This window comes from Scleropages formosus, chromosome 3 (genome assembly GCF_900964775.1).
Source record: "Scleropages formosus chromosome 3, fSclFor1.1, whole genome shotgun sequence".
In the NCBI taxonomy this organism is placed as follows: Eukaryota; Metazoa; Chordata; class Actinopteri; order Osteoglossiformes; family Osteoglossidae; genus Scleropages; species Scleropages formosus.
Window position 1 is genome coordinate 2,725,444 of NC_041808.1, and position 142,672 is coordinate 2,868,115.

Consider the following 142,672-nt stretch of genomic DNA (forward strand, 5'->3'; position numbering starts at 1 on the left):
ACCAAGAGGCTGAGGGGTGTGACACTCGTCACCGGATACGTCGCCTCTGCTCCTTATTCCAGTCTCCTAGAGTGTGGTGCCAAAACGCAGAGCCAATATAGTCATCTACATAGCCAGGCGGCACAGGGACGTTTTGTCCACGATGCGCGATGTCGGAGAAGAACCCACTGGGAAAAAGATTCCGTCATCGAGTGTGCCGTTCCAGTCCAATTTTCTGGACAGTTGGTTCTGTGTCGCGTAATTGAGGGCAACGCTTTTAGTGCTTCTCATTCCAAGGAAACGTTCGCCTGTTCTCTGCAAGGGCCAGAATTAATGGACCCTGTTGATCTCTGTGTGGTCCTGCCGTGGGCCGTAATACATGCGAGCACATCAATGCATTGTGATTGGAAGATTAAGAGAAATTTCAGTGATATTACCGAGTGCTCCATTTAAAGGGTCAATCCACTATTATTAAAAATAAATAAATAAATAAAGAAAGAAACAAACAAACAAAACACTGAGGCAACCAGTTAGAAATGACATTTAATCAAAACCACATCCATTCAAAATAGTAAAAGCCAAACATTAATAAACCTCCAGTGTTCCTTCTCCCCTGGGTGCAAATGTGCTATTTTTCAATGACAGGTCTGCCCTAAACTTGCCTGCTCAAGCTCCGCCTTCCCGAACCCAGGACCAGGAGGACGTGGGAGTTGAAGGGAGCAGGTCGACGAGCTTCCACTTCACAGGAGCACAGGAAGCCACTGGGAAGCACTAAATGAGAATTCTCCATCCGCAGCTTCATGATTAATGAGGATCAGCTCAACACTGGTAACAATTACAGTAAAAATCTAGTGATTCTATCTATTTAGAGAGTCAGTACAGTCACCACACGAGAGCGGAGGAGTCCGAGACCACAGTTGTGTCCCGCAACAAATCGCTGTCCTCCATGGAAGCACAACAGCAGAGTAGGAAGCAACTCTGCTGTCCCCCAACATTCACGGCGGACTAAGAAAATAACACTATCTGGGATAGGAGAGAACGAGGAGGCAGAAGACGATACATGTGGACCAGACACATTGCCCATGTTTAGCTGATGGTGGAAAACTCCTTGAGCAGGACATCCTGGCTCAGCGCATTCAGGGAAACATTCCTCCGGACGTTCAGGCTGATGGAGCGGGCCTGCGAGGGAGGACATGGACTGCTGTCACACACTGGGATGTCAAAGCCTGTTGAGCTACACACTCAAACATATACTTACTGCAAGCAGCACCAAGACCATTACCACGGTTAAGCCTGGCCGACGCAAATGTGCAAATTTTGCAGCCCAATAAAACGAGACATCATCATGCAGGCTACTTCCAAATTATCAAATTTTTTGCATTTAGTAGGATAACGCTAAAGTACGGTCAGGATTTTTTTGATGTTTCATCAAACGTTGGCAACCGGGGACGGAGGCGCAGCAGAACCGGCTGGAACGCTGCACTCTATCTGCCCAAGCTGACAGCTTTCATTATGAAAATATATAACACGTCCCCGCACTGACCTTCGAGAACACTGCCAGCGTGCAAATGGTATTATCGGGGTTAAGGAGGACATCCTTGCCCATTCAGTGTACTTGACAAACCGAATGGCATGCAGGAATGCATCAAATCAATAAAACCCGAAGACAGCTCCCTGTAAGCCGTAATTATTATGGCCATTACAAATAACTGGCCATCGCTGCTTGGCACCATCCAAAACAATTTACGGAGCTTAGCAAACTCCAAACAACTGTACAGATATCTACCAAAGGAAGTCGGACTACATACCCTGTTCAGGGTTGGAACATCCTGAGTTAATTTCAGTAACAAATACCTCCATGGTAGCGTCACACCAACTCCGTTGACTTTTAAGCTAAGAAAGATCCAACAGCTGCCAACTTACCAGATCTTTGAAGAAGGTCACTTCCTTGGGCTGTTCAGAGTAGCGCTCATACTGGTCGAGACCATCCTGGAGCTTCAGGGTCAGGGTGTCGTAGTTGGAACGTACCACTTCCAGAACCTGCGGGAGGACAAGAAATGTACATGAATGTGTTTGTTCAGCCTGCAACAGGCTGGTGGTCCATCCAGGGTGTACCCTCCTAGCTCAGAGCCCAGTGACTCCGAGATTCAGAGCCATGGTCCGGCTCCAGATCGCTGCAACCCTCAGAAAGGACAAGCGGATAACAAACGTGAGAATGTCCATTCAAGACACAGGTGCAACACACTCAAAATTCATCTTGTGCCACATTGCAGAGATATTAATGCAAATTGTTTGCTGCACAGTGTTTTTGAGTTTACTGCTAAATTTAAGGCGTAAAATGCACAGATTCATGGATGCCGAGTAAAGCAGATGCCAGTATTACCAACCCGTGAGGGGGGCGCCGCATGGGCCAGAGGAGCCAAATCAGCGAGACCACCCGCAACAGGAGAGGACGCAGTTGCCCGTCACGCCGAGACGAGGGCGATTTCTGCTCCTCGGCTGTCGCCGTGACAACCGATGCACCACTGTGACGCTGACCGCTGAGAAACTTTCTTTGTGGGTAAATTAATGACATGAATCAGAACCACCATCCAGTTTTATCGGGAGAAAAAACAGGGAAAATTCAGACGATGGCCTCAGATTTTGTATTACCTTCTTCACACATGGTCTCTCTCTCTCTTCATCCTTCAGATGATCTTGATAAAAAAACGTGATGCTAAAATCACCTCCCAGTAATAGATTCCAACAAACTATTCTTTAATTATGGACACTCTGGAGTGTCTCAGTATCAAAGGCATTTAACAAAGAAATAAACATGATGGTAAATACTTCGCGAAGCACTACTTGACATCTAAGAAAGAGCTAATAACCTTATTATTGAAAGGCGACCATAAAACTTTAAAAATGAACCTCACCTCCTATAAAGCTATAATTCTCCACAATGTTGTGCCTGACCGTTGTTTTCAGCGGGGACCCATGCAGCTCTGTTATAATGAAACCAGGGAGATGTTCTGTGGGCACCGACTGAACAAACAACAATGGGCACAGGGGGAAGAGCGACACAAATGGCGGCTAAAGCTTCATCGCTTTTCAAACTGGTGCCCACAGATCAAAAGTGGAACAATTTTCAAAAACCCCCTTTTGAGAGGTGGACATTATTAGGGGCTGTTCTTAATGGGAAGTCCACAGGAATGGAGTAGGGAGGCTGAATGATGTTTGATCTCCACCGTTCCACTATTTATCAGCACTAATGACTTGACAATTGTGAGATGATTCCAAATGCAAATTCCTCTCTGGATGTCGGTCAACTAACGGAGTCGAGAACGAGGAAAGAGAGCAGTTTCCTGACTCAGCGCGTCACACTGAGGTTAATCTATTTAATATTCCACGAAAACCGATCGTTTCGCTACCAGAAACGAAGAGATGACCGTGCGAAAGGGAGCAGCCAAGCCTTATGAAGATTACAACAAAACCAACAGTCGATGGAAAAGAGAGATACAATGACATGAGGTGTTCAAATGAGCATCAACACTCCCTCCTGTGTTGAAATGGCCTAATTATGCCAACTTGACTTTATTTTACGTAACGTCACATTAAAAAGCAATAGCTTGTTCTGGGAAAACGGCTGAAAAACCACGATTCTAAATCAAACGGTCTAACGGTTTAAGCTCAGCAGTGCGGATTTGTAAGAGGCTAGAAATACGAGCTCAAAGGCTGTCCCACCTGGGGGTGCGAGGCCAAGGTAGTTCAATAAAGAAGGGACTTTGTTCATTCCTCCGACTCCAAGCATCTGTAGATGGTTCAGCACCTTTTCCGCTCCAACTACCCTGCTGCTGTGGCTCAGTGCGGTGGGTCCTCGACTTACAACCACTCGAACTTACGGTCGTCCCAACAACCTTACCGTTTTATTTTTGAGTTGCAACGATTCTTCTGAATGTTGAACTAGCGCTCAATCCACTATACAATGACATCAGCAGGCGGTGCCCCGCTAGGCACCATGTCTCTTATTGACTCAGCCAGCGTGTATCAGCTGCTGCCTTTTGTTTCCAAAGCCGTTGTTTTATACAGCGAGCATTTTGTTTGTGATTCAAATTACTTTCTTACAATAGCAAGCAAGCGAAAACCTAATCATTCTGGTGGTGCAGAAAGGAAAAAGCGACAGAAAGCAAATTCAGAAACAAAAATGAAAAAACTGCAAAGCATTAAAATGTACTTACAACCCTGTCCTGTATTTAAATCATTATTATTACTGTAATTAGCACTATTCTAACACAACGTCTGATATTAGTCAAAAATATGACAAAGCCCTACTACTCATTCAGGCTTGTTAACTGTTTATATATCCTTATGCTTTATATAGTAGAGGGTAAGTAGACTTGCGCCCTGCCATTAGGTTGTTGGAACAGAACCCTATCGTAAATCCAGGACCACCCATGTCACAGAAGACACACTGTGGCTGGAAGCCATTCGCAAGTCCCTCATTAGGGAACAGTGCAGGGCTGCCCAAATCCTACATGGGGGCCTGATTTACCTCTCCTTCAAGCGCCAAAGCACTTGAGTGTACAAACGATTGTCTTCAGTGAACTAATTTAACCGCGTCCCCCGGTACGGGGCTCGCCGACTCATTACAGTGTGCCGGGAAACCCGTGCTCTTCGCATCCTCTTTGCTCCAGCATCCGGAACAGCAGGGATCGTGGCAGAGCTTCCTCCGTCTTACAGGCATCTTACTATGGGTAACAGAAAGAGATGAAAAACCTTTGGTGTTTTTATTCTAAATGTAGCTGATGCTTTAATTCCAAGAAACCATTTTTTTTTTCCTATTTACTTTTAGTCGAGAAATCTAGTTTAAGTATCACTGTCAGGGGTACAACAGCAGGGCTCCTCAGGGGATTTACCATGGGCTTTGAGATCATTCTGTCCACCACGTGTACACGGAGCTGACACACGACACGTGTACAGAAGCCACACCTGTCCGGACTCATTCAGAAGTACCACAGGAAAGCGGAAACAAACATGGGCTTTGTGAGCACCGCCGTACTGCGAGCTGCGAGAAGCCAGGGGCAAAACATAGTTACAAGATACATATATATTTTGATTTCTGTTCTTTATTTTCTATTCTTTGCTTTTTTTCTTCTACACAATTTTCAGGGGTATTAATAATGTCTGCTTGGGGGGTTTGTTGTGTCTTGTGTTTGGGAACGACACGCTCCTGAAATATTCATGGCAGGTTCTTGCAAAAACAAGAGCGGGATGCTTTTTTACAAAGAGCAAAGGGAGCAGAAGCGGTTGTTGTTTTTTTTTCCCCCCCATCTTTCCGGGAGACAGCCTCTCTCGTCTCGCTGCGCGCCTTCCTCCTCACCGAAAAGGACAGCACCGTTTTTGACGAAAGTCAAACTCATTTTTGTGAGCATCCCCACCCCCACCCTCACCGAGCAGAACCGAGGAACGTGGGCAGTAACTTCCCAATGATGTGTGGGGTTGGGGCTGCGATGGACGGATGGGGCGGGGGTTGGGGAGTGGGGGGGGGGGGAGTACCTCCAGTGGCTCTTTGTGTGACATTCATTGTGGATGGAATTAAGTTCCACACAACAACCAGGGAAGCAAGAGAAAGGAGTGTTTTGCACTAAAGCATGTCTGGTTGGAAGACAGGAAACAGAAATGGGAGGTGGTGGACGATGGGGGAGGCGAGAGGGGGGGAGGAAAAAAAAAAAAAAAAAGAATGGTGACAGCTCTTCTCCTAAACTCCAGAAATATTTGTTACTATTAAAAGAAATGCAAAGTAGGATTTTTCTTTTTCATTCACTGGCTCCATTTTGATGGAGCATCTATTATATTTCATAATAAATGATTTCTGCAAGAAATAAAACAACATGTAACCTGTATGACAATTCATGTGAATTCTGGTCACCTCCTTTAACAGCAGACACTAAGGCTCGATGACCCTTCTGAAATAGGGCAATTTTTTGTCCCGGTGTTATATATGTTCATGTTTTGGTTTTTATGCACCTGTGACCCAGAGCTTCCAGTAAAAAAGAACTTTGACTATTGGATGATCTCCAGTAAACTTCCCTCATCAGTGCTGACACTACAGGAGCTCAGGAATCAAGTTCACCTGGTTTCCTTAATACCAGTCTTGTGGCAGGATACCAGCTCCTCATCCTTACCCCTTTACTGTGCGTTCCTCAAGGACCCCTCCTGGACCCACTCCTTTTGTCACTTTACCCATGCTTCATCACTCCTCCTGGTGACACCAATGTGATGTTCACAAAATCAAGCCCTTCATCATCATCATCACTAGCTCCACACAGCTGGCGGTTCAAGCTCTGCTCTCGTCCAAGCTCGGCCAACCTTTTAGCCTTGGTAACACGTCCATTCCAAGTCATACAGAACTTGGCTCCTTCCTGTGTGCGCCATCCTCAAGAAACCCCATCACAGCTGTAGTCCAGTTCAACATCTTTGCCCTCGCCCCACTGTGCGCTCCATCATTCTTCTCTTTGAATAGCGATACCTCCAATGTCTCTCCATACTTGCCCACCACTCCTCCGCTGCCCGCCTACGCTACCTTCATTCCCCACTTACTAAAGAGAGAAACAAGTTACCGGCTGACGTCAGAATCGCAGTAAACTCAGGGTACAAACCAAGACCACAGCACCTCTGAGACGGCGGTGTCGTGGATACAATCCAGATGAGAAGTGCATGCTTGCTGAGAACACAGACCGCGATCTGCGTACGAGACAGATCAAGACAGAATACTGTGGTTAAGGGCACAAAGGAAGGGCAACTTCCACACTGCCACCCACCACTCACCACCTGGGGGGAGGCTTTGGTCTTATTTCAGACTCATCTGCCCCCTCCGGGCTGTACCAAAAGGCTGCCAACGCATGCATCTCCACTCCAAAACTTTTCCTAAGCCATGTTGTCTTACACCAGGGGAAGGGAGGATTCTGCAGACCTTGGGACGACTGGGTTGATGATCTAGTAGCTTGGTTAGAAGACGACCTCATCCAGATGGACTTACAGGAACGCGGAGCTCTGCTAGCGAGCCGGGAGGGTCACCCAGTAAACCTTGGTTATTTCTGGATTTTGTGCTCATTAAAAGTTGGGCTGCGAAGGCCGTGATTAAGCCGAGCTCCAGATCGACACATAATTATGAGGGGGGGGAAAAAAAAAAAAAAAAAGAGTCATTAACTTTGATATACTTCTTTTAAAAAAGGTGGATATTACACAGCTGACCTTTACGGTATCTTTTTTTCCCATAATTTCTAAAACTTTCAGCATAATAAAAAAAAAAGTCAAACACACACAGTGTTAAAGCTATTATATGCTGCATACCATGCCCCTCTCTGATTATTTTCACTGCATCAATGTCAGATTACAAAAATATTAATAATTTGGCATAACTATGCAAGGTACACCATTTTTGCATCTCTATTTATGTGAACACTTTTTTTTAACATATAATACTGACTTTACCTTGAAAAATGAACACTGAAAATACACCTGATTTTCTCACATCCTGTTTCTCAATGCAGAAATATGAGATGGTGACTTTACTAAATATTGCTCACCATCCCTTCATTTTAGCAATCAGCAGTTTTAACTGCTAAACAGCTATTTACACTCAAATCTATCAAGAATTTTCCCACCTATACAGTTTTACTGCATCGACTCTGGTTCAACAGGCTCTCCGGGGTGCAGCAGCACAGTACACCCTCTGGGGTCTCGAACCCGCGTACACCAGGCCACAACGCCAGCATAAAACACGGGGCCCATTAAACTTTACAATGCTGTTATTCAAGAGCCTCTCCAAAGTGACTCTAAATCCCACCACGTGGCGGAAAACCTGCATGTTCTGGTGTACGGAGGCGTGAAGGTGGCCTCCGAAGGAAAGCGCTTACCTGATCCTCAGACAGCTGAGAGATGTGGTTCACTGCAGCGTACGACTCAATCTTGGGGTTGAAATGGTTAATGATCGCCCTGGAACAATAAGATCGTTCGCATGACAACACTGACAGCTGGCTGGATAGAAAGACTTTTACTTATTCATACCAAATAAAATTTAAGAGAAAAAAACAGTACCTTCACAAGAAAAGACAGCAAGAGATGAATACAACGTAATTCTCTTGTTTACCCGAAAACATTGTGCCCCTAAATCGCACATATTTAATATGATTTGTGATATAAAAACCAAAACTGAAGCGAAGAGCACACACGAGTCTCCCAAAATAGCTTTACTTTTCATAACAGGATGGATGTGTTTTGGCAGAATGTCTTCATCAGCGTACCTGTGTATTGTGCAACCAGTGATATATATATAATTCTCAGACCATATAAAAGAATATGATTTCATACTGAATGGACCAACAGTGTATATACACCAGGGGGGTTCTGAGCACCCAAGCCCTTGATATGTATGCCAAGTTGAGCACATGCTACATTTTGGTGGAACGACCTTCCCGTCTCACTCAGAACTGCGGAAACTCTGTCTACATTCAAGAAGGGTCTGAAAACTCACCTTTTCCGGACCCATTTCACCCAAGATCTCTCCAGCTCACGTACGGTGTAAATGTTTATGCACCGTAACTTCATGAGCATCACCAGATAAAGCCGTTTATCAGCCACTACTCCGGCATTGTATTTGCTTGCTTGTGTATCTTAATATTATTTAAAAAAATTAAAAAATAGTAGGAGGATATTAGGATTTGTCTATCTTGTGTTTTATGCACCTACTCGAACGGTGAACCTCGGTGCAGCAAGTGGTAGGGAGGGTTTCATGTCTGCAGCTATGTCTCCTTCTCTTAATGTAATGCATAAATTGTACTTTTGCTGAGATGTACGTCACTTTGGACAAAAGCGTCTCCTAAATGAATAAATGAAATGGAAAAAAATGAATGAAAATGAAAATGGGCAATGAAAGAAGAGAAAACGCTGAGGCCTGGGGTGGAGATTAAGAGTCTCTCCTTCCGCTCTCCAGCACATAATTGCTCGCCTTAAAGTAAAAAAAAAAAAAAAAAAAAAGAGAACCTGATTCATTTTTGCTGGACCGCAGAACATCAGAAGTACGGTCCACGTGTGTCCCATTCATCAGAGCAATACGCACGGAATGACTAGACTTAATGAAAACTTCACGGAGTGTGCATACTGTATAAACAGCGAGCCGAGCAGAATTAACAGCGTGACAGGTGACGATACCTTTCTTTATCTCTCTATGCGTTTTTAAGTCCAGAATGAGGGGTATCCCGGTTCTGGGGGTGGTTCTGCTCCAGTAGCAGTACACGTGGCCACAACAGAACAATCGTTTTACAATCGTTCACTTTTATGACTCCAGAACCAAGCCTGTCTATCGGGCTGTCGAGACAAAGGACTCAGTTACAGCGGTAATAAACAGGGTCCCGTTAATATGCATTTAATTTACCTCCGGAGCAGACCTGACATTTGGGGGGTAAAAAGCTGAAAGAAAATCACAAAAGGTAAGCAGCTCCGTGTTTAAGCCGTACTCTGAAAAGACACACACACACACACACACACACACACACACACACACACACACACACTCAAAGCATTAAATGAATGAAGTCCCACTTCCCCTATAAATTACACCAGAGAAAAGAGAGGGTGACATCAGCAACAGAGTGAAGAAATGAGCAGTCAGGCCCAAGAGAACAAAAAACCGCATTACTGAGCACAGCCTCCCTTCCTCCTCTCATCCCCACCCCCGGGCGTAAGGTACAGCTCTCTCCACCATTCATCTCAGCACCCACACACAGTAACGCACGCACGCACGCACGCACGCACGCACACACACACACACACACACACACACACACACGCACACACACGCACACACACGCACACACACACACACCGTCTTATCGCTAATAACACCCCCTAATGAATGGCCTGGCCGCTTAATGGAGCAATTAACCAGTGATTTATCAGTTAGCGATGCCTTATCTACTGTAATGGGAGATGGTGACGCTAGGACGCCACCCCACACGGGGGAAAAACGGGGGGATCTCCTCCAGTCCTGTTGTTCACATTATTACTCATTTTCCCCCCATTACCTACAGTGACTTACCGATTTATTCGGCAGGGTAATTTTAACTCTATCAGAGCGAGTACCTTGATCAAGAGTAATACAGCAAGGGTAAGAGTCGTACCTGGGCTCTCCGCGCCGAACGCAATGGCTCTAACCGCTGCACCTGCTGTTGGCCCTATGCATGAAGCCTGCGCTGTTTCATTGAAACTGATTTGTACAGATATTAAAATGAAGGCAATGACAGTAAACAAGACTGAGGCCATGTTCGCGGTCAGGTCAGCCCCCCCCTTTGGAGGTGCAGTGATCGATGTGCAGCAGCAACCTCCTGCCACATCTCCACTCCAGGAAAAGGGAACCAGAAGGACCCGGTCAGTCAGCTGTAACTCGCTCACTGCGGTCCTTGCCCCCAGGACTCGGTCAAAGTTCCTGCTTGAGCCCCACGGGCCGATCCCACCTGGCCTGCCTGCGCACGTACACTGAGAAAAGGGCGTCACACGATCCGGGTTCAGGGCAGGGTGGCCTTACCTGACGTTCACCAGCGCTTGTGTGACCTTGCTTGCGGATTCCTTCCACTGTCCGGCGTTGGTGGAGACTCTGAGCACTGGAACACAAGAAATGCACACAGCCCCTCTGGTTAAAAACCTCCAGGAGGCACCACCAAAGCAGCCATCACGGCCTGGAACGCACACTCACTACCGCCACCTCACGGCCTGGAGGACTGAGGAGGAGGAATGAGGGGACCCCAAGGACAAGCAAGTGATCCTGTCAGTCTGAGCTGTTGGTGATCTTCAGTGGACTTTGGCTCTGGGAACCATCGGGGAGATCCAGGTGTTCCAATTGTGTTTTTTATCCTGCTCGTTACGACAACCCGACTGCTCTCCTCTTGTGGGAACTGGGCTGCTCCTGATCCTGGCAGATGAGCCCAGTTTCTAATTTACCGTAACGCCGCAGCTCCCGAGGCTGCCTCCAGCGTTCCGGCACTGGCTTGGCTGCCCCTAGCCCCCCGTGGAGATGAAGAGCACATAATGAGCGCGGTGCGCCATCTGTATTTCCAACTGCTTCCATTATATAAACTATATTCTCGAGGTGTTGATTTTTATTGTTGAATGTTAACACAAACCCCAATGCGCCAATTGGTTTACAGCACCATCTCGAAACGGCGAGGGGAAGAGAGAGTACAGGAGCTTAATGTAAAAGAGCTCGGTTTCTGCTGCGATGAGCTGCTCCATATGTCACAAGACGTGTTGCTTCTCATTTAAAGTTGTGTCTTAACTGCTAAACTGAAGCGATTATATGGACTGAAACTAATCTCACTTCAGATTCCGGGTTCAAATTAATTGCAAATTCCAATCCAAACACAGTCGCTTCAGACTGCTTGACACAAGAGCTCGCGAACTGCAGGAGAATTGCAGAGGGAAGGGGGGAAAAATTCACACTGGGACCATTCAGTTCGATGTTTGCCAACAGAGTAGGTCCCCACAGCAGTTTTCCCTCCTCGGGTGTAGCCATAAAGCCTAAAGATGCTTTTCCCAAACACTACGGTAAATGTAGTAACTGAGGGCTCTTGCTCTTCCTGACATTCACATTTATTTGGTGAGCTGTTGTACCCTTTCATGCAGCTGGGTAATTTTACTGGAACAATTTAAAGTAGAACACGGTAGCAACGGTAGCACAGCAAGTAGCACTGCTGTCTCACAGCGCCTCGGTGGTGTGAGAGGACGGGGGTTCGCTCCCCGCTCAGTCTGTGTGGAGTGTGCATGTTCTCCCTGTGTCTGCGTGGGTTTCCCTCTGGGTGCTCTGGTTTCCTTCCACACTCCAAAGACATACTCTTCAGGTTCACCCATAGTGTGTGTGAGTGACAGAGAGTATGTGTTCCACTGATGTATGGATGAGTGACTCATTGTAAGTAGTGTATCTAGCAGTGTAAGTCACTGCGGTGAAAAAGGTATGTGGGCTGATAACACTATATAGAGTTCATTGGAAGTCGCTTCGGAGAAAAGCACCTGCTAAATAAATGCATGTATTCTGCTCAAGGGTACTACAGTCGGAGGTGGGATTCGAACCTGTGACTTCTGAGTCCAAAGGTGGAAGCTCTAACCCCCCTGTGAGATACCAGAGCGCTGACCTCATGGAAGGATGACCCACCCATGCAGTAGAGGTTGTCAAACACCTGGTGCATCCTCACGATCTCGTAGTAGAGCGCGTCATAGCTGCTGGGAGTGGGAAGGAACGTGTCCCCGTACGTGATGAACATGTTGAAGAGGTTCACCACCTGCAGGGTGGAAGACGTAGAGCAGCACGTGAGCCCTGGGGTTTGAGGAACAAAGCGAGAGTGTAACCAAGGTGCGCAACTGTAACGACAGCGGTAAAAAGAGGATGAAATCCTGCTACTTTTCTGCAGGTGTTTCACTGGAGGGCTGCTGATGGACCTGCGTGTTGCCCACATTGATGAAGACGGCACTTCTGGAAAAGCAATGGGATTTTCTTCAGCGCTCACCGTTTGAAACATGCCCTTCAAAGTGACCGCTAGTTATAGCTGCCGAACAGCAGCTAAACGCAGCGTGCTAATGATTCTAACAACGCTAATGATGCTAATGACGCAGGGAGAGCAGAGGATGACGGCACCACCAGGGGGCCAGACGCATCACTCCTCCTCCTCCGCTCAACGCAAACCTCCGTGTAAGACCAAGGTCTCTGAAGAGTGACCCCAAACACGCAGAGAAAACGCCCCCGTGAATTTTTCCTGTTGCTGCGCTAACAGCCACACCGCGCGCAACGGTGGAACCATTCGAAAAGTTTTAAACTGCAAGAAACTTTTTATGGTAAATGCGGTGAATTACCGCAGGTTGTCGCACGCTGGGAACAATCTGCACCCAAACCGTGACGACTGTATGTTAATGATCTGTTATTTGGGGATATAACTTCAGGAAGACTCTAAATGGCGTTTGGTTGCACAAAACGTTGCACCAGCAGAGCTGCAGTGAAGGTGCCGGAAGCTGTAAAAAGAACAGCGCAGGGTCCCATCTCAGGAGGAACACAGCTCTGGTACTGTCCAGTGAACGTGAGACTGACCAGTGGGTAAGTAATGCGTTAGTAGCGGTCTGATCGTTAATAATAATATTATTATTATTATTTGTGTGACACACCAAGTAACTTATACTCATTTACCCATTCATATTGCTGGGTAATTTTTCCTGCATCAGTTCAGAGTAAATGCCTTGATCTTGACCATAACCCTAAGGGCACTTCTGCAGGAGGTCCAATTGGAACCTGGGTGCTCTGACTGAAAGATGGTGTCTCTAACCACTACGCCACCTGCTGGTCCCCCAGGAAGCCAACAGATCCGACCAATAAAAGCGAGTGGAGAGGAGACACAGGGAGACGTGTCACGTGCACCTATGGACTTGTTCTATGTGGTCTCTTACCAGCAGCATCAAAGGGAAGATGTTGTGCTTGGACAGCAAGGTGGTCTCATTGGACAAGAGGAACTTCAGCAAGTTAATGAGAGCTGCGGAGAAAACAAAAGCACAAAGTATTAAAATCCAGCACTATGACATCATACCATCCCACCACGGTAAACACCAGTGTGGTTCTTCAACCTCGCAGTGACCTCACATTAACAAAACAGTGGGGGCAGCTGGAAGCATAGTGTTTAGAGCTGCTGCCTTTGGCTCCAAAGGTTGGAGGTTCAAATCCCACCTTCAGCTATAGAACCCTTGATCAAAGTACTTACTCTAAACTGCTCCAGTAAAACTACCCAGGTGTATGAATGGGTAAATTTTTAGGTAAAATTGTAGGTAGCTTTGGAGAAGAGTGTCAGATAAAAGAATAAATGTAAAACAAATTACCATGATCTAGGGGAAATTACACAGCAACAAAGATCTCACTGTGCTGGGTGTAAACTTGTCAATAAAAAAAAACAAGGGTGGCGATTTCCTAACACAGAGAAACTGGTACCTAGTAACCAGGTACTAGCAGACAGAACTGCTGAAGGCTCCCCCCTCCACCAGTGACACCACGACCCGCTATTACTTGACACCTGCCTAGCTAAGAAGGTCCAGCAGCACCTCCACTTCGTACAGAGGCTGAAGAGCCTGAAACCCCCCCCTCCCATGCTCACCACCTTCTAGAGATCATCCTGAACAGCTGTCTCACCATGTGGAACGGGAACTGCACAGCCTCCGACGATGAGACCCTGCGGCGAGTTGTGAGAACAGTCGACACCTCATACAACAACCGCTGCATCCGCAAAGCCACCGGCATTGTCGACAACCCCCTTACCCCCCTCACGGACCCTTCGCCCTGTTGACGTCTGGCAGGACGTACAGGAACATCCGTGTCACCACCAGCAGACTCGGCAACAGTTTCTTCCCTGCGGCAGTCAGATTACTCAACAACCTGCTGCCTCCCAACGCTCACCTGGCACAGTCGAACAGCGAACCCAGCATGACTCCATACGCTACAAACTGCCTTCAGTTTACAGCCCTTTTTTTTTTTTCCTGTCCTGTGTATTTATTGTCCTGTACACCTGTTCTGTGTTGCACCATGGTCCCGGAGAAACAACATTTTGTTCCACTGTGTACAAGCTATATACAGAAATGACAATAAAAACAACTTGAACACCTTTCAGTTTATCTTAGTGTACAAACCTCACGTAGTGTTTCTACACTAAGCTTCTTACAGCGATTTACCTATTTACAAAGCTGGGACGTTTCTGGAATATCAGTTCAGGGTAAGTACCTTGATCAAGGGCACTACAGACGGAGGTGGGATTTGAACCCAAGACCTGCAGATTTCCCCATAACCTCAATACGAACCATGATGCTGTAAGGAGCGAACGTGGTCGATGTTGGGTTCTGTGAATGGTTTTCAGGCAGTAGATGAGCGCTGCCATACAACCGTCACCTGTACACATGAACCCGGCGAACACACGGCACCCAGCCTGCGCTTTTGGACCCTCGCATAACAACGATGCTATTAGCTGTTCATTTGCGTGACGTGTCTGGGCTACGAGACAAGCGAACCGCCACTGAACAGCTGGACAAAGGAGAGCAGAGACAGAGAGACAACAGCCAGGGGTGCAGGGAGACCACTCCTCGTCTGTCGGGCCCACTATGATTGGGACCCGCCGGCGCACTCCATTCCTGTGAGAGAGCACAACAGGGCCAGTACAGCAGCTGAGCGTGACGGCGTCCTCCTTTCCTAGACGAATTAACACAGAGGTACACAGAGTGTGTCACCAAAACGCTATAAATAAACTCAGTCTATACAAAAAACTGAAGCCTGTTTTCAGCAGCGCCGCCAAACTCATCTGTACAGTTTGAGTGGAAAAAAATGTGGTTATGTAACATATTGTGGGGAAAAGAGCAGTAAATGGCGTTGTGTGGTAACGAATGGTGACCCCAACCTGCCCCCCCCGCGTCGATCACAACTTCACTGTTACCGCAATGCTAGGGGCAGCTGTTACTATTCCAGTTTTGGACAAAATCAATCAATCGATCAATAAAATAATGCAGCAGCATGAGTGTGGAGAAAACACAATCATTTCCAGCAAATCAGAGTCATGTTAAACTTGTGTCAAAGTTGTGTCAATAGTCCTTTTCTCAAGCCTCACCTAAGGGGGGGTCAACTGGAACTGCACCCTCAAAAGTCCCTTCCTCCTGTAAGTAATCAACTGTTTTGCGTTTTACCATTCAGCGATGAAGTCAAAATCATCATCATCATGCTCATGTGATGAGCAACCACACAAGAGTCTCCTTGTCTGGTCAGTGTGCACTCCTGCTGCATTCTCCAGTGATGGTTTCAAGAATACCATACCCGTTCACAGTATCGCTATGGTCATCCGCTTTTTGACTCTCGGGACTGCGGCCAAAGTGCGTTTCTTTAGCAAATGATCTTAGCCAGAGGTGCTCCTTATTAGCCAGGTGGAAACATCTGAACCCATTGATCTGAGATGAAAGCAGCTTTGACAGGCAATTACCCTCCCTGTCAGCTGCTCGGAGAGGGGCTCTGACCTCGAGCATGTTGCCGCCACTGAAGAACAACCGTGTCTCAGAAATCACACATCACCCCTTGAACTGGGAACGCTCTTCTCTTTAACATCGAGACTGTGGTCAGGAAGAAGCCCGAGGTGCCCTGACATCATTCTTCATACAATGAGTGGCCGCAACAGGTGAGGTCCGCATCTCCACCATGCTGAGGTCAGACTAACGAGAAGTCGGAAAGTGAGCAGCTGCCGCCGGGAACGGCGTTTCCCACCACTGCAAACTCGCCAGCATCTCAGGATAGCGGTACGTCGGTGATCGGGCTTCCTGGACGTCCGAGTGGCTCACCTGGACAGAGCTCCTACATCGTAATCCGAAACTCACCTGACCAGAGGTCCTGCCAGGTGTAATGCAGCCGGACTCGGCACTTCTTCTGGTAGCAGATGAGCTTGTGGATCACGTGGACGCAGCGCCTGGACGACAGTCACAGACAAGTGTCCCATAAAAACCCAGAGTGCAGTGAGAGACAGCCCTCCAAGAACAGCGATGTCCTGACTAGAATCACTAAGGTTTAACTTCGACCAACAACTGACATTCAAATTCATAAAAATAACTGTACTTTCAGTATGAAAAAATACGGCATCCCTACGAAGTCCCGTGCAGTGCTGACTGATGAGCAGCTCATCCCATAAACGTGTGCAGCGATTGTGATTCTAACACACTCAGGAACAGCGGACAAACCGTAAACGCTGTGGAAGAAAGTTGAACGGCAAACCCGCACCCCTGCTGTTTGGGCACTCTTTATCGACATCTATAGGCTGCGTGTGTAACTACAAGTTGCATTCGCTAGAGAGGGGAGTTTTCCAGAATGTCGGTAACTGAGGAAAATGCAATTACAAATAAACTGGAAAACGTTTGTATCTTCAAAACGTCTGTAACTCGACCATTTGTAACTCGTTCAGCTAACGTTATGTATAGTCTCTAACGAGAAATTAAATTGGGAAATAGATGCATCTTGAGAGCTGCCCTCCAACTTTAATGCCTCATTAACTGGGTTATTTAGAGGTGCTTCTAGAAGAAATGAGAGTATTCAACGCTGCACTCTCATTATGCGCAACCACTGACCCTCCCAGCATTTAAAGCCCGTGCGACCAAGCACTCTTACATGTAGAGATCCATGGGGAAGTCCTTCATCATGTGACTAACGATGAACTCCACCATTAGGTCTGTGAGGAAAAAGAGAGCATGACTGTAAGGCTCTGACCACTGAACGTGCAGAGAGGTGCCTGCAGACAAGACCTGTTCCATTCCTGCCAACGTATGGACATCGCTCCTCCATATGGACCATCCATCACTTGCTCCCCTAGCTGTTCTACAGTCCACATGCCCACCACCCCTTCCCTGTCCAGCGGAGGAACTAGTCCATTGTTCTACCCAGCGTTCGTCATCTGACACAGAGAAGTAGCGCTGAACCTCCCGAACGGAACACCGCAGAACCACACAAAACGTGAACAGAGAATCGCAGTTCAGACGCACCTAGAACTGCACACACCAGGGGCCTGGAGGGGATGTTCCTTTCCACAGGCTTCTTTCGGTGCCTCATGGGCTACAAACACACAAACATACATACACACAAACAAGTATTCTTAAACACAGAACTGAGTTGCTGCCGGACTCCCAAGAACACAAGATGTCCTCATGCCGGTTGGAGTGTGATGCACAAAAATACCACTTAAAACACATGGTACCAAAGACGGAACACCACCAAACAACTGTTTCCAAGGCCTCAGTTGCCCGAATGCAGGATTTTTGGAAACACGTCAACTTTGGAAGGCCATACTTGGGACTCTCCATTTGTGGGTATTGATCCCATGGGTCATTCAGCAAGACACAAGCAACAACCTTTTTCCGATGGGATACGGGGTTCAGCTTGGCAGCGCTCATCGTTCTCGTGTCTAGAAAGCTCCTCAAGCTCTGTTCAGGATAGATGAGCATGGCTGAGAAGTGGGACGGAGGTATAATGGCCGCAGGGCTGCTCATCCATTCCGGGGTGGGGGGAGGGGGTGCCGCACTAAGAGCAGGGACTCACCATGCGGTGCAGGTTCACTCTGAAGTTCATGTTGTCGTCGTGCAGGAAGGCATTGGCGTACTGGTCCTGCAGGAGACAGGGAGAAGTGGGAGGGAGAGAAAGAGAGAGAGAGCAGGAGGGCAGTGGTGGGGGGGCGTTTATGTCAAAGGAAACCTGCTCGGGGCCCAAGAGGGAAGGGGAAGAGCTTCAGTCTTTCTCGTTTTCCACGCGAGCGATTTCACTCGCTCCGGTGCCGAGACGTTCTTGACATTTTTAGAGCAAAAAGATTCCGAGAGCGTGAAAGATTTCTTGACGGCTTGGGGGAGCATCGGCTCCCCGTACGCAGAGAGGCTGGCGGGGGGGTGCGGTTGTTAGGCATTGATCCGTGGTTACAGAGGGAGCCCTGGGGACCCGTTTGTTTACAATCCAAGAGCTCAACTCAAACTGGCCCCGCTGGGTTTGCTCGCTTACCGACACCGCTTCCCTTCGCTGTTACCGGGCTAAACCGAGTCAGAAGAGAAGCGCCTGTGTTAGCGAGGAACAGCGCCCTCCATTGACGCTGATCACATACCCCTCACCAGAGATCTGTGACCCGAACTATGTCTTAAAGGTGCAAGGTAGGAAATGTCACTCTTGAAGGGGGTACCAGGAGTGGCCCAGGTGAGAAACCCAGGTCAAAAGGTGAGCCCAGGTTACCTACCTCTGCAATGCAGGTGAGGATGATGAGGCACAGCCTGGCGCTATTGAGTCTGTGTTCATCTGAAGCGGAGAAGACAGAGAGGAGAGTAAGTGCAGCAACCAAGGGTCAACGCAGGGCCACAGTGTTCTTAAGCTTCAGGGGATCAAAGAGCGGCAGAGGAAGCCAATCGCTAAATGGTGGCAACACGAGACTTTGGAAGTGACCCCTGTGTCACCCACACACAGCTGGTGTGTCTGCACAGCTACTCTGCGACAAGAATGACTGACCTCGTGAGGAGGTCAGAGAGTCCAAAGGGCCGACTGTGGCAACACTGAAAGAGAACACACACAGGATGACTCCAACCGGAAGCGATCCAGACATAGCCATGATCTACAAGACCACGAAGCCAAGTTTCTTTGCCCAGCAGAAGGTTTCAGCATGTTTTCCAGCCTCAGGTAGCTGTGAAATCCAGCAAAAAACCACAAAGCCAAGGACCAGAGCTGTCGTAGTGGCAAAAAGTTTTGAGCACACCGCCTGGAAAGAAGCATTTTCACATTTGGTTTGCATTTGACAAGTTTGGCAAGGAAATGAGGCACCCTGTCTTCCCAGAGGTGTAGAACACTTGCGGGCTGCTTTGCTTTCACTCTTCTGTCCAGCTCATGCCATACTAGTACTGCCCAGGGTGCCCAGCTGTACTCAAACTTTTGACTGGTACTGTACATTAATGAAAAACATGAAAAACCTGTGTGCACCAGGTGCCAGTACTTGGACCTATCAAAGTTTCACTTACCTTCCTGGTCTGACCCACCGAAAACAAATTTCGAAAACAAAACCGACAGAATAGCCACCTTCTGAGTGTACCATGGTACCAGTGTACAGTCTATGGTTCACTAAACGAGCAGTCAGCACCACGGAGCAGACCCACGTGCTGGAGAAAACCCACGTAGAGCTGACTGCGCCTGGCTACAACTCCCGACACGTGGCAAAGCGCACAGCTTGCCTTTAGTGTCCTGCATGACAATGGATGAGTACTTCAGGAAGGTGATGAGAAGATTGCTGGTCTGGAGGTTGGGGTCCAGAGGGAGCTCTGCCGAGTTCATCACTACAACAAAGGAGACGAAACAGTAAGATAGTAAGATGGGGATTAATCTGGCAAAAACCAAATCTTTGCAACATCCTGCATCAAATCCCTCATGTAATGAAGAGTCTATCTTGGAATGAAGTCATCGCAGGAGTCCACACACCACCAGCTTGCAGCTTAACTTCTGACGGCAAAGGAGATTACATTTACAACATCATTTTTACAATTAAACAGCATTCCTGCACACCCTCAATGAACCGCCACCATCAACCTGAAACGCCACCTCACTTGGAACCATGGTGACAATGCCAAGCAGTGGCAACCAACCCACCTATTTAATTACACAGTTTCTGGTTGGCATGAAGAATTCATTTGCCCCCCCCAGGGAGATTAGCAGCCATCATGCGCCCACACATTCTCCTGTGTGACTTTAATCAAGGTTTGTTTCTTTTTTTCCTTTTCTTCAAACCTTCATCGCTCCACTGAATTTCTGAACAGGAAGGCTGCTTATCAAATATGAATGATAAGGAGACACACTTTCAAAGCTCTTATGGGGAGATTAAGGCAAACAGACTTTAAAACATTCCGTTTTTCCTAAATCAATTGTGAGAAGTGTGAGCCATTTTCCTCGGTGTGTCTAGAGAGTTCCATTCCACAGTAGAGGGTCAGAGGTCAGAGGGATTGCAATCAGAAGTACGTCTTAACCCTAAAGTTAAGGAAATTCCAAGAAATTTCTCCAAGGGAAATTTCCAAACTCACAGTCCAGGGAGGGCGGAGTTGTGCCCAGGGGGGTGGTGGGTGTGGCCGGGACTGGTGTGGTGGGCGTGCTTGCAATGTCCACCTCGGGATGGCTCTGAAAGTGAGGTCATCATTTCAGAGATGCTGCACAAAAACCATGGCAACCGGAGGACAATAAGAGTACAAAAAAGGGTGGGTGAGGGGAGTGAGAGGCTGCAGTAGGATAGAGAACAAAGTGCCGCTTTGCTTTGTTTCGTCCCCGGCTCAGTGGCGCGGCTCCCTTTCTGAGTGGCAGGTGCAGCTTTTCATATTAGCTTTTAATCAGTTATCGCACCTTGATCACCCACCCGGCACCAGAATCCTACGCGAGCTCTCGAACAAAGCAAAGCACAAGTGGAACCAGGTTCCCAGCCGAGAGCAGCACAATGAAACGGAGCAGCTCGCGTAGGCGCGACCTGGAAGCGCGTCGTCGCACACCTACCTGCACGAGCACGGCGATGAAGTTCCTGTTGAGGTGTACGGCCTCGTAGAGAGCGAGCAGGATCGCTTCGTTGGTTCTGCAGAAAGCGGGTGGGACAGGAGGAACCCCCGGAAACGAGATTCACTGGTCAATCGTCACACAAAGACCACATGGGACAATGTACGGGACGTAGCAAGGACACTTTACTGGACGCCCCAAGAGGAAACCATAACCCCGCCCCGACTCGTGCGCCTACCGAGCACTTTAAGGCGCCGCAGAAAGTTCTAGAAATTGGCGGGCTGCAGCCAGTCGAGAGGTGGGGAGCGTGGCATTGTCGGAGGTGAGGCGCAACGTCGCCTGTGCTTTCATATCGGCTCCGTTCGTTTAACATCAGATTAATTGTGCCGCCAGCGCCGTTGTTAAGTCTTTAAGAATCGCTCCAGGGAGCGCTCTGCCGAGGCTCCAGATAAAAGACCGGCGACGGTTTCATTTGCATATTCAAATCACCCCGCGCTGCACGGAGGATGTTAAGTTTTCTGACGGGCCCCCTGGGAACGCAGAATAAATGCGCCCCCTGAAAACTGACACGTTTTTACTGCGTGACGGAGTTGCAGGGGAGATAAAGCAGGTGGAGAGAGAAGTGAGTGACCACATTTTACTGGATTACCACAGTCTTTACACCTCCACACTGTGCTTTTCAACAATACTCTTGGAGTGCGGGGGGTCATCATTTTTCATGTCCATACTTTTCCTTTAATTATTACCGTTACTAGTACTGCTACTACTAAATAAGTGTGAAGGGGACAGGAGATAGATCTTTCGCACCTGGGCTCTCCGAGTCCCCCCCACCCCGCTAAGAAAGTAACCGCAACATCACTACTTACTGCACTGAGAGCTTCTCTTCGGCATCGGCGATAAACATGCTGCCCACCTGCGGACAAGAGAGGCGCTGCACTGAGCCAGGAAGGCAGCTCAAGTCGAGAACACACACTCCGGACCTCATTTGTACATCATATATTCATATTTATTTATATTTACTCATTTATTTGATGCTTTTCTCCAAAAGGCAGCTTACAACATTAACCTATTTACCCAGTTATACAGGTGGGTAATTTTACCGTAGCAATTTAGGGTAAGTACCTTGCTCAAGGGAACTACAGCTGGAGGTGGGATTAGAACCTGTGACCTTTGGGTATAAAGCAGCCAATTTCACTTATACCATACATGTTCAGAGGCCCTTCCTCCTTTCACTTACCCCACTGGACTGATCCTTACTATCAAATCCTTCTGGAAGGTTAAAAGGTCAATCTCTTTTATTCAAAAAAAAAAAAAATCACACTTGTTAATTTAGATCCAAGTTGCTTTGAGGAAACCTGTCAATGTTAGGTCTGCAAACTACTTACAATAACTTACCAATGTACACAGCAGGGTAATTTCTACTGTAAGAGTTCAGGGAAAGTGCCTTGATCAAAAGTACTGCAGCAGGAGGTGAGATTCGAACCCGGGACCCTCAACTGTAAGGCAGCGGCTCTGATCACTACACCCCCGTTGCCCCCGATTTGGTCAATTTGTCATTAACTAGCAGTTTATACACAAGTGCAACAAAAGCGCTTTGTTTCTGTGGTGTTACAGGTGAAACGGAGTGCAAGCCGTGTGCCATAAAACAACAAATTAATCTCTCTGTCCTCCTGCCGCCGCGGCGCTCCAAATCCAGGGCTCATTCGGTTGTCTCCGGCCCCGCGAGTCACAACACCGCCGTTGCCCCTGGAAACCGTTCCGTGCGCGACGTTTGGGCATCTTTTCCATCAGACGTGAAACAGCCACTGAAGAGCTGACTCATTCCGGAAAAAAAGCATCGCGGAGCAAACGGAGAGGAGCAAAACAGGCTGTCAGACTTTCAGACACGTACAATTTCCAGTCTTGTCGCCACGGCAGCAAAATAACTGTATAACTGCACAAATGAACACAAATTTACATTCACATATACATATATCCACCGGCTCCTCAGTTTATGAACAAAATTGGGACGAGGAGTGTGTTTGTATAAATCACGTTAACCACTAAGTCACAGTCGATGTGAAGTGAATAAGACATCCCTCGATTTACTCTCTAGCACATAACAAATAAAGATCCTTTGCAAGACTTTATACATATACACACTTTATCACACACGCTGTCTGAAACCGCTTGTCCCAAGCGGGGTCACGGCGAACCGGAGCCTAACCCGGCAACACAGGGCGCAAGGCTGGAGGGGGAGGGGACACACCCAGGACGGGACGCCAGTCCGTCACAAGGCACCCTGTGAGAAATAACTGGCTCTCGTGTCTCTGCTCTACCTTGACCTCTCTGACCTCTCTGTCCTCCCTGTTCTTCTGGTTTGTGTCAGACCTGTCAAGAATGCGAGTGCACGTTGGAGTTCTTGTTTTAACTTCTCTCTCGTTTAAGGTAAAAGGGCCAACGGATGCAACTGAAGTATCATATATCCTCTCCATATGAAAAACCAATCACAGTGCTCTGTTGTTTAACATTACCTTTTGTGGTTTTGTCCCTAGACCCCGACTCACTTTCTAACCAATGAAAACTTATTCCTTTGCTCTGCAAAGTAGTATATAACCTTTGTGAACATACAATAAACTTGAGGAGAATTTGGAACGAAAGACGAACGAAACACGCTGCTTGTTCTTGTGTCCCAGTGATCACTGGTCTCCGGACGGCTCTGAGGTGGCGGAAGGCTGAGATAGAAATTAAGATAATTTCTAATCTAACACAACCCAAGTGGGACTCGAACCCCAGACCCACCAGAGAGCAGGACCCGGCCAAACCCGCTGCGCCACCGCACCCCCCGTATAAACTTTATATATAGCTTAAATGCCGTCTCCACAAACTCCTGCTCAGGGCCAAATGTTGATCAATTTGCTCCATGAATGAGCCCAACGTTTCCCAACTCGTTCCTGATCACCAAAAACACATGCTGTAAACACTGTGGAGGTGAGTTGAATTAAGGTGGACCCACATTGCCTACATTTGGCTGCTCTTTACTGCCATCTACTGGCTTGGCAGGTAAACGCAAGTCTCTTTCACTGTGCCAAAGACGGCGTAAACGTTTGTTTGTCTGAACATTTGACGTGTGACCGTTTGTAACTGGAGGGGACAGTTTATTTCAGGACATACAGTCAGTCTGAATTTAAGAAATGAAAAATGTGCACAGCCAAAGAAAGGCACCCTTCTGCTTCCTGTCGGGTCACCTTTCGGAGCGCTACTGAAATGCGGCAACCATGCAGCTCGACTTATAATGCAGGATGCGATACAAGTGATTTATGTGGGCCGTCAATGGTGCCTCCATTCATGGGCTCCACGCCCAGCAACAGCAGGGTCGCCCATTCTGACCATTTCTTCTCAACAGCAGGACGGTGGCACCCGACAGGAAACGGTGCCCTGCAGCCCCCAAGGCCAGAGTTGGGACTCCTGCAAAGAATCGCGATTGGAACGATTTCTACTTCCCACACACCGCTCTGCAGAAGCTAATTATTAGCAGAGCTCTTTCCCCGCCCCTCTTGAGCGGTGGAGCTACCGGATAAGTTCCTTTTAATTATTTATGGTTTTAAGCCTTGGGGTATGTCTTTAAGTGTTTTATAGGTCCTGTCACGCAGTTTTTATATTAGAGTTATATTATAGTTGCTTTTACTGATTTTATTAGATTTTATTATTGGCATGACAGTTTTAAGGATTTACTTATTGAATAAAGATTTTAATTGTCAGAAATGATGAATACAGAAATGTTTACCTGTCGAGCTAGACAGCGTGTGGAACCAGACAACTTTTGTGGTCTGGTAATCCATTCTCATCTGTTTAAAAAAAAAAAAAAAAAAAATATCTTTCCCTGCCAATGGAGTCCACTGTGGACATAAGATGAAAAAGCATATTATAAAAGAGACTATTATTTGTGGACGTGAACACGGAGCCAGTACCAGTAGCAGGGGTACCTGACAGCCGAGTGGTCAGAGCTGCATCTGAAGGTCACAGGTTCGAGGACATTCACTCACCTCTTGCTACAGTACCCTTGAGCAAGGCACTTGCCGCACGTTGCTGCAGTAAAAATTACCCAGCTGTATTAACACGTGAATAACTGTAACTAGATTAACATTCGGAAAAAAATGAATAAATGTAAAACTGCCAAAGGAAGTTTCTGTAGCGTAACAAGTTTGGAATTCATTGTGACAAGTTGTATATTTCTTAAAGGAAAACACACTGAACTAACCTCCCTTGCGAACCAATGAAACGACAAGTAGGAAGAAATTAACATTAAATTAGAATATGCAGATTAACCCCACCCACACACCGCTACAGGGGTCTCACCATGCTGGTGAAGGCAGAGAAGAAGCCTCCTTGGTTCTCCTCTTCTTTGTCCTTGTACTGCCTGTGGCACAGAGGACGGGCTCTTAGGAGTTGCCATACACTGCGTTCACTCGAGGGACCACGGTTACCACCGACCCCAGGAGAGCCCTGAACCGCTTCAGCCTACCTGTTGTACTCCGAGAGGGCCTGTGAGATGACCATACCCAACCCCTGCAAGGAAACACGACCCGGTCAGTTCCGGAGCCCAACACCTCCCACGCGTGTGTTCTCTGAGCGTTAAAAGAAAAGCTGGTATTTAGGGGTTTGCCCGGTGGCACCATCTTCTCATTAGCATAAGTAAAGAAATGCGGGTCATTTCTGACCTGTGTCTCATAAAGAGTAATTTGAAACAAATTTTCTGACCATGTCAGGGGATAATTCTTCCAATAACCATAGAACTCTCCACGCTTGCATTGAACACCATGAAACTGTTTAACTTGGTAAACTGTCCCCACTCAGGTAGTCTAAGGGAGTAACAACAGGGAAAAGGACAACTTACGTTCAAGGTGTTTTCATCATCAACTATGGAGAGTTTCGCGATGTACGGGTTCACCGACTGGCAGAGGGGAGCGGGGGGCAGGGGAAAAAAAATTCAAAATGTAAAAAAAATGGGTGAAGTTCAACTCCAGCAAACAGAGAAATGAGCCACAGGTGACAGGAGATCCGGCAGGAGGTCGTCTGCTTAGCACCACGACCGTGTTCGATCACCAAGCTCATCGAAGGAGCACTGCTGCACGGGGCCCCTCCAGGGGAATGCCAGGAAGACTCACCTCGTACTTCCTGTAGTTGACAAGGAGCGCCAGGAGGACCACAGCATCATACCCGTGCTGCGTTCTACAGGGGGCGACAGAAAGGACCTGCCGTGGGACAGGGGGTGCTCATTAGCAAGGGGAGGTAAGCGTACACACACGCACACACACACACAGTGCGCAGCGGTGCAGGGTAAAGCCCTGATGAAGTCAGCCTTGGAAGATCACGTCCAGCCCTCAGCCCGGCGCACGCAGCTTCAGCCATCCTGGTGTCCAGGTCCAGGCGACCGTGACCACAAACTCACCTGCAGAACGGCCTCGAAGATGCTGTTGATCATGATGTACTCGAGGAGCGTGTTCTGGCTGATGTTGTCCGTCACCTGACAAGGACGCGGAGAGTGAGGGCAGCAGGGAGTTTTGCAGACACGGAGATCACGGCAAAACCGAAAACCATTTACTCCACTGGGAATTCAGAGCGTGCCAAACAGCGTGACCAATAAGAATGCGTTATTCGCTAGAGTCACTCCTGGGAAACCTACACCCTTTAAGTCACTAGTTAATTATCTCACCTGAAACCAAGGCTTATCAACTAACTAGCTACAGGCTGAAAGGAGGGTTGTGGGAATGGGACCCTCACCGTCACCAGGCACAGCAGCAGTTTGAGACACAAGCTCTTGAGGCTCTCGGACCCGTCTCCACACAGCAAGGCATCCAGGCTCTCCATCAGCTCCTGCAAGGGGTAGCCTTGTGATTAAGGTGCTCCACTTGTCACTCAAGGGTAAACAAGGTTCAAATCCCAGTGGGATCCCTGCTGTCAGACCCTTGAGGAAGGTCCTTCACCTCACTTGTTTCAACAAAGCTCCCGCTGAGAAAACATGTGATGTCAACTGGAATAAAAAGTGTTTGCTGAGCAACTAACTCCAGATGTGGCAATAGAGGTCTCAAACTAAGGATGCGAATACATCACCTTCTGGTCACAGTTCCCACAACCTGAACAAAATCCTAACCAATTTGGTGCAAGTAGAAACATCAACCAGGTCCACTGGGAATGGTCGTTAAAATCAACAGTTGCACAACCCACCTTCATGCGCTGCTCTGCCTTGTCGAAGCCCATGAGCACGTTGATAATGTCGAACCCCGACGTGGACTTGTTTTTCTGGTGAACACCACGAAACAAGGCGCAGAGTGTCTGCAGTTGTAAGAAAGGGACAGGTACACAGGGTTGGGAGGGGGTCAAAGAGAGTTAAGACAAAAAAAAAAAAAAAAGAGAAAAACACAAAGATCACGACCACACCATCGGCCGCATGCTTTACACGAGGAGAATCAAGGACCTCGGAGGCAAATTCAGAAAGAAGACGCTGTGTATGATGCTCCTCTGGCGCCCCCTGCTGCCCCTCACCTGCAGGGCGTTTACCACCTTGATCTGGTGCTCCTCGCTCAGCGTCTGGACGCAGTGCTGGAACAAGCGGTTGATGTTGTCCCGGATCTTCGTCACCTCGTCTCCATCCAGGGACTCGAGCTTCCCCTCGAGATATTCGAGGTTCACCTAGGAAGGGATCGGGACATGATGTCATTGCCGGGCGTCGTCATGCCGACCACCCTGGCTCCTCCTCCTCCTCACCTTCATCAGGAAAAGCTCCTCCCAGAATCGTGGTTTATTCTTTGCAGGATCTTCTACCTGAGCATCACAGAGGAAAAGACAGACAATCGCAATGATCACCAACTGATGACACGCAGCTACTGTACCGTAAACACTGCAGAAGTCTATAAAAACCATTTTTACATTTATTTATTTACCAGACACTTTTCTCCAAAGCAACTTCCAATGAACTCTGTAGTGTTATCAGCCCACACACCTTATTCACCGTGGTTACTTACACTGCTAGATACACTACTTACAATGAGACACTCATACATACATACATACATCAGTGGAACACACTCTCTCCGTGCCACTCACACACTATGGGTGAACCTAAAAAGCATGTCTTTGGACTGTGGGAGGAAACCAGAGCACCCAGAGAAAACCCAGGCAGACACAGGGAGAACATGCAAACTCCACACAGATTGAGCGGGGATCGAACCCACGTCCTCTCACACCAACCAGGGACTATGAGACAGCAGTGCTACTCGCTGTGCCACCGTGCCACCCCAAGGTCCTTTTAGTTTCTTATTCCATTTAAGTTATACAGTTGACCCCTGAACACAGGTTTGAATCGAGCAAATCCACTTATTCTCGTATTCTTAAATCAATATATTGGAAAATTTTTGGAGATTTGTGACAACTTGAAAAAACTCTCAGATGAACCGCGTACCCTAGAAATACTGCAAAAATTAAGAAAAAGTTAGATATGTCATGAATGCATAAAATATATGTAGAAATTAGTCTATTTTATCATTTACGACCATAAATTATACTCATAATACGTATAACATCTACAGTGTTTCGCATCATATAAGACAATACTGATGTAGGTAGTGACAAACAGACGGACGGTTCATCTTATAAACAGACAACGTAAACGTATAAATATATAAAAATATCATTTTTAAATATTAAATGTTTTGTTTAAAAAATATTAAATACATTTACAGTACTGCATAAATACAGTAAAGTACTGTAAATGTATTTTCTCTTATGATTTTCTTTTCTCTTGCTTACTTTATTATAAGAATACAGTATATAATACAAAATACGTGTTAATAAACTAGTTATGCTATCGGTAAGGCTTTGGTCAACAGTAGGCTAAGTTTTTGGGGAGTCAAAAGTTATAGGCGGATTTTCAAGCGCGCGGGGGGTCAGCTGTATTAAAATTAAAATGTAATGCATAAATTGTACTTTTGCTGAGATGTATGTCGCTTTGGACGAAAGCGTCTGCTAAATGAATAAATGTAAGATTAAAACTAATACGCAGTGATGGAAAATTGAATCGTCTCCCCAAACTCCAACTCGGTGCTGATTGGTGAACAATAGCGATCGATAAACATGTGCAACGTTCCTCATCTTGCTAGCAAACGCCAGACGAGAATTGTAAATACCGTGGCAGCCATCGGAATCGAGGCGGTTCCGCACTCCTCTTTCGGTTATGCTCAGAATACAGTTTACTATTCTTTGCCAAAAGGAGGAAAAATCGTTAAATCACTAGATTTAAATACAAAATCACTTTTAAAAAAAAAGATTCAGTTTGAAAGCTCTTCACTGGTGTCTGAGGGCAGATGCAGGTCGTGTAAAATGCAGCTTACGATAAGTTAAACTAGGAAGTGTTTTAAAATTCCTGAGTTCGGACACAGAGAGGAGACACCCAAGCGGATCGGCCGAGCTGCTGCTCTTACCCCAAAGATCTCATCGTACATGAGCACCACCTTCTCGGTCAGCGGCTTCTTGGAGGACGAGGACCTGCGCAGCAAACCGGCCTTCTTCTCCACCTGGGCCATGCCGGACTGCTGGGACAGAGGACACGGGGACGTTGGTCCGGGAAGAGCTCCTCACCTAACGTGGGCGCAGCCGGCCCGAATCCATCCCCACGAAACTGGACCTCACGCCAGAACATGAGGAGTTTAAAACCCAGGTGGGATTTCTCTCTCTCTCTCCAGGACTCTGGGACAGGAGACGAGTCAAACAATCTAACGTGCCCAACGCGACACGTCTCTGGCTGCGAGACAAACATCAAGCTGCAGTCTAGAGTGCTGAGACTTGGGAGGTAAATTCTGTTAAAACATTTTATTTATCTACCCCCACTAGTCCCTTTCCCCAGATAAACAAGGTAATATACTGTAGAATACTCTGCATTTGCAGGCCTTGACACACATCCCCGCCAATAAAGCTCATTAACACTCGCCAAGCGGGGGAGGGGCATCTTTCATCAGAGCACAACCGACACGTGACGAAACACTTGTCGTTGCCTTGCCATGCGAGGGCCCCGGGTTCGAATCCAACCTCCTGCTGTAGTGCCCCTGATCATGGTACTTACCCTGAACTGACTTACCCTGAGAAAATGTTAGACAAATAAAGGTTTTTTTTTATTATTATTATTATTATTAACAACAATAACGAGAAGAAGAAGGAAAGCACACCCAGGTTATGATGCGCGAGTGAAAGGAGTGCTCGTTTCAGCACCGCTCCGTTCGAAACGGTCCGACCGGAGGGTTGCGTCCCACACGCCTGGCAGAACCTGTAAAACCAGAGGGTCGGGATGGAGACAAAAACACACAACTTCTTCATCGCGTCTCACTCGGCCCCGATTTCCCACGGACGTGCTGTCGCGACGATGCCTTGGCCTAGGGCCCGGGGGTGGAACGCGAACCAGCAACCTCCAGGGCAGGAGCCTTGCGTCCTTAAGAGCCGCGCCATCTGCTGCCCCGTGGCTGTCGGTAACGCGCAACCGCTTGTCCACGTGTCCTCCAGGGGCTGGACCTCATCACCGCACAAAGCAGTGAAAACAAAGTAGTCATCATGTCGAGTCCCCAAGAAGAAACAGTCACAGTGCAGCGCAACAATGTTTCGATACAATGTTTCTGAAGCAATGAATGTTTTACACTCACGGCCACAACAACACCATCCTACCGGAAAAGACTCTTTTAATTAAATATAAAGCACGTCGTGGTGCGGCGCTTCACGGACAGTGACCTGGAGGTTGCTGGTTCGAGACCCGTCCCTGCGGCACCACTCTGTCTGTCCGAGGACGGTTTTTTCTTTTTTGACCCCGAATGACCTCGCTGAAACCGCAGGGTGTGCCAGGCTGAAAACGGAACAGTGGACACTCTCTGGCGGGACAGAATGTGGACACACTGACTGTGGACAGGACAGTGAGTGACGGAAAGGACTACACTCGCTTCTCGAACGGAACCCGCGCGCAAGCGGGAGAGTCAGAGAGCGAGGCGTCACGACGAGGAACCCCGTAGCCTATCCAAACGCACCCCACACACGCGCGAGCCGGGCCCGGGGGGGTTGACTTTGAGTGTTTGGAAACTCACGTGCGCGACAAACACCGCTCATCCTACCTGCGTTAAAAAGCGACCCTCGTTACTCCCCCGGAGATACAAGCGCCGCTCGTGCAGCGGAAGACCCTCTCCGTGGACACGAGTAGTGGCCCCAGCTGTCAGGCCGCGGGGTCCTAGCGCCAACCCGATAAACTTGCGCAGTTCAACGTGGATAATCGCCTCCCGACAATTCAAAATTTACATTAAATCATCCCTTGTATAAAAGAGTAAATATAGCGTGTCTCTGTTTATTGCTAATTTCCCCTTATTTATTAGTAGAATAAATTACATCAATTAGTAATACTTTAGTCCAAGAAGGTGCACAGTCAAGTGATTGGGTTCCGCACATCCTCATCATGACATGAGATGAGTGATTTCCCCCCTAGGATTAGAGTTTTTCCACTTTCTCTTGCCACCGTAGCTTACACAAAGACAATAATATATAACGCTTCAAGGTGTACTAAACTGTTTGTTGCTATAAAATTCTTTTTTACGGTGTTTTCAACCCGAAAACACAGGAGTTCGGGCAGATGCGCAGAAACTTAGCGGGTTTTACGGGGTTAATTTACAAGTTGCGTCATTCAATGCGCCTCTACGTCATCACTGATTGACGGAAGTTGAATGCTGTTTCGGGAAAAACAACAACACGACCCCGGTTTCCACGCCTTCTCCGCAGGGGGGTTCCTTCTCATTGGGCACCGGCGGCTCACAGTCGGGGAGCCGGTGCGAGTGGCTCTAGGAGGAGGATGACTTTTGTCCCGACGACGGCCACCCTGATTTGCTGCTGTGACGCTCTCCTGCCTGGTCGAAGCTGCTGAGCGCGGCTTGATGTGGCTCCTTCCTGGGCTGAATCCGACCCGGGCCGGGGGAAAGCTCATCCGAGGATGAATCCCCTCGCTCTGCAGCAGGTGTCCGACTTCAGCGATTTCACCAGAGGCAGAGATCTGAGTGACTTCCTGAGGGACAACAGTATCGGCTCCGGCACCAGAGCTCCTCCGTTCCACCTGAGGATCAGCCCAGATGGGTGTCACATCCACGTGGTCCTCTCCAAACCCAGAGCTGACCTTATGACCTGCGATAAGCGCAGAAGCAGCGCTCAGATCCGCAGCCAAAGTGGTTTAGTTGTGAGCCCCGCAAAGCGGAGCCCCGTGGCGGATGTCGTCTACTTGGACCGCGGCCGTGCAGGCGGCGGATCGGCTCTGCTGGTTGCTTTTGAGGACGGAACCGCGGAGTTCTGGAGGTTCTGTGAACCCGATTCAGGCTGGCATCGGCTGCACGGCTCGGACTTGTGCGACACCCCCGGGGCGAAGGTGGTTTCCGTGTGCGCCGCTGGGGGACGCATCGTGTGGTGCGAGAGGAGACGGCCGGTGGAGAACCCATCCGAGGAGAACCCACCGCTCCTCGATGGCCCACGGCTCTGCTTCACGTACAGCATCTGCAGCAGAGCTTTCGAGCTGGACCAGGAGACGGTGCGCCTGGGGAGGGCCGAGGTGGTGCTGCGGGACGGTCCCCCTTTCGTGGTGGTCGCCTCCGCGGAGAACGTGTACCTCCTGCCGGACTCGAGGGCCTCTGCTCCGGGGAGCACCTCCAGGCTCCTTCTCGGGTGGTCCCCTTGCAGAGATCAGGTCGCCGTCTACAGCATCTGCGAAGGGTCCATCCTGATGGCGGAGCCGTCCGCCGCCGCAAAGGGGTCCGACTTCCGACGGTTGGTCTCCGAGTGCCTCGTGGCGTTGTTGGCTGCCGACCCCGTGGAACTCCGCTCCTTTTCGACAACTGGAGATGGCGGCTTGGTTCTGCTCCTGAGCTCCGGCTGGATCTGTGTGATGAACGTGGACGGCGTCTTGAGACGGGTCCACAGACTAGCTGAAAACGGCGCCACCAGCAACTGCGACCGCATTAGCATGAACGCCTATTCCGATTGCCTAGCAGTTGTTGAGGGGCGGGTCCTTCATGTGATTGACTTGCAGTGTGGCTTGGAGTTGGGCAGAATCCCACTACGTGATGATGGGATCCTCTTCTTGAACCACGACGAGAGACATGTCCCACATTTGCTGACGGACACCGGGCTGTTCCTGGTCAGGCTTCACGAGTCGAGATCCGATCACAATCCCGGCCAGGACTCGTCCCGCAGCGTCAGGCTGGATTCGGTCCTGGAGGAGGTTGTCTTTGAGGAGGCCTGCAGGCGGTACCAGACAAGGACCCTGAGCGGCATGCAGTTAACCGTAGACAAGATGATGAGTGAGGGGAAGTTACAGGCCCCCATTTTGCTGTCCTCTGTTCTTAGGGACTACCTCAAGGAGAGGACAGTCAGCAGCTGGACACAAGGAGGAGTCCATGGCTGCAAGAAGTTACTGAGGATCCTGGAGCCAGAGCTGAAGAAGCTGGCGCTGCTGGAGGATGTTAAGACATCGGTGCTCACGGCATCGGAAAGCCAGCTGCGGAGACACTGCGAGATACTGGTGCAAGAGGAGCTCGTCCGCCTCCTGAGGACAGAGTTGAACGGAAAGGATGTTCTCTACTTGAATGTAGTTTTTAGCTCATTCCCCTCTGAGTCCTGGGAGGCCGTGCAGACGCTCTTGCGCCTGAGCGAGACTAAAGACGGAGCTCTGTCCTCGGAGGCTCCTGCCGCAGTGTGGAGGACGGTGCTCGCGCCCGTCCAGCCAGAGGACACCTCTGTGCTGCTGACTCCTCTGCCCATTTTTGAGCTCCTCTGCCGCTTGTTCCTTCTCTTTCAGCCCGGGCAGCTGCCGTTGTTTGTGGACCTGGCACAGCAGCATGCGATTGGCCCGTCGCACTCCTCCTCCGGCTCTCTCATTGGTTTGTACGGGACGGAGGCGGAATCTGAAGGACAGCCCCTGTACAAGCGGGCCATCTCGGTGCTGCTGGGACCAGGCTGTTCCCAGGACCTGGAGGTAGAGCTGCTGCTGCGCAGCGGGAGACCCAACGGGGTCCTGCAGGCCCTGCGACTCCTACTGGACCAGGGTCAGTGGGGTCAGGCCGTCGGGCTGGCGGAGCGGTTCTGTGGGAGGAGCCCCCTGCTCAACAAGGAGATCTTCACCACCCTGCTGAGAAAGGGCTGCCAGTACAGGAACTTAGACCCGTACCTGGACAGGATCCGGGCCCTGTGTCCCGAGGACATGACGGCGAGTTCCATCATTAGGGTGGTGCTGGAGAGCCTCTCTGGCTCTGGGTCCGAGCCGCTACCTTTTCGGAATCGAGGCGATCATCTCACCGTGGCTCCACTGAGACCCCTGCTGGCCCACGTGCTCCAGAGGGAGACTCGACCCCACTACGGCTATGGCGACCTCACTCGGTTCTCCGCAATCCCACCCCCCATCCCCCCACGACGGCCCCGGGGAGCTTGTCAGGTAGCGGCCCTCAGAGTACAGCAAGAGCAATTATAATAAAAAAAAAAAAAAAAAACAGCTGGACCTCAAAGCTAGAAATAAGTTGGCAGATGATGGGATTTCATCACATGGACTTTTGGTTTTAACAAAACAGTTGAATAAATCAGTAACCTTTCTGCCTTTTGTCACTTTGTATCGAACGCTTGTTTACATCTCACTCTGTGTTGATCAGCTTTGTACCTGTGAGCATCAGTCCCTTGGACCGCAATAAAGTTGAGTTTCTCCTTAATGAAATATGTGTATTAAGTGCTGCTCAAATGTGTGATGACAGGTCACTGCAGGTCATCACTCTGTACATCAATTTACAGTCATACGGTGATTTAAAACACTCAGTCTGTTCTATTAATTTTGTCTGTGTGTGTGTGGTTTGTCTAATTGTTTTAGGAAGCAAACAGTGTGTGTGATCTATATTCCTGAGTGTTTCGGTAGTCTTCACTTCCCCGATTCCATCAGGTGCTCAGCAGTAGCATCCGAACCCCTCTGAGGTCTCAGGTAATCGGATTTGGGCATCACGCGCCGACACCGATCTGCACGTGAAGCCATTTTTAGACATGTCTATTTTCGGCGCAAGGTGACTATGTTCATACCGCGGTAATGGGAGGCCTTTAGGGACGCAAGTGTTGAAACCGTGGTAACAGCACAGTGGTGTAGAGCATTAATAGGGTGCACCGTGGCCTAGATGTTAGTCCATCACAGAGCACTCTCACTCACACACACAGACAGATCAATTTAAAGTCAACAATTCCCTAGAGATGTCTTCGGACTGTGGGAAGAAACCAGAGCACTTGGAGGAACCCAACACAAACCAGAACATGCAAATTCTCCATGGGCCGTGCTGGATTCCACCAACAGAGCAGGACTACAAGGCGCTAGCGTTACCTGCTCTGCCGCCCTCGCTGTCAGCATTGCTGCAGCTGTAAGCACAGCAGGCGATCTGCCTCATTCGCACCTTGCAGGAGGCTTGCTGGGAAACTGGGACAGAAGAGGGTAAAACACACGTACATGTGTTGGACCAAGAGCCGCGAGTGTCGGCTGAGGGTGACTGTCAGGTTACTGTGCTGCTCTTATTAGTTATTAATACCATTTACATTTATTTAGCAGACTCTTTTCTCCAAAGTGACTTTTAATGAACTCTATGCAGAACTCTATGTTCATTGGAAGTCGTTTTGGAGAAAAGCGTCTGTTAAATACATTAATATACTATGGTACAGCACAAAGTCTTTATCCGACTCAGTTTAAGAGCTGGGGGCCAACGGTGGAACATTAATGTCCAACAAGTGTGGTTATGGATTATAAGGCACTCAAATTGAGGGAAAAAGTCTCTTTCTGTTCCTGGTTGTTTGGGTCTTTATTGCCCCATGTCACTTGACTGAAAGGGAGGGAACGGAATCTGCGATGTCCCGGGTGCGAAGGGTCTGCACTGATCGTTGCTGCGTGCTGTCTGGTCCTGAAGTTGAGCAGATCACAGCCCAAGATCCTCTCTGCTGACCAGGTGATGATGCTCTGTGATGGGCCCAGACAGTGGAGGAGGAGCAGTGATGAACGCAGTGGTGCTGGAGCAGAGCTGCTCACTTTGCTGCACCTTGACTGTTTTTTTTTTTCTTCTTTTTTTAAACTGTCTCAGAGAAGAATCATCTGCTGGAGCTCATCCGGCCAACTGCAAATTCTGCAGGACTGTTTTGATAGAAGTGGACAAAGGGAGAAACTGCTTTAAAATAATTTCTGTACTCACTGCGCACGCACTTTGTTAAACAGCCTTCTGGATGGGTATCAAATAGAAATGGGATTAAAGACAAGTGCTGGCTTCCACTAATAATAATCCTTGAAACCCCACACGAACAAAAGCTGTCTCTGTGTGTGTGTGTGTGTGTGTGTGTGTGTGTGTCTGTGTGTGAGCGCTGTTTTTCAGCAATCGCCGCCTCCTTCCTGACAACGCGACTCCGAAAAGGAAACACACCAAGGACGTCGCCGTGAACCCCTCCTCAGAGCTCAACTCCTGTGGAGCTCCTGCCCTCAAGATGGTAACCATGGTAACAGCAGCCGTCAGCTCCCTGCACCAACTGAAGGTTCACATGAGGACCCCCAGTGGATGATCACACCGTCTCCAGCCTCTAGATGGCAGCACAGAAACAAACAAAAAAAAAGAGAAGGGTTCTACTTCCCCTTTTTATTATAGCTTATGGTAATACTGTTCATCTTTCAAGTTTTCCTCAGACTGCAGAAATCTTGCAAAATCCCTGAACTTTGCAGTTTTTTTTCCCCATCTTTGTAGAAATTACATAACACTCTCAGGATTTAAACTCCTCTCCCCCGATTCCTTAAATCAAGCACTGAGTGTGTTATTAACGTCTTCCTCAAAAGCAGACCCTTTTCCCCCCGCAGTTCGTACCCCACAAATGGTAAGTTATGCCTTTTTCACAACCAATTCCTAATGGGTCCGGACCCACGGGACGAGGGATTCGAACTCAGTCATCGCAGGATACAGCATATTGTCATCGTATTGTTCTCAGCCTATGATGAAAGCGTGGAGCACAGGCTTTTCCATGTGACATATTGAACAATAATTCACTAAAATTAACATTAATTAAAAATATACTTGCTCACTATCCTTTACTTGTCCACGTCAGGGTCCCTGTGGTCCGGAGCCTATCCCAGAAGCACAGGATGCTAGGCTAAGCAGGTCACACCCTGGAGGGGAAAAGTGAATGATTAACCATTTTAATTTCTGAAAACAATGATATTGCATTTAATAACACGGTGCACATGTACACTGTCACTCTCTGCAGTGTATTTCAGCAGTAAAACAGCATCCAACCTAAAACATCTGCATCCGGCGCCACCACTGCGTTTGTCTCCTCTGCTCCCTGGACCACTTCGAAACCACTGGGCCTTGGAGGTAACTGATAGCTGGTTAAAGTTGCTGCCTTTAGATCCCAAGACTGCAGGTTCGAATCCCACCCCCAGCTGTAGTATCTTTAAACAAGTTACGTACCCTGATTTGTCCCAGTAAAATGACCCAGCTGTATAAATGAGTAAGTAACTTGGTATATTAATACTGTAAGTCACTTTGGAGAAAAGCATCAGATAAATAAATGTAAATGTCTCAAACCCAGCGGACAGAGAGTGGGTCTTGAACCACACTCCTGAGGACAGTCCATCTGGCCAAACTGCAGCGCTGCTGCCTGCAGGCTCCTCCCCGGCAGACAGATGGCCTGCACACCCGCGAGCTGCCCAGGGGGACAAAGGCAGATGGTTTAGGTCCCCCAAGGGAATAGGGAATAGGAAATAGGGGTTTGGGGGGTGCGGTGCAACGAGACCCCTTGTCAGCGTGGTCACACGACCCCACCAAGACAAATGTCCCTGGCCCCCCTCCTTCGCACATCACAAAACACACACTGTGGACAATTTTACCATGAGACCCCACTTTGCCGTTTGTGTGACATCATCACTTCGAGAAACAGTTCAAAGGCATTCAAAGGCAGCAGCTCCTTAACCACTGCGCCACCTGTTGCGTACATCTGACACAGACCCACACTCTCCCCCAGTAGGCAGAGGATTCGAATCCCAGCCCCCCCCACGCACACCAAGAATGAGCAAAGCTGAAACAGTGGCAGTAAAGTGAAAATTCATCTTTATTGGTACCATACATGAATCATTAATGGCAGAAACTAGCAGAACAAAAAGATCATATCAAAGTGCCCCGACGACAAGAGGCTCTACAGGGGCAGGAGTGGATACACATCACCATTACGGTTAACGCTCCCGGTGCGGCAGTTACACCCACCTGGACACCTGTACCTGGGGAGGGTGTTCACACATCTTTTTAAAGCCCCATCACACACATATTCCTGGGAAACAGAGCAGGGAATGATATTGTTAGCATTTCTGTTATTAAATAAAGATCACGGACACATTCCAGAGCCACCCCTCCCCCCCAGCAGAGGCTGCCGTTTCAGTCACATCTGCCCAAAATCACCCAGGAAAAGACACCTGTCCCAAGCTTTGCGTGCCCGTGAATTTCGGGGCGCCTTTATGCCAGATTCTGTACAAAAGTTTAATACCTGCGATGAGTTCATACTTTAAAAAGTTGTAGTGAGGCCAACGGGGAGATAAATAGCGACTGTTGTGACGATAAAGACAAACACAACCAAAGTGGAAAAGAACAGCCTGACGACGTCGGAATGGTGATTGTACCCCTAGTTTAATTAAATTTAATACAAGTCGAAAAAGGGGGGGCGGGGTGTTTGTCACTTTTTTTTTTTTTTTTTTTTAAAACATTAGATAGGGATGGATGGCTTTCGGGTGCTCTAGGGAAGAATACATTTAATTACAGTTATACAGAACTTTGCTACTACCTTAAATATACAAGCACAAATACACAGAAACATAATTAAAAAAAGGAAAAAGCCCACACAATTACTTTCTCTTTAAAAAAAAAAAAAAAAATACAAACCAATATATCTCAGGGTGGGGGTTTAAAAGAACTCAAGTCCTTTAGCTCCTTGGTCTGTAGCTTTCAATATCCGTAAAAAAAATGCTGTTGGGAAACAGGTGAGTATAAAATTAATTGCTTCCTTAAAAACTCTTAAGTGTTTTAAATGAACTGGAGAACTATGTTCTTAAACGTAAGAAATGCAAGCTGACGTCAGGGACTTATAGAATCATGCAAATACATGGGTGAATTTTCATTTTAGGGAGTTAATCAAAATTTAGTTGTTTTTTCAAATAGACAAGAAAACATTTCGGTTATTGTTCCATCCTCCAGATGTGGCCCAGTGGAGTAAGGGGAGGGGCTCCATATTCTGGGACAAAATATTGTCCCAAAATGAGTAAAGTCCTAATAAAATGTCAGCCCCCACCAAGACCCACGCCAGCTCAGCTTGAACGTCGTGTTCACGCCATCACAGCGATGCTGCAAAAATGTACTCAGTGCTCCAGAAACTTCTGCCTAGCATCAAGGCCAAACCACTCAACCCCGAATTTAGTAAGCAGCAGTAACAGTCATAATACACATGTTGCTCAGGGTTAAAAAGTTACACATCTATATAGAATATCCATTTCTTTGCAGTAACAACTTTTAGGCCCTTTTTGACGTTTTAAAATGAAGAAACACACATTAAAAGTGAAAATCTGAAATTCAGGAGAAAAAAGCGGTGATACAATGAATGGCAGACTAGAGGTTTTCTTCTGATGAGAAATTGTCATAAAAATATAAAATAAAAACACTTCTGCACAGCTTTGTGTGACAGTATGGAATCGGTGGCATTCCAGAGGTGTGCTCAGCCCCAGGACCTCAGAGCTTCCTCACCGGGTGGCGCTACTGAGACAGATGTTCAGGGCGTCCAATGAAGCTCCTGTCTGTCCCTCCCCTGGACTTTGATGAATAACTAGTCACAGACTGGGATGGAAAAGAACACCTTGTACTTGTAGTGAAATCTTTCTTACTGACATAAGGAGGAGCGAAGATGCCATGTCGTCCTGGAGACCCTGCAGTCACGGAGGGTCACAACTCAAATGGACAGTCCAGTGTGTGAGCTCACACCAACCAGGCCATACAAAATAAACATATTTGAGAATTTGAAAAATTAAACAATAAAAAAGGCTTTTCAACCTCTCCCCCACACAGAAACACCACTGCTGTTGCTGTTCTCTCAGGATTGTTCAACAAACACATCGACGGGGTCTTGACAGTGGGACGAACCTCTGCAAGGACGTGACTTTGGAATAAGAACGTGACACAACCAGCCTTGGATGATCGGAAAGTCGAAAAACGCACCTTCCAGAGCCACGCGTGCACAGCGACACACACACACACACACAGACTTCAGAAACGAGAATACAGACCATCCAATTCCTTCACAAGCAAAGCTGCAAGCTGAGGAATCTATCTTTAAAAAAAAAAAAAAAAAATCTGTATTTGGGGATACACAGGGGTATATTGCTGCAGAAATCAAACAAAAATAGCTTGACCCTCGAGTCCAAACCTCAGCAAAGCCCAGACGCTGCTCTCAGAGAGGTCAGAAGGCCGGGGCTGAGCACTACACTGTGAGCCATTTGTCCCCATGTGACCCCATACCCCGACCCCTCTCTCTGGCCCAGCTTCCTCTCCATCCCCCTCCCCTGCCCCATCCCATCCCGTCCCGTCCAGCAGTCCGGCTCACTGGGACGCCTGCGACGTGGGGTTGTCGTTCTTGCTCTCCTGGCTGGATGGGGCCTTGTTGTTCCAGGGGCTGTTGGCCCCCAGCGCAGGCGAGTTGTTGAAGCTGTCCTCGTCATCGATGCCGTTGGCTGCATCAAATTGCGTGTTCTCCAGCCGGGTGATCAGCCTCTCATCCTCGTCGCCAAACTCTCCGCCCATTAGAGTGGGCTCCCCCACCACCATCACGTCCTGCGAGGAGGGCACAGGAAGTGGAGCAAACATTACTCCCATAAAGGATGAGGGGGCAGTGCAGATTTACAGCCCCCAGACACAGAACATTTCAAACTTTGCCAGATAATGTAAAATTTTACCTTAGTGTACCTCAGATCCAACCCCTCCAAGCTCCACCCCCATCGCACCCCTGTCCCACCCCAGCCCTGCCCCAACAGGAAACAGGAGATCAGATGCTTACAGGTACCTGGCTGGAGAGGGCAAAGCTGCCTGCTGGGCTCTTCTTCTTGCTGTTACTGTTGCTGTTGCTCCCCCCTCCGGCACTCATGGTGCTCCCCCCGGACATCTTCCTTTTCCTGCGCTTGTTGGGCGCCTGCCTTGCCGGCTCCGCTGGCGGGTGGGAAGGGGGCCAAGTCAGACTGCATTCAGGACAGCGAAGAGAATCGTGGCCCTTCGGCGCCCGGCAAAGGTGGGCTCGCTCACCTGGGGGGGCCACCATGCGCTGCCACTTCTGGAACAGGCAGGTTTTGAGACAGTCCCGGGGGCTGAGGCTGTACGTCTTGTGTCGGGACATTAGCTCCTGCATGGGCTCTAGGATTACACAGAGCTGGGGAAGGCATGAAACATACAATGTTACCACTTGCCACTTGGGCGGCACGGTGGCAGAGCAAGTAACACTACTGTCTCACAGCCCCTGGGTGGTGCAAGAGGACGTGGGTTCGATCCCCACTTAGTCTGTGTGGAGTTTACATGTTCTCCCCATGTCTGCGTGAGTTTCCTCCGGGTGCTCCGGTTTCCTCCCAGAGTCCAAAGACATGCTGTTCAGGTTCCCCCATAGTGTGCGAGTGACAGAGAGAGTGTGTGTGTTACACTGATGTATGGATGAGTGAGCCATCGTAAGTAGCGTATCTAGCAGTGTAAGTCACCGCGGTGAATAAGGTGTGTGGGCTGATAACACTACATACAGTTCATTGGAAGTCGCTTCGGAGAAAAGCGTCTGCTAAATAAATAAATGTAATGGTTGGCTCATGATTTTTCCTGCCATTTGCTGAATGCTGTTTAGACGCCACAGCTATGCTCAACTCAAGGGGCTCACAACAGAGATGGAAAACTCACTCGGAGGTAGTTAAGCGTGGAGTTGGAGAGGCCGCATCTCGTGATGTTTTTCGACAGCTGATCCAGCATCTGAGGGTCTTGGGCCTGGAAAAGGAGCATGCTGCAGTTTAGCTGTGCCTATCAATAAAGGACCGTGCGTGCAAACTAAAAGCATTTGTTTGGAGGTAAGAGGCAGGGGGAATCGATGCCTCTGCTAAATTCATACATTTTCTTCACTGGGTGTGGTCAGAGGCGGGGACTCACATGCATGGCCAGGATGCTACGCGGAATGAGCTCGCGGTGCTGACGGATGCTGAAGTGCCACGTCTTAATTCTCATCATGTCGTCGAACATGAATTCCAGGTAAAGTCGGCCCTCCACGCACACCTGAGGGAGCCAGGCACAGCAGGGGCACAACACAGGATGCCTGTTAGGGTAAATTGAGCTCGAAAGCCTAGACTGCCACAATTTCACATTGCAGTCAATTTCTTCCAGTCATTTTGTGGGAAGCCATCGTGTTACGAAATTTTCCTTTGAAATTCACATTCGCGCATGAAGTCACGTAGTACTGCGATTAACTTTGCAGTGCAGTTTGGTCATAATATCCGTGCTCAGAGCCTCAGGTCTTTGTCGTAGATGCGAATCCGGGACAGTACCTGCGTGAACATGGGCTTGCCGTTCTGCGTCACCATGGTGCACTGGTCACAGTCGAGGGAAACAAAGTTGTTGTGGAAAGACTCCTTGGGGTGCTTCAAGACGTAGTACAACTCAGTGGCTCCCCCTTCGAAGATGCTTCGGAAGTACCGCGGGATCAAGGTCCGACCAATAGCTGCGGCAGGTAAAACGCTCCAGTCACGCGGCTGTTTAGAGGGAAGAGTCAGCCGGGATAAATCTACGCATGCGGCTCACTTACTGTATCGCTTTGGGCCGTCCTCCAGGCAGAACGTAATAGTTAACATGGCGTCGTCTTCAAAAAACTCTGTGGTAAACGCATCCCACCACAGGTTGTCGCACTCCTGTCGGGGGAACCAGCGGCAAGATGAGTTTCTGTATGAGGAGGCGTCCTTAAAGCAAGCATGACCACACTCTCGAGGTGGCGTGAGGCTTTGTGCACAGACCCTCACCTCTGTCCAATTCTGTAGCCGCTTGTTGAGCTCAAATATCCTGTAGTCTGTCTGATTCCCATACGGTGTGTGCCTTCTGTGGGGAAGGAGAATAGAGCGTTTCAGAGTGAAGGGAAGGACCAACATAACTTTCCGTGAAACTCTGCCTACGACTGAACAGCTTGAAAATTCAAAGGCAAAGTGTTAGGCTGAGCAAAGAAGATAACAGTCCATTTGCTCCCAGCCGGTCGGCCGTTAAGGGAGAAAATATGCGAGTGCTGGCTCATCGTTACCAGTTTTCGAAAAGGCAAGATTACATCAGTTTCGTAGACTATTTAAAAATGCATCACACAATTCCAACAGGAGCGGAGCATAATTTCTGTCCCCAGAACTAGCAGTCTGATTAGACAAACTTGCCTGCCCTCTCATGGGATATTTCACAAGCTCACTTTTCAGTGCATGACAGTAGATGCTGAAAAATTTAAAGAGATCCTACTACTTTTGACCTGCCTTATAACACAGACAGGACACACTGGGTAAATTCTGGTTCTGTGAACACGTCACACACCCCATCCTTACCCTATGCCAGGCTCCAGGTACGTAGGAGGGTACATCGGTGTTGGACTACAAAAGAAAAGTATCAGCATTAGGGAGCAACAATTTACTAGCACTTCCTGTCTCTGATTCCCATAAGCCACTGGGGCCATTGAGCAATTTTCAATTTTCCTCGTTCCTCATCCAGTCCAGGTTTTTCTTTGCATCTCGACTTGCTGGACAAACCTTTCAAACCACTTTAAAACCTCAGCCCAGGCCTCTTTGCATTTTATCTCCGATGTGAATTATCCACTGATGAGAGCGTTGCTGACTTGGAGGGAGCTGTCGAATCGGAGGGAAGACAACAAACAGTCCTGGAGAAAAACGTTCACGGTGGTGTCTTGGATGTTAACCACATTAGGGCGTTGTGCAGGATTTTCACCGACAGGTTACAGTACTACCGTTATTGACGATGTGTCGGTGACTATTATGCATAGCATCACTTCTTGCACATATAAATCCCCGTTGTGCATCTCCTCAGAGGTATTAACCATCACTGCAATGCCACTTTCTTTTACTTCCAGTTGGTTGATCCATGCCTGGGGCACAAATCAATGATGTGGGGAGCAGTGGGGGGGGGGGTCACTTCTCTCATGCTCCTGGACACACACTAAACTTTTCTCATAAGGTTCCTTTGGATCAGACACAGATATTTGGCCTCAGTAATTTTTGTACCTTTGCATGTTCTGGAAAATGAGTTTTTCCAAAGATGCACGACAGGAGAACACAACTCATGGTCCTTGAGTGGTGAGTCCAGTAGGTTCTCCTGGTCACCTTACACAACTGAGCTCAATGAGGGAATTATATTTCATTTAAAGACAACTTGAATCAGGGGGCTCAACGACCAATGAGAACAAAATTATCCTTCGCGCAGCCTTACAAAACCCCAACATTTCAACTTGACCTAGGATATACAATGTTAGGATTCTGCTTAATATATCAGCTAATATTATTTTACATTTCTATGGCAACAATGTGCCAATGTCCCCCCCATCCACCATCCCAGTTCCCATCTGAGAGTCCACCTCCACTCACCCTACGTCTCTGTCCAGCATGGTGCTTGGGTGGAAGGGGGGGAAGGCGCTACCGTTCGGGGGCTCCTTTGGGGAGTACAGCTTGAAGGACTTTGAGGAACAGCCTACGAAGGGAGGGAGGGAAGGAGAATAGAGAAGAAACATTACTCAGGAGCACCTGGAGAACCATAACTGTTACAATTAATGGTGATTCAGAGACAGAACAAATATAGCCATTTACTCCGGAGGTCACTCTGGCACTCTTATCACCATATAAAAGATACACACTCATGCGTACTAATTACTCCCTGTGTTTCCAACGACACAGAATTTACATATTGACCTCACAAGCTGCTCTGTACAGCTCAGGGTAAACTCAGTTCAGTGAATGGAAGGTAAACCTGCTCCACTTAGCATCGTGGGTATCCTTCAGCACAGCAGCAGGGCAATCAAGCAGAAAAAGCGCAGAAATTAAGGAGACCCTTCAAGTCAAACACAAGAGCAGCAAATGTTTTCCCTTAGTATCTGTGGCATCCTCGGAGGAGGCACGTCAACCGAGGGGAAGGTGGAGGAAAAAAAAATAAAGAAAAAAACCAGACTGCACACTGTGTAGCTCTGTTGTGATCCATCCCCACCCCCACTGACTGTAAACATAGAGGCGGCCATAAAAACAAGTCTCTCTTCCCTTGTCTCTCTCCCTCGCACACAGTCTCTGCCCAACCCCCTGACCAGGTCTTTCGTGTGTGTGTGTTTACTGCCTTGGCACACCCTTCAGCCAGTAGGGGCACATCAGCAGCCACTGTGGGCAGGGCTACCTTGTTCCGGTCCGCTGCGCATCACAGGGGTCCAAAGCCCACTTAACGAACCTCGTCTGAGACACAGCCGTTCTCCCCCCACCGCGACTGCCACCTCTGCTGGGAATGCACAGGGGACAACGGAGGCTCCGCCCCCACACTCCCTCCAATTAAGCGGCTCACTCATAAAAAGGCATCAAGTCGAGCCAGGGTCGTGACCCCTGACAGCGCAAACGGCTCCATCTAATTATGGCGATCAACGCATTTCAAAGGGTGCATTTGATTGATGCTTAGCGGGACTGAACCGGATCTGTGCTGCGCGAGTCATATTGTGACAGACAGCTGCGGCAGCCACGAGAAACGCAAATAAATGAGTCTGCCGTTCGTGTGCAGGAAGGACCTTTACGCTAATTAAGCCAACCAGGTCATACATGGAGAAGTCATTAGGCCCTTTCCAACCAGGACTCCATGCTTGATCTAATCAATGATGGCAGACAGTAATAATCAATGCCACTATCTCAGAATGAGCAACACCTTTACTAAAGTACAGCCAAACAGCACAGCACATGTTATTTCTGATCTTAACTGTACATCTAAACTGCTTCTTCTTGCTGAGTTTTGTAAAAGATCACAGAAATTATGCACCATAAAATACACTGACACTGTACTATTAATTACAAACCACATCCTCAAAAAAAAAAAAAAAAAACCACATGCGACACAACACAAAATATTTCCGCTGCTCAGTGGCCATCAGACATATGGTTTAAAAAAAAAAATCCCGAAGAGCAGTTACATTATGTGCAAACTACATGGAAAAGCACTCATTATCAGTTAGCACCATTTTGTACTTAAGTTACTTTTACACCATATTATTTATACTTGCTTTACCGTTCTACCTTAGACAGATCCTCACTGAAGAAATAACGATTATGGTACCTTGTCACAAAATGCTGAGAACATCCTGCATCCTGTTTGTTTTTTTCCCCTGCTCCGATGGGAGGCCCTACAAAAATGACCACCAGAAGCAGCACTGAGAGAAAAGTATGTGTGCTCCATAAAACCAAACACGGGAATATTCGCTGCCCACTACGCCCTCCACAAAGGCTGGGTATCGGGCTTCGGCAGAGCCGCACTGCAATTACGCTAACCGACTTACAAGAACATTTGATCCATTTAGCCGAAACACGTGACCACGGGGAAAATGGAATATGTTAAGTGCACAACAACACTGTGGACTGGAAGCTGATCTGTTTTACCACGCTTCCAGTGATACTAGCACTTAATGTGAACGCCGACGTACCGAAAGACGGTGAGATTGGGATCGATGTCAGCCAGCACAACAGTAAAACACTGTTAGCTGGGACATGAACTTCAAAATATCCCTCATTTACTACCCATCCATTCACGCAACCAAAAAATCATTTGTTTACAGAAGCAATTCCTTATTCAATAAGCAAAGAGCAGTCAGGAAAATATGCCTAGTACTCAAACACCAGAAGGAAAGTTGCTGGTTTTACAGAATGTCTGTGCAAAGACACACTTCCACTGCATAAATCATGTCGCCGATGACATTTAAATCTAAGGAAAAGAAAAAAAGAACCATGATCTGTGGGCCTCCTGAAGACGAGATACTTGTCTCATCGCAATATACTGAGAAACACATTTTTAATGGCAGAAAAGTAACAGAAGGTCCTGAATTCTGACTTCCCTTTGTGTGAAGATCAAATTAAACTCAAAGCAGATCACTTAACAGTTCAGATGCGCCACACTGCTACTACTGGCAGAAGAAATATTCGAACTGCAGACGCAACGTGAAAGAACACCTGTGGAAAAGTGCCGCTGCTGATTGTGCCGGCTTTTCGAGGGCTGAGTTTTAGGTGAGCCACTATTAAAACCGCTCCAACACATGTTGAGGTTCAGATAGGAGAAAAAATAAATAAATAAAAACAGAGTCCCACACTGATCTTTCCGCAACACTGGCCATACTTCTTTGTTTCCAAGAAGTGAGCCTAAATAAGTCCCCCTATCTGACAGAGGAAATACTCAAGATTTGTACAGAAGTGTCCCGGTGTAATAACAACTGAGAAAAACATTTCTCCATTTACCCTTCTGCTGAACAAGACAAAAAGCTCTAAACTTTTTACAATGCATTTATTTATGACCATACTTACTGCATGTGGTGTAATAACAGATCAGGGCCACGGTGCAAATGCAGTTCATTCGCTGAAGCTGGGGTTTCTTAAGGGCATACTTTACCCTGGTTAACACTGCTCAGCATGGTAACCCACAAACTGCAGAAGTGATCATATGTGTTGTAGGCTTCAGGCCCAAGAGGGACCTGCTGTTGTGTCCACTGAGGTACCTGAATGGCTTCATGAAAAATGGCCAGAACAATAGTAATGTGGGATAGTGACTTTGCTAAGACTGCTGGCTATACTTTATGATAACTGTTTTGTGCCATACCTGGCATTGCTGTCATATTCAGTGTTTACAACTGAACCTTTCTGCAGGGTCCAACTTCAGGACTCCACCCAGGCAGGCCACAACTTACAAATGATTGTCCATAACCATCATGTGACCTGCTACTCCAGGAACTAAATAATGGAACAAAGGGCATCTTTGCGAATCTGAGAACACCTGTGGGCTCATTACCAAAAACACGAGTTTACAAACAGACACACAGGAAACGAGAACCCCATCAGGAGATGTCGCTCATTAAACATTCATTCCAAAGACTCCTTCCATTAAAAATTCACCGTACACACAAGGCTGATGCAACATAGAGCCCAGCATCAGGGATCTATTTTCACAGCCCATAAATGATATAGGAATGTTTACTGTGCATGACTGCAAGTATTCAGAAATAAAAGAATAACCTATGCATCCCAAATCAGCCTCTTCCTGGACACTGCAAGTCCATTTACTCTCAGCAGCCCCCAGGCACAGATTTAAAGGAGGAACTCCACTTCCTCTCAACTCAACTCCTCCATCTTGCCTGCTAGATCAACTGTGATCATAGGAGTAACATTGCCCTAATATGAGTCATATTCCAGTTATATTCTAACAAGTATGCATCCAAAATATTTAACAAGCACAGTCAACTTGGAGGGAAAAAATATCTGAAACCTACTGTATAGGACCCAATCAATCCCTTGTAAAAGATCTGCACTCTTTCACCTCTGATCCTTGACGGTTCCCCTTACAAAGGGTTCAAAACCAATGACTGCCAGTTCTTGGTTTTGGTCCAAATAGAGTGGAACAAAATTCCTCTTCCTTCCCTCATTCAAGAAGGGTCTCAACTCCATCTCTTTCAGAGCCATTTCTCTTCTGACATCTACTTAAATGAGTCCAGTACCATTTGCTATTTGAATGTTGCTTCTTTAGGCAGCCACTTGAGGGATGCGAACCAGCAACACGGTGGTACTGGACAAAGCTGTGCTAAGCCCACGCGAGCGTGTGTCTAAAGCTCTTCGGCTGTTGACTAAGCACTTCTCATAACTCAGTTTTACTTCCATTTGGAGAGAGGAATTCTGTCACAAAGAATTTTCTAATGTTTTTAACAAGTTTATTCAAGTACTTTTCAAGCAGAAACTGATGAGCACTAGTGTTACACATATATACAGACACAGGAGAGCTATGCAGAATTACCTTACGTCAAACACTACACTACAGGCATGGCAGCCAAATTGAATCATGTTACACAGAGGCATAGAACTTGGCCAACAAATCGGCATCGTGAACCCCCCCACCGCCCGAGGGAAAGGACCACCGAAACGTAACCAGCTTACAGGTCGCCAAAGTGCTGGGTCAAGAGATTGTGACAATAGGGTTACAGAACAATACAAGAAAATCAAGCGAGGACATAGACGTTGCAGGGAAGCCTCAAATGGTCACAGGAGGCGTTTCCTACAAGAAGTTTTAAGTGAATATTTACACATGGCCCTGCAAATTTCGCTGGGCCGGAATGGATTATTTTATTCAGGCCACGAGCAACTTCCACTCATGCATTTGATGCCAAAACAATGACAACTGTCATTGCACCGACAAGGTGTTGGACACGATAATTTCGGTGGCAAAACACACATAGGTGCGCACACACCCTGTAGATTTAGGCAGATTCTGAGTTCCGCAGCATAAAACGGAGCACCCGGGAAAAGGTACGCTTTATGATCTCGGAAAGGTGGAAATTTCACATCATTTCCAATAAATTCTGACCACGTGTCAAAGGTGCAGCATCACGGAGGCCTGAAGAAACAGCTCATCGCCCATCAATACTCATTTGTTTAGTAAACAAAACATCCCACAGAAAAGGACGTTCATAGACTGACTACCTTTGAGTAAACAGTGTCTTCAGGTCAGTGAAAAGGGCTTAAAAATGTGTGTAAAACAAATGCAAAAGTTTCTTATACAAGGAATTCCTTATTTGATCGGTGAGTCGTCACATACACTTGTTTCCGCTGCTCGGTTACACTTCGGAGATGTAAACAAATGTTTTTTGATTATTTAAAAAAAGGATTTTTACTATGAGAGGATGATATGTACTGAAGCACTTTCCAATTATATACCTACAATTACACATTCTCGGAATTAAAAGACCTCGAACAAAAATACATCACGATGCGATGATGATGATGTAGATGCAGTGACTGAGAGCCTCATAATAAACTTTATAATAAAGTTGAAATAATTTATTTCTCACTACCCCAGGTAAGACGAATTATGTGCCAATTTGAATACTTAAAAGTTAATGTGCCTGGATGTCCGGCCCGGACACGGCGACCCCCCCCGCGTCCGCAGCTCGCAGACTCACTCAGCCTCCGGGGACCGCCGTGCTGGCCGAGGGGTTAGCCGAGGAGCTAGCGGGGACGAGAGGTCCTCGCAGGACACTGCTAGCCTAAAGACATAACATCAGCACGGCGGGAAGAGTGTGTCAAAGTACCGTCACAGAAGTGTTAAAAACCCCACGGCCCGGCTCACGCTGCGCCCCAGACTCTCTCCTCTGCCCGCTGTTAGCCGTTAGCTGCTCCGGGCTGCCCGGGTCGCTAGGCCCGACACGGCCCCACTCGGTCCTTCTGCCCCCAGCACCGTGGGCACCGTACATCCACCAGCCTGATCCGCAGATCACACGGCCCGCGCTCACAATGAGTCTGCAGCGGAAGAACGTCGCTAAAGCACCGCCACGAACGCGTTTCCAGTGCCTGCTAACTCACTCGGCTAGCTGGCTAGCCTAGCGGCCGTACCTGAGAGAAGTCCCGCTGGGAGGGAAGGGAGGGAGAGCGAGCGAGCGAGCGAGGGTGTGCGTGCGCGTGCAGTGAGTGAGGGGCGCGCGAGGCCGCTCCCGCTCCCCTGTTCAATCCCGCTCCCTGCTCCGCGCGCTGCCTACGGTAGCCGACGGCGCGTGGAACCCCCCCTGCTTCGGCGCGAAAGCGCGTTTCAGAGCGCAGAAGGGGAAGCGCGATGCTTTCCCTTCAAAGGAGGCCTGGTCCGGTGGAAAAGGGCCGGCGTAGGCGAAGGTTCGCTCCCCGAAGAGCCCTTTGTTCCTGGACAGACATGAACAATAGCTGTAGGCCCTCCTCTCTCTCCGGTCCGAGCCCCCCCCTGCAGGAAACAGCCGCTCCGAGTCCCCTCCGCCGCTGTTCCCGCAGCGCGTCACCCTCCCTCCACAACGTCAGGAGCAGCCACTCACCCTCCCACGCAATGCCATGCGTCTAAAAATACATGAAAGTGTTAAACATTGACACGTGTGCTGTTTGTACACAATAACAGCTGCCTTTATACATTTACATGTAGCAGACGCTTTTCTCCAAAGTGACATACAGAAAATGCAATGTGTACTGTACTTTCTGTACTCTACAATACACATGTGCAATGTGTTTATATTATAGTTACAGCACCCTAATTACAGAAATAACAGTGCACCCTTGTACAGTTGGATCGCAAGTTACTGAGCTGCCGACCTCCCCCCAAAAAAATCCTGTACAGGAGCAGGAGCGCGTTCTATGTGCTGACAAGGCAAGGTGCGAAATGCAAGTCACCGGGGATTACATATTGATTTTAAATTACACACGCAGACAGCTTCATTAGCCTCCTTGGGGCGAGCTGCTTACAGACACTGAAATACTAAGATCATCCTCTTGTATTGTCACCGGTCGCATTTGTCAGTTTTTCAGCCAATTTCAGTATTCATCAAATACTTACTGCACGAGACAAGGACTTCAACAACACAATTAAATACGGTATTTACTTTCTTTTTTTTAAATGTGGCTCAGAACACCTCGGACGCTCTACAACAAGGATTACGGTAAACGCGCCGCTGAGGCTCCTCCCCTCGGGCCCCGCGTTCGTTCTCAGGAGAGGTCCGTCGCTGTTCCGTTAAATGGACGCCCCCCTCGCTACGGGCGCGCTGTGTTTGTCAATTAACATACTGGGCCTGTTGAGCTATAATACACAGTATTTATTGTCATATGAAGTACTCATTACGTTACTTAATCAAATATGTGTACAGATTTAAAAGGGTGAAACGTCCAGAACAGTTTCCCAAAGGTTAACTTCCTCAGCAAACACAAATACAACACAGTGTTCCAGGTTCAAGTAAAAATGTTCTGTTACGTTCTTGTGAATAATAAGAATTCATGTCTGGACTTCGGGATGCATGCAATATTTGTGAGAAGACAACCCCACAGTGAGGTTTAAGCTCCATCCTGTGTCTGCTGTTGTCATGGCAACAGTCAATGGTGCGGCCTAAGCGGGTGGTAAAAGTCACCCATTCTAATTGTGCGCGGAGGTTAATCCGTCTCAAAGCCTGGATTCAGAGCGGCGGACGCTCAAATACCGGCCCGACAAGTCTTACTTTTCCAACACATGCTCAATCTTGGTGAACCAGCAGATCAGCCGCAGGCGGTCGCTGAACTTCACCCGGCATACGAGTATTCGAGATAATCTTATTATTTAAAACTACCGGCGATGTTCAAGAATGCGGCTCCCGTACGGTTTTTCTCGGAAGTGCAACTACTGCATCTCATTGACATCAGTCCTTTGAGCTGGAGCTGCAGAGCAGAAGGTTGGTAATGGGAACGCAGCCCTCCACCAGGTGTGGCTAAAAGCAGCTGTGAGCCCTTGTGCATTTGTTAATGGCCACAGGTCACTGTTGACTCTGAGGTTCAACGGTTCGAAATCGTTGCTCTCCGCGTCTTCCTCGATATTGTGTCACAGGCCGTGCGGCGCGTGCCGCTCCATGAGCTCCTCTTATCTCGGGCTTTGTAATCAGAAATGAACAGCCTGGCGCTTTGAGCAGAAACAAAGGCTCGACACCATGGGAATCAGAAGTCAAATTCGCCGCCGTTTATCGCCAAAATCCTAAAAAAGAGCGCCGACAAAAGAGGCCGCCCCCGACATCTCGCCGCCAACCGAAGCGGCGCTTTGCAAGGTGCTAATAATTTATTCCATTCACCGCGCCTTTTTCATTGCGGAGCTGGTCTTTGATGAAAAGGGCGAGCGTCGACTGTCGCGCCGTGCCGCTGAACGAGAACAAAACCAGCAAGTTGCTGCCGTGTGAGGAAACACAGAGCTTGGGGTTGACGGGAAAAGGGGCGCCGACATGGGAAATGTGGGGAAGCCATCGGAGAAGGGGGAAAGAGACTCCTTCTTCACAGTGCTGGACCCACCTTTTCATCTAGGATCCTACATGCACTGCAAGTGGGTACATTACCCCACCAGGTAGCTCCACCTTTCCCTTGGCCTGCTATTGTGCTTATTATTTTTATTTATTCTAACACTACCAGGATGGGGGTGCGGTGGCGCGGTGGGTTGGTCCAGGTCCTGCTCTTCAGTGGGTCTGGGGCTCGAGTCCCGCTTGGGGTGCCTTGCAACGGGCTGGCGTCCCGTCCTAGGTGTGTCCCCTCCCCCTCTGGCCTTACGCCCTGTGTGCCGGGTTAGGCTCCGGTTCCCCGTGCCCTGTCTGGGGCAAGCAGGTTGGGGTGGGCCTTGCTCAGGGTTGCTCCATCCAACACTACTAGGACTAACATCAGTCGTTACTAGCTGGTAGCCAGAGCTTCAGAAACGGCACAAGTGCACCTTTATTCAATACCGACGAGCATCCAACAACTATAATCGATGTGATTTCTTGTGTACGCAGTTGTGGTCTACACTTGGAGGCGAGAAAAATCTCTATTTTTGTCTTATTATGCTTTTATTTCTTATTATTATACTTTTATTGGGACGTAATGAATTACGAGAGAAGGGATTTAAGAGCTGTTGGTGCGCACCGACACCCTGGTCTTGTTCTTTACTCGGCTCCCATATTTACAGTGTGTCGTAGATACTCCTGCCAGGGGACTCAGAAGAGCCGTCTTCCTCTTACTGTCCCAAATCTCCTCCGTGAGAGAGAAAAAGAGCCGGTCCACTGTGCCACTGTGTTCCCATTACAAAAACACTGTTGTTGCTTCCCATTCTGCGGAGCTGACTGGGTTGTCGGCATCTGAATTTAAATTTAGTCATTTAGCAGACTTTTTTCTGTGAAGCAACGTACAACTCAGAGTAAACAAAAGTTAACAGAAGCGCGTTTCCCCAACAGGTGCAGATTCAGACATGTGATTCTCACTTTGTTCAACACCACCACTGTACATTACATATACATGGAACTGATGACAAGCACCTTGCCTGCTCCGTGTCACATTCAGTTTCTGGACCTTTTGACAAGTGGACCAACTCTGAATCCCACTTAAGTTCATTAACTGGGGACTTTGAGCTGGTGGGCAGTCCAGCCTTGGGCAGGAGATGGGAACTGCAGGATGGACAGCTCTCAAGGAGCTGCCCCTGACCTAAGGGAATAATGAGGGCCAGCTGCACCCAGTCAAGAGTAATAAGGAAGACTAAGAAGGCAGCTGGCCTAAGGATATAGGAGAAATGTTTTGGGAAGAACTTTTGGGCTGGGGCGAGAAGAGGGTGTTTTTTCTTTGTTTACTTTGTTGTTCTTTTTTGCCCAAAAAGTGCCTCACAAACAGCTACAGGGACCAACTTACATTTGCATTTATTCATTAAGCAGATGCTTTTCTCCAAAGCAACTTCCAATGAACTCTATGTAGTGTTACCAGCCCACACACCTTATTCACCGCGGTGACTTACACTGCTAGATACACTACTTACACTAGGTCCTTCATCCATACATCAGTGGAACACACACATTCCCTCTGTCACTCACACACTACGGGGGAACCTGAACAGCAGGTTGTTGGACTTAATTCTATTTACACGTGAACACGTTATGTCACACTGCACATAGTGGCCTCCCATAAGCATTAGCTCCTACACCAACACCGGGCCGGATGTGGGGGACAGGTCTTTTAAAAGCACTTCCCGTCCCACTTCAGCCTGCTCTCTCTCTTCTGGGTCCCGTTGACATCACTCCTCGCTCCATCTCATTTCACCGAGTCCTCTAACTGACTCCTGAAAGACCTCAGAGCGATGAAAGCTTTTGAGTCGTACGAGACGGAACGCAGAGCACGAGGCCTCCTTGGGGTACCAGTCGCCTCGGTGCGCCACCGCAGGGACAGCTGCTCTGAGACAGAGCACCACCTGCATAGGACAAGGGGCGCGTCCCCATCGGAAATAAGAAATAAGAAAAACAGTTTTTGGAAAACAGCTGCGCACTTTGACTTCGCTCGGTGTGACTGGCAGTGCTTCTTCACAACTGGAGTAAATTATAGAGTACACGGGAGGCGCGCACGTGAGATGTGTCGCGCGGCAGATCAGAGCTCAGGCCTCGCCAAGCAGGCGCACCGAGCCCCTTTCAAGTCGAGGGGCGCTCTCTGTCATCCCGGCACAGAGCGGCAGAAGCTCTGATGTCAAAGCTGTCGGCGACGTTCCCACTCGCCGAGTAGCGTGTTCCGCTCAGTCCGAGAGCTGCCAGTCCATTGCCAGCACCCATCAGCCATGGCCTCGAAACACCTTGGCGCCCACATACTTCTGATCTCGATTTTTCCTTTGAACATTTTTCATTTCGCTCTTCAGTAAGAGAAGGGCCCTGGGAGACACGGAGGACTAATTGCGTGTCTTATTAACGAGACGCCGAGAAGGACTTGCGTGCCCATCAGATTGCTGCCTGACGGCATGAGTGCGAACCCATTTAAAGGTTGAAATGTCACACACACTCATGCACGCACACACACATATCGGTACCGTTGCAGCACCGAAGGGAACTGCCACACACTCTTACAGCGACGTTAAAACCGGAGCAGCTTCCACTGTGCCAACAATTAGTTTCATCGTCACTTCTGAGCAAGAGGAAGAAATGTGTGGTCCATGGCAGAGAACTTCATGAGTGCGCAGCACTGTGTACAGTGCTACGCAAAACACTGTACAAAACACAGTCCACAGTATGGTACACAGCGGTACTTATACAGGCAGTCCCTGGGTTACGAACGTCCAACTTACGTACCACCCCTAGTTAAGAAGAACCCCCCGTACAGCCTACTATACTAGAAATTCAAGTTACATACAATGGTTCGTATTTGGCTTTAATTTGTTTGTTTTTACCTCCGTAACCATGGCACCAAAGCGTAAATGTGATGCATCCAAGAAAAGGAAAATGATCATGACTGAAACTAAAGTGGAAATAATAAAGTGATGGGGAAAAGGTGAAACGCCGACAAATACTGGAAAAGAGAACATTAAAGTGTTTTTAATGTTTTCATACCTACACACACGCACACACACATTCTGTCGCTCTTCTCCTCCTTCGTTACATTTATTATTATTGTTACTATCATGGGGGGGGGCGGTGGCGCGGTGGCGCGGTGGGTTGGTCCAGGTCCTGCTCTCCAGTGGGTCTGGGGTTCGAGTCCCACTTGGGGTGCCTTGCGACGGACTGGCGTCCCGTCCTGGGTGTGTCCCCTCCCCCTCTGGCCTTACGCCCTGTGTTGCCGGGTAGGCTCCGGCTCCCCGCGACCCCGTATGGGACAAGCGGTTCAGAAAATGTGTGTGTGTTACTATCGTTACATTGTACTTCTATTATTATTACTGTATCATTATGTTAAAGATGTTTTAGTGTATCCAAAAGAGTTTCTTTAATGTTTTTTATGCATAGAAAAGTACACTATATACTAAATACTAAGACAAACATTTGACTAACTGACATTAGATACGAACCATACCAAACTGTTCCGACTTACGTATAAATCCGACTTAAAGACAGACTCAGGAACAGAACTCGTTTGTAATCCGGGGACTGCCTGTAAGTATCAGACGACGAACCTACCCATTTAACTACTTGAGACCTTTAAAATAAAGCTTCCTTTGTCCCTCTCGGTCATAACTATAGGCTACTCTGATAAATACAGGGGGTGGACAAAGTAAGGGAAACAGCATGTTGTCAGCACAAATGGGTTTAGCTTTGAAAAACCTAAATCAGTACAAACAGAGCCGCTAAAGGGGGTCTGACCGTGATGTGTGAGTTTTCAAGGAAGCATGACGGAGACAAACACTAACAGCGTCCAAAGAGGACTAATAATGCGTTGTTCACAAAACCTGTAAAATTATTCACGTATCAAGTGGAACCGTCTCAGAAATACAGGCAGTATAATGGTTGATGTGGACAAACTGCACTGGCAAAGAGGACCAGCGGTCGCCACTGAACACTCTAACTAGAGGGACAGAGGGACGCTTCACAGGACAGTTGTAAATGCCCCAAAAGTCCAGCCTCAAAAATTACCGCAGGATCGAACAAGCACCTCTGTGAACCGTTGTCTACAAAACTGTACGTGCAGAGCTTCACAAAGTGGGAATTTAGAGCAGGGCTGGTATCGAAGGCCACAAAGACGCACAGCTTGGCATAAGAAGCTGAGCAGTAGGAACGCCACGGTTGAGCCGGGTTCTAAGAAAAACCAACGTAAGGCCCGTGGAATTAATGAATGAACTTGGGAAGATGGCCTTTTTTTAAGCGATATTTTTAGAGCTGTATGACCACCCTTATTCTCCACTGTAATCCTTTGTCTTTTAGCTGTATTATATACTAATATTCATTTGCATTTTGATTGTCTTTTGATTACATTTACATGTATTCATTTAGCGGATGCTTTTCTCCAAAGCGATGTACATCTCATAAAAAATACAATGTGTTCATTACATTAGCAGAAAGAGACACTTAGATGCAGACGCATGATTCTGAAGTGCTGTTAGTTTGTTACTTTCCACCATATGAACCAATGTTCATCACGCGAGTGGATGCGTAGAACTTTATCCGAATATCGACGATTCCTGATCATCTTCCTAGTAATTCTTTTTTTTGAGATACATATAAGCATTTACGTTACATTACAGGAGTAGCTGTGTACAGGTTTATCTAGACATGATCATAAAGTTCTGGTGCATGAACATTTACACCTTACGTGAACTGGGCGAAGTGAGTCTGGAAGAGGTGAGCTTTCAGACCCTTTTTAAATGTGGACAGAGATTCAGCAGTTCTGAGTGAGGTCATTCCACCACGACGGAGCCAGAACCGAGAACCTCCGTGCATGGGACCACCAAGCAGGCAGATGTGGAAGAGCGAAGCAGTCTGATTATGTCCCTATATTGCTGCACTGCATACAGCACAATAATTACATTTATTTATTTCACTTACACCTTCCTCCAAAGCCACTTACTGTGTTAAGATACAATTATTTACCCATCTCTACAGCAGGGGAATTTTACTGGAGCAATTGAGGGTAAGTCCCTTACTCAAGGGTACTACAGTTGGGATTCAAACCTGTGACCTCAGGGTCCAACTGCAGCAGCTCGAACCACTACGCTACCAGCTGTCCCGCTTAAACGCACTGAAACACACAGCTGAAGATGGGACTCTCCTGGGTGTTCATGGGATGGAGACAGTGCCAAACAATCCAGACTAAAACGACACACGCAGTGATGGTCCTTTCGAACATCCAGTCTTATAAAACCACACATGACCACATAGTGACATATTCTCCTGAAAACGTGAACAAGCCTTAATAGAGTTTATGACATACAGTACTTGCAGGTGAAAAATAATTTCTGCATAAATACACACTGGCAGTTGGTGTTTTGCATGCAGGCTTATCTCAGCGTCAGCAAGCCGCGTGCCCCACGTTTATCAGACAGCTCCACACGAGCGTCACCCTCAGCAGCCACGTGAAAGGGGAACTCAATGAGCCAAATGGTGTTTCAGTGACCGTAGCCCTTGTCTATGGAGCACAGTCAGGATGTTTCATGGTCTCTCTCTCTTTATAACTGTGACCGTTTGACCCCACCCAGCCAAACCCGTGTCCAGCCATGAACAGAGTGTTGGAGCCACGTGGTTCTTCCCAGATCCCAAACACAAATGAACAGATAGAGAGAGAGAGAGAGAGAGAGAGAGAGAGAGAGAGAGAGAGAGAGAGAGAGAGAGAACGCCCACCTGCGGTCTCGAACTGATCACCCATGACCGTGGTTGTGTGTTGTGACCCAGAGGTAAGCGGCTCCGCCCTGTGACCGCGCCGGCTGCGCCTCTGAGCTGTTGGTGTCGTGTCGCGAGAAATATCTCCTCTGCACCCACACTGGGGTAGCGGGTTTTACAGGTGGGGAGGGTAGTGGGGGGCGTTAACGCTCTGCCCCCCACCAATCAACTACCCGGCCTTTCAAACTAAACAGGAAACCACAAATAATCTGCGAAGGACCTGATAACGCGCTCACCCAACCCCCCCGAGTCTTGTTTGGGACTTTTGACACACACACACACACACACACACACACACACACACACACACACACACACACACACACACACACACTAGTGTGCGTTGGTTCAAGTCCGGGGAGGATCCTCACTACAGCCTTCACTACCCACGCGATTCAACTCGGATCAGCGCAGCTGCACACACACCCCCAGGGTGCACCCTGCATAACATCCTGCACTTCCAGTATAGGCTCCAGACCTCCACGACCCTGACTTGTACGAGTGATTATTGACAACAGATGCGAAGTGTCTTCAGAAAAACCGTGTGGTGTATTTAGATTTTTTTTTTCCTGTGGTGTACGTGACCTCCCGGGGTGTCTGGCAGAGGCGTGACGCCATCTCAGCAGGACGCGACCCAGAGCGAGACTCGTTCCCGTGACACTCGGTCACTCGGTCTTGTTTACAGCGGCCCCCTGTGGCCTTTTCCCACCTCCGGTCATAATTCATAGAATGTGGCAGATATTCGCTGTCACGCACCGCTGTCTCCCTGGCGAGCGGGAGCCCTTATGTAGGCCAGCTGGCGACCTCACATCCCACCGCGCTCGCTGACCCATTTACACGACTCACTTCTCCGTCCCCCGCAGGGGCCACCGAGGTAAAACTGCAATCCCACCACGTTCATGGTTAGCCGGGCCCTTGGTTGACATGGAAACAAGGGGCAGAGATGGGGTAGGGTAAGGCGGGGGTGTCGATTAGTGTGTGGGGGAGGTATCTGCACCTCAATTAAGTTGACAGGCCCTCACCTAGAAGCACAGGCCCCGCCCCCCAGGACCCTCCCCCCTGGCACCGCCCCCTCCTCAACCGCTCACCTCCTCCCCACTGTGCCATTGTCACTTCAGGGTCTCGCAACATCTGACTGAATCAAAGCATTTAAACCCCTTAAGCAGACGGTGGGGTCAGGACCTGTCAGACATGTGGCGCTGACCGTTGACCGCGGTCCCCCGCCAAAGCAGCTCCTCCACGTTCTCCTTCAGCCGACGCATACGTTTCGCTCCGCCTTTTATTTCCCATTTCTTTGCACGGCACTCAGGAGCGTGGTGGAAAACCACGGTAAGGTGTCGGACTGCAGGAGCAGGAGGTGTACGGAACACACGCGTCGTGGTTTCACACCTGAGCAGGGTGCAACAGATAAAGGGTGCGAGAGAACCAGAGCGAGATGAAACGGAAACAAAGTAAATACAAAGTGTCGCGACTATTTATTTTATTTATTTATTTACTGAGAAAGGTAAATACAGTAGTGGTAAGGGGGCCTGAACAGTTTCAATAATTCTTCCCAGAATCCTCAGTGCTTCGTAGCTGCTGTCCTATTTGTCCCCTGGAGTGCTGAGCGCCCCCTTGTGGTCACACAAAGAAGCATCGTTATATTCTTTTTCTCCTTTTAATCTTCCTTGAACCCACACACACACAAACACGTTGTCTTAAACCGCTTGTTCCAGGCGGGGTCACGGCGCACTGGAGCCTAACCCGGCAACGCAGGGTGCAAGGCTGGAGGGGAGGGGACACACCCTGGACGGGATGTCATTCCGTCACAAGGCACCTCAAGCGGGACTCGAGCTCCAGACCCGCCAGGGAACAGGACCTGGCCAAGTCCACTGTGTCACCGCACCCCCCTTCCTTGAATCTTTAACCATTATTTATTAGTCTCCGTAAACAAATACAACTTGCTGTGTTTGTATGCCAAGCTACTTACACTGATTTACCTATTTATACAACTGGGTAAAATGGGTAATTTTTACTGTGCCATTTCAAAGCAGGTACCCCTTGATCAAGGGTGCTACAGCACAAGGTGAGATTCAGACCTGTAACCTTTTGGGTGTGAAGGCAGCAGCTCTGACCACTCTACCACCTGCTGTCCCTTACGACATGCTGCAGGAGCCCTTTTTGGGACTTGAACCCATACTGTACAGTTATCAGTTTAAAACCCTGAGTAGCAGTTCAGGAACTGGGCCAGTCTGGGTCAGTGGAGAGGGAGTGATGCTGGAAGCTCTGCTACAAACTCAGGAGTGTGTTTCCGCAAGGCGAACAAGCGATGCTCCCCGATCACCCAGGGAGGGGGGAGACGGCGCTGTGGCTTCTCCGCGAGGTGAGAGTGGTGAGACCGCAAGGCTGCCACGGTTCACACCTGGGTGCCGAGGCCTGATTGGCCAGGAAACCGCCGAGAGACGTCAAGGGGGTTGGGGGGGTGGGGTTGTGCTGATTTTGTTCCGCTCCTCCTCTGCCTCCCATCCCTAAACCCCCCCCCGGGAGCCCCCCCCCCCATCTGTTTTGGAGAAACAACCGGAGCGGCGACCCATTTATGCAGATTAATATTTTGCACTGACAGTTCAGGTAGCGAGTGTCGTACCTGTAACTGTCTGGGAATACCAGTGTGCCTCGTACTGCCTTAGTATTATAAATCTATATTTCAGTTCTGTAAGGAAAGAGAGCCACACTTCACCGTGTCCTCAGGGACTGGAACCCACGGCCACGTGGGCCCACAACCCACTCCATAACCTCTCCTAACGACTGCGATGCACCTCGTCTCGGTGATGGCGCCCCATCGAAAGGGGTCGAACCCGGGCCTGGAACCCGTACACTATCTGGGGGAATTACTCGGTGCGGGCCTTTGTGCAGCAGTTCTCTCAGTGATCAGAGGGGGGCGCCGTGTGACTTTCTGCGCGTGTGTGTGTGCGTGTGTGCGTGTGTGTGTGTGCGTGTGTGTGTGTGTGTGTGTGAGAGAGGGAGAGACTGAGGGAAACAGCATGTTGGCGAAAGAAAGGGAAAGAGAGTGTGTGCGCACATCAGCGCGGGGGGCTGGGGAGGTGCGGGGTGCAGGAGGGGGGGCCCACAGGTAGGGGGCGCTAAAGCTCAGTCGTTCTATTTTTACAGGTTGGTCTCAACAAAGGAACACATCCCTCCGCCCTCAGGTTTTAGGACGTTTTCACAATCCCCCCTAATTACGTTCATGCTGGCGGAGCAGAACACACACACACGCGCACACACACACACACACAGCAGGCAACGCAGCGCGCTCCCGCCCCCACAAAGCACACGGAAAGTGCACAGTCGTTCAGCAGCCCAGAATGATGTCATGCGCACATGTAAGAGGCACATGTGTTGAGCAACGTTTGAGCGCGCACACAGACAGTCTCACACACACACACACGCACACACGTACGCACGCACACACACTGAAGTGTGGGCTGCATGGGAAAGGGGGAGGATCCCTGCCTCCGAGAGAACGCAGGAATGTAAACAAACCCGACTTCAAACAGGGCCCATGGCACGGGGGGCAGCGCACACGCAGAGCGCACGGCTCGGCCCCGGACACGCAGCGCGGGGCTGGACACGCGCTCGGAAAAACAGACTCATCGGGCCGTCGGGAGCACAGGCCAGCCCATGGGACGGACACACGCACACTGAATGGATCCAGGTTTTGCAGAAGCAAGGGCCCACACACACCAAACACATAAATGCAGAAACAATAACCTGCTGGTGAGGGGGGTGTGGGGGGGCACCAGAGCTCCTCTCTCTCTCTCTCTCTCTCTTTCTCTCTCTCCCTCTCTCCCTCCCTCCCTTCCCGCCTCCTTCACGCTCTCTCGCTCCCTCCCCACTTCTCTCCCTCCTCATATTTGCTGCTCTGAAAAAAGAAAGAAAAAGGGGGAAAAAAAAACACAACAATCATGGAGGACACATGTCTGGAAATTTCCATGACCACGTCCATAAAATATGTGCCCTCCAGTGCGTAATCGGTTCGATTTTAAACAACAGCGATCCCCCCCACCCACCCACCCACCCCCAAGATGCCGGCCCCTTGGTTGGCCGCCCTGCGCGAGATGAATATCAAGCCGCCAAGCATCTCGAACCCTTTCCACCAGTCCATACTTGCTGTGGGGGGGTTGGGGGGGGGGGGGTGGTGCCTCGAAGAGGGATTCACCCAATGGGCTGCCAAGTCGCACAGACGAGCAGGAGGAAAACAGGCAGAAGAAGAGAGTCATCGCTGAGTCTCTGCATCGCTCTTCAGTGTATTAATGCATTAATTCATTAATTATGTCACTTTTCTCCAAGGTCACTTCCAGTGTTGGGTTTGTGCACCGAGCTCCTTACACTGATTTACCCCTTTATACGGCACACTCATGTTTACCGTATCCATCCAGGCTAGGTACCTTGATTAACGCAACTACAGCAGGAGGTGGGATTTGAACCCGGGACTTCCAAGCGGAAGGTGTTGGCTCCAACCACTGCGCCCCCTGCTGATCCTCATGTGATCCTGCATGTTGCTCATGATGCTTTTTGTTCATTTAGTTGGTTCTCCCAGCTGCGAGTTTTTGGGACACGGTGACAGTGACAGTGTCCAACAGGTCCCTCTGGTCCAGCCACTGTCCCTCCTCCTGTATGGGCGTGAGCTGCACCAGTACATCGCAGGTTCACGAGGCCCAGCTGTTCGCTGTGCTCGCACCCTGTGCCGGAGCGCCCCTCCGAAATGATCCAACACCAAAAGCGAGAGCAGAGCAAAACCTCAGAGCTGCAGTACTGGGGGGATCCCAGCAGATGGCGTGGTGGCTAGGGACTCATCCTTGTAATTAAAGGATCCAGATTTGAATCCTCCTTGATCAGAGTACAAACCTGAACTGATACGGTAAAAATGACCCTGCTGTCAAATGGGTCAATAAGTGTAGTAGCTCGGTGTACAGCCCCAACGCTTTAAGTCACCTTGGAAAAACATGAATTAATAACAATAATAATAATAATAATAATAACAATAACAAAAGGAGGGGTTTCCTGAGATAAGAAGACACTCCTGCTGAGCTCAGATGGAGAATGCTGAAGAAGGCTCATGAGAAGCGCTCTTAAAATGAAACCCCCCAGGGTGTTTTTTACTTGTTGGTAAAATCATAGTAAAAACTCGGCCAGGGATAGTTATCCTGTAGAGCGCTCTCGACACCTGTACAACGAGGGACTCTGGAGAAGTGCATTATGGGAGATGACCTGGACTTGTCACAGAGGGGTTCCACCATGCGTTGCTCACACCTCCGCTCCTCCCGTTGGACCAACAGGGGGTCCGAACGACGCCAAGCGGAAGAATGATGTCGAAGCGAATCCCGTTGCCGTAGCGTCCCCCAGAGGCCGCACAAACAAAGCTCTAGAAGGTAGTATTATGAGGTGTTACAGCGGAGACGACTTGTGCTCGCACCCATACGTGCACACAGCAGCGCGACCGGTCCACGCCGTGGGATGTGATGCGTCCCTTCCAGCGGGAGGCGCTGTTCCCTACAGCCGTTCCCGCCAACCCTCATCCAGCTGTGCCGTCGGGCAGGCGATAGCCACCGCGGTCGCCGTGGCGACAGCCCACCACCCCCAAAACTTCTGCCCGGGGGGAAAGTACCACAGCTGCACCAGGGTTCCGGAGTGCCGCCGCCTCCTGTCCCTCACCTCACCTGCGCCCTCCCCATTGCCCCCGGCACCGACAGCATCGGTCACGCGAACTTTAACCATCTCCATCCCTGCCACCTCCCTTTGTCCACTTCCACGAAAATACAGGCAGGAATAATCATAACGGTGACCCCCCCCATCCCCAGGAGAGATGTGAGACAGGAGTATCTGCACCCAGGCCCCCCCACCCCCCCAATGTCAGCAATGCCAGCAATGCCAGCAATGCCAGCAAAGTGATAGAGCGACGCAGGTCCCCCACAGCCCCCCGTGGCCCCCCCACGGCCCTGGCGACACTCACCGGGGCACGCGCAGCCTCCCACCGACATCTTCTCACATGTTGGTCGCCGCGCCGAGATAAATGGCTGCACTGGGTCGACGCTCGGCTCGCATGGGCTCCTCCTGGACGGCGGCGGGGACGCGGGAGCGGGGCGGGGGGTGGGGGTGGGGGGGGGCGCGACGGAAGGAGAGAGACGAACCGACGGGGGAGGCGGGGGGGAGGCCAAGAATAAAACAAAGAAAGGGGAGCTCTCGGAGAAGCAGGAAGAGCGGAATTAGACCGGAGCGCGGTTAGCTGTGCCTCTCGCTCATTAGCATGCAAATTGGCTCGGCGGTGGGAGGAGAGAAACACGAGAGTGACGGAGGATCGACGACAAGGGGGTGGAGGGAGGGAGTTAGGCTGAGCGGGCGAGAGACAGAGAGAGAGAGAGAGAGGGAGAGAGAGAGAGGAGGGAGGGAACATAAGGGGAAGCTGTCAAAGTGACCTGTGAGACAGATTTCGGAGAATAACAGCCATGTGATGGAGGCCTTTTTTTCTTTTTTAAAGATGTACAGGCTGTTTTTCAGGCCTGCAAGAGCGAGTGCGTGCGTGTGCGCGTGTGTGTCGGCCTGGGAAAGGGGGGCCATGACGTCGATCGTGCTGGAGCCTGTCGCATGGCTCGGCCCTCCGGAGAAGAGCTCGTCGCTGCTGCACTGCTTCCCGCATGACTGCACACCCCCTGGTACACACACACACGCACACACTCAGCCCCCACCTTCCCGACTCTCTCGTTTCAGCCACCTCTCCCTCCCTCCGTCGCTGCCTCTCTCTTGCTCTCTCTCCACTGCGACCGTGCCACAGAGGGAGCGGTCCAGTTCTCTTGGGGTGAGCTGACACCCCCAGGGGTGTCCAGAGGGAGGGCAACTGGACCGGACCGCAGTGTTTTGAATGACAGACGGGTACAAACCGCCAGGGGAGTGGGGGTCATGGCCTCTTCCTTACCCACATTCTGTGACCCTGAACTTTGGTCACTGTCTACCCCAGAGACCCCCCAGGTCTCAACCTCATACCCAACAGGCCATTCTCCTGATCACCCACTGGGTCATTCGCTGCCTGCCCCCTCCATTTCTGGGGTCACATGTGTCTATTGCGCTGTTTGTCCCCTGGTGTCCATTCCCTGGGCTCCATGCTCCCCGCTCCACACATACATACCTTATGTTTTAGATGAGGGTCCCTGGCTGCTGTACTGGGGTGAAACTCCTGATGGAAAAGTTTCTTTATAAGAAATTATGAAAAATTCCAGCTTCCTCAGTCTGTGATGCCTCTGAGCACAGAGAGCAGTGTGTGTGTGTGTGTGTGTGTGTGTGTGTGTGTGTGTGTGTGTGTGTGTGTGCATGCACGTGGTGGGGTTCTGGAAGGGTCTTTGAAAATGTTTAATGCAACATGATAGAGTGAGAGTTTCCCATACTCTATTTTTTACTTTAATGTTTTATTTATTTTTCATTCATTCATTCATTCATGCATTCATTCATTCATTATTTGTTACAAAAGAGTGCTGTTCATAAAATTGTTCAGCCATTGCTTTGGGATGAAAAACTGTACTGAACAAGAGGCGGGTCCGAGACTCTTTCTCTGCTGTGCTGCAATCAGCCGGGAGCCCCAGGAAATGTGTTTCACTGCTGACTGCACAATCGGGTCTCTCATGCACACACACACACACACACACACACACACACACACACACACACACACACACACACACACACATACACACACACAGCTGTGTCCTCTAGGGCCTCTCTACACTCGGATAAGTCCATGTATTCTACTGACTGTTGTAAACAGCAGTGCCATTACACTTGAGGGTCCGGTCCTGGTCATTTTCCTCGAGTGGTTGAGTGGAGCTTAGCTGGTCGGCATCTGCTGGGGGGAGGGGGTCAGGGGTCAACAAGAAGGGTAAGGAGGTGACTGGGTGAAGGGTGTCAGGGTATGGGTAGTGGGGGGTGGGGGGCTCTTAGACTTGTGGGGATTTCTGGGTGTCTCCGGGAGGACACCCAAAACACATGCTTTGGACTGTGGTAGGAAACCAGAGTGCCTGGAGGAAACCCAAGTGAACACAGGCAGAAAATGCAATCTCCACATAGACTGAGCCAGATTTGAACCCACAGCCCTGCCACTGTAGCACCCCTAGAACAAATATATTTAGCAGATGCTTTTCTCCAAAGCGACTTGAACATGAGAACATGCAAAGTCCACACTGACTACATTTACATTTATTCATTTAGCAGACGCTTTTGTCCAAAGCGATGTACATCTCAGCAAAAGTATAATTTATGCATTACGAGAAGGAGACATAGCTACAGACACGAAAGTCTCAAGCAAACCTACTTTGTTACCTACCACTTACTGCACCGAGGTTCATCGTTCGAGTAGGTACTAAGTGGGGATCGAACTCATGTCCTCTCACACCACCCAAGCAGTGTGACACAGCAGTGCTACTTGCTGTGCCACCGTATTGCCTCCACAATAATTACAGTTATTAGCATTTACCCATTTACACAGCTGGGTAATATTTTACAGGAGCAATTTAGGGTAAGTACCTTGCTCAAGGGTACTACAGCCAAGGGGGTGGATCAAACCTGCAACCATGCATCCATCCATCCATTTTCTAGGCCGCTTAGTTGTTCTAGGGTTATGGTGGCAATAGGGAGAGCAGAGAAGCCCAGACGTCCCTGTCCCTCGCGACTTCCTCCAGCTCAAACCAGGGGATCCCCAGTCGCTCCCAGACTAATTGGGAGATTTAATCTCTCCCTGAAGGTCCTGGACCGACCTTGGGGTCTCGTCCCAGTTAGCCGTGCCTGGTATACCTCCAAAGGGAGGTGCCCAAGGGGCATCCTTACCAGATGCCCAGAACACTTCAGCTGGTTCCTCTCAATGTGAAGGAGTAGCGGCTCCACTCAGAGTTCCTCCTGGATGGTCGAACTTCTCACACTGTCACGGAGAGTGAGTCCCACCACTCTGTGGCAGAAACTCATTTCAACTGCTTGTATCCGTGATCTCATTCTTTTAGTCATTATCCAGAGTTCATGACCATAGGTAAGGGAAGGGATGTAGACCGACCGGTAAATAGAAAGCTTTGCCTTATGGCTCCGCTCCCCCTTCACCACTAGAGTCCGGTACAGCGACCACATTACTGCTGCCGCTGCTCCCAACCTGCAGCCGATCTCATGTTCCCTTCTCCCCTCACTCGTAAATAAGACCCCAAAATATTTAAACTCCTCCACCTGGGGCAAATTCTCTCCCCTTACCTGAAGGGGGCATGCCATCCTTTTCCGTGAGAGAACCATGGACCGAGACTTGGAGGTACTGATCCTCATACCAACTGCTTCACACTCAGCTGCAAACTGTGCGTGCTGGAGGCATCCAGGTGACGGTGCCAAAAGGACATTATCATCCGCAAAAAGCAGAGACATCACCTTCCAGCCCCCACATAGAATGCCCTCCTGACTTCGACTGCGCCTTGATATCCTGTCCATGAAAACCACAAACAGGAGACGGGACAAGGCACAACCTTGGCAGAGTCCAACACCCACAATGAACAGGCTTGACTTAATGCCGAGAATGTGGACACAGCTCTCTCTACATGTACAGAGACTGAACTGCCCACAGCAGTGGTCCCAGCACCCCATTCTTCCGAAGCACCTCCCACAGAATTTCCCAGGGAACATGGTCATAGGCCTTCTCCAAGTCCACAAAACACATGTAGACTGGATTAGCAAACTCCAATGCCCCATCCATTATCTGCGAGAGGATAAAAAGCTGGTCCACTGTTCCGCGGCCAGGACGGAATCCGCATTGTTCCTCTTCAATTTGAGGTTCAACTATTGCCTGGAGCTTCCTTTCCAGCACCCTGGCATAGACTTTTCCAGGGAGGCTGAGAAGTGTGATACCCCGATAGTTGGCACCTTCTCTCCAGTCCCCTTTCTTAAAGAGAGGGACCACCAGCCCAGTTTCCAATCCAAAAGCACTGTCCCCGAGGTCTATGCAACATTGTACAGGCATGACAGCCCCATAACATCGAGGGCCTTCAGTGGTTCTGGGCAAATCTCATCCACCCCCGGTGGTTTGTCACTGTGGAGCTTTCCAACTACCTCAGTGCCTTCCACCAGGGAAATGGACTCTGATACCTTGGAAGCCTCTGGCCCTAACTTCTGTAAGGGAGGCATATCTCTCGAGTTTAGGAGTTCCTCAGAGTGTTCCTTCCACTTCCTGATGATGCCTCATTTGAGGTCAGAGTTTCTCCACCTTTGCTGAACACAGCTTGAGCAAAGCTCCTCCAACCCCTCCTGAGCTGCTGGATGGTTCTCCAGAACCTCTTTGAAGCTGACTGATAGTCGTTTTCCATGGCTTCTCCAAACTCCTCCCATGCTCCAGATTTTGCTTCTGCAACCACAGCCGCTGCTGCTTTTTTTGCCTGCCAGTACCTATCCACTGAATCAGGAGTCCCCGGAGCCAACCAGGCCCTAAAGGCCTCCTTCTTCAGCTTGACAGCTTCACTCACCACCGGTGTCCACCAGCGGGTTTTTGGGTTGCCGCCGTGACTGGCACCAACAAGTTTTTGGCAACAGCTGCACCTGGCTGCTTCCACAATTAAGGATTTGAACAGAATCCATTCAGACTCCATGTTCCCTACCTCCTCCGGGACATGGGATAAGTTCTCAAGGAGGTGGGATTTAAAATCATTCCGGACAGGGTCCTCCGACAGTCGTTCCCAGCATACCTTCACTATTTGCTTGGGTCTACCGGGTCTGTCCACCAGTTTTCCCTGCCATCTGATCCAGCTTTGCAGATGTTTAATACCTTTTTAGAGTCTTGTTGCTCATTGAAAATGTTTTATTCTATTTAATTTTGGTTTTTATTTTAATGTGATTTTAATATACGATATTAATGGTAGATACTGAAAGTCATGAGTACTTTGTTGGAGTCCGATGACTTCTTGGAGTGCTGATAGTGTGCAGTTGTGCTTCTGAATGCATTAGTTGTGGAGTTTTTGGGTTATTGGAAATGATGGAGATGAACTGAACCGAAGTTCTCAAGACTGGTGCCTTATGTTTTAACTGGTGTTTAATGTTTTTTTTTTTCGAGTTTTCATTGAACTTTGCATGATTTTTTGTGTTTTGAGTATGTTGAGTTGTGTGTTGCTGTTGTGGTTGTCTTATTTGGAGATGTTGAATTGCGAATTTGTATGATTTTTCCATTTTTAATTGGAGTTAATAAAGGGGGGGAGACCACTCCCTATCAAGGAGATTGGTTCCAGAGCCAACACTGTGAGTGAAGATGAGTGCAACAATCTCTAGTTGGTATCTCTCAACCTCCTGCACCATTTCTGGCTCCTTCCCCCCTAGTGAGGTTACATTCCACATCCCAAGAGCCAGTTTCTGTTGCGAGGGTTCGTGACACCATGTGCCACCCTACTCCCTCCTGCTGCCTGAAAAGCATTGCACCAGACCCCCATGCTGGACCTTGCAGGTGGTGGGCCCACATGCCCCCCCACGTTGCCTTTTTGGGCTGAGCCCGGCTGGGTTACATGGGCTCCCTGGCCACCAGGCGCTCACCTACAAACACTACCCCCAGGCCTGGTTCCAGGGTTAGGTCGTGGTCACCCTATTCTGGGCAGGGTAAACGTTGACTTTTCTACATTCGTCATAGGGTTTTTTTGGATTGTGTTAGTCTGGATCTTCACTCAAGACCTGGTCGCCATGGAAGGCCTTACCAGGAGCATACTGCTCCCTATGATATAGCTCTGGAGATCCCTACAACAAGGCCCCGATCCAGAAAGGGCCTTGCAACCTTCAACCTGTAACCTTTGGATCCAAAGACAGTAACTCTAACCACCACACTACCAGCTGTCCCCTATATGAAAATTAATAAGAAGATAATAATAATGCTGCAATGTCTACAACCCCTTGTCTCAAGGGGGGGTCACAGTGAGCTAGAGCCTACCCAGCAACACAGATCACTAGGCTGAAGGACCCTGGATGGGACACTAGTCCATCAAAGAGCACCCCAAGTGAGGCTTGAACCCCAGACCCACCACACAGCAGGTACAGGCAAAACCCACTGTGCCACTGTGCCCCCCAGTAATAATAATAATAATAATCATCATCATCATCTTCGTCATAATACAAAGCAACTTCCAATGAACTCTATGTAGTGTTATCAGCCCACACACCTTATTCACCAGTAGCGCTGCTGTTCACAGTGCCTGTGTGGTTCAAGAGGATGTGGGTTCAATCCCCACTCAATTTGTGTGGAATTTGCCTGTTCTTCCTGTGTCTGTGTGGGTTTCTACGGGTTGCTTTGGTTTCCTCCCACAGTCCAAAGACATGCTGTTGAAGTTTACCCATAGTTTGTGAGTGACAGAGTGTGTTCCACTGACCTGTCCCCCACATCCGGCCCGGTGTTGGTGTAGGAGCTAATGCTTATGGGAGGCCACTATGTGCAGTGTGACATAACGTGTTCACGTGTAAATAGAATTAAGTCCAACAACCTGCTGTTCAGGTTCCCCCGTAGTGTGTGAGTGACAGAGGGAATGTGTGTGTTCCACTGATGTATGGATGAAGGACCTAGTGTAAGTAGTGTATCTAGCAGTGTAAGTCACCGCGGTGAATAAGGTGTGTGGGCTGGTAACACTACATAGAGTTCATTGGAAGTTGCTTTGGAGAAAAGCGTCTGCTTAATGAATAAATGCAAATGTAAGTTGGTCCCTGTAGCTGTTTGTGCTTTCAATTTTTTTTGGACATTCTCTGGATTAATTTCGTTATTTGGTTTTTTGTTCCATAAATTCAAAAGTTGTGTATCAAAAGCTTAGAGTCGTTACACCAGAATTTGGCATAACGAGTTTGTAAATCTAGAGATGCCTACACTGAATATATAAATGAACAATGTAAAAAATGAATAAATGACTAAATGAAATGCCTGGGGGGGGGGGGGGGGAGCAGCCACCAGCCTAGTCCCTCTTCTTTTGACAGTTATGTACACATTTTACTGCCAGTGTCACACATTCTCTTCTTTGTCCTGACACTGTAAATGCAGTAGCAGGTGTGATATTCTGGACACTAAGTTCAGTATTTATTAATGTGGAGTAATATTAATATTTGTCCTCTCTCTCTCTCTCTCTCCTCTCCCTCTCTCTTGCACTCCCCTACCCCACCCACCTGTCGAACCCAGGCTAGAGCGTGGCACCTGAACCGTGCCACCTGACTGGGAGTGACAGGCCTGACAAAGGGCAAACAGGAGAAGGCAAACAGTGCTGAGGTGGCGCGTACCGTGGTGACAGGGGCTCTACCTGTGGCTCAGAGCAGGGCTCTCATCGAACTCCTGCCACGTTCACTTGCGTCTGCTCCTGAGCTCCTGCACCCTGGGCATGTCGGTCCACCTTGTGTAACACCAGGGACACGCACAACTCGACAACTGTCAGAAGCAGCTGATCAACACAGTAACCACTGTAAATTAAAGTAAACTGCTCTGTGTTCTCCTCACTGTGTTCTGAAGCCCCAGTACTGTTAAAGGGGTGGTTAGTGTTGCCCCAGGAGAGGAGAGGGGGTGGCAGCGGAGCAGAGCGGAGAGCAGGGAGGGGGCAGCGGCCTGTGAAATACACCGCAATAAAGACACCGCAGAGCAAGAGGAACCTCTCCAGCTGACATACCGGGAGAGGGCACCGTCGCCATGGCGACGGCAGCGCAGCGACCGTGTGGGCCGCACGAGACGCCGCATTACTTTGTGTGAGCGTGCAGGGGAAGCGGGACCGGGGGCAGCCAGGCGAGCCGGGGGATGGGGGGGTGGGTTTGCAGGCTGTCCGCCTTCTCAAGGGCTCAGTTTGGTGACCTTGAGGTCAGGAGGTCAGAGGTCAAGTGGGTGGGGTCATCGCCGGTCCAGTTTCTCAAAAAGAACTTCTTGCTGCCGCCTGCCACGGATTTGAACTTCTTGGGCTTTCCTGGGCTGAGGCTTCACCCTTGTGTTTGCCCTTATGAGGAAGGCAGTGGCAAAAGGTCCATCTGTCCGTCAGTCCATCCTCAGGGTAACAACACAGTCATGTTTCCTAGCTTCTTTGTGTCCCCTACAGGCAGCAGATTATTCATATTAATATTTTCAATAAACTAATTATTACTACCTTGTGTGTGCCAGCTGGAAAAGGGACTTGCAGGCACCCTGGCTATTCGGGGTAAAGTGTACACATTAGTGTATTCAGTATAAATTACGAGACTATGTCTCCCGGCTGGCCTGGGAACGCCTTGGGGTTCCCCCAGAGGAACTGGAGGAGGTGTGCGGGGAGAGGGAAGTCTGGAGTACTCTGCTCGGACTGCTGCCCCCGCGACCCGGCCCCGGATAAAGCGGAGGAAGATGGATGGATGGATGGAGTATAAATTACTGAAATTAGACACATAATTTAACAATACTATACCTTACATATATCAACTGAGTAAAATTTAAATAATATATACTTAATACATAATGTGTATAAATATTTATACACATTATGTATTAAGTATATATTATTTAAATTATACACATAATAGATTTATATTATAATAATATGTAATATATAATATTATGTGTATTAATATATATTTCTAATAAAATAACACAAATGCAGCTACAGCAGGGGCAGTAGGTGGTATAGTGGTGCTACCTCTGGACTTAAAGGTCACAGGTTCAAATCCCACCTCTTATTGCAGTACCTGTGATTAAGGTCCTCAAGCTGAGCTGACACATAAATAAATACCCTGCTGTATGAGAAGGTAAATCAGTGTAAGTAGCTTAACGTACAGACCAAACATGGTGAAGACACTTTGGAGCAAAGTGTCTGATCAATGAGAGTTCATAATGATGCTTTTGCACTACTGCGATGCTGTTGGATTATTTCATCACTGTACTACGGAGACGTGGTGTAAATGGTGGTAAGTGAGGGTGAATTGCACCAGTGTGGTTTATTAAAAGTGTGCAGCTTATGAACTGCTGTGTTGTTGCGTAACGAGGGAATCTGTACGGGTGGGAGGGGCACTACATTATTGATGGCACCGTGCGTTTGTGCGCCGCCGCGGCCCTGCTGAGACACCCAGGCCACATGTTTGACAGCGTGTACAGAATGGTTAGCATAGCGACGCACTAACGGCACTGCCATCCATCACAGGTGGATGCTTCCCGGGTGTGTGTGTGTGTGTGTGCGTGCGTGTGGGGCATGAGTTGCTGTTCACGGAAACATCAGTGGTAATAAAATACTGTATGAATATTGTATGTACGTCCTGCTGTCTAGAAGACGGGGGGCACAGTGGTGCAGTGGATACATGTGTGTTTCAAGTAAACTGTGTGTGTGTGTGTGTGTGTGTGTGTGTGTTGGTGAACGACAGCATGTGATTTCCCTGTGATGGACTGGTGCCCCATCCAGTGCGTACCCTGCCTCGAACCCTATGTTTCCAGGATAGGCTCCAGACCACTGAAACCCTGCCCTGGAAGAACACTTATTGATAATTTTGTAATATTGATGATTGGGTTAAAAACCAGTCGTTAAAACAGTGATTAATTATTATTAAAACGGACTTTGGCCAAATTTCCCACGGGGGTCCGCTACCCACTGGGACACGGGTCTGATCAGATACTTCGCCACATTTCGGTCCCTTTTACCACACGCGTTCGTGTCCCAGGCACGGGGAGGTGCTGTTGCCACCAGGGGGTCTCTGTGGTGGTGGTGGCGGGGGGCATCCCTGAGCACCATGGCGGTGTGTTTAATGCTCCTTATCATCGGTGTATTTTTATTTCCCGCTGATGTGGTTCACAGGGGCTACATTATGGTTTTACCATAGTTCATAAGTCCGTTTTCCAAAACCCTCCTCACGGGTGGCGGCGGCTCTGTGCCGCACCAGTGACCCATGGAATCAGCCTCGCGAGTTATTTTGGAAAAGAATATCGGTCCATCCCACGAAGGTCCCTTGTTCAGCGCCGAGCTGCTTTGCTGGGAAGTTCATGGTCGAGCGCGCCAAAGGTCGAGTTCACGGTCAAGCGCCCCCCCGAAACAGGCCTCAAGCAAATATGTGAATGGGCTCTGAGCTGAAAACAAGAACGGTTGAGGGTCAAAAGCATTCAGGTGGACCACATCCATTGGGCGGTCGGGTCAGGTGCGTTTCCCACCTTGGGGGCCGACACCTGGGACCAGCAAGGAGCTCGGAGCGGAAGGAATGCATGCGCAGCCGTCGCCTATTGGACACGTCCTACGCCGAATCAAAACTCAGAACGTGAGCCAGGAGAACCGTTACGCAACGGTCGCGTTCGCCGGTTCGTGTTCACGTGCGCTGCCGGAAAGGGAGGGGTAACTGTTTCGCCGCGTTCCGTGCAGTGCGAGATCACACATGCAAGGGCTGGAGCGAACACTGACTCACAGAACAGATTGTTTTGTTTATGCAAACACACAGTTCACATCCACCGCAGCTCTCTTGTCCCGCAGCGCCACCCGGTGGCCGAGTGCGGTACTGCGCACGCGCGCCAGGAATTGGCGGGAGAATCTTCCATACTTTTCAGCAAGAATTATGATTCCGCGCAAACCTGGCGACTACTGCAGCTCTCACGCTAAACAGAGAACTTGTTTCCTGGAACATGACCCGCTGAGGTTGAGATCCATCTCGGTTCTAGTTTGTTCAGGAAGTCGGCGGGGAGTTGGAGCGATGAGCCCTGCGAGAATTTCGCCCCTTTCAGTACAAACACAAACAATGGCTTTAAAAAGAAAATTCTGATGCCAAAATGCTTATATTTAAAGGACGGATCACCTTCCATCGTTCAGTTCAAATCCTCATTTTCTCACGCATCCCTGGCGCCCCGAAAAGGCCGACAGGTCAAGGAGATGTCGCCAGCGAATGCGTGAGTGCATCACCTCCTGGGCTGCGATCCACACACCAGCACCAGAAACATCCAAAAAAAAAAAAAAATCGGTCTAAAATTCAACACAACCTATATGTTTCTGACGAGTTTCCCGCTCGTTCCAGGAAACTTGGCCCACAGGGCCAATCATAACCTGAAGAGGTACTTCCTGTACGTTCCATTTAAATTTTAAATAAAATCCAGAAGATTAAAAGAATAAAACCTAAAAAACAGTTTTACTTTCAACTTTGATGTCGTAACTCTCTGAAATGAGTGCTATTAAAAGTACAGGGAAGGTGCCTTTGGGCCCAAAGGTCACAGGTTTGAATCCCCCCTCCAGCTCTAGTGTCTTTGAGTAAAGTACTTACCCTAAATTGCTCCAGTAAAATTACCAGGCTGTACAAATGTGTAAATAAGTGTAAGTAGCTTTGGAGACAAGCATCAGATAATTAATACATGTAAATTAAGCTAAATGAATGAACAACAACAATCAGGAATGCATGCGATCATTGGTGAACACTTTATGGTTGTGGTTTAGGCTGAGGGAGCTGAGTCAGAGCTGAGCTTGTTAATCACTAATCCTTCCTGGTCTCGCTGTTTTCTCTCCTGCTCTTCCTACCTGTGCGAAGTCACCACACCCAGGCGTTGCGCGGCTCCGCGGCTCTGCGCTTCGCGCTCCTACTCGCCGGAGAGACGCGGCGCTTTGGCGGCACCTGGTGGCCGGAACGTGGAAGTGTCGCTGCGGGGTTTTCCTGAATTCGCAACTTTGCGGCTTAAAACGGATGTTTCGCAGTTATGAAATTCCATGGTTCAAAGAGGGGAGGCGCAGAGATGCTCGAACAACGCGCGTTTAGGCGGTTTGTAAAATAAGAACATGATGGGTCAGTGCGCTGTACGTGCAGGGCCACGTGACCCAGCGCGGTCAACTAGTGTGCGTAACATTTCCGTACATTTTAATAAGGTTTCTGACCTTAACGCAACGTTTTGGAAAACACACACCAGAGATTTTTATTAGCAGTGCAATGAGGGCTTATTGGAAAAACGCGTCTTAAGGACACTTTCATTTTATTGGAGAGACTGAACCGCTTATGGTCACGTGTTCAGGTGGTTTAATTTTGGCTTTGGGTGGCAAGGCCCTGGCAGGCTGGGTGACATAGTCCTATATCTGAGCCCGCAGACGAGTGAGGCCATTGAAAGTGTTTCAGTTTGTTGGTGGAGAAACAAACAAAAGGTTGACCGTTGAACAGGCTCTGCCGTCACTGTCTTTGACTTCAAGTTTATTAGAATAAAGTAATTTAATATTACATACAATTAAAATCTAAATTCAAAAAACAACTACAGTTCCTTCAGTTAATCAAAAAGAAAAAAAAATTTACTAAGAGATGAAATGCATTGTCACAGTAAAATCACATAAGTCTCTATACAATAAATAACATATATTCAAAACTCAAAGAAAAACAACAATCCCTTTACTGGCTTCAGAAAAAAAATACTACTGATCTACATCCTCCACAGAGCAGCAAAACCATGAAAGGACCGCTTCCCATTAGCAGCCTTACCTGAAACATCATATCACATACATGCATCTCCAAAACATATAACATACTTCTTCTAAAATACAATGTAAAACACTGCCAAACCCCCCAAAACATAAGATAAAACTAAAAAAGCACGTACAAATTTAAAAAATTATTATAATCATCAGTATCAAAAACCAGTTAAAAGTGCTCAAGGTAGCCAGGTAAAACAAAGGCTACTAAAAATCTGCTAATGAAATCCCAAAAACATAAATTTTATCCACACATATTAAATTAAAAATATATAAATAGCGCGTTCAGCTTCAGTGGTTTACTGGATATTGTACACGGTGAGTACGCAGAGAGATACGCCCCCCCCCCCCGTCATGATTCAGGCGCAGTTACACCTCCCGCCCTGCAGGTGGCAGCAGAGCGCCGGCGCACCTTGGCCACCGCCGCCGAGCCGCGCAAGAGGAAGACGGAGCGCCTGCTGGAGTCGAGCTGCCAGCCTCGGCCCATCATGTAAGAGGCGCTGCGCGTTCCCTGCAGCGCAACTGCACGACTCGCCGCCCCAGCGCGTTCCCTGCAAGGCGTGCACCTCCACCGCCGCGCCCCGCGCGCGCACCTGCAGCCTCGAAGCCGGAGCGCTCCGGTTGCATGAGGATTCGCGGCGCGAGACGTTGCTGCACGTTCCGCTGTTCTGCAAGCCGAGCCGCAGTTCCGCGCGAGCGCGATGGAGGGAGGGCGCGAGAAGGAAGGCAAAGTCTTCGGCGGCTCCCCTCCCCCGCCCCAGCAGCGCAAAGGAGAGGCGCCCGCGCACAAGGGAGGTAAGGAGCGCGCGAACGAGCCGTGCAGCATTTCGGCAGTCAGTGCAGCCTTGGAAAGGGGGGGGGTGCGCTCCCTGCGGGGTGCCTTGCAGCGGCGCGTGCACGAGCCGTGCACGCTCGGGGTTGGTGCGTTCGGACGGTCAGTTGCATTTCCTGTTCGGGACGCGCCTCGAGCCTGCAGGAGTCAAGGCGTCTGTGTGCGCGCGCGTTTTCGCAGAGTCAGGAACCTTACTCCCCCTCCCCCAACCTCCCGCGAGTCCCGATTGGAAAAGCGCTTTTACTGCACGTTTAAGCGCATCGATCGAATCGCGGAGTCGGTCGCGCGTCCCGTGTGTTTGCGAGCGCGCTCGTGCACTTGAGCTGCAGGCAGGGCGCGCGCATTATTTGGAAACTCGTTCACTTGTGTGTTTCTTTGTCGGGTTCGTGCACAGCTACTCTCAGCTCTTCTTTTTGCAGTTGTTTGTTTCTTCCCCCCCACGTGCACGCGCCTCATCCCGTGCGTCTTGTCCCTGCAGGCACTAACACTGACACGGGGGGGGGGGGATAACTGTGGCTAAAAATAGGTGCCACCAAACGGTTAAAGCGGAGGCGGGGCGAGGGGAGGGGGTTGCGTGCGCTCTGCGCGTGGCCTTCGCGACGCACGCGAGCGCGTTCCTTTCGCCTGTTTCCGAAGCGCGTCCCCAGAGCGAGTCGTGTGCGCGTGGGTGTTGCGTGGGTTTTGCGTGGGTGTGTGAAAGCTGCACTTCCCTTGATGCGGACGTGCGCGCCTCCGACGCTCACGAGCCCACGGGAGCGTCCCGTCCGGGCCGGAAGGGCGCCTCTTTCCCCCTCCCCGCGGACACCTGTGGACCTGCGTTCCGGGGGCGGGGTGCGCGCGGTGCGCGCTACCAGCAGGGAGTGGCGTGGTTGAGGAACCGTGGCCTGCTGACCAGCGTGTTCGCGTGTCATCGGGAACACGGCACCGCCACGCAGCTCGATATGAAAACAGACGACAGCAGCAGTAGTAGTAATCATAAAAATAATAAGCAATTTGTCTGCATCCCATTTGCTGCCTTGCCATGATGAAATGAGCACAATGCATGATGGGAAGTGAGCTGCACAAGGACCTCGACCCAGGACTCCGCTCTCATTGGCATGCATGGCCCTGGCTTCTTCACCGTTCTGCGTGCGTGGGCAGGACCGGGTCACCGACCGGACCGAACCGGAATGGACTGGAGCGGACCTGAACCCACGCCGCAGGACCCAGGGCGTCCCGGGAAAGCAGATCACGTGTCACGTGTTTGGTAACGAACGCACTGGCGGTTGATGGGCGAAAGAACGAGGTGTGTTTCCCCGTCCGGCCAGTAGGTGTCAGTAAAGGGCAGCAGAACAGAGCGGCGCTCCGCCCCCAGTCAACTCGCTTCCACGTGTTTACAGCCTGTGTTCCACGGTGTCGAGATCAGTCGGGTTATGGGGCGAACTGATGGACAATTAGCACGAGTAGAGGTTCCTCACCATCTGCTGCCTTATTATTGTCTGGCGTTACCACATTTTTACTTTACTAAAGTGTGATGTCACTTATGTGTGTTTGTATTAATCTTGTCCCGAGCGTCGCTTAGTGGTGAAAGCGTTTGCGGTTGTGAACAAAATGAGTTAGAGAGACGTCCGGCTCCAAGTCGAGAAGCTGTAAGATGAACGGCCGGGGTTTCCGTTGCTGGACCGTGACGGGATTGATGCGACGCGGTCGTGGAAGCGTACGAGCGTGTGTTCCATCCTCTTCTGTTGAACGTGAACGGTCGCTGCATGTGGGAGCGCTGCTTGCACGCGAGCTGGATCCTGGGAATTTGCATTTTCTTGGATCGTGCCATTGGGCCGCGGTGATTGTACCGGTTTTGTGCGGTTAATGTGAGTCTGAACAGGTTGCAGTCTTTTAGACCTGAATGCCTTTATTATCAGGGGGTGCAGTGCTAAAGCTGCTGCTTGTGGACTCAGAGGTTGCAGGTTCGAATCCCACCTGCTGCTGCAGTGCCCTTGATCAAGATACAAATTAAACATTTTAATAACAAAAAATGGTTGAGAAGAACCGCACTGGTCAGGGGTTGTTCTGTCCCCCCCCCCCCGGGTCCAGAATTGTGTTGGAAAAGTGCTGAGGTTGTAGTCATTGTGGGCCTGGTCCTGCAGGCCTGGTGGTCTTTGCACCGCTGCCAACCGGCTGCCCAGGGGGGTTCGGTTCCCTTGGTTCGGGTGTCGCTCAGAGCGCCAGGGTTCGAATGTGAATGAGGTGCGAACCGCAGTGAAAAGTAAATCGGTCCTTTTCATAACAAGTGAAAAAGTAGGAAGTGCTTATTGCGCAACGCGGGAGGCGACGCGGAAACGCAGCAGTTCCTGTGAACGCCGCAGGGGGGTTGGGGGGGCAGACAATCCGTTCATTTCGCTCTCCTTCGCGGTCACACGCACGCCAACCGCGAGCGGATGTGCGATGTGTGCGCGGCTCCAGCCGGGACGCTTGGTGGAGGTGGGCGTGGCCTCTGCAACGTGCGTCGTTTTTGTCCAATGAGTTGCGGCCTCGTGTTTCCGGTGACACCCCCACCCCCCCCCCCCCACTTGGAATTCCAGAGCACGGCGAGCGGGAGCGCTGGGTCGTGATGGATCTTGTCCATCGTGCATTTCGTGTATGCGGAGTGCAGGTTACACCCCAGGTGTTGCAGGAGCTGGACAGGTTCGCTTCTCGGTTCAAAAACGTAGTGAAGTGGGAGTCAGAAGTTTGTTTGCATCTTGTAACGGTAAAGGCCTTAATGGAGCGTTTGGGGTTAAACACCCTTGTGGGCTCCGAACCAGCAGCCTCCTGGTTGGCTCCTTAACCGCACCGCTCCCAGTTGCTCTGGTTCGAGTGCTTTGGACTCGGAAGTCGCAGGTTCGAATCCCGCCTCCTGCCATAGTCCTGAAGCCCATGCTCTACCCCGGGGGGGCAGCAGGTGGCGCAGTGGGTAGACATGCCATCTTGTATTCCCAGGTCCCAGGTTCAAATCCCAGCTTTTGCAGTCATGCTCTTCATCAGGGTACTTAGTCTGAACTTACATGGTAAAAATGACCCTGCTGTCCAGAAGGGTAAATCAGTGTAAAGAGGATTTAAGTCTGTAAGTCGCTTACAGAAATGAATGAATTGAGGTGTATATTTGAGGACGAGTGGGTGTGGAACCCGTGACACACTGTGAGGGCTTTTCCAAAATTCATTTGTCTGAAACTGGTAACTGGACCACAGTTTTGAACCCCCTCCCCCCATTTTTACCTCGCTCACTTTGCACTCTTGTTTTTGCTTTGACTGTTCCTGTTATTCAAACCCCTATCCACCCGGTGCTGTAAGGCTGCCATGTGACCCTCCCCTCTCATGTGTCTCCTGTTCCAGTTAAGAAGAAGCCAGGACTGAAGCTATCCAAGGAGGTGTTTGAACAACCCCCCGCGGCACCAGCGTAAGACCCCCCCCCCCCCCCCCCCCCCCCCAGCCAGTAGGTCATAGTCACTTCGTGACCCGAAACAGTAACCACTTGGTGGCAATAATGTCCCAGTGGGACTGGAAACTGCCACCTCCTGGTATGAAGACCGGACCTCGTAACCTCCAGGCTCCCTCTGCTCTCACTGATCAGTTTACTGTGTTTACCGTGTTTACCGCTCCCCGGCTGTCGTTGGTGGCCGTCGAGGATGCCCCATGTGACATTTGAACTAACGGTGAGGTCTTTCTATCCTCTGCAGACCCCCCCGAGATCTGGACTCCAAAGCCTGCGTGACGATCGGGGACAAGGTAGGGTTCGAATCCTCCTGACTCTCAGGGCCAACAGCTTTATTTCCATAATTCTTCATTATTATCACTGCTTCCTGGATGGGCTCCACATCCCTGCAATTCAGCACTTCACCAGAGATTATCGATGATACGCAGACAATGAATTATTATTATCATATAGTAATAATAATTGATTTGTATTCTGTCAGTCATATTGAGCGCAGTGTAACAGAGTGTTTGCTTTGCGGTTCACGGTCGCCTCCCTCTCGAAACCTCTCTGCACGCTGAACCCAGACTGGATGCTGAAGGTGTTCTGGAACGTTCCACACTAAAAGTGTTTACTTTGAGCTCCTCCAGCGAGAGGAATTTTCTCTTGTTTCAGGTTTGAGTCGCCCGGAACTGAAAATAACCGCGGCATCAGAAGAGACGGGTTTCGTTTCCTGTCCATCGCTTTCTGTCTGAATCGGCCTTGGCGCCGCGACGGTTGGGCTGCCTTGGCTATCAATGAGGCAGGGCGATCGATGGGAAACGATGTAACCGATCTAACGGGCGTGTGGGTCTCCTTTGCAGAACTTTGTGGTCAAGGCCGATGACCTGGAACAGATCGGCGAACTTGGCCGGGGCGCCTACGGCGTGGTGGACAAGATGCGCCACGTGCCCAGCGGCGTCATCATGGCTGTGAAGGTGAGTCCTGTGGGGCGGGGCAGAGCGAAGGGGGGGGGGTCAGTTCGGCTGCGGTCAGGTGGGTCCGTCAGCACCGTGTGAACTCGCATCCCTTTTCTTGTCAGCGCATCCGGGCCACGGTGAACACGCAGGAGCAGAAGAGGCTCCTGATGGACCTGGACATCTCCATGAGGACAGTGGACTGCTTCTACACGGTCACCTTCTATGGCGCGCTCTTCCGCGAGGTCAGCCTCTGCGCCGCTGCTCTTTCCGACCCCCTTCCTCACCTCACGGAGGCTTCTCGAACGTTGCAGTGACCACGTCGTCTGTCAAAAACCCCCCTGTGCTGTGTTATAGGGACCGTAAGGACATGCAGCCAGTGAACACGGATGAAGTGACATTGTATCACGGCAACTAGTTATTTTTCACTGATGTCACACATCATTTTAAATTAACATAAATTATGTTAAAAATAATTATATTTTTTCTTCTTGACTGGAACACTTTCATTTTTGCTTGCTTGGGCTTTCAAATGTAATGCACTTTGAAGGGTGTTGCAAAGAAAAGTTTTGTAAACGAAACACGGTTGCCGTTAACAACCAGCCAACATTACTGTCACTCGCATGTCAGGTCTCCGCTATAGTCTGTAATGCTGAGCCCCCCCCCCCACTGGAACGCCTTGGGCAGCAATCCCAGCTCCTGCTGGCGATACTGCCACACGCTCAGATGTCGGTCGGGGAGTGGGGGGGGGAGGGTGTGTGTAAAGTGGAAGAGTTTGTGATTGTGCCACCTTCTTTCCGGAGCGAATGTCCCACAGGATGTCCCACTCTGCTGCACATTTGGAACACTTCCTGTTGGTGAAGTCACGTGTCCGGAATGCAGCGGGCCCCTTGCTCTGAGACAGAGACAGAGACGCACACGCGCACCCAAAAAGAACTCACCAGGGGTCTAACTGGAAAGTTTCTGCGTTGCCAGGGTGACGTGTGGATCTGCATGGAGCTGATGGACACATCTCTGGACAAGTTCTACAAGCAGGTCATCGAGAAGGGGATGACCATCCCTGAAGACATCCTGGGAAAGATAGCGGTGTCTGTGAGTGTCACAGCGCAACCCCCCCCCAATCTGCTCTTCATTGCTTCATTGGGTGGGAATAATAGTGCGAGTTTTAGGTGAACAGCCTCAATGATCCCACTTCTGCCACCACTCGTGATGAATTTTGAGTTGTCCATAATAAAAGTGGCAGCTGGTCATAAGTTTTTTTCACGTCTGTGGCCCTGTTTGCCCCCCCCCAGAGCATTAAACGGAAACCTGGTCCATTGGGCCTGTCTTCTGTCATCTGGGCCGCAGGAAAACGCAAGCAAATAAATGCGCTTTCCACCTACGGGAAGTGCTGATGTGGTGCTTCTTGAGCAGAAGATCTGCAATGGCTCCTTGCTAAATGGACAACACACTCCCTCTGTCTGTCTCTCTCTCTCTCTCTCTCTCTCTCACACTCTCTCACACACACACATACACACACAGAGTCTACATTGTTGTTCATAATGACAGTTAACGGGAGAATGCCTCCAATTACCACGGCCGCTTTTCCTGAACTGAGGGTTCAGAAGGAAAACAACGCGCTATTGATGGAGCTTCGGGAGGAGAGACGTGGGTGGGTGGGTGGGGGGGGACGTGTGGAGTGCTGGGCCTCCAATGTCTCTCCTCGCTTCTCTCTCTTCGGTAGATTGTGAAGGCCCTGGAGCACTTGCACAGCAACCTGTCGGTGATACACAGAGGTAAGGTCTTGTGGTTCCCAAGAAGCGTCTTCCAACCTACTTCCACATCCCCCCCCCTCTCCAGGGGCTGGGACCCGTGACTCACGACCCTCTCCGTGTTTGTAGATGTAAAGCCGTCCAACGTGCTCATCAACACGCAGGGCCAGGTGAAGATGTGCGACTTTGGCATCAGCGGCTACCTTGTAGACTCCGTCGCCAAGACCATGGATGCCGGCTGCAAGCCCTACATGGCAGTGAGTGGGCGGGGCAGGGGAAGGGCGGAACCGGGTCCGAGGATGAAAAACGCTGAGTGATCGTCTGCTGATTGTAGGGATGGGGTGTGGACGTTCATTGCTGAAACTGTCAGGTCACCATTTGTGTGTGTTTTGTGTTTCAGCCCGAGCGGATCAACCCAGAGACAAACCAGAAGGGCTACAATGTGAAATCTGACATCTGGAGTTTAGGAATTACCATGGTATGTAGTCCTATCCCATCAGACCCCTGGCAGATGCGAGCGATGTGGTCCCCCCCCACACACTCCTGATTCACTGCGCAAACGTGCGTGTCCCTGCTCACCTCTTCGTCACTGATCACTGACGCTCGGGGACAGCGCACACGAGCGGTACTCACCGTGGAAGTGAGTTGAATTAACGTGGTCCCAGACTTCTGGTGTCGGCGCTCTTTACTGCCATCTGTTGGCCGGGACGGTAAGCGCAGGTCGAACGTAAAAACATGCATTGTACAAAGTGAAGAAAATGGAGTTAATGTTAAGGGGGGGGGGTTGTTTGCACCTTAACAAACAGGGAAATTTTCTGGTAACAGGATGAGGCTCAGTGGAGTGTGTCATTGTGTAACTCGTTACCGTGGAAACACTGGGATTTTCCTTTCCGAATGGGACAGCTGTGAAAGGATGCTTCCAGAGAAACTGACACCTCTGGTGCCGGGTACTGGGGGGTGTGTTAATTTACCGAATGTTGCCCATGTTTACCATGATTCTGTGACCAACCCCCCCCCCCCCCAGATCGAGCTGGCCATCCTGCGCTTCCCGTACGACTCGTGGGGGACGCCCTTCCAGCAGCTGAAGCAGGTGGTCGAGGAGCCGTCACCCCAGCTACCCGCCGACCGCTTCTCCCCCGAGTTCGTGGACTTCACTACACAGTGGTATGCGCCCCGCCCCGATGGAGCAACCCCCGGTGGCCTGCTGTGCTCTCACCTGTGCCCTTAACTGTCGTTATACTTTTTTTTTTTTTTTTTTTTTTTTTTTTTTTTTAAAACCTCTCCGGCCCAATGTGTTGTTTCTCAACCGCTCTCCGCATTCCCGCACAGTGGGGTTCATAAGGCTGTTTACATGTTGAAACCTAAACATACGAATCGCTCTCGGTCCCGGGGCCGAGCGCAAGCTGTTGAATCAGCTTCCTGCCGACCGTTTACGGGCAGCGCTCTGACCCACGCTGCGTTTCCGTCCACTCCCTGAAAAAAGTCTTTCCTGGACCGGCGCCTGTAGGCAGAGCAGTGGCCCTTCCTGCGGGCCTTTTCGCCCCCCTCACAGTCCACACTCCACCCCAGTGGGCAGGAGGCATTGCTGCGGTGCAGGGCTTTGGGGTGCAGCCTTGCATTCCGGGGGACGGGGTTCAGATCCCACCTCCTGCTGTCGTACCCTTGGGTAATGTACTCGCCTTGGGCTGGAACAGTGTAAATTACCATGCTGTGTAAATGAGTAAATCACTGTAAGGAGCTTAACATTATGAGTCAGTTAAGTTAGTAACTGTGAACATGCCTCAACTGCCTGTGTCTGTCCAGTGCTCCCCCTATTGGAGAGAACTTGGAACCGCGATGCTGACTTGGGGGGGGTCCTGTCCCTGCCAGACGAGCACTTCGACACCTTTGCTACCATTATTTGAGCTTCTTTTCCTCTGAATTGTTGCATGGTCATTTGACATCCCTTTGATTGGGAGCGGTCCCAGCCTTCCCGAGTCCTCCTTAAAATTGGCGGTTCTTGCTCAGGAGGGATCGAACTGATGGAACGAATTTTCGTTTGCAGCTTGAAGAAGAACGCCAAAGAGCGACCAAACTACACCGAACTCATGGTGAGTGTTTCCCGGCGTCCGCCACCACGTTGTCTCGTACCGAGTCCCAACATGCTAGAGTCCGGCGCGAGGGAATTGGTGGCGCTGTTCCTAGCACAGCCACTAGGGGGCGACTGAGTCCAAGTGTTTGAAAGCTAGTCTCCCCCCCAGTGGCTGATGAAAGTGCTTTAACATAAACTTTGCAAAAGTTCTGTTACAGCACCCCCCAACGGCGCGTTCTTGTTCTTGTACCACATTCTCACGGTTGCGTCTTTCTGCAGCAACATCCCTTTTTCACGCTCCACGACTCCAAAGACACCGACGTGGCCACCTTCGTTAAGGTCATCCTGGGCGACTGAGGGCTCCCTGCCGTCTAGGCTCCGCCCATGTGTCCAGAGGAGGCGGGACCACTACAGAAAGCACCGATCGCAGTCCAGCCGCCCGCAGGAAGCTTCCCCCTCCCCTCTTGCGCTCCCGAGGAGACTGTTGCCCGCGACAGCGGTGCCCTGACACCTGGCAGCCCACAGGGGCAGGAGAGGGGTGTTGCTCCCACAGTGGTTCCCCCCTCCCTAATGGATATGAACTAAAATCCCAAATTAATTTTCGCTCTTGAGTTCAAAGGCCCGTTGAATTGCTGGCTCTGCTGCTGTGCCTACCGACCCCTTGGAGTTCCTCTTCCTGTCCGCTTGCCGTCTGCGGGCCGCCGGAGCAGCACGTCCCCGTCCCGAAAGTTGCGTCGCGCACGCTACCGCATGCTGCACGCGTGAGGAAACGGTACCCGATTGCATGTGCAGAACCCTGCAGGCGGGCGCTGTGAGAAGACCAATCGAACCCTCTTCGGTTTGGGAGTGTGACTCGGACAGTTTCCCCTCGGGGCGGGGGGTGCTGCGGTCGTATCTGCTCATCGATCCTGAGCCTCGAGGGACACGCCTCTGTGTTCTCACACTAAACGTCGCGCGGTTCTTCCGTTTCTTCTAACTGCTGTTTTTTTTTTTTTTTTTTTTTTTTCCTTGGCAACTTGATGTTTTCTTTAAAATTGAGGTGTGTGTGTGTGTGTGTGTCGGGGAGGGGGTGTTTGCACTTGTGTACCAGAGTATTTCCCTCTCCTTTACTCACTGCTGTTATTTATGAACGGGCCCCGGTACCATGCGCTGCTTCCCCGCCGGTTGATCTCAACCCCCCCCCCCCGGACTGTCCGCTTCCCTGGTGATGCTCATGTTTCTCATGTATCTCACAAACGCATCTGTATTTCCAACGAAGGGATGTCGCGGTAGGGTGTGGGGTCTCTGCCCAGCCAGTGAACTCCAGGTCCTGAGAGGGGTGCTGTCCGCCGCCCTCTTTCCACATCCGGGGGGCACGAGGTTATTGACGGACGTAATTACGGCGTGGAGTGCCGGGGGTTCCGTACCCGCTGCAGGTTGCCGATCCTTGGTTTTCCCCAACGTGGACCGGTTCGTTCCGTGGGAGGTGAGCCGCCACCCCTTTAAGTGCCCACTTGACCTCGAGCTTTGACCTGTCTCGGAACAGCGCGGTGTCGCTGCCTCTCGGGTTTCCCCGACATGCTTTACGTAGATCGCCTCCCATCCCCCAGCTTCCCGGCGCCGAAACGTTACGGGTTCCAAAGGCTCCGGGTTGAGCTTCGAGTAGAACGTTGCGTGTTGATTGGCTTGGCATCGAGCTCCTCCTGCTTAGGAATATGGGATTGGGGTGGAGTCTAGGGCGGTGCTTGGAGGTATTTGCCGTCCTGGTAGTTGGGTGGAGCCTGAGCGTCAAGAGTTGTGTGTGTGTGAAACAGACCCCGATGGGACGTCCCACCAACACGGTTGCCTTTCTTTGACTGAAAGTAGAGATCCTAAATCCTTTTTAGCTTTTTTCTCGTGGGGGCGAGACTGGAAACAGCACAGTGATGTGTGTGTGTGTGTGTGTGTGTGTGTGTGTGTGTGTGTGTGTGTGTGTGTGTGTGTGTTTCCTGGATGTGATGGTCTATGCTGTCAGCCATTAGTGGGCTTGTTGTGCTTTACCTAGTTACCAAACTCTGAGTTCCTGTCTAGGTGGTTAACGCACTGCAGAATTTACCTATGAACCTCCTGTGGGTGTGAACGGTCGCTGTTGGTTGCAGACTAGGTCTTTGTTTGTGTTTCCTCGTCCCGTTCAGGGACCGTGTGACCCTTTCTGCCTTCACCATATTGTCACACGTTCACGCTCCTGGTTCCTCCTCTGTGTGGAAGTGACTCCGCCCCTTGTAAGGCAGAGCTCCAGGGAGCCATTGCAGCAGTGCACTGGGTGGCGGTCCCACCCTTCCTGAGGCCCCGCCTTTTTCATGTTGCTAGACGGGTGGCGTTAACTTCGACTGAACTTTTTACCAGACCGCTAACCGCTCAACGGCAGCTGTGGGGAGCAGTCATTTCGAAAGCACCGACTGGACGGGGGGTCCCTTTGCGGTCGGGAGGAATCGCCGTTGTGCGCTGGGCCAAGGTGCAAGGCCAGGTGGGGGGTCTCCGGGCTCATACGGTCAACTAGAATGTTCTCTAGTTCAGTCGGTGATGTGTGCGGTTTTGAAACGGGCGTCTTCGTTACAGGTATGTCTGAGATGCCGGACCGCATTTGAAGCGCAGAGTGATCTTAACGGAGCTCCCGGTGCGGTCATCTCGGCAACGCGGGGGACGGGGTGCAGTTTTTGGCGACGCCGCGGGCTCCGTCGCTGCCGTGACTGCAGCTCTCCGACAGCCGGGACCCCCGTACAGCGTTGAACATTGGTCCATATGGCGGAAAGAAACTAACTGTACTTAAGAATCTCGCATCTGCATCTAAGTGTCTCTTTTTGCTAATGAACACATTGTATCTTCTATGAGACGTTTGTTTCTTTGGAGAAAAGTGTCTGACAAATGAATACCTGTACATCTAGTGTAGAGCGGTCCTGGTCACGTCGCTCTTCGACCGCAGTGCTGGCGTAACCGCGGCGGTGGGGTCTGTTTCCGGGATCGCTGTACATCGACACAAGGGGACTCCGCTGGACCCTAAGAACCGGCATAGTCGTAAAGGAGCCACCTTAAACTTTAAAGAGCTTGGATCGAGTCCCACCTCCTGCTGTAGTACCGCTGATCAAGGTATTGACCCTGAATCGATGCAGTAAGAATGACCCTGCTGTATTAACTGGAGAATCAGTGTAAGAGTTACTTTGGAGAAAAGTGAGAGATGAATAAAACATATAAAAGGTGTAGAATTGACATTTCGAACCCGAGTCCCTGCAGCAGGTTTTCCAGCCGCTTGTCTTAATTAGCGGCTGTGGGTTTTTGTACCTAAATGTGGTAGAAGCGGTGATGGGTTCGTGTCTCGGAACATTCTAGGCTGGGCAGAGCACTGGAGTGAGGACCCCCCCTCCCACACACACAGAGTTTGAGACCCTAAACCCAGTCTTAACTGTAAATGAACCTCAATGGGAAAAGTTCACCGTATTACAACAGGGCGGGGGTGTTCTTAGTGCCAATTCCAGTCCCACGCCCTTCTCACGAGCATTGCGGCCCCCTGGAGGCCCTCCTATGCACTGCAATGTCATCATAGTGGACAGGCGATGCAGATGACCCAAGTCCCTCTCCCACTGAGGATTGGGACACGTCAACCGCATTTTCTGTTCACTCGCCTTGATACTCTGGGTGTGTGTGTGCGTGCTGTGGACTGTGGATTTGCGCCCCTGCGACGCACGCTGCGTTTCCCATCCCTTGGCAATGACCTCCCGGTGACCGAGCCACCATATTGGAGAGCATTTTGTGACATCCTCCCCATCCACGCAGACCCATCTCTCGCTGGTATCAAAACACACTGGTGGAGAAAAGTTCTCAGCACATCTACTCCTGGTTCTGAAAATGGACGATGAGCGACTGTTCAGAGGAGACACGTTTGTCAGAACATTCTAGCTGGTCCAAATGGTCGGTGTGTGGTTGTAACAACGAAGGTGCAAATAAAAGGTATTTTTACACAACAGTTTGGCTCACGTTGTGTTAATTACCTCATGTGACTCGTTTGTCATGGTTTTGCCCAAGTTCGGTGCCACACGGCACAGTAAACGCACGTCTAGCCATGCGGTTTGTTACACTGATCAGGGTCATCGTGATCTGGGACCTATCCTGGAACCATTGGGCACAAGGCTGAGTGGTGGTACACTTTGGATGGGACTTTCAGGCCATTGCAGGGTAGACACCCCCCCCACACACACACTACAGGCAATTTAGCGTCACCAATCCATTTGAACTGCGTGTCTTTGGACTGTGGGAGGAAACCAGAGCACCTGGAGAAAACCCACACGGACATGTGGAAAAGATGCAAACCGCTCAGACTGAGTGAGGGTCGCACCACGCTCTCTGGCCCAACCCCTACTCGCTGTGCCGCCAGTCAATGCCCAGTGCAAATAAACAGACAAATAGCATATGTTTGGAGAGTGCTGCTGTAATGTTAATTATAACGTGTTTTACTTCATTAATTACCCTGCAACAGTGTGTGGCTGTACCTGCACTCTTCCACAGCGTACCGTACGCATAGGGGACACACAAGTCAGTTGGTGGTGTCAGGGAAAACGGAGCTTACACTGGCCACTCGGGCACCGCTCAGCTCCTACGCACACACGGTGCAAAGAAGTGTGCCAGAAGCCGAAGCGCCAGTTTTAAGAGAAGCTTGAGATGCGGTCGAGTTCTCGTCTCGTTGCTGTGGGTGCATCTTGCAGAAGACTCCGGACGCCCAGTGGGAAAGGCGGCTGAAGGACGAGCGCCGCACGCGAGTCGAGGGCTACGATGACACCCCCCCTTCCTTAAGGTCACCTGCTGTCTCATCCTCCTGTTTTGACGCACATCCCTCCCCTTCGGGGGGGCAGTGCACCGCATTGCGTCCTTCCTGGTGTTTCCAGGCCTGTGGTCCAAAAGATATCGAACACCTGGAGTTGGGCAGGGGAGGGGTTTTCGTTAGGCCCATTGCACAGCATGGACTGTATGTGCAGGGGAACGAGATGTTGAGGGTTCGAACGTGATTGGCGGTCAGCAGTCCTAGAGTGACTATTTAAAATAAATTTTTTTATTAATATTGTTAGTGTCAAACTTTTTTTCACCATAGTTCCCCATCAGTGCTGTTCAAAGGGGACGTCCTAGGAACGACGTGTAGCTCCTCGGTGAGGCCGGCACTCGGGATTCCGCTCATTAGTACTGCTTGGCGTCAGCAGAACCAATCATAATTTCCGATTCCGTTTTCCCTGTGGGGGGGTGCGTGCCGCACAATGTCGACTGCGAGAGGTTCCACTGTAGGGTGGGACTGGGATGGGACGGAGGGCTGCCCTTGAACCCGTCTGCTGCCCTGTGTGTCTAACCACCGTTCCGTGTCAACGGTCCAAGAAGCGGTCCTGTTGACCCCGTTTGTTGGGGCCGGGGCCGTGCGGAACCACGTGTCCATGGGGGTTGGGGGTTGGGGGTTGGGGGGGGAGGGTAGGAAGCATTGCGAAAGGGACCTTACATAATGAAGTGGGGCATCAAAACAGGGTAATTCCAGCAGTGCCCCCCCCACCACCTCCCATGGGAACGCCAGCAAACAGGGATCGGTTTCGCCGTTAATGGCGATTGCATAATGCCCTGTATGAGGGCGGCAGAGAGGGTGAGTGTGTGTGTGTGTGTGTGTGTGTGTGTGTCTTTGCATGTTTATGTGAGAGAATGCACGCTGATCTTTCACACGGTCAGGGACTTTGAGGCCGAGTTCGTGGGGTTTGGGGAGGGGGGGGGCGATCAGTGCACCTGCATCAGGGTCCCTCTTAGGAGGGGGTGGAAAGGAAGAAAACAGGATCTGAATCGCGGACAACATCCTGTTGCGCTCCTGACTCCCCTTTCCCTCCTGTGACACAACCCCCCTGCCCAAGTTGTTTGCAACGAGGTTCCTGCCGCCCCCACCTAGAAAGTAGGATTGAGATGAATGGAGACCCCACGCCGCTTCCTTTCGTCTCGGAGCCGCGGCCGTCGGCAGATTCCCCGGGCCTGACGTGCGCCGTCCCATTCATCTTTTTTATGTAAATACGGAGGTGGGGAGTTGATCGAGGATCAAGGGGGACTGAGATCCTGTTTACGTCGCGTGCGTGTATGGATCGGTGTGTGAAAGCAAGTCGGTCTATAAATAGATCCGCAAAAGGGCGACCAAACCGTTTCTGGGGGCGCGTTCTGAGTAGGGATTCCTCCTGTGACAGTAGAGCTCCGCTGGCCCATCACACACACACAGATGTTCAGACAGACGTGGGCTGATATCCAGGCTCAGCAGCTGTGACCGGCAACACTCCGCTCTTTGTGACCGGCTTTGTTTTGGACTTTAGGAGTGGGATCAAAACGCCCCGGCATTCTTAGTGCTGCCTAATTGGGCCGCATGCCGGGGTTCCTTCTCCAGGTGTCCCCGAAGCGACTCCCGTGGTTTTAGTTCGGACTCAAAGAGGTCAGCTGTCCGCTTTCCTTGCAAGGTTCTCAAGACGAAGGATGCGCAGAGCGCTCGGTTGAGAGGTGATTTCCACCCCTCCGAATCATCGCTGCCCAAGCTGATGATGTAACCTCTCCTTGGCCTCCCTTTCCCGCTCTTGGCTTTGTTGCTTGGTCTGGTGCAGAAGGTTGACCCTGGACGATTCACATCTCCACTCCATCTTCCTCTTACTCACTGCTCCTGCTGGTGTGGTCCTGGGACAATAGTATTTGCCCTCATCTGTTCGTATCGCCATCGCAGCTGGTCGACATTGCGCTCTGAAGGTGATGCTCGCTGCGCGTATCGATCCCCCGAGCCAAGCCGCTGGCCTGAAGGTGACGTTAGAGGTTTCCACACGCATACACACACGCACACACACAGAGGAAGTGACCCTGAAGCATGCTGACACGGAATAGAGGAAGTGACTGAGTCCCGATTGTGTGAAGCCTTTCGAGGGTGGGGGGGAGGGCGAGGGTAGGAAGGCTAAGTGTTAAAGTTATTAGCCGAGGGAGACCGGTGTGTTGGGGGCATCCTGTGTACCACAAACTCTTCCTGCCTCTTCTTAAAAGCAGCAAAACAAGAGACGTGGGAGGAGGGGGCACGGCAGAGCCAGCGTGTGACTTCCAGGCAGAGCGTCCTCGACTTCTCGACTGGACCCCCGATGCTCACGTGTTTTCTGACTTCTCAAATTGTTTAGTCAGCACGTCAATTATTTGCTTATTTCGATACTTTTTGTTAGGCCACAGCTGGGTTTCTTATGAAGGTGATACATGTGACCCGTCGACCGGCGTTGCTCCCGATGTCATTTGCTGCACGTCCTTAACATCCTTAAAGTGTTGCGGGAATTTGAAGCGTGAGCTTCTGACTTTACCCTCCAACCACTTCCCCGAAGACACTCCATTGTGACCATCCGGCCACCCAATTACAGCAGAAGAACATCTGATAGCGATGCCTGCCTCATTAAGCAAAACGGACGAGATGATGCAAAGGGCTGCTGCTTCGGTCAAGTCTTTTCCAGGGTTGTCTGTGGTCCTTTCGCCTGCTGGCTCAGTGTGGTCACCAGCAGGCTGATGAGGGCCATCAGTCATTGGCATAATGAAGGAAGGATGCAACTGGGCACCAGGAAGCTCAGCAGGCCATTAGATGCTCTCGGTTGTTATTCAGTTGGTTCTCCTTCCAGAGTAAAACAAGGGTTGCTTGGCTCCCAGCAGGTTTCTTCATCTTCAGCTTCACTGTAGAGGTTAATTAGGTCACCATCCAACCTTAGTTTTAGTGGTTTGAGAAAGACGTTTGGAGCAGGTAGCCAACGTGACCACCCCCAAAGGTGTTCTCCTCTGCTGTGGCCGTTGGCCTGTCCCACAGAAATTCCCACCTGGATACTGCTTCCCTACATGAACGTGCACATTGCTAGGGCCGTGCAGCCCACGTGAATGGCCGAGTGCAGTCAGCGGAGGGGGAGGAGGGAGACTTGTCCACCAGCTGGTGGCAGGTTTGATGCTACTTTGATTTCACTTGGAGGGGGAAGAAAACTTCATCTTTACCCGAGGCAGTGGAAACAGGAAGAGGCAAACAATGTAGACAGCCCTAGTCCCTTTCACCTTCTAACAGTCCTTCCCCCGAGAAACCCCCTCGGTATCGTTGCACTACACGTGACGGGAGCGGGAGCACGCTCGTGGGGAGGCCAGCTAGCCGATGCACAGGTGCGATCGCAAGTGGTCCTCCCTTGTTCCGTAAATTGGCACCTGCGACCGGTTGACCTTCCGTTGGGGGGCTGGAGTAACTCGGCCAAGGAGTTCCAGCGAGACGAGGACCAGGCAGCATGGAACAGCAACGCCAGAACATACCGCGGCTGCAGATTATCAGACGAACGAAAACCGCAAACTTTTGCCTATCGTGAACATCCTGTTACTTCCCGGAATATCAGTTTGGAACGAAGAAGTGCACAGGGTCACCTGACCTGGCTTCATTGCTCGGTTCCTCATTTGAATCCGCAACTCTTGATGGAGACCTGCCCCTCACCCAATACCCTTGATGTTGCCCAAACGGTCACGTGATTCATCGCCGCCCTCCTGTTTTTCCAAATCGTCTGGCAGGTGCCGGAAGAATGGAAGCGCATTTGTAAGCCTCCTGCTTGTAAGTGTAAAGCAAATGAGCTCCACTGCTTGATGTGGTGACTTCGTTTGATCTGCGTCTGGTGACAATCTGTGGCTGGTGTTCGCTTTTCATTTCAAGGTTATTGCTGGAAACCGCAGCGCTCGTCCTGCCTGGTCCCGAGGAGGATTAATCGACTGCGGATTCATTTTACTGGAGCTCCAAAACAGCTGCGATTGTGTTTTGATGCGTCCAGTGTGGACTGCAGTCCCGCAACAGCAAACAAGAGCTCCGCCAATCACAACAGCGTGATTTGATGGTAGTCAGATTGCCCGAGTGAGCAGTTGCAGGCTGGTGATGCTCAAAGTGGGTCAAGAGCTTTGAAAGACGAGGCGTAACAACCGTCGCTGGAACGCAAGGACTCCGATAAACAAATAATTTGGGACGGGTGACATTTAACAAGATACTTCTATAAAGGCACGATGACAGAGGATGTCACCACGGCAAGGAAAGATAACTTTTCTTTCTTGGCAGGACGGCTGCGTTGTTTCGGGGGCATGGAATTTCGATACAGTGGCGGATGAGGGTGGGGGGCGGGGTAACGTGACACCCACAGGGTAAGTGAGTGTGACAGATGAAGCGGAGGGACCGAGAGCTTCCGCTGTCTTCTGGAACATCTTGAGCACCGCACTTTGCAGAGTTTGGCGTTGGGGCGCCTTGCAAGTGTCAGTCGATAATTTACCGCGGCGAAGAAGGTGGCTCAACTTTCGGCGCTGAGCTGGAGCGCGCCGGAACTAAACGAAAATTCCGATTTTGCCTTTGTAGCGGATCGCAGGAGCGCGGTGGCGAGTGAGACGAACCCTGTGAAAAGATGCCAGAGGAGGGCATGTCCAGAACCGAGAACATGGGAAACTTCGGAGGTGTGAATATTTTCTCGACCAGCCGCCAAAAACATTGTTACACTACTTGTTTGTGTAGCAGATGCTGTAATTAGACCTTCATCCGCAGAGCAATTTAACATTTTCATTTAAATTATAGCCACATACTTACCAAGAGGGTAATTTGGTCCTGGTGGACTTTTTCATTGGAAACAGACTTGTTGGTCACATGCCTTTCTCCTTAACCGCAGACACTCATGTTTTCCCCCTGTCGCTTCCAAAGAGAACACAGATAAGGGTTTGTGGATAGACTTGGGGACGGAGGCTGCTGGCATCGCTTCACAGATCCTCCTCCCGTCTGCCTCTGGACCACCGGTGTTCTTTCCTCGAGCTGGTGCTCCACGTAACGCAAGACAACGCGTTACAACCTGGCTGGCGCTCGAGCGGGAACCAAAACACCGAGCGGCATGAATAGGCAAACGGCTGGACAGAAATAGATTATTTGTCCTCTCTAGTAGACGACGTGCACCACTGTCCAAGCGCGTTTGTGCTTTGGCTCCTCTTCTGTTTACACCGTCTCCTTCCACTGGAAGGGCCGTGCTGCCCGTTTTCCCCCAATTACCCTTGATGCGATGAGGGAAGGAGCAGGTTTGATGGGCACAGAGGGGCTCCGGTGAAGGGCGAGCGCCATCCACTTTACCTTTGCACTTACATTTACATTTATTCATTTAGCAGACGCTTTTGTCCAAAGCGACGTACATCTCAGCAAAAGTACCATTTATGCATTACACTGAGAGGAGGAGACGTAGCTGCAGACATGAAAGTCTCAAGCAAACCTACTTTGTTACCTAGTTCCAAAGGTGTAGCCAAAGTATGTGTGCGTGTGTGTCTGGGATTTGGGTTCACCCTCTGAAGGGTGTTGTGGTCTATGATTTCCAGAAGCCCACGTGTCTGCACCATCAGTTTACTCCACGGAGTGTGTGTTGTTTAGCTTTCGCCCGCTGCCGTGATTGCGCCGCGGGAAAGGCGGCGGGAGAGCGATCACACATGGCGCGAGGTCACGAGGCAGAGTGTGAGGGCCTGGGATGAGGGTGGCAGGAAGGGATTTTGTTAGGACTAAAAACCTCTGGTTGACTTTTGGTCCACATTGTATTGTTTGACTCTTCCAAGAGCTGCGTGAAGCACCACGTGGCAATGGGGGCACCGTAGAGCGAGACGGCACCGGAGCGGTAACGTGGTAAATACAGAGGGGTAGGGGAGGGGACTCGAATCTTGTCCCTGCAACGGGTTCCACGGGCCGAGAGAGAAGCGAGCAACATTGCTCATATTGCCGCCGGTGAACGCGAGCACCGATACGGCCCAAAGAGCGGCTCCGACAACCACGTCGTGAGCCTCGTGGCTAGCGGACACGATCGCGGACAGTTTGCACGAGACGCTCGACCAAGACAGCGGGCCGCCAACTTGCACAGCCGCCAGAGAATTCCCTCACCCTTAAATAAACCCTGGGGTGGCGGGGGCAGCTGGCTGCCACTCGGAAGTGAAGCCTCAGTTTAGCACTCTTCTCGTTGGCGTTAAAATAGAAAGCTTTTCGACAAATAGTTCTCTCAGCCTTTTCTTGTCAAGAATGGCTTCGGTTAATGAAAGGCAGCACATTTCATTGTGGAAACAGCAAAAAAAAAAGTCTTTGTGGTGCTGCAGGGTCCATCGCCTGCTTTTAGAGATGATCCGTGTTCCCATTTTAGCATGTAAAAACGTAAGGATCCGAAAGAGGTTCAGCCGCAAGTTGATTTCAGTGTGGTTGCGTTAGGGGAATATTTTAATACCTTATCGTTCCCGTTCTAGATGCGTTACGTTCTTGAAATCTCAATTAGAGCTGGAGAGTCGGTCCACCCAGGGACACGCAGCTTCGTAGTTTAAGGTTTAAGGGCAGCACAGTGGTGCAGGGGGCGGTGTCGCACCTTGGCCGTTTGGCTATAGTTTCGAATCTGTGCGGAGTTTGCATGTTTGTTTTGTGTTAAAGATGCATTTCTGGTCATCTGGTGCCTCGAAACTGATACCGGCTCCTCGTGCTCCGTGCTTCCGTGGCCCTGACGCGGACAAGAGCTTACCAAGAATTTAAGGTTCAAGTGCTCAGCTGATGCCCCACAAGCGACTGCTGCACAGGAAGCCCAGCCAAAAACTGGGACCATCTGGGCAAATGGCTGAAGGTTTCGGTGCCAGACTACAGAAAGGTCATTCATCATGCATCAGGTGTGTGTTTTCCTCATGGATGCATTGTCTCAAAATTTCCTGTCTGTTGAGTTAAGAAACGTGGCACGTTCTGCACTAATAGGCAAAGGTGTAACCCTTTTTTTTTCTGAATAACAATTATCGGACATCTCTTCATCTTATGCATTTTCCCACTGTGCGAAATCTTTTGAAAAATATTTTTTTAAAAATTCGATTTCAAGTTAAAACCTCTAGATAAATGGACTGTTGTAACACAGTTGCGGGTTCAAGTTTCCCAGGAGTCGGTGTCATCGTGCCATTCAGCAAGGTAACAGCAGGTATGGCTTCGAGGGTGCTCTAGTGTGTGTGTGTGTGTGTGCGCACAGAGATGGGTACGATGGCATCATGATGCCTAGCTGGTGTGTATGTTGATGCTGCTATGGAGCAAATGCTAGACTGGGAGTTTCTGACCCTCTTTTCCGTTTTTATGTTTTGTGTTTGTGCCATTGAGATTTTGCATCACGTAGGCGCGAGAGGGTGTGAGAGATCGTGTGTGAGTGCACCTGGGTCACCCCGAGGTGTCACCCTTGAACATCAGCCGTCCCGCAGCGGAGAACAATCCGCGGATCCAGATGTGGCGGTCCGGCCTGAGGCCCAGCGGTGGGTCTGTATACAAACAGACGAGTGGACGATGCGTCGTGTTTGCTGTGCCCTGTGTCCGGTTCATCGCTGTCCCCAACCCCCGGCTCACCTTGAGCCCAGTGGAAGGCGAAGGTCACCCTTCATCGGCCAGCCTTGGCTGACACATGGCCCAGTAGATATGGATAAAACATTGTCCACCCCCCCACCCCCTCAACTTTTCCCGCCTCCTTGTTTTTACGGTAAGAGTACAATAACAAGCATGAGTGATCAAAAGGGATATGAGATCTCTGCACAATCAAGATATGACATCATGTGCTACCCCCCCAAAAAAAACACACGCACACCCGACTGTATGCCTGCTTCATTGTGTTTGTCAACCCAGAGCAAAGACCAGGCCACACCTGCATATCGTATAGTTGCAGTGTAACTCACCTTGTCATTTAATAAATAGTGCACATGTGAGAAATGGGCATTACGGAGGCACAGCGAGTAGTGCTGCTGTCTCACAGCACCTGGAGGGCTGCGAGAGGACGTGGGTTCGATCCCTGCTCAGTATCTGTGGAGTTTGCATGTTCTCCCCGTGGGGTGCTCTGGTTTCCTCCCACAGTCCAAAGACATGCTGTTCAGGTTCACCCATAGTGTGTGAGTGACAGAGAGAGAGAGAGTGTGTGTGCTCCGCTAATGTATGGATGAGTGACCCAGTGTAAGTAGTGTATCTAGCAGTGTAAGTCACCGCAGTGAATAAGGTGTGTGGGCTAATGACACTGCATAGAGTTTATTGGAAGTTGCTTTGGAGAAATTAGCGTCTGCTAAATAAGTACACGTAAGCGAACAGCTTGAGAGGAGAGGAGGTCATATGACTGCTTGGTTTTTGTCACGTCTCGTTTTCATCCCCACGGGACAGTTCAGCGTGGATCCATCCCTATCCAGCACTCCCTGACGTCCCTCCCGCCACGTTCACGCCTTGCACTCCGCTCGTTTCTTCGCATTTCTTGCATGGAAATGTTGCGCAGCTCTGCTTGCGTGTCTCGGGCGCTGGGGGTTACAAGTAGCGGGGCTCACGGGAAGTGAAGGTGAATCGCCAGGGATGCGGGCGAGGGGCTAGCGAGCGGCGTCACATGCGACACGACCATCCCGGACCCTGGGGTGTCGGTGCGGCGTACGTCGTCTTTTCCACGACCGGCGTGGCCACGACGGACTCAGAGGAAACAGCAGCGAGGCTTTGAAATCCGGGCCTCCTCTCGGTCTTTTCCTGAAAGGTAGGAAGCGGGCGGTATATTTAGAACACAGCTGTCCTCGATGGAAACATTCAAGGCCCCCAGCGGCTCGAGGAAGGACGGACGGTGGTCTACGGGGGGGGGGCGAGTCGTTAAGCCAAGTTGTTAAGCGCTACGACGGATGACCGCGTTAACGGCACGAAAACGCACAGGACGCTGCGAAGCTCCGAATACAATTTCACACACACTTTACTGCGACGCCAGAGATTCCACCCAAGAGCGTTGGAAGCGCTCACATTTTCCACTTTGACTCGGAGCCACGGCTCTAACGATTTGTTGTTATTGTCCTGTTGTTTCACGGGGTTCGGTTCTTGCTGCCCGGTGCCTGTTCCCAATTTCGAACATGTGCAGACAAAATAAATAAGAAGGAGCACAACAGCAACGAACCAAAAATCGCCTGCAGCCCAGACTTGAAAACACGATGAAAGCAAAGCTCTCGAAATTGGGAGATTTACGGCCACCGAAATAGAGCGGTGCCCGAGGCGTGTTTATGCTGTCGTGGAAGGCGCTGCGGTCCCCTGTTGTGCTCGCCGCGAAACTGCTCCGAGGCTCCGCTCGCGTCCTGGGTGTGAGTGTTTGTCGCATTGTAAGCGTGCTTTTCTGCGTGTGGATTCGTTGTTGTCGGAAAGGCAGGAAACCTACAAATGTCAACAAACCCTGTTGGGTTGAGCGTCTGCCCCCACACGCATTTTTTTTTTATGTCGTAAACAATGCCACTGCATGTGCCCTCTTACCCTGGGATTTCCCACCACGGTAACACATGCCCATGACCTCAAACATGCATCCCAGCAAACAGCTGCCTGCTCTTTTTGTCAGACAGCTGTCGGGCACGGGGGCCGGGACGGGGCGTGGGCGTTCGACGGGGTCGAGAAAGGTCAGCGGTTGTCGGAAATCCAGCTGGGATTAGACTTCTTTCCCCGCCTGTTTTTAGGCTCTCGGTGCCAACTTTTCCATGTCGTTCGGAGTTACCGGAGGCGCTTGCCCATCGCCCAAGTCCCGGCAGAGATGGGACGGCCGAGCTCTTGCTACGGGCTGTGGACGATCGCTCTGGTTCTGCTTCTATTACGTCGAAGCCGGTTGGCTGCAGTCCTGTATTTGTCCCGACGGCACGGCCATTTCCGCCCCGGACCGATATCCCAGCCTCCGGTCGTTCGGAAGCGATCGAATGCTCTCCGAAAGCATCGAGATGGTACGGCCTGCTCTCCGCACAGGTCCTCTGTTTGGAGTGAATTTATCGCGCTCGACCGTTGCGTAAATGTCGTGTCTGGCCTTTCAACAAAGCCAAATGCTTAAATAAACGGTGCGGAGAGGGATTTCCGAGTGCCGCTTCACTGTGTTTCTGAGGTGCCAATCGGGATCCTGGGTTGTTTCTCGCACGTACGGGACATCAGGTTGGACAGCGGTTAAGGACATGGCCTTCGGCTGTTACAGACTAAATGGCCCTGCTCTCTCACACTTGTGCAATGGCTTTCATCTGAAATTCTTTGGGTAGATATCGTAACAATGCCAGTCCTGCAAAATGCACCATTAAAAAGGTTTTTGAATAAGAAAACGCATCTCTTATGGCTTTAAGCAAAAAAGCCAATACATGACGAATGAATGAATGAATATTGCAAGGTACCGTAGGTGGCCAGAGTCCTTCGACCACGGCTAAGGGTCAGCGGGTTCATCGTTTGTGCGGGGATGAATGAAAAGGCGTTTACTGCGGTGTGCGTAACTGCTTTAGAAAATACGGACAAAGGGCCCGCCGTGAATCCCTCAGGCTTCGAAAGGGGGACGAGGCAGGGAGGCGTCACTAAGTATTTCATTACAGGTAATGATTCCAGGTGGGCTTGAGGAGAAAGGAAAAAAACAGACAGCCTTGCTTTACTAAGGAATGGCACGACTGCTCTCGTGTTCAGTTTAAAACAGGTCACGAGCGTGTGCGGAGAGATGGGGTCGATGTCCAAATCGTTGGTCTTATGTAACTGGCTGTGTGAGCGACACATGTGCCAAGGCTGTTGGTGTTCAGATTAGAAAAACAAGATGTTTGCTCTTTCCTGGCTTTGTTTTGCACCCCTCTTCTGCAGCCCTGCAAAAAACTAATATTCGATGGTGGCAGAAGTAGGATCGGTAAATGTGATCACGATCATTAAGAAAAATCTGCAGTTTTCAGAAAGGGAATCTAAGCACGTCGTTCTTTTTTCTCTTACACAGTCAATTAAACAATTTGCTGAAAGAACACAGTAACAGGTTGAGCGGGGGGGTGGGGGGCGCAGGAGAGCTGCGTGGCAGAGAGGCAGAAAAACCATAAATGACCGAGAGAGAAAAAAGAAGCAGCAGCTTTAGGGTGGAAAAATGATGAACCGCTACGGTGGTCTTTCATAAGGTTCTCCAGCAGTTTCACTTGCGTACGGAAGAGAGCGGTCGGACGGAACGACACAGACGCCGCAGCCCCGGCCTCCTCCGCACGAAGCTAAATTGGGCCACTTTACTTTGAGGGTTTTCTGACGTGTGTTTTTTATTTTGAGGAAGGTGGAAAAAGACAGCTGGCCCTGGCTCGCTCAGGCCCATGCAGACCACCCTTCTTACTGGCCTTGGTTCCAGAAGTGATGGATTTCTCTAAGCTGTGGTTCAGTCCCTGGGTGGGCGATGGGTTCGTAACTGCAGTCACCTCCTAATCAGGTAAAATTAATCCGTAAAATCGTAGAGGATTCGGAGACGGCCACGATTTGGCTCGACTTCTAAAGGGAGTCTGGAGGATCTCGTGATTGGCCTTGTCAAGGGATCGAGACGGACGGTCCTGTTATGTAACACCCGTGTCCCCACCCTGGCCGTCGGTGGGTGGGGTCAGTGACCACCAAGCACCATCATCATTCTGTCATCTAAGTGCTTTCCTTTGATAACTTTAATAGTGTCAGCTTTGCAGTTTTTATACTGGGGAGCAGAGGGACCTTCCACGAGCCAGAAGATACCGTAACTGTAACTTGTGGATGAGACGGCGCGAGTGGTCTCCTCTGGATGGAAACAGAAACGGGCAGGGATTACGTAAGGTTCTGTGTAAGAACGCCCCTCTGCTTTCCCCCACTCATCTCTGGATACGTCCTGCGTGATTTTGTCTCAGTCCCGCCCCGTCACCTGTTCTTTGCGATGAGGAGCAGAGGAGACGCTCTGCTTTTCCTTTCATCCCATTACATGTACATTTATTCATTTATCAGACGCTTTTCTCCAAAGTGACGTACGTCTCAGAAACGAAACAAAGAGCTCATTACATCGACAGGAGAGATTTGGATGCAGAAATATGATTGTAGAGTACAGTCAATTTGTTTTGCACCACAGTAAAACCAGTGTACATCACACAAGGAGCAGCATTAAGGCTTTCCATTGTGAAACAAATTATTAAAAATGATTAAACGTAGACACACGTTTATCGGGGCACCTTAGAAGATCAGGGAGAAGTGAGTCCAAAAGAGGTGAACTTTAAGGCCTTCCTTGAATGTAGAGAGGGATTCAGCAGTTCTGAGTTACAGGGGGAGCTCATTTCACCACATTGGCGCCAGAACCGAAAGCCTTTGCACTTTTCATTGTGGACCCTTTGTGTGTGGGACTACCAAGCGGACAGAGGTGGAGGAGCGTAGTGAGGGATCACGTCTTGTAGATATCGGGGAGTAGATCCGTTGCTGGATTTGTGGGCCGTAGCGTTGGATTTGATCCGGGCAACTATAGGAAGGTCCAATGGAGAGAGACGAGGAGGGGGAAACATGGGAACGGTTTGGCAGGTCAAACACAACTCGTGCTGCAATGTTCTGTATCAGCTGGAGTGGATTGATGTCAGAGGTCGGAAGGCCAAACAGAAGGAAGTTGCAGCAGTCCAGGCGCGGTGTCACCGTGGCTTTTAGACTCCGCGTCCTTCAGTGTCTCAGCTGAAGACAATACCAAAGCCCTCGTTAGTGTATTTTACATTGGATCCCAGACCGGACTTCTCACTTCGACAGATATCGACCGTGACTCCGACTCTTTCGTAAGTCTGAAAGGCCCCCGAGAAAAAAGTGCACAAATAAAGCCGATGACGATCGGCAGCAGTGCATTTTAACGGCCCGACCCCCATCGTCATCAGTAACTCTGCAAGACAAACAGTCGTGTAGCTTGTTTATGGAAGATAAGACGGCCATCCAGAAATCTAATTAAAGTCCTGGTAATTAAAAAAAGACTAATATCAGTCAAGCATCTGGACTGGAAACGCAACTGTATTTGACGGAGGTTACGACCGTCAGTCGCCGTGTTGGAGAAGTCCCTGTTCACGTCCCGGAGGACAAGAGAGGAGAGAAAGGCTCCTTGACGTCACTTTAGTTCTGCGTGCAACGTGGATATATGCATAACCGAGGTCACCGTTGAACCCGTTTCTGTGGCTGTTAAGTTTCGCCGAGTCTCGGTTCGCCAGCAGCGTCACTTTTCTGTGCCAAGTGTACACCAAGTGCTCATGATGAGGCAGGACAAGAGGTGCAACGGCAGGGTGACGCACGATTTTAATCCTCTTATGGGGGAGGGGGGTCAAAGGTGAGAGAGGTGCACCGTGAGCCTGGGAAAACTGGAACTCCGAATACACACACACACGCACGCGCACACACACGCGCAACTCCATTCTCCACCGTTCCGCACCTCATATTATAAATACTGAAAGGGCACGGAAGAGCGGCAGCTGTTACCGCACACATTTGTTTGACTTGCTTCACGAGGACGACGGTCAAGAATTCCTCGAGGAATGATCACGTTCACATCGTTGTGGTCCGTGCCGCTCGAACGGGTTTGCGGTTGCGTCGGGGACAGGCTTTCCTCCCCATCATCGGTTTCTCTTTGTAGTCATGCTCGGCTTTACCGTCGTTGGCTCGTCCCTGTCCTGGCGCGGCTCGGCTCGGCAGGCGAAAACGAAGTCGAAAAGAGTTGCGTCTGCAAGCCCTGCGTTTTACAGGAATTACGAGTAGAAAAATTGCTAAAAAAACTGACGACTTGACGGCCCCACGGCGGTTGCAGCTACTGTAACTCACGGTTGGTGCACGGCGGGACTCCTTCACCGTATTACGTCACTTACTACGTTCTTCCCCTCTTCGGATTGTTTATTATCTGTAGTATGAACCTGAAGTTTTGAAAACATTCCTGCAGCCCCCCCACCCCCGCAGTGTGCGAAGGAGCGCAGAACGGGAGTGTGGGAAATCCCAAGGGGAAGTGTACAGTTTGACCCCGCAGCCGTTCCCACCATTCACCCGTGCCACTTAAAGCGTGTCTGCTGCTGCAAGGTCACATGACGAACACGTACACACACACACACACACACACGCCAAAGGAAACCATTTCTGTGTTTCTTGACCTGATCTGGACAAATACGTAACTTAGTTCACACGTGGTATTAACCGGCCGGGTGCCCCCACTGCGTATTCGCAGTACGATCACAACCTCGCAGGTCAGCGCTCCCGGACGACAGGCACTCTGCTCTCTGCGCTTGCGACATGTTTCAAGGTGGAGAAGATGCCGTTCTCTGGACCCACCTGCGCTGACGAAGCTCTGGTTGCCACGACAACAGGTTTAACAAAGTTCAGGCCAGATTCCCTCCCTGGGACGTGGTCCCTGGATGCAGGTGCAGAGTTCCACACGCTTGATGGTGGCGTTACGCTTTGGGGAGGTTCTCAAATCTTGCCTGTGGATTCTTGGGAGGGCTTAGAAAGTTCCGGTACTTCCAAGTCCTTTTTTTTAAAACCTAAAGCCTTTCGGGCACGTGCTTTTTGAATTCTTAAGCGCATATGTTTTACAGATTTTTTTAAGGCCTGTGTCTATACCTAGAGGGATCAGCCGCAATGCATGAAATGTAGTCCCATCACTCGAAGAAATGCACGGTGTTGCAGGGAGGTGAAATTAATTCGGTGATAAAAAGATCACGTGATGCGATGATTTTCCGCGACGCGGGGACGAGTCTGCTGCACATCTCTTGAGACATATGCTCTCGGGAAGCAACACAGGAGATCTTGGTGTTTGAACTTTTGTTTTCTGTTGTCCTTTCATGATTAAATCCATATAAAATTTACCCCTACACACACACACACACACACACACACACACACACACACACACTTGTGCGCGCCGATCTCTTTTGCCAGATGTGGCAGAGATGTACTCCGGGAACACTCTGTTTACCAGGCAGCCTGTGCTCCTCGTTGCCACGGAGACCACCAAGCGCAAAGTACAGCTTGTAACCGTGAGCGCAGCCGGCGGCAACGGCAGAGCCGGCTCGTCAGGTGCCCGTGGAGGAAAACAGAGGCAAACCCGGCCCATTAGAGGCCAGAGAGAGAGAGTTGCCTGTCAGCATCAATCTTCCCTCCTCTGTTATTGTGGCGGAGTAAATGGATTGGGATTATGTAACAGTCGTGAACGCGGTCCTCCTGGTAGTAGCCACAGCTTTGCTTCCGCAGCCCCATCGTTCACGTCAGAGGATACAGCAGGCACCGTGCTGGGCACCGGTCCCTTTCTGCATTGTGTACCGTTACCATGGCGCCGATGAAACACACCTCTGTGATGGCGAGAACCAAGGAGACCCAATTTGATGAGATGATGATGATGATGATGCTCAGCAAGAATTCCCTCCTGACAGAGCCATAAATGCTACATAGACTCGCATAAATGATCGCTGTGGGAATTGGCAGGCTGTGTGACACACCGAAATACAGTGCCGGTGGCCCAGAAGGCCCGACACGCTGGATTGTGTTACCGGACGGACCGTGGCAAGCTTTTGTCCAGGGGGTTCTGAGACCACGAAAACCGGACAGATGAAATGGTTGCTATAGCTGAGATCTGGCAGTAAAAGTCATCTTAGGTTAACTTTCAAAGTTAATGAGAACACATCCAATTATGGCTTTCTGCCAATAAAATAATGCAGTTTGGGTTCCTGATGAGAAGGGCAAAACTTTTTTCAGGAGCTTTTTCTAGGACAATCCTCAAAGGTGAACATTAACATTGACAAAACTTTCCGGAGTGAGTCCAAAGTGAACTGCTGCTTAGCCTTCAACTCGGACCCCTTCAGTTCACTTTGCACTTTGGTTCCAAACTTGTAACCGCTTGGTTTCAAAGCCTCTGCTTGCTGCTCCAGCTGCTGTTGTGGAGGAGCAGTGAGGATATGGGTTCATCAGGCAGTGGTACAGGTGCACTGGCTCCAGTAGGTGTGTATTAACTGATGCTCTCCTCTATTATTTACATGTATTTATTTAACAGATGCTTTTCTCCAAAGCAACTTCCAGTGAACTCTATGTAGTGTTATGAGCCCACACACCTTATTCACCAAGGTGACTTACACTGCTAGATACACTGCTTACACTGGGTCACTCATCCATACATCAGTGGAACACACTCTCTGTCACTCACACACTATGGGGGAACCTGAACAGCATGTCTTTGGACTGTGGGAGGAAACCAGAGCACCCAGAGAAAACCCATGCAGACACAGGGAGAGCATGCAAATTCCACACAGACTGAGTGGGAATCAAACCCATGTCCTCTCACACCACACAGGTGCTGTGAGACAGCAGCGCTACTCGCTGTGCCACCATGCCATTATTACCTCTGTTATTTCATTCAAATGTGGTAAATAATAAAAGGCAAATAATAATCTTTTTTGTGTAACTTTTTGCTTCTTCTTGCTTCTGCATTGCCGTTGATCTTACCCTCTGGGCTGATCTGATCTCTGTGTCATTGGGCAGAGTTAATTGTGATGACTCAATCACCCCTGGCACCAAGGGTCTGGCCAACGGGCTAAACTTGGCATGGAACCTGAAGCAGCCCCTCTCCTCATACCCCTTTCCCCCTGACTCCAGCACTCCATCAGTCCACCAACCTCTTGTCATCACTGGCAGTGACCCAGGAGGACCATTGCTGCCCTTTCCCGAGTGTTCGCATCATTCATCCTACAATCACTGAAAGTGGAGGATGGAGCTCAGCAGCCCTGGAAATTACACATGCAGTGCAGTGCAATGAAGTCCCGATGACCCTGTGCCGGCAATGGCGCAGAAGTAGGTAGGAGGTGATTGAGTTGAAGGACAAGAGAGGTGCAGTCTTGCGGGTTGTGGGACATGTGCAAAGTGGTGTAAATGAGCACCACTAGGCACCCCGTGGCCTCCCTTACTACAGCGAAACTGAGAGTGGAAAGAAACTGCCCAGTTATAGAGACTCGATGTGCATGTGTAATACTGGACATCAGGGTGGACACCAGGCTCCTGTTTCTATGGCAACGGTCATCTACAGCCTTGTCTCTCCGGCAACACCCGACCACCAGGGGATCCCTGTCTCACAGGTGTGGTAACAGATCCTGCCCTGCTGTATATGTGTGTGTGTGTGTGTGTGTGTGTGTGTGTATATCTGTATACCGAGCTTTTTTGTTGTGCCTCATGCCTCGATTTGATGATGTCGCAAATGACATTATCGTCCCTGCCAGGGTAATGCCCGGTTTACAGGTTTGCGCCACATCCGCCACAAATTTTGCACTGACAGCCGCTTCACAGCAAGACAAGAATAACGCAAAGTTCCTTCCTTTTCCTCCTTTTCAGGGCGTGAGACCCTGCGTGTCGGTGACAGATTCTTGACAAATGTTGGATGTCTGCCAGTGTGTTGCTCATCCACCGAAAAAAAGACAATAGCCACCACACCACCATCCCCGAGCAGCAACTGCTGCTTCGCCACGTATTGATCTGGTCCTTCAAGCCTTGTCCCTCTCTACTACCACCCCCATGCTGTGGTCCAGCAACCTGGAGACTGGAGCGCTCTCCCCACAAGAAAGGGTAAAGCCTCATCTGTTCGTATCTGCAGGTCCTCCCCCCATGGCCTTTAGAGAAGTTTGTTGATTCATTCATTGTTCTTGTAGTCTTTTTAAGGGAGAAAAAATGCAATGTTTAAATTTGTGACAGAACTGAAACACCTAAGAAGGTGTAGACTGGAGATCATTTTTTTTTTGGAGACCTTTCTTTCTTGTTCCTCCAACACTGTCTCTGCTTTGAGAGTAAACTTCCAACACAGTGGTACAAATTGCTTGTTTCAACCAGCGCTTTGCTCCCTCTTTGAGAAAGATTGTTTCCTTGTTCATCTATCATTGTCCATTCTCCAAAAGCTCAGCCTCCAGCCATTCACTCCTTCGCTGACTTTCAATTGCATGTTGAAATACTTTGTCGTTAGATGATCAGCGGGGTCATTCACCAACTGTGAAACCCTTGTTTTCTAATTCACTCATTCAAGTGCAGTAAGTCATGCAGCAGGCAGCTCATTACCCATTACTCACTGCTTTTTCATCGCTCACAAATGTGGCAGGAAGTTCCAGGACTTGGGGTTCGGCAGCAGCCTGAAGAATTGCATGCACGTTGATCGGAGTCTAACGGTGGGTGAAGGACAGTGGTGATCATTGCAATGGGTGTCTCAGACAAAACCCCATTGGGCAGTTTGGCCCAATGGGGACAGAAGGCGCAACCATGGCAACAACCACACCCACCACTCTCTCAAATGCCCAGTCTCTCATTTGTGGTTGGGGCTGGCTGTTCATTCAACTGTAGCTCATCATCAGTCATCACGGCCTTGGTGGACACGTGCATGTCAGGAAGGCCGCTGAGCACGGCAAAGAGATCCCTGACCACTCATGACCGGATGATGACCTCCCAGTGGGCAAGGTGGCGGAGGGGGTTTTGGGTCATTTGGGAGCTCTACCGAGAGACACCTGCTGAGCCCTGCCGTGGATGCATCCTTGAACAAAAATGTCATTGGAGCTGTGGAGTTTAATCCTGTTTGAAACTGAAACACCATCCTTAATCCCATTTGATAATGAAACCCTATCCTTCCCAGGTTCTGCCTGTCAATCTACACCCACCGTACTTACATGATAGCTAGATTTAAATAAAGACAAGGCAATACAGGCACGTCTGTGTATTTGTGTATTAACTCCTCTTGAGTCTAATGCCACCCAGGATGCGAACAGCCAACCGTCATAAATTTAGAGCACAAACCAATTTTACAATCGGGCGGCTTTCCTTCTTTCTTGCAGGTGTTCCAGATTAACCAGGGTACATTCATTCAGGTCACTTATCCTTCCTGGAAGTGAGACATCTATCTAGTAATGAGTGGGAAGTTACTGCTCGGATAAACTGAGGACACGGCCAGATCCGGTTTGCAAATAACAGACTTATTGTAGGAGTCCTCCTCCTCTGTGTGTCACGCTACTGTGCTGTGTGGGACCGAGGGTCTGACTGAATGAGTCTGCAGGGATCGGACACGCTTAGCCTGCAGCAGTTGTGCATGCAAAAGGGAGAAAAGCAGCCAGTGATTGTCTTGATGAGTCGCATGGCTCTGAGGTAACAAGATACCCTTCAGTGTGCGGTGGACCGATGATGTCGTTTTTTCCCCTATCGCTCTCTTTCTTTCCGGACGTGAAGGACGGCGGCGGGTTGTAATTCAAACAGTCCGTTTTTCCCTGCCGTCCACGCCTCCTGTTTGAAATATTTCATAACTCAAATGAACACAAAATAGCATTTGGTTCATTGACGCCTGTGAGCCAGTGGAATCAACTAGGATGGTGTTGAAATGCTTTTGGCCTGAAAAAAACCTCACACACGGAACACACATGCTAATTTGGCCAAACTCTTTCCTCTCTCTATCCATCTCGCTGAGCATCTGTTTGTGTGTGAGGGTTGTCATATGTGAGACTTTGTCCATCTGTTATATTTAGTACTCGCTTCAGTAGAAAGTAATCCTGATGTTTTAGGCATGACTCTTACACCAGTTGCATTCCAGTGTGACCCTTTTTCATGTTTCAGTGACTAACGAGATGAAATTTCAGAATGGGAATGGAGCAACTACAGTGTTTGTACATGTCTGACAAAGAGGACATTTCCAATTCAGTGTGTTTCCATTTGGATTCCTCCACAACATCCGTAGTCATAATTTCAAGGTATATGTCAATCATCATGATTACTGTCAGCCCATTAATCATTATCGGCAGTGAAAAATAGTTAATATTCATTCTGACATGCCCCTTATTGATTGCTCCTCCCTAAACGATACCACACCCACTCCTTTTGTATCCTTCTTTTTCGCCATACCTCTGATGCCCTGCAAACTCCCAGCTGTCACGCCTGGTGACTGGCTTTCAGTACAATGGCCGGGCTTGTCAAGTGTTGGGTAACCGAGCAGTTGGTGGGCAACGGGGTGAGCAGCGGCCGCGCAGATCTAGGGACCCGACCCAGCCCCCTGCTTAAGGTCACATTCTTCCCGTGGTTTTACTGACGGCAGAATGAGACCAAGTGCAATTCGGACTATGAAAAGGTACAGCCACAGCTTTCCTCTCGTGAAGGTTTTGCGACAATCTCCTGAAGGGGCTACACAGCTGGCCATTGCATTCGGAATGGCCCGTGGGGAGTTCTCGGGAAAGTACTTTGGAATTACTACTTTTCAGCTTTTACTGCTTTTACGTTCACCTTTCCAATTTTGTTCAGATAACTAGTGCGTGAACTCATGTATCCGACGTGGGTTCAGGTGTTCTGTTCGACCCGCAGTGGCCGCAGCTGCAGTCTGCCCGTCATAATTTGATATCTGCCGCTGCTCCGGTTTTCACCAGGTCGGCAATCCTCTCTAAGCAGGACTCCACACTGCCGTGTTCTGTACAGCTGTCAGTGTGTAAGCACATGGCCGAAACGGGCGCACACTCGCAAACACATGCGATCCACAAGAATCCGTGCTTGTCATTTCAATTTTTACTATTCATAAGCTCGCATTTTCTTCATAGATTCAGATAGTATTTTTTATTGTTCTGTTTTTCATTTAAAAACATTCTTCACCTAAAGCCTAAACACTGCGCCCAGCAAAAGTCATGCAACAACTGAACTGAAAACGTACCTTACAAACATACACGTTATCAAGGTAATGTCACATGAATTGAACAGACTCTTTTGAAAAAAGCCATCTGTTGTTTTCTTTACCACGTCTTGCTGACTTTCTGTGGCTAAGATGTGTTAAATATGATGCTGCTAAGTGCTACCTCAGCAGCTTCTAAGTGCTTGGACATATCTAGGACACATCACAGCTGATACATAACGGTGCTGCCCGAGTTGCGTTTGACTTGACGAAGCGCTCCCATGTATCTCCTCTACTCGTTTAAAAGCCTGGTTATGGCCTACAAATGCATCAATGGAACTGCTCCCAGCTATTGACAACACTTGATCATCTGCTACACCCCAACCAGACATGTGCCCGCTTGGTGGTCCCGCGCACGAAAGGGAAAGCGTGGAGCCTCTCGGATCTGGCTCCGTTGTGGCGGAACGACCTCCCCCTCTCACTCAGAACTGCTGAATCTCTGTCCACATTTAAAAAGGGTCTGAAAGCTCAACTCTTCCAGACTCACTTCGCCCACTTCATGTAAGGTGTAAACGTTCATGCGCCATAACTTTATGATCATGCCCGGATAAACCTTTACACAGCTGCTCCTGTAACGTAACGTAACGTAAATGTTCATATGTATCTCAAAAAAAAAAATGTTACTAGGAAGGTGATCAGGAATCGTGGATATTGTGATAAAATTTCATGCAGCTACTCGTGCGATGAACACTGGTTCATATGTTGGAAAGAAATTAACTGCACTTAAGAATCACACGTCTGCATCTATGTCTGCCTCTCTGCTAATGTAATGAACACACTGTATTTTCTCTGAGATGTACGTCGCTTTGGAGAAAAGCATCTGCTAAATGAATAAATGTAAATGTAAACATCTTTCTCAAACTTGTTGTCCTCTTTGTCCTTCTAAACAGAATGGAAAACAAAAGACAGCGTGACTCAGTGGTGCATGCGGGCAGCGAGTGTGTCACATTCAAACAAAAAAGCAATAAAAAAAGCAAGGATGCGCGTCACTAATTAAATTGACGGAGAATTTAATGTTGTTACTGAGGTTATGAGAATTCCTGACAGGCTGTTACTGCGGAGATGGTGCACAGTGGTCGGAGAGAATGAGCCAGTGTTGATCCAGACCGTCAGGCCCAGAGCGCAGACATGTCTCTTTCCATTTTCCACTTCAATTCTCGCGTGAAATTCTTCAGCCATCACCATGCTTATGCTCTCTTTGTCTTCTCTTCGCTGCAATAGATAGGGTGACCGAGTAGTGAGACTGAACTCAAGCTGAAATTAAAAGTTGAAAAAACGCTCTACAATATTTGTAGAAATGCATTTCATAGTGCTTTTTAGTTGTAAAAAATACTGACCTTCACCAGGGTTATCGGTATAGTCAGTAGGAATGAAATATACTCAATGGTTTGGTCAGGAAATACAACGTGCTATATTTCGTTCGATGTGCCGCAGTGGAAAAGCTGGCTATAAAACTATTTAAGGATTTCTATCTTCACCGGGCTGGTTAGGGTGGACAGCATGTGGGAAAGGGAAGCTCCCGTTCTTAAACCTTACTGGTCATAATGGGTCATGCAAAGTTTGGTTATTATGTCGTCACCTCCAACTTCTCTGCTGTTAGGGAATGGAAGCCCCGTTGATTCAGTGACGGAGTCGCAACACTGCGCATCCACCAGATCAGCCAGATCATGACAGCGGATACACAAAATTCTACATCCGATAGCAGGAATATTGCTTATGGTCTAGAATTTTTCTGAATTAAAGGCATTGGCAATACAATTTTTTCTGGTCAGTAGGAGAGGAAAAATCTGATCTGTCTAAGTGTTTGTAATTACTCCGTGTCTTTAATTACATTACACCTTTATGGATTTTGGTAGGTGGGGATAGTCACCTGAATCTACTGTAGGTGCCCCGCTGACCATAGGGGTCCCTGTGAGCACCAGCCATCTCACCTACACCAGGGAACAAGGAGCGGTCCATGAGCCTTCTCACCGGCGATATCGACTGTGGCACGGCAAGGATTCAAACATGGCTTAATGTTTCAAACGTTGTAGGTCGTGAGGGTAGTAACGTGCCGCTGTGAAGGTCTATTCTATATTTTCGAAATATTATTATAATCCATACATGCACAGCAGGACCTCAGCAACAGGAAGCTGTAGGCCGGTTGTGGGTGCAGACGGAAACTGGAACCCGTTACCAGGCGGCGCCTCACTCCATGCCTCCTCTGTGATTTTTTTTTAAACAGGATCTGGGAAGCTCATAAAACCAACACTCTTGGGATATGGGGACCACTGTTTAAGGGAATGAGGCAGCAAGGGATGTGGGAACGAGGAGATGGGGGTTGGTGATGGAGAGGGTCAGTTCCGGGGCTTTCAAAGCCAATCGATCCACAACGCTACTATGTGGCACAATTCCGCGTCCAGGAAAACCGGCCATGGCTGCGTAATGTGGCTGTGGAATTTTGATCACTCCAACAGCAGCGGCAATGGCGGCAGCAGGGGAAGTAGCAGTCACCCACCCCCTTCCTTTCCCACTGGCATGAGCAAGCACTAAAACCGAATCCCAGTCTCCCTTCCAAAGTGTTGGGCGATGGGCACCCTCCCTTCTCCCACAGACACCCTGGAGGTTCGGGCTCATATTGTTTCAATTCCTTAACCTGGCACTGACACCCTTGTGTCGTCATGTTTCGGGGTGTACTTTACTCCGCTTCGATCCTCGACAGAGGGCATCACAGGAAACAACACTTTTCTGACAGTGTTTTGGGGAAAGTGCTTTTTGCTGTGTTTGAGGAAGGTCATCTGAGGATAAGTCTGCACAGAGCAAGTGAAAGGCAGGTCAGGTCCACGGAGAAAGCGGGTTTTTACCCCACAATAGCACCATTGCTATATGACAAAGGGGTTTTTCTCTGTACGATGTAACAATTAGAGGGCTCAAACAGTCCCCAGGGTGCCGTGCATTTGCTGGTTTCCATTCAGTGATACTACTATGATCCAACTGGTCCACTTGGTACATATTTCACTCAGTAGCACAAATTGCGGCTAAGCCAACTTGTAAGCCTGCAAAATCCCGAAAAGTAACATACATTCATTATTAGACACAAGCAGCAATGATACAGTCTCTTTTTAGTTTGATAAAGAAAATTCTAAAATGTAAATTCGTTTTAACTTAGTTCTGAAAACAATGAGTAAGTGGGCAGAAAACTGGACTAATATGGCCCACTAAGGAATAACCATAAACAACAATGTGGAGTCTTGCATTTTTAAGCAGCTCTTCATATTTGGCCCTCGTGGCTGACCGTGTCACACCCGGGCCATAGCGGGTGAAATGTTGAATATAAAAGGAAACGGTTTTTCGCTGTCCCTTTCAGGACCCTTTGCAGTCGTCCATTGAACACTTGTGTCTCTCTCACTTCCTAAGGTGTGTGACACAGCGATACCTTTTAGTGCAACGTGCAGTCATGACTGCAGCTCCGTACCAACGGGCAATATCCAGGACGCCCCATCGCAGGAGTGGCCTGTGTGCAAGTCAGACGACGGAATCGCATGTTCGGTGTCTCCTTCCACCAAGAACTTGCCAGCGGGAGCCACCGGCATGGCTGTTAATGAGGTTCTCCCTCATGGGGTTCATATACGTCTTCACGACATTCCCGTTACGCATTCTTCTCCTGTTCACAGAGCATCATTTTGAGGGTTGCGTCTCCTGGGGTCATGTGCTCTCGTTACAAAAGCATGGCTGTTGGACGTTTCCGATTTAGAACCACCCCTCCCCCCCTTTTTTTGGATGCTTTTTCTAGATTCCACACTATTCATGGATCACAGGCCAAAAAAGCGCTCAAAAGTCTGTCAGGCTGCTGGGTCACCGGGCTTGTTTCCGACGCTCAGCGGTTCCAACATCCCGCTTTAGCGTTTGCTTACGTAACTACGTTCTGGTTTTTGGTGAGGGGGTATGTGTGAAAACGGGCGATGAAAGTACGGTACGACCGAACATCCCCGGAGGCAGCACAGCAGTTTCAGAGATTCCCCAGAGAAAACCATCATTTGGAATATTTCAGTTTAATTTTGGAAAATGCAATATAGCACGAGAGGTAATCTAATATGCAGCAGTTATTGGCTGTTGCTACACAGGAAACAGGGCCTTCTATTGCTGGCTGTTACTAAAAAAAATGGTGGCAGGGTGACGGAAGATGTACAATAAGCTTCCCCGGTCAGGAAGGAGCGGAAAGCGGTCACGTTTCCCGTCTCTCTACAAGTCAGCCGGGGATTAACACCTCTCAGGTCGGCCGCTTTTAAATGTTTTCCCTCTTTTAAGGGCTGCTATTCCGGTCCCAGCCGATCCAACTGGCTGTCCGGTACCAGTGGAAACCACCCAACCACCCAACCCCCGCTGTTTGACCTTTTCCTTTGTGCGCCTACGATTACACGGAGATTGTCGCACAAAGAGTGCGGCTTAATGACGAGTGTGTTTTTATAAACCCCACCTCCACCTCCAAACAGCCCTCCGCAGCGGCCACCCAGCTCCCTTCGATCCTAATGGGAGCTTCCACATCAAGGCTGAGCGCTATAAATGTAACAGGGTGATGCTGGGTTGCCGGGGGGGAGGCGGCAGGGAACAGTTGTTTTGGGTCAAAACCCCAACTTCGGTCCCAACTCACTGAACTCCCAGCAGCGGAAACCAGCTGCAGTTCCTCTGTTTGATGCGGGCATCACTTGTGCACGTGCCGGAGAGCCACCGTCAACTGTACTAATTATGATGGACACGGGGGAGCTTGACACAAATAATCTATAACCTTTGACCTCCTGGACGATGTTACTTGTCAGAAGAGGGGACAGGCAGAGGGAAACTGAGCCGAGCCCAGAGAGTGCCAAGCTTTTGTGTTTCCAAAGAATATCGTTTTCCACTTCCCGTAATTACCCCCAAGATAAATCATTAAAGTACAGAAATATCCCCTGGAGGGTTGAAAACAGGTTGTTTCGGATTTTTTCATGCAAACTGATTTGCATTGTACTGAACACTTTAGGAAACTTCACTGAATTTCGTGCTTCAAAATTTAGCCTTTTCTCTTAATAATTTGACAAATGGGGGGGGAAAAAAATGTTTGAAAAATTGCACACACTGGAACCCAACAGACCTTAGTTATACAGCTATATCTCATTCATGTTGTCATCTTGGTAAGAAGTCGCCTAACCTGGGTTTCCATTAGCAATAATTTATAATAAATCTCATCAGTAAATACCATTCAGGGCTGCTGTTTGATGCTAATATTGGAAGAGGGTCATATATCAGGTAATATATTGAACATATTAAACTTCAAAGTGAATAAAAAGATGGTATGACTCAGAATTTCCCCGTTATGCTCGTGGTCCTCAGTCGAACTCGCAGCTCCTTCTATTCACCCCTGATGTGCTGAACTGGACTTTGAGTCAAGAGCAAAAATTGTCCAGGCTTCATCTGCTTCCTGAGTGATATATGCACATGCCAGTTTTTCTAGGCAAAATATTTAGGCCTGCGTCATTTAAGGAGATCTTCTGAAACTGAGCAGATGGGGTGGAAAGCTGTAACGTCCTCGCAGTAAGAGGTATCTAATGCTCTCCTTCTCTCGGGAGGCTTTTGAGGTGGAGCGGATCTCTACATCTTGGTATTATCCTAATAATAATGAGGTGTGAGCATCACTCCAACCTCAGGCAGCCCCACGATGGAACCCAAAGCTGTGTCGTGACCATGACAGATGTTCAGCTTCAGTGACAGCGACAGCCGCGGCTCTCGAAATCAGCAGTGCTAATTGACACACATTCTTGACATGAACATCCTCAGAATATCTGGCAGGTCACTTAGTGTATTTAAGGATTTTTATTGTCACTGATTGCAAGGAAAAAGAAGGAGCAGGCAGTGCTGGCCAGTCGAATGGGAGTTTGGGGTTCTGTTGAGTCCATCAAGTGGGAGAGCGCTCATGGCCAAATGGTAGACACCTCGAGTTGGTGTTCACTGCATTTCTGTCCAGCTTGGCCAGCAGAGCTTGAGAAATATCCATGGAAATGTGATGGTTTTGTGTTGTGGACTAGAGATGGGGATTGTCAATGAGACACACTCAGCCTGCATCCTCGTCCTTTGACGCACATGCTGGAAGTCGCCATATGTCTATTGAGGGGGGCGGCAACCCGAGTCCCACTAGGCTGGCGATCCACAATGACAGGTCTGTGGAGAATTGCGCTCCATCACTTATCGATGCCATTTTCCCAAAATAAGGACACGGCTTGCTGCATTCAGCCAGCAGTGATACGTCACGCTGTGCATTATTGATGGCCTCGGAGAGTCTTCAGCTTCTGCAGAAAGTGGTATTTACACCCCGTCAACAAAACACCCCATCCCATCTCGGGTGCCCTGATTTTCTGCACGATCAACTGTGAATGCAAACCTGGACTCTTGTGCTTGTTTTATTGTTTTAATTCCCTGTCTCATAGTGGTACAAACTGCAGTCAGAAGGTCAACAGAAGACGGAAAGGTTGTAGCTGCAGAGGAGATACCGAAATAATGGTATGTTCCAGACCGCACTACACCACTACGTCCCGCTGACACCGAATCTTCTCGAAAACACGTGGTTCTGATTCAGTAGAGCATCAGTTTGGAGCCTTTCTTTTTGCTGTTCTGTGACGGGGCTGGAGTGGGGGGTGAAGTTTAAACGGGGAGTAATGAAGGCTTTGTAAAGGTTCCTGCGACCAGACTTCAGTTCATCCAGTTCACCGACCGAACACAGGTGTGACTACGAGAGGCCCTCAGCGGCCCCCATTGGCAGCGGCAGGGGGAGTGGTGGCGTACGCTGTGCCCATACAAGGGACACTGAGCTACGGCACTCTGTTTGCCAGGTACGCCCCTGCCAAATAATGTCACTAATGCCCGAGATGTGGGGTTAAAACCGGAAGGGGGGGAGCGGGGAGTGGGAGGCAGATTCAGGACACAGCCAAGGTCAAGGGAAGCTATTGTAAAGAAATCTGCTGGCATAGGGTTGCTGGGGTGGCGGGGGCTTTGAGAACGAGTATTTCAGCTCTGCGCACTGTCCCTGAGCCAAGGGGCCAGGAGAGGTGTTTCCGAGGCCAACTGGACCCTGGTGGCTGATCCTGGAAAGTGACACTGTCTCATCATCCTCACCCCTCAACAGACCTTACTGTTGTTCACCGCACAAAAAAAGTCATCCACCTCTGGCCCCCCAGGGTTTCAGAGAACAATAACTCGGAGCGAATGCGCAGCAACTGAACCACAGCTGTCAGCTGGAACTCTGTGGTGAGATCCAGGCTGCGGTTGCTGGTTCTTGGTTGAGTTGCACTTTCTATGTGCAGAGAGGTGCTGCCCATGTGAGAAGTGCTCCGTGCGCCACCTCATTTACTCCGGTACGATGCAGGAAGACGTCTCTTTGTCGACAGACACAACACATGGGGATCACAGGCAGGGAAGGGAGAGACGCACGTCCGAAAGCGAAGTTCCCAGACAGCGGGAATCAAAGGCGGGTTCCGCTCACAGTTTGGGGGAAGCATTGTTTTCTTTCCCTCGGGACACCGCTCCTTTGCACCGGACACAGACTCGAACCCTGCGCCACATAACTGAAACACGCAGGCCCGTGTGGTTGCAGTGATAGCGCATTTGTAGATTCTGCAGTGATATGGGATGGCCCACGATGCACTTGGCAGCACCTGTCCATTCCAGACTTGGAAACAGGTGCAGGCAGGTCAGGTGGAGGTGGGACATGTGGGGGAGGCATGTGACAGGATGTTTTCCACCCACCATCACGTTCACGTTTCTCCACTGACCCCACACGCAAGACCCTAGGGAGGCGCTTGTATTCAGGGAGCTCGGTCACACAATCAACATACGCCGTGACTAATCTGCGTGATTTACCGCAACAAGAGACCACGCAGGTGCAGTGAGAGGTACGCATCTGATGGACCCCACCAAAAAACGAAGCGGCAAAGTGCAGATAGGCAGAGAGTGAGCGAAATGCAGCGAAAGAGCTGCAGCAGTGCGATCTTGACGGCTCCCTCCTTTAACCTGCTCCGACGTTGAGAATGTTGCAAATGCAGATTTGTTGTGTTTTACTGTATTTCCCAGACACACGGTTGCGTGAGCGGCGCTGCACCTAGGCAGCACCTCGCTGTCGCAACCCAGCGCCCCGCTAACAATGTGGAAATACTCTTCCTTTCGAGCAGGAAGTAGAGCCTCAATGTGCCTTTCCTGGCCACCACTCTTAACTTAATAATTCAATAAATAAACGTAATATTAAATGGTGTGACCGGAAAAAGTCAACTCCTTGCCTCCGACTTTCCCACCAGCGGTCACCCTCAGGTTCAGCTCTTTTTTTGTTTTTTTTTTTTAAATTTTTTTTATTTTTAAGGCAGAACAGAATGGGGTCTCCCACACAGGAACACACTTCATCATTTATCGGCATGCTTGGGGCTGATGTAATGCTGAACACCACCTTAATAGAGCAATGATACATTTTCTATTCTTTTTTCACTCGGCCCAGCAATTGTACCTGAAGCCTTCATAAATATTTTAAAATATTAATAACATTATAGTATTTTATAACAATATTGGTGAAAACACCACCCTTGTTAATGTGCCACTCTTAAAACAAATACGTTTTTCCAGCGTTCTGTTTTGCTTACTGTAATACTTTTCCACATTTTGTCTTTTGTTACACATAACAATATTGTAATTAATATTAGTTTTTTTCCATTTGGCACCAAATTGGCTTATGTAATTTTACATAAACCTCTTTACCTGGCGGAGTCTGACTTTTGCTTGAAATGCAAGTCTGACATTTTGTCATGAGACTCGGGGCTATTGCCAAAAATTTGCACAAATGGGCTTAGCAGTTTTTGGGAATCTGGGAGCTGTGCGATGCCCAGGCTGGGGCTCAGTGGCACATGGACATACCCAGATGAAATGTTGTAATTATGATGGGGCGCGACGGGAGGCCAAGGGGCATCACTACAGATTGAACACTACCCTGCCAGTAAACGGACTCAAGTACGATCACTAATGGTTAGATACGGAGGCTGAGCGGAGGTTCATAGGGAATTATGAGTGTGAAGTCACTCTGCCGTGGTGTACTTTTTGTCGAGGTGCGCACTTTTGTTTACTCTTAGTACATTGCTTTGGAGAAAAGCATCCAGTCCTAGAGGGGAAACTCTACAAGGTTTTGAAGAACACATTTTGCTTTCTGCCTAACACTGACAGACTGGGGACCAGGCCATACCTCCAACTGCCCAGACTGACAGCTGCACCTGGGAGCAGCTCATTTGAGGTCACGAGCACCAGGTGCGACCAATAAAACCATTTAAATACTCTTTGAATGGAGACCAGAGTTCGAGGGAAGGTTGGAAGTCTTTGGGGACAGAGTTTTGAGCGAAGCTTGCGTGGCCCCCAAACTTGGTCACTTGCAAGACCAGACAAACCCTGGCAGTTCACAATGATTTATGCAGTTAAATATGACAGTTATTTGTTGGACTAAAATGAAAAATTAGCAAACCTTGTATGTGGTTTAGCACCTTTGACTCTGTCCAGTTAGATGACAGTGTGCACCTGTTGTAATGCAATAAATATGTAATTCTGGGAAGCTGCAAAACCGCAGGGTCTGCCGACGTGCCTGCACACTGGGCACTGCTTTTATCCGCTGATCTGGCCATTAACAGTTGAAACCAGAACGATGAGACTGTGCATGTTTGGTTTGCTATGAGCAGACAGTCTTCCTATTTTTTAGCTGATATACAAAGAATTAAAAGCTCCCCTGGGGGGCATGGTGGCGCAGCGGGTTTAGCCAGGGCCTGCTCCGTGATGGGTCTGAGGTTAAAGTCTTGCTTGGGGTGCCTCGCGGCGTGTCCCGTACAGGGCGTCTCCCCTCCAGCCTTGCGCCCTGTGTTGCCGGGTTGGGCTCCGATTCACCGTGACCGCACTCGGGACCAGCGGTTGTAGACATTGTGTGTCTAAAAGCTCTCTCATGTGTTAACGTGGGATCAAAGGGAAATGCCTCATGTTGTTTGGATGACGAGAACCGTTTTCAAAATCCCCTTTCCAGAACTGTCTTTCAGGTGGGCGCCCGGGGGACATTTCACATCTAAGTGACTGGCTTATGTAACCGGTGCTCACCGCTAATTTTCTAATGCTCTGAGAACAGCTGCTTTGAGCAGGAACAGGTTGAATGTGAGGAGCTACACATAGGAGGACTCACACACACACACACACATACAAAGAGACACACCGATACAGGGATCAGGAACATGGGCCACTTGTTCCAAAAGTTTCGTCTTTCAGACTCCAAAAGCTGAAATTAGTGTCAGACTTTGGGACGAAACCACAGAACTGTATGTCCACTTCCTCTGGTTGGTTTAGTCCGATTTTAAGCAGTGTTGCGTCGCGGGAGGGCGCCGGTGTTCGGGAAGAGGGTGGCGGTTGAAGAGGCGACAGACGTTTTTATCGTCCCTCATAAAAATACTTCCATTTCCTCCGTCCCCAAACTGGGTTTTCTCACCGAGACGCGTTGACAGGACAATTAGGGACACTGGTCAAACTTGTTGAAAAGGACGACTTACTGCTGGCGCGTGTCTGTCCGTTCCTGCGTCGTTCCTCTTTTCATCCCTCCGCTGTGTCCTCCTTAAGGAATCCAAACAATTGACATTCCACAGAAATTGTATTAATTGTTCAGCCCAAAGTGTAACTGAAGGCCCACGTCATTCACTTCCAGACATATTTGGCTCATTTCCCCAACTGGGCTGGAGAGGACAGCGCCTCTGAAATATTGTGCTCATTTTGAAGAGGTATGACCAGTGTCTCGGTGTCTGCATTAGAGACTGAGAAGATGAGGACCGGGATACCGTAGGAGATGGACAATCAGGGGAGATGCTGAGATAAAGGAGAGGAGGACAGGTATGGAAATACAGGTATAGCAAAAAGGGCGTAAAAAGGAGAAAACCCACAGAAAAGCGGTGCAGCAAAGAGTCGTGGAGGCAGTTCCGATGAACGGATGAGGAGTTTCATGCCACACATGAACATAGGATCTTCTGGTCCAAAGATAACTATTGTCACATAGCATTAATATTACAGATTTGTCGCAAGGAGCTCGGTGGTTTTTCTGTTACAGGCATCCTGCGTGAAGATACACATCGTCCGATTTTACGTAACACCGGTTGCGTAAGAGTACAACATGTACACATGGCACTGGATGTCTTGGAGGTTTACAGGGTACATTAACACAGCTGCTCACACTGGCCTCCAGGAGGCTGAGATCTTTTTGCATACAAGCCCGGTTCCTCAATGGGCTGGATGTCCAGGGTGAACAGGGATATGAAACTCAGTCAGGGGACCCAAAGATCTCAAGGTCCTGTTAAATGCATTTCTGATCCATCATCCCCTGGCCTGCTCTGAGGGCACTTTTCTCATGATTTTTGTCCTCTAACCCCAGACATTAATGACAAGATCAGTGTTTTATAGAAGGTCCCTGGTGACACAGTAGTATAATTTACTACCGGCCCCAGCAGACTATAGAGGCAGGTGGAAGGACAGAGTCCCTCTCAGTAATGATGACAAGGAGAGTGCGGTGGAACAGCGGGTAGCACTGGTGCCCCATAGATCCTGGCTCAATCTGTATGGTGCCACCATGTGTTCCCGGTGCTCGCATGGGTTTTCTCACAGTCTGGAGACAAGTGTTTTGCATCAGCTGGCGACTCTAAATTGCCCTTAGTATGTGAATGTGATTTATGGGACAAGCGGTTCTGAAGACGAAGATGAAGATTTCATTTACAAAGCACATTTCATACCGCAGCACACAGAGTAAATGAAACGAGCAAGAGGTGAAATTCACAAACAAAAACAGAATGTTGTGAACACTTCCGTATTTGTATCTGATAGAAATGTTTTCTCATATTAAATGAAAAATTACAAAATGTGAGCGAAATGGCGTGCATTTAATTCGGGGAGATGTTCTCACTGCCCAGTGTTTTACTCTTTTTTTCCCCCCACGTGAGACTACAAGCTGTTAACGGGGGTGGAATCTAGAACATTCTGTAGGACACCAATACAGCTTATTTTAATAATTAATGTTTTATTGAAAAAACAAAAAAATAAAATAGGACATACAATAATAACAACAATAATAATATTAACAATAACATAATATTAATATAAAAATCTGTACATTCCGTTGTTTTTGCAGTACAATAGGAAGACTGATACAAAAAGGCTGCCAAAGGGAGGGAGTATTTACAGAAGAGAATAAAAACGGAGGGGGGGGACACTGCAAAAGGCTTTCAGTCATTGATACAGAAATGGGGGGGGTCCGCACCCCCCGCAGCCTTCAGTGCGTCGCAGCACACACCCCACAGGGTACAAGAGGGCCTTCGTGTGGAGCGCTTACAGTACTTCTGGCTCTTAATTTCTCACTGTAAAACATCAATGTTTTCTAAAAGCAAAAATTAAACTAAAAAGTCGCAACGTTATGAAAGTGTTCCCAGCGTCTGACGCCGGGTTTCTGCACAAACATACTGAAATTGCAAATGGCTCTTGGAGTGGACTCTGTGTGTGTGTGTGTGTGTGTGTGTGTGTGTGTGTGTGTGTGTGTGTGTGTGTGTGTGTGTGTGTCGTTCGCCAGGAAGTGCACTCAGCAATTGTGGAATCGCAGATCATTTCCAGATCCAGAGAGACCTGGGATTGCTGATCGTCAGAATCAACTTGCAGGACATCACTGTCGTAAAGAATTTGTCCAAAACGACAAAAAAATGGGTATAACACTGAAAAACTCGAGTTTCGAAAGTCTTACAGATACAAAAGGGACTTGTTCAAATGTCTCCTGCCTCTTGTAGGGCTTCTTAACCCCACGTTGGATTCTAACAGATTTATTTGCATTTGGCTTCAATTATGAAAATATGTCATAAAATGTGTACATGTATCTGTTTTAGGAAAATAGATGAGCCATTTTCGGTTACCTACACTTAATAACGAGCTCCTCCTACTTGTTTAGAAAACTAAACTATTTTTAATGAGACAAACAACAATACTTTAATAGGCTTTTACCCCCCCAAGAGGAAAAAACACACACACACACACACACACACACACATTACAATAAGCAACGTAGCAGCACTTCGTTAAACATTCGTTTGCTCATTTGTTTTATGACCCAGGAAGTGTAAAGAAAAAGTCTGGTTCGTTGCGACACTGATGACCCCTCTCCGACTGGTATTGCTCACAAAAAACAGGCATGTTTCTATGCATTTGACCAGCATGTCACAAACATCGCCTGTAGGTTCACATCAAGGGCTGGGGCTGTGGGGTTACCCCCCCCATGTGAGATCACACTCATCCTTGTTATTGTCTTACAACAAATAGATAGGAAGTTTCATTTCCTGTATGCGAGATGTCAGGCTGGGGACTTGAGTTCCATAACGCAGGCTAGAAGCTTCTAGAACTGGAAGATGGGTTGAGAGGCGAAGAACGGACACTCCGCTGAAGCCGTCTTTTGGCACAGCTGTCTCAAGGTTAGAACCCACACGCTGGATCCCCGACAGAGAGCTGCTGTAGTGTTAAGAGGCCAGCTCATCAACACGCATCACTCTGGCTGCCTTGGGTTCGAACGCATTTATGGGCACCACGGTACTCATTTTCATAGAAAACCTGCATAGATATTGTATGTGTCAGTGTTCTAGGAAAGTAGTGTTAAGACGTTTCCCATGATGCACCTGGCAAAGGCCTGGAACGGGCAACGTGTGCCAAACCCACCCCGCTTAATTCCAATCGGACCCAAGAGCGCCGGGCCTTGGGATAGCTGTGCAAGCGGAAGGTTCTGGAAGCCGAATCATGCGGGGAAAACGCTCGACAAACTAAGTCACTGACAGTTGCCACCAAAGACAATGTGCAAAATAGCAAAATTTTTGGCTTTTCGTTGAGAGCAAGAGAAATGGAAACATTAATTCCCAACACACATTATGTATCGGGCACGTGACCGTTTTAAGCGCCTGGACGGTTTAAGGCTTGCCTTTCTTCCAGATGTTCCTTCTGCCCCAGATGTAGAAAAGGTCATTTCTTTAGCAGCAGTTAAAACCCACAAAGGCAGATAAAGGCAACAAGAGCAGGATTTGTGCTACTGAACCCACATCATGCTCATCTTTCTGCTGGAGAGATGATCACAGAGACATGCCTGCTGTTTTCAAGTTTTGAAAAACATACCGCTCGAGCGAATTCCCTCATCCCACCAACCTTCTGTCACACAGATCTCTAAACCATCGTGATAATAAATAGGGCTGTATAGAGTTACTAACTGACCCCCTCGAGGCAACCTTTCCCATCGGTCTATGCACACGTGTCATCGTGCTCCGCCAGTGCGTAGTCTTATGTTCGTTCGTTGCTTTCTGTCCCCCGTCTGAACACTTGCGTTTCGGTCCTTGGTGAACTCCTCTCACAGCAGTACCATCAGCGTGATATCTGTTCCCCTGTCCAGGCCTGGCTCAGCGCAGCTCCACGTGCCTCCCAAGTGCGGGTTTCCGCATCGCTGCTCCCAGGTTCCCCTTTCAACGGTCAAATCTCGGACTCCCGTCTCAGGGGCCGCGGTTCTAGGGGCAACGTGGCCTGGTTGTGGCCGGAATCAGAGTCCGAGACCGTGTCTGTGTTGGTGCCCTCCGGGCCCATGCTCCCCGTGAGGCCTTCTTCAGCATCGTCTTTGTTGCCGAGCACCACCTCGTTCTCGTAGCAGAAGGAGTTGGAGTTGGGCAGAATGTACTTCCTTTCAGCGAGGTCCCTGGCACTGCACAGGGGTGTGCTGGGCACCTCGTAGGTTTTGTGGAAGCGCGAGTAGTCCACCTTGTAGTAGTTCTTCTCCTCGAAGAGGACTGGCTCAAAACGGTGGCCCCAGAGGATCTCCCCCGCCAGGTATGAGCTGCGGCACTGGGTCGTCATGGCCGTGGCTTCCACCATGCCCTCGAGGATGACCACGATCTCAAACTCGGAGGTCTCCAGGTCCTGCTTGCTCATGTTGTAGAAGGGGCTGTCCTCGTCAATCTCGTGGACAATGGTGATGGGGGACACCAGGAAGATGCGATCGATGCCGCTGTCGAAGCCCACGTCAATGTCCACCTGGTCCAGTGGGATGTACTCCCCCTCGGCGGTGGTCCGGGACTTGAGGAGCTGGGCTCGAACGTGGGCTTCCACCAGGTGGCTCTTGCGCAGGTTGCCCACCCGCCACATCAGGCACAGCTTGTTGTCCCGCATGGCCACCGTGGCGTTGTGACTGAACACCAGTGTTTCGTTGCGCTTCTTGGGCTTGGCCATCTTCGCCATCACCGCACCTATGATGAAGGCGTCAATGATGCAGCCCACGATGCTCTGGAAGACCACCATGAAGACGGCCACGGGGCACTGGTCTGTCACATAACGGTAGCCGTAACCGATGGTGGTCTGTGTCTCGATGGAGAAGAGGAAGGCAGCTGTGAAGTTGGTGACGTTGGAAATGCACTTTTTGTCTCCATGGAAGATGGCCACCAGCCAGAAGATGCAGCCGAAGAAGAGCCACGAGAGGAGGAAGGCCAAGCAAAAGATCAGGAGCATCCAGCGCCAGCGGATGTCCACGCAGGTGGTGAAGATGTCGGCGAGGTAGCGCTGGCGCTTCTCGCTCACGTTGACAAACTGCACGTTGCAGTGGCCATCCTTCTTGACGAAGCGGCTCTGCGCCTGGGGCCGTGTGTGCACCTTGGCCTTGCCGTTCCCGTAGCCGTTGGGCACGGCGACAGTGGCCAGCTTCATCCCGTCCTCTTCTGATGAAACGACGCTGTAGCGGTTCACTCGCACACTCCCCATCACTTCTGCCCGCGAGGGCTGCAGGGCTGCGTCTGCTTTGGAGAACAGTCCGAGTTTCTGGAAGAACCGTTGGAGAAACAGTTTTGAACGCTCGTGGGGACCAACACACAAAGAAAACGGGAAGGACCGGGCGGAGGCGGAGCCCCTTGGCTTTCAGCTGGCCTTCGGCTGCACCCGAAGGATGCCCGTGTGGTGAGCAGGAGAAGGAGGTCAGCCTTCTTTGGTAGATGCGTCGGACCTCATCAATGAATGGTGCTGGGGGAACAAGAGGCAGAGAGTGGGCCATGTTAGAGAAAGTGCCAGAAATAACAACAGACAGAGATCGCTGCCCCAACTCTCCGTACTACCGACAAATTACACATTTCCACTCCAACTTTTGACCTGATTATTCGACAGCACGATTCCATCAGATTTTCTACCCTTTGGGTCTTCTGACCTCAAGCCCCTGTCAGGCAACATGCAGAAACATTGTGCTCCGTTCACCTTCCACACAGCTTCTGAGGAACTAATGACTTCAGGCTTCAGCTGCACATCGAATCTGAAGCAATGGCAAGAGCACAAAAGTGAGATGTTTCAGCTCCTCAAACATTTCCAAACTCGGTAAACCCTTCATGTGAAAGGATGGAGGACCACGTGCGGTAATGCAGAAGGTGTTGCATTTCCTGTAACCATGCGTGCGCAGCCTTGCAGGACACGGCTTTGCAGCTCCCGTCTTCACGCTGACAGTTCGTGCCACTCCTCCAAACGAAGGCAGCATTCATCTCCAGAAGATAAGATCAGTTTGGAAAAAGACATTCGGCCTGGCCGTACGTAGTCATTTGCCACAGAGAAATGGCAAGGAAGTGCAAAGTGAGCTCAGATACCGGCAAGTTAGTCACAGGCTGCACCGCCTGCTGTCGATGCCGTGGGCTACACGGTGGCAGCAACAGCCTCAAGTGTCCGACTGACGAATCGCGAACCCGTCCGTACTTTGTAGCTCGAGAAAAACTCTTCTATACTCTGCGGAGGAAAGGCTCAAATATGACAAATATGTTTTATCGCTTTCTGCCAAAACAATGAAATGTAACCTGATGTGACCTTTAAGCTTTGCCGAAAAAGATGGAGAGATTACGAGGATACGGTTTCCTCTCGGCAGCTGTTCCCAAAGTTGATTTGTTTTTTTCCGGCCCCCTCACGAGGACTTTTTTCTTGGTTGTGTCGGCTGGGTTGCTCTCGTCACCTGCCACCACGTCCGAGTATCTCTCTCCACCGACACCACGGTGCTGTGTAAGCTCAGCGCAGTGGCGGTACTTCTTCTGTCATGTTGGGGGTTGGGTTCGGGTCCCGTCGAGTGTGGAGTGCTCTGCCTCGACCCCCCGCCTCCAGCCTGCCGACCTTTGCAAGCCTCATTTCCCTTGGGTGTCCTGCTAATGGGCCTTTTTGCACCACACACTTAATTGGGAGCTCAGGTAAAAGCGTGATGTGAAAGGCGAGGGCAGTGAAGCGGTCATCTCGACCCCAACCCCTCAGCCATGGACGACAAGAGACGCCCGGCTTAATGAACCACTATTTTAACTTGGCTCAAGTACACACATCTGCACGGTCCACACAGTTAAGGATTGCGGCATTGCTCGAGTGTCCCTTACGTCTGTCCGCGCATCTACACCTTGGATTATTTATTAACTTGAGTCAATGCATTATTATTAGAAGCTTTTAATTACTTTTTGTGCCAGGAGAAGTTGGGGAGAGAAATCAAACAGCCAGGTGGTTCAAAGCGACGGAGCTGTCCGTCCAATGATGACCGCAGCCCGGTGTGTGATCATCTGACGATGACTGCAGTCTTTCTACCTCCTCCTCGCTGCAGAGCTTGTTGATCGGGCGCGCGCGCCCGCCGGGACCCCGTCTCGCGGGCATGCTCGCTCGCGCCCCGGCCTTTAAATAACGTTCATTAAAACCGAGACACCTCTGAGTCTGACGTGACCCGGCGCTCGCTGCCATGGCAACGCATGTTCGCTAACTGTGCGAAAATGACGCGTGGAGTCGGGCGAACAGCTGGACTTGTGTAAGCGGTTATTATTTTTGATTATGACACTAACATTTCCTCAGAGAAGGGGGTTCAGCAGAGGCGAGGGGGGGGTCTTCATTCGTCTCATCATCCCGCGCGCCGCGGACCGGGAGGAGCGCGTTACCGCTGCAACCCTCAGATTCACAGAGATCATCCCAAGTCATCATCAGAGCAGCTGCTGTAATTAAACAATTAACGGAACCCCGGTTAAGACTTTCAAAGCACTGACCGCGCGCGGCACCACGTGTCACAATATTGCTACATGTTTTTCAGAAACTAAGTTTCTGTACGTTGCGTCACCTTTGTCGCACCTCCTTGGCGCGTCTAACGCAGATTAGCGACGTGTCTTCGCGCTTCTGGGGAACCGGGACGCCGCGCGCTCCGTCCCACAATACCAGGGTACACACACGGTACACCGTACACGGCGTGTGAGCAGAAGTGAAAGATGACAGACAGCGAAGAAACCGGAGCATCGTTTTTTCACTTCGTTTCGACAAAGTCGCACTTGCCCGCGACGCGCGTTCCCGAAGGTTCCCCGCAGAGCGGAACGGACGCTGTCAGTGTCACTCCGTGGCACGTGGGCACGGAATCGCGACAAGGGGCGTGCGCCTGCGCTGCTCTGTGTGTGTGCGTGTGTGTCTGACCAGTGTGTCCTCGCAGACCCGCAGGAGGTGAACAGGTGCAAAACTAAAAAAAAAAAAAAAACACATGAAGATCAAGATGCAGAAATGGATGTTTCCATCGCCGCGTGCAGTGTAAACGAGACGTGGTAAAGTAACAGTTGGCGCAGTGAAAAGTACCCGCGTGAACAGTGATTCGAGCTCACTGACGCGAACCGCATTGGGTCACACAACTCGGTCGGGTGAGGGAAAAATCACGGTAAACTGCAGGGAACAAACGAGCTGATTCAGTGGTTGAACTTCAAGTGTGAACAAGAAGAGTTGCGAACCAGTGGGGGGGGGAGATTAAACCCCTCGTGCGGGTAAAATGCGGTAAAAGAGTTGAAGAGCCAGGAACGACCGCGGTAACTTTTGACATAGAGAGGAACACCGCGCGCGCACACAGACACAGACACACAGACACAGACACACACACACACACACACACACACACACACACACTGCCGAACGTGCTGCGCGAAGCTGTGACACCCCACAATTGACACCTGGAGAGGTCCTTACCTGTCCGTCATGGGGACGCGCTCACGTGCCGCTGTGTCCAGGTATATCCAAGGGTCCCGCGCGCACGCTATCCCACCGGTCTCCGGTGACCTTTATTCTCCGACAGGAATATTGAGACTCCCACGCGCCGGACAGTCGACTGAGCGCGTGAACCGCGCTTAAGGCATTTTAAATAGCGCGTGCCGGCGTCGCCCCGCCCCCCGCTCGCCGCCAGCCCTCCAATCGCGTGAGGTGCGTTGCGCTGCCGCGCGCGCAGGACCCGAGGAAGCGCCGAGACGTTTGAGGTGGCTTGTCCAGTGTAAATAAACAACAACAACAACAGCAGGATGACCGCCGGTCCCACCGAGTGTTTGGGGAAAAAGTGTATGAAGTGTGTCTGAAAGGACTGACTAAGGAACAGGGGGGTCTATACAACTGTAATATAGACCCCCCTGTTCCTTAACAAAACAAAAGAAAACAGCAACAACAACAACAACAACAACAATAATAATAATAATAATAATAATAATAATAATAATAATAATAATAATAATAATGGACTGGCATTCAAGGGCCCCCACTGTGCAGGTGTGGATGTCAGATGGATCATTTTCCCACTCAGGACTGTTATGTGTATTAATAATCCACTGCTCTTCCTCATATCTCTGCCCAAGACATCGTACTATAAAAGTAAGCGAAACATCAAGATGATCATGTTAGCAGTATCATCAGCTATGATGTCACATGATATATATGACATGATCAATGGCTCTTTAATGACATGTATATAATGTGACAGCTGGAGTACTGTACCTCTGGGGTCCCTTACCATATTTATAATGAGCATCATGAGAGTTCTGTGGCAGCGGGGGAGGGTCGAATCCGGTATGTGCCCCCCCCCCCCGGTTCTGTGCAAAGTGAGAATGTGATTCGGCGAAGCAGAAGGAAAAAAGGAAGGTCCAAAAGGCATCGAGTGCGCAGGCGCATGTCTGCAGTGTGAGCCGGTGTCACCCCTGTGCGGCCGAACCCTCTTTCACATGCTTTCTGTGGTTCTTTCTTCTTTGCTCATGTTTAAATGCGGTACGATTTCCCTTCCTCTCGGTGACGTTAAAGTGCTTTTTTGTGCGCGCGGTCTTGCGTTACGGAGGGAGCAAATGGACCAAACGATCCTGCCATTCGGCGTCTGCACAACAGAGGGCCCATGGAGCTCCCGGGTTCGCCTTTGTCCGCTCCTCACTCAGCACAGCTTTTCGCAGCGTCCCACGGACAACGCGCGCTTGTGTTTGTGCTGACAGCTACTGAAGTGTGGAGCTCATGCGGTTTGGGAGGTAAAAACTGAAAAAACTGCTGCACACGGATCGATATGATGTGTCTCTCCTGCTTTTCTGTTGCTGAAACTCATGTTGAGTTGCCAGCGGGCAGAGTGTGTTAGAGCGCGGCGGATGTGGGCCTTTTACCGCCCGTGACGAGGACCGTACGGCGTCGAGTTCCGGGACCCGGAGTCCACCTCCACGTAGCCATTCCCAACGCAGTCGCACACTCGGGGGGGGGAGGGACGGACACGATGACGACGACACTCGTCCCGCCGCTCTTCATGTGCGGCGGCGCACCAGCCACTGCAGCGCCTACAACTCGCTCCGCAGTGTCCGCAGGCTGCAGTTACACTCAATTAGGTGAGACGAGCACTGGGCCGCGACGCCATGCGTGCCTTCCTTCTCCTTATTTGTTTGGAACTCGCTCTTTATTTATTTGTTTACCGCAACTGTTCCATTCCTGCTATAAATAAGACGGATTATTTTTAGCCCGCTCGGACGCTGCGGACGTGCTGGTTGTGCGCCACTAGGTGGCGAGCTGGAAACTCAGTGCGCTTGCAACGCGGGCCACTGGCGGGCTGCAGTTAGCGGAACCGAGCCGGCTCTGCCTTTGTACCGCCGATTGAGACAAACCGCATTAGTGCGACGTCAATGCAGCTGCAACGGTAAATGGATTAGGTGAAACCCCCGAGAGAAAGTGTCCTGCTCCGACCTCAGTGGACAGACGAAGACACGGGGATTGCGCGAGCTGCCGTCTTCTCTTTGGTGGCAGTGTGTGGCGCGAGCCGGACGGCCAGGACCACATTGCGCGAAACACAAGGATCATTCCAGAAAGAGAACTAAAGACAATCGAATGATAAGTGTCCAAGGAAAGCAATGCGTCGGCAGTTTTGGCGCAGGGGTCTTTTGGAGACCAGAAAGACGCTGCGGTCCAGACTGGAACGAGATGTTTTCTCTGAGGCTGTCGCTAGATAAGAGATGTGTTTATTTTTCCACTGCCTCTCATTAAATTTCCTTATTGGTGCGTTTTTCATTAGGAACGTTTTTGCGTCTTAGGTGAGAAGGACTCACCTGGCGAAGGTATGGCAGTGTGAAAATGCTGTTTTAGGGCCACATCCCGGGATGGGTCTACTTTTGCAAAAGTGAGATTTACGTTTAGTCTTTATTCGTGTACTCGATGTCAAACTGTGCAATGGGTGAAAGTCTAAAACGTGTGTTGTGTGTTTCGCATCTCTCTTCAAATTACCACATTTTCACACCTTTTTAGAAGTCCGCAGGTCAGTGAAATCCCTTGAAAATAATTTGAAAGTCGTACTTCTTATAAAGGATAAGATAAAAAATAAATGCCCTTCCTCAAAGGCAGGGTTTCATTTAGTCCAGAACTGAGATTGCAACACAGGTAATTTTAATATCAGGTGTTTGCCCAGGGTGTTTTCGCTCAGGCGGTTCAGCAGACATTACAGACGTGATACACGGATGCCGTTTAATGAGGCTGATTCTACCGGAAGCCTCGCAGCTCCAGAGTGTAATTTACAGTGGAGGCACCGCAATTAATTGGAGATGCGAAAAATGGAAAATGACCTTTAAATCGTACAAGGTTTTGAAACAGGGGACTCCAGACTATGTGTGGACAGCGTACTGTGAAAAGTGGAAAGAACTACTTATGGTAGCGAGGCCCACGCTGATGCTGCGTGTGCTCGGGGACGACCGAATGAATGTAACTGAGATTACGAGTAAACCTGGAGACACAAAAACACACAATGAGCACCTGGCATCAATACTTTGTTTTCGAATGTTAGTGAGGGAAATGTTTTAATTAATCTCACCAGTATGGAATACTCTACCCAGCTTAACCGACTTTTCATTGTCCACGTTACTCCTATGTAACTTTTCTTGACTGGACAAAGTGTTCCTATAACTTAGCACTACTTTTCATAGTTTTATGTAACATCTAGGTCATATATGGTTTCTCAGAGCTTTTGTTTCACAATGTATTTTTTGTACTTCTTATTTTGCTTTTACTATCCAGGTGTAAAGTTGTGCCTCTGGTCCTCTCTACCCATCGTGTGTCATACGCTCTTTTGGACTGCAGTGCCGTGTCATAAGGCGGCCACATCTGAGTCATTTGTGCTTTCGGTTGCATCGGATGTCTTGCCGCTGGCGTCCCGGGTTCCTTGGCCCGATGCCCTTCGGCCGGGCCGCTGACGAATGTGCGGACTGGGAAGCCGATGCATCCGTCTGTCGTATTCCTCGGCGCTGACTTCTGGCACCGGAACGGCGGTAGTCAGGTGGAAGAGGGCGTAGTCAACCTTGTAGCACCTCCCCTTTGCCTTCAGCATGTTCTGGAACCTCTGGCCCCAGCGGATTTCTGCTGGAGTGTAGGAGGCACGCGTCTGGTGCAGGATGCCCGTGGTGTCGCTGGTGTAGGTGAAGGAAACCACGAGCTCAAAGTCATCGCTGCGGAGGTCCTGCAGGCTCATGCCGTAGAGCGGACTGCCCGCGTCAATCTGGTGGACAATGGTGGTTGGTGTGGCCAGGATGATGTTACCGTTCTGGATGTCCAAATCTCGGTATGACACACTCGCGCTACCTGAATGATGCTCCGTGCAGCGCACTAGCTGCGCCCTGACCGTACCCTCCACCATGTGGTTGCGCCGGAAGTCACCGAGGCGCCAGGACAGGCACATCTGGTTATCTCGCAGGTTGATCACGGCACAGTTGCTGAAGCCCACAGTCTGAGCCCTCTTTCGTGCCGATGCCATCTTGGCCACAGCAATGCCGATGACGAAGACGTCGATGAAGCAGCTCAAAACGTCCTGCACTGTGACCACGACGATGGCCACCGCGCAGTTCTCAGCCATGCCACGGAAGCCGTAGCCGATGGTGGTCTGAGTCTCCAGGGAGAAGAGGAAGGCTGCCGTGAAGCTGCGCACATTGTACACGCAAGGTTCACGAGACGGGTCCTTGACATCGCCGTGAGCCAGGGCGATGACCCAATAGAGCAGCCCGAAGAAGAGCCAAGAGAGGATGTAGGACAGGGCGAAGGTCAAGAACATGAGCCGCCATCGGATCTCCACCAGGGTGGTGAAGATGTCTATTACGTAGAGCTTCCACTCACCCGGCACCCGTTGGAAAGTGAGATTGCAGCTACCGTCCTTCTGCATGTACCGTGGCTTCTTGCCCTCTCTCCCGTTCTCCTTTCCCACACCAGTGTCATTGTAATGAAGGAAGGGGGTGTACTGGGCGCTCTCGAAGCTCATGCTGTCCACCCTTCCCTTTGTAGCTGACCCACTAGATCCTGGGAAAAGGGGAAAACCAGAAGTCATTTTTCTATTCACTATGCCGGGTGCATGGGGAGCCTCCCTTAAAGGATCGGCACTTGAAAAGGTGAAACGTCGAGTGGAAAATCTTCCTGCTGCGTGTGTGTCGAAGGACACACGACAGCTCGGAAGCGGGGTTTACAGGACGGGGGTCCTCGTTTCAGTCAGCGTGGTACAGCCCGATCACGAATGCTCACACGCTATGAATCACCCTGACCTCCTTCGGCACTTTCCACGTGGGCGTTGGCTTTCGCAGGTACGTCGGACAACACGTTACGGAACGAGTTCGCTTCATTTAGCCCTTTTTAGCGGGCCGAGTCGAACGGAGCACTTGGTGTGTAGAAAACAGCGTAATTCCGAGGACCTCCGCATTTGACATTTTTAGGTAAACAGAGACATTTTTGAGCTGACTCGTGGCCTAACAGCCCAGCGCCCAGAAACACCCAAAGTGTTTGTCACTCGACTTAGTCATTGGCTCGTGGTCAGGGATGTATTGATTGCACGGTCTGGGCCGGCTGTTTGTGTGTGGGTGCGTGTGAGGGAAGGGAAGAGGTTGCTGGATGAGGTTTTGCTATTCCGTGCCCAGAGATGAGGCATTTTGGGAAAATTGTAAACAAACACAGCGTAACCAACCCTAGCCCCCACCCCCAACTCGACATCAAGGGTCAGTCCATTTTGCGTTATTTAGCAGCTGAGCAATTGCTTCTGTCCGACAAGATTCCCTGCGATTGCAACGTTCCCCTAGCTTCCAGCCGCTTACGCTGCTGCGTATGGAGCGGCGCAGGATCTGCATAACCGATTTTGTTCAGTCACGGGCTGAACATTTACCTCTTTTAACGGCACCTGCATGAAAGTGAAGCGAAAATGAATTTTTCGCGAGACAAATGAGCTCATTGCTAACTGAGTAAAATGTAAGGGCGTGTTTACTCAAGTAGCTCAACACCACGCTGGCCCTTGCAACTGCACTTCCACATCTGGATTTGCAGTCAACCTTTCACTCACACGCACACTGCGCCTGACCTTCCGGAGCGTCCGAGTGTCCAGTGAACTGCGTCCTTGTTTTTGGTGGCACTCGGCAAGAACACGGTTAGGTAGACGGAGACATCCTAAGACGACTCGTACTCAAACAAGTGTTTGCGACGCGCGGCCAGAGGTGCACTCGGGGGCAACGGGTGGGGGCAGTGGTTAGAGCTGCTGCCTTCTACGCAAAGGACCTCAGTTTAAATCCCACCTCCCGCTGTAGTAGAGTTGATTGAGGTTACCATGAATTGCTCCAATAAAAGTTACCCAGCTGGATAAATAAGAATAGCAGAGTAAACGGTTTAACAAAGTTGCTTTGGAGAAAAGCATCTGATGGAAGAACAACTGAACAGTATCGGTACGGGACAAAGAGAGTCTGGTTGCCTTAGGAGCCCTTTTGCGTAGTTGGAGAGGAGTGACGGTCAGAGAGGTGCGGGGGCTCAATATTCGAGTCGAGACAGGTTCCTTTTGACACGAACCCCCACCAAGGCTGCGGACAGAGGCTCACAGCTGTCAGCAGCAGAGCTCCAGCCGATGACAGCGACACCCTGAAGGACGCCCATGTCAGCAGCCGGTGGGCCAACGCTTGTTGCGGGAACCCGCGTGGATAAAGACCTGCCAGTGGACCGGCTCTCTCCCAGAGAGGACTACGGCACTGTTATGTAATGTGGCAGAGTTCAGAAAAGATGGAGCCTGCTTCCTCCGTTTGTTCGTTCCCTGTTACAGGAGCCCGTCCAGCCTGCGAGCGGAAGGTGGGTCTGTGCAAGAAGATTAACAGAACCCGTGCGTTTGTACATTGTGTTCGTTCCGCCCGTGCGGCAGTTTGATGTTACGAACACCACAGGATATCGATGCATGAAAATTGACCTCTTTGTAAATCGTGGTTTGTAAGTGTTGCAAGTTGTGGTTTGCAAGTGCACGCGTGTGTTTCAGTGTGATTTTAGCAAATGAAAAAGCGGATCTGCAGGAGGTTGGCCGTCACCAAGATTTTTGTGTGCCTCACCCCTGTATGTGTGTGTGTGACTGTGAAGCTAACCGTAATGAAACTACACGTTGCCCGCCCTGCAGCTGAAGTGGCTCCAGCTCATTCTTCCGCCTGCGCTCTCACACACGACCGTCAAGGACCAAAGGGACTGGACTTCCTCCAAGCCGTTGCGCAACCTGCCTTCTCTTTTCCATGGTACGAGTCCTCGCGCTCACTGAATCAGAGTCTTGGACGGCGAGTGCGGCGCACACAAAAACACTCGCCGCCACCGACCCCAGCCGCGGCTTTCTCTGACAAGGAGGAACACACAAGCTGCGGTTCTGGGTTCGTCAAAATTCCCCCCATCAGGCTTGCTCCTGTTGGTACATTCCACCGAATTTTCCACACTCTCGTAATGATAAGGAATGTCTTGTTTAACATAGCAAGGTCACTAACGGATGCCTATAATTGCACTTGACGTACTACTTCTGTTTCATGTTTTTATTCTACTCATGGGCGACCTCTGACCTCGCCTTGCGTGTATAGTTTGCCTGGATGGGAGGGGATATTTCCAGCTGGGCTGGAGGAATCGGAAGTGGAAAATCCAACCCAGTGCACACTAGAAGGAAAGTATTTCGGTCTGTTTCTGGTGTTGATATGTTGGGTTTTTTTTTTCGGAGCGCACACATATCCTATATGAATGCGCGCACGCATGGAGTTGCACATCTGCGGCCGCAAACGAACGCATCGCGGCGTGGCGCATTCACAGACGGTTACACGCCTTTCGATGCGTTCCGCCACCGATAGTCTAATGGGTCCCCTCGAATCGGATCCCGTTTTCAGAGCTGAAGCTTCGTGGCCCGAGGTTCACCTACAGCTGGCCTTGCCCCTGCTCCGCTCGCTCTTCTACGGTTACTGGCGGAGGAAACAATTAAGCAAAACGTCTGCCACATATCAAAATGGATTATGCGATCGCTGGAGTCCTCCTGTCTCATTTTTCCGCCCGAAACATCCTTTCTCTTTATGGTTCACTAAGTTCATTTCTGTTGAAAAAAAAAGCCACGAGATGAGGTGAATTGAACAAGGAAACTAAAAAAAGCACCTCGTTGCCTCTTTTTTTTTTCCATTGTTTTTTTTTTACCCTGCTAATTTCATTCATGTGTGATTCCCCCCCCCCCCATACTTTTGATAATGCACTTTGCCTGTAGCCCTGGATTGTTTTAACATATCATTATTTGAGTTTTCAGCACGTAGCCCACCCTCACTCACACACACACACACACACACACACACCACATTTCTGTCTTTGCCTGATTTCTCAGTACAGTTCATCATAATGAAGCAGTTGCTTGGAGATGCTGAGATGCACAAACCTATGGAAATATCAGTTCCATCTGTTTCGCAGGTCAATGTGATGGTAGGAGATCGGGAACTCTGCAGCAATGCTGCATGTCACCTTGGCCTTCCATCTCCTTCTGCTCCGCTTGTCTTTTCATCCACATGTCCTCAGAAGACAGCTTCTCCTCCTCGTGTTGAGCTTTTAGTGTAACATTCCAGTTTGCATACCTGGAAATGTCACACAAACCCTTATAACCTTGAGAAGCAGTCAGGTCTCGTGTGCTGGAATACAGTCCACTCTCTACCCCGTAGTTAATGCAAGCGTGCAGCAGAAACATCTCAGAAATCCCAGGTCAGTATGACTGCACTCAGTGTTTTCCTCCTCACAATGATGAAGAGATGACATGTGCAAAACATGTTTGTTATTAAGCGTCCTGCAAATATGCACACTCTTCCTGAGAAGGGCAAGTCTCTGAGGTTTATTGATGTGAAACCTACCAGTGGAAAGCTTGGATCTCAGTTGGACTTTAACATAAAAGCATCACCGCGCATCCCAACCTTGACAGGACGGTAAAGAGAATTTCCAGTGAAGACCTCTGCAGTACAATGTGGACCCCGAACAGCAGGGCCTCTTCAAGGATTCCACCTGACCACAGGTCCACATCCCTGTCTGCTGTGCTACCTGCTGTCTTTTGAGGCAGGAATGAGTCTGAGCTGCAAACAAACTTCCAGCAGGTGCAGGTACAGACACTGTATATCACGCGAAACCGCCTGTGACAGGGAGCAGGGAATAGCGAATGTTCAGACAATTGAGACGTGGAGAGAGAAGCTCATTTGTTTCTTTTGTGAACCCATTCCCATCACGGGTTGTTTGTAATTTTGTCCATGATTAAGTCTTTCCAAGCCGAACAAAATTCAAAGACAGTTACATCATCAGACCTCCACTCCGGCTTCCTTCAGAAGGATTTCTGTTTATTATTAATACCTTTCATCGTCATCATTTCATTATTATATTTTAAATGTCTTGTAAACACCGGTGATCAAATCACCAAACTACGAAGCCTGGCTCTCTCTGCCTCTGTTTGGCCCTCACATGCTTCCAGGAGGCAAAGGAGAACTTTCAGTCTTTTTAATAGTTTATGGAAGATCCCCCATTTTCTGTCCTTCCTTGACTGGTGGCAGCAGTGGTCCGGTCGCTGCATTTCCGCACAATACAAAATACAAATGAGGAACAAATCAGAACCACAAAAACTGACCCCGAAGTCCAGTATTATTGACGCCTGTGGCCATACATAATTACCTTCATAGTTGCTGAAATGTGAAACATAAAATCCAAAATACCAGGAATATCTGTCAGACATGTATGGTGTATTTTCCATCTTGCTTTATTCCAGACCTCTGATGTGTTTGCCAGGAAAAGTTTTGTTTACCTTGTCCCATATGCAAGGCTATAAAACCACATGGCCATATAGTACAGTATGTATCCCATTTAATGGCCATCTATTGGTACAGTAAAGTGGAATTCGCTACAGGAAGTGTATGATTGGAAGATGTGCACCGAGGAGGGAAATAAATTCACGGTTAAGGACGGCTTACTTACTCTCATCTCAGCTCATGGAGATACATCAACTTTACTGCAATTGAAACTTCTCACACTGCACTTCTGGATCTCGGTGTTATATGCCTGTTTTTTGTTTTGGTCATTTAGTTTGTCTCCCATACAAGTCTGATGTGTTTTAAAATGCCTCAAATGTTTTCCACAAATTTTTAGAGGTACAGCAACCAATATAATGCATTACTCTTCACATAAAATGGTAACGTGTATAACACATTCCTTGTTTTGAATTAATGCATAATAGATTACAGTTGTTAAGTGACACACCCAATGTTTCAAACTATGGGCAACTAAGAGTCTTTGGATCCTGACAGAAAATCAGAGCTGGGCTGTAAACATGAAGCAATGGTCCCACAATACTGCAAATATGGCTAAAATGTGCAGGTCTTTACCACTCAATGTCGCTGCAGAGTGACTCTTTTAGGTACAACCCTCACGATGGTTGCCCTGAATGGGCCATAGACCGCCGGCCGTAACAGGATGTCTTCTAAACACAGAAGTCGGTCACAGCCGGAGCACAGAGAAAGTGCTGTGTGAGTAGAACCGCCCCCAACTGGCTTTGATTCACCACTATCTGCATAAAATATGGTCACATAAAACCTGAATTAATGACACAATAGAAAAAGTGAAGAATAGCGTTCTCTCCCTGACCCGAAGAAAACAAAAAAGTCAGAATATAAGCAGGTTACAAAATGTCTTGTTTCAGGTTTTGGTAACAGTTCTACCTTGTGAAATGTTTACGATGTGGATATAATTATTTGTACCAATCAAGAATGTTATTAAAATCTTTATGACTTTGTTATGCACTATTGCTGGTTTATTAGCAACTACTAAACAGCTTTCTAAATTTAAATGCATTAAACGCACAACTGCAAACGAGAGCCACAGAAGGAAATGGACGTGTTTCCTGTTACCTGCAAAGTCCTGTTTTGAGACAATTCGCTCCGAGCCGTGGTTGCGCCTGCCGTCGTCGTTAGAACAGCCCGAGCGGTCGACGGGGAACCCCGAATGGCAGTAAATGTCACATTTGTGTATTTCGAATGTTAAGGTGCAGTTTGAGGACTTGCCCTCAACCACATTTTGAATAGCTTTCTTAATGACAAGTAGAGCTCAATTTGAGGTAGTGGGCAAATACACAGAAGCTCGAGCTCATGGCCACGACACATGACAGCGAATAATAAGGAAGCAAATTCTGTTTGACTTTTATATGCATTTCATTTGATTTAAGCAACTATAAAAATAAGCTGTGTGTGTATGTCATAACAGCCCTGACACACCCTTTTTTCCTACTTAACGTGTGTCCAATTCCATCTCTTGGCGGGATGGAGTCTAGCACTGGAGCCTTACAAGGACCCCCGTGTCCACCAGGGGTGGACAATGGAGTCTTTCCCTGTCCCCTGTGGAATGCTGACAAAAGCTTGGGGATGTGCGTCGAAAAGCCCTCGGATAAACTGCTTAATGAGAGCCGACGTCCTGCCAGTTAAACTTCTTTATATTTTATCTTCACAGTTGTGTAAGATGGAATGCATGTGGCGTTACATAAGGTTAATGGGATCTGGCGGGTTGGTGTTTTGCTGTAACGTCTCTTGACCTTCAGAGAGCCACCGGACACAGATCTGCCTCCTGCATAGTGTGTTGCTTGTCCAGTAGAGGCTAACCACAGGTCATGTCTTAATGTGTAAAATATGTTCATGGAAATGCTCAGGGCACTTCTCATACAGCAATCTCCCTATATTATATTTAGAGACAGTTCCAAGTACTGCAGGTACGTGGCCAGAGAGACATGTTCTGAATGTCATGTGGACATAATTTGACTTGGTCGTGTAATTTCATTTCTAAGTTAATGTCATTTTCCTTACAGGACATCAGGGAATAATTTTCAATTTTCTTGTGTTACCCAGCTATTATTCTTATTTTCATTATGATTATTTCTGGAAAAAATCTGTTCAGTGCTTTGCAATAATTTATAAGAATGTGCTAAAGTAGGTACAATTGTATTAGCTGTTTTGTTTGTTATGTTTGTCATGTTTAGGGAGGCAGTTGTCCTGGTCATAAAACAGTCCGCATACCTACCAAAATTTAAGCACAAGGTGTATGAAGGAGGTATGAAAATAATTTCATAACTCAAAGAAGTACATGGAAACCAAACCATGCAAGCGGTCGCCAAGAGCGGAATCTGACTTGACAGCGGTGA

The 142,672-nt window shown here is 49.6% G+C and overlaps 6 protein-coding genes across 14 annotated transcripts; 2 read left to right on the plus strand and 4 right to left on the minus strand.

Moving 5' to 3' along the window:
• Positions 1–509: 509 nt before the first annotated feature.
• armh3 (armadillo like helical domain containing 3) lies at positions 510–31,261 on the minus strand. 4 transcript variants are annotated; one of them, XM_029250466.1, is made up of 27 exons: positions 31,174–31,261; positions 30,247–30,344; positions 29,506–29,613; positions 27,794–27,850; positions 27,572–27,718; positions 27,254–27,361; positions 26,810–26,902; positions 26,478–26,552; positions 26,194–26,280; positions 25,923–25,979; positions 25,551–25,594; positions 25,385–25,445; positions 21,913–21,959; positions 21,050–21,125; positions 20,590–20,683; positions 19,750–19,851; positions 18,771–18,829; positions 18,092–18,157; positions 17,539–17,608; positions 17,168–17,228; positions 16,387–16,475; positions 13,444–13,526; positions 12,164–12,290; positions 10,544–10,619; positions 7,878–7,956; positions 1,903–2,019; positions 510–1,158 (listed from the first exon to the last, which is right to left on the minus strand). In XM_029250466.1, exons 3-27 carry the CDS (start codon positions 29,605–29,607, stop codon positions 1,066–1,068), a joined length of 2,070 nt encoding a protein of 689 aa, XP_029106299.1. In that variant the 5' UTR covers positions 29,608–29,613; positions 30,247–30,344; positions 31,174–31,261; the 3' UTR covers positions 510–1,065. The 4 variants fall into 4 exon arrangements, with proteins under 4 accessions (XP_029106299.1, XP_029106300.1, XP_018591907.1 ...); XM_029250467.1 differs by having other exon boundaries at positions 29,506–29,616; XM_018736391.2 differs by lacking the exon at positions 30,247–30,344 and having other exon boundaries at positions 31,174–31,246.
• A 108-nt stretch (positions 31,262–31,369) lies between these two features.
• Positions 31,370–34,556, plus strand: LOC108924811 (Hermansky-Pudlak syndrome 6 protein-like). The gene has a single exon (XM_018736387.2). It carries the CDS (start codon positions 32,037–32,039, stop codon positions 34,554–34,556), a length of 2,520 nt encoding a protein of 839 aa, XP_018591903.1. The 5' UTR covers positions 31,370–32,036.
• A 5,901-nt stretch (positions 34,557–40,457) lies between these two features.
• On the minus strand, positions 40,458–65,403 carry LOC108924814 (LIM domain-binding protein 1). Of its 6 annotated transcripts, none has more exons than XM_029250471.1 (11): positions 64,968–65,396; positions 44,757–44,859; positions 43,707–43,751; positions 43,149–43,224; positions 42,938–43,040; positions 42,681–42,853; positions 42,289–42,411; positions 42,046–42,129; positions 41,413–41,536; positions 41,177–41,319; positions 40,458–40,947 (listed from the first exon to the last, which is right to left on the minus strand). In XM_029250471.1, the coding sequence occupies exons 1-11, from the start codon at positions 64,993–64,995 to the stop codon at positions 40,717–40,719; spliced, it is 1,233 nt and encodes a 410-aa protein (XP_029106304.1). In that variant the 5' UTR covers positions 64,996–65,396; the 3' UTR covers positions 40,458–40,716. The 6 variants fall into 6 exon arrangements, with proteins under 6 accessions (XP_029106304.1, XP_029106301.1, XP_029106302.1 ...); XM_029250470.1 differs by having other exon boundaries at positions 40,717–40,947; positions 41,171–41,319; XM_029250468.1 differs by having other exon boundaries at positions 41,171–41,536; positions 64,968–65,403.
• Positions 65,404–77,824: 12,421 nt separating this feature from the next.
• Positions 77,825–89,244, plus strand: map2k6 (mitogen-activated protein kinase kinase 6). Its single transcript, XM_018736475.2, has 12 exons — positions 77,825–78,180; positions 81,566–81,629; positions 81,910–81,958; positions 82,508–82,621; positions 82,726–82,845; positions 83,576–83,692; positions 84,324–84,375; positions 84,481–84,608; positions 84,752–84,829; positions 85,376–85,515; positions 86,396–86,441; positions 86,702–89,244. Exons 1-12 carry the CDS (start codon positions 78,087–78,089, stop codon positions 86,777–86,779), a joined length of 1,080 nt encoding a protein of 359 aa, XP_018591991.1. The 5' UTR covers positions 77,825–78,086; the 3' UTR covers positions 86,780–89,244.
• Positions 89,245–124,077: 34,833 nt separating this feature from the next.
• kcnj2a (potassium inwardly rectifying channel subfamily J member 2a) lies at positions 124,078–127,940 on the minus strand. Its single transcript, XM_018736489.2, has one exon. The coding sequence runs from the start codon at positions 127,702–127,704 to the stop codon at positions 126,430–126,432; it is 1,275 nt and encodes a 424-aa protein (XP_018592005.1). The 5' UTR covers positions 127,705–127,940; the 3' UTR covers positions 124,078–126,429.
• A 6,292-nt stretch (positions 127,941–134,232) lies between these two features.
• Positions 134,233–135,481, minus strand: kcnj16a (potassium inwardly rectifying channel subfamily J member 16a). The gene has a single exon (XM_029250100.1). It carries the CDS (start codon positions 135,479–135,481, stop codon positions 134,321–134,323), a length of 1,161 nt encoding a protein of 386 aa, XP_029105933.1. The 3' UTR covers positions 134,233–134,320.
• Positions 135,482–142,672: the final 7,191 nt, after the last annotated feature.

Coding starts and splice junctions, on each gene's coding strand:
- armh3 (XM_029250466.1), bottom strand. CDS start 29,607: ATGGCCCAGGTGGAGAAGAAGGCCGGTTTGCTGCGCAGGTCCTCGTCC. Junction 27,362..27,571: donor AGGTGGTAAACGCCCTGCAG/GTGAGGGGCAGC, acceptor TTACAACTGCAG/ACACTCTGCGCCTTGTTTCG. Junction 18,830..19,749: donor TGTCATGCAGGACACTAAAG/GCAAGCTGTGCG, acceptor TCTCCGCTTCAG/ATGAACACAGACTCAATAGC.
- LOC108924811 (XM_018736387.2), top strand. CDS start 32,037: ATGAATCCCCTCGCTCTGCAGCAGGTGTCCGACTTCAGCGATTTCACC.
- LOC108924814 (XM_029250468.1), bottom strand. CDS start 64,995: ATGTCGGTGGGAGGCTGCGCGTGCCCCG. Junction 41,537..42,045: donor CCACGCTTAACTACCTCCGA/GTGAGTTTTCCA, acceptor TGCCTTCCCCAG/CTCTGTGTAATCCTAGAGCC. Junction 40,948..41,170: donor CCCTCTCCAGCCAGGTACCT/GTAAGCATCTGA, acceptor CCCTCCTCGCAG/GACGTGATGGTGGTGGGGGA.
- map2k6 (XM_018736475.2), top strand. CDS start 78,087: ATGGAGGGAGGGCGCGAGAAGGAAGGCAAAGTCTTCGGCGGCTCCCCT. Junction 78,181..81,565: donor GGCGCCCGCGCACAAGGGAG/GTAAGGAGCGCG, acceptor CTCCTGTTCCAG/TTAAGAAGAAGCCAGGACTG. Junction 82,622..82,725: donor GCGTCATCATGGCTGTGAAG/GTGAGTCCTGTG, acceptor TTTTCTTGTCAG/CGCATCCGGGCCACGGTGAA.
- kcnj2a (XM_018736489.2), bottom strand. CDS start 127,704: ATGGGGAGTGTGCGAGTGAACCGCTACAGCGTCGTTTCATCAGAAGAG.
- kcnj16a (XM_029250100.1), bottom strand. CDS start 135,481: ATGAGCTTCGAGAGCGCCCAGTACACCCCCTTCCTTCATTACAATGAC.